We start from the raw sequence: 144,179 nt of genomic DNA, 5'->3' as shown, positions 1-144,179 counted from the left end.
TAAGCAAATAATGGAAACCATCCACCCATGGAATATTTTAAACTAGAATATGCTAAAGTATTTAAGTTGTGTTCGTCAATTCCTTTGTAAACATGAGATAACCAACATAGTATAGTGTTCAGCGTGTCAGACTAGGATCTGAAATGCAGGTTTCAACCTTAATCTTCCATGGAAACTTGCTGGGTAACTTTGGGCTAGTCACATACTCCTAGTCTAGCCCACCTCACAGGGTCATTGGGGGGATAACATGGAGGAGGGGAGAACTTTGTACACCATTTTGGGTCTCCTTTGGGGAGAAAAGTGGGGTATAAATGAAGTTAGTAAGGAAATAAATAATAGTGCAATACAATGTTATTCAGTGAAATATAAATTAATCCAAATGATTTAGATAATTAAGGTATTCAGAGATGTGGAAGCAATTTTGTACAAAGTAGAATTGACAAAGCCTTTTAAAGAGATTATGATAAATGTGGATAATGAAGAGATTGATAAAACTCAAAGATGGGGTCTTTTTGAAAGGCTACTGGAAGAATGAACCTAAAATAAAATGCCAAAATGACTGCCCCCATGCTCAGAAATGGATCTCATTTTTATTCTTAGTTTAAAAAGGCACAAAAAATGGACACTGGAGGGAGCAATTCATGTCATCCTGTCTGGAATCTGTGGTCTGATGCCAACATACCTTAAGAACCGCCTTCTCCCATACAAACCTATCCACTCACTATAGTCATCCTCAGAGGTCCTGCTTCAGTTGTCCCTGCCATCTAAGGCTATATGGGTGGTGATCCAAGAAAGGGCCTTTTCTGACATGGCACCAAAACTTTGGCACTCCCCAGGGAGATTTATCTGTGTCTCTCTCTATTGGAGTCTTTCTCCAGCAGGTGAAAACTTTTTTGTTTCGTCTGGCATACCTCTAATAATAATCTTTTGGCCATTATAATGTTTATGTGTACCTGCCACAGTGGATTTGAACTGGATTCTACAAGTGCTGTCAAATCTTGTAATGTTTATGTGTTCTCAAATGAATTTTATATATTTAAATGCATTTTAATTGCTTAAATGTTTTAATGTTTTTATGTTCTCTGCTTTGGGACTTTGATTGGGTGGAAAGGCGGCATCAAAATATGTTAAATAAATAAATACAGCTTCACTTCAATTCATTTGAATGTGGAGTATATTCACTGGTTTTCAAAGACCAGAAAGGGACATTATGATCTCACTGTGTAATATGTTTGATCTGCTTTTCATTTTTTGTCCTTTTTAAATGTATTGTTGATACTCCTATTTCCCTTTCCCCTTTTCTCCCTTTTGTATTCTTTTTACATGGAAAATAAAATAATAAAATGTAAAAAAAATGATCTCATTGTGTGAATGATGAATAAAATTATGGTTGCATAAAATAATCTTGCCTGATAGTATGTTCTGATGCAAGTTCTACAGAAAAGGGATTCAACAATCCATGTTTCCTTCTTTTGAGAACCCCTCCTATCAGAAACAAAACAGTAGTATTTGAAGGGCAAAGCTATATGTATATTTAAAAGCCCTACATGATTATTTGCATAAATAATTTAAGTGTTGGACAATCCAACACAGCTCTAAACAAGTTGAACCAATCCTGTGCTACTCTTGTGGCCTGTGCATGGAAGGCAATTGTTTCTCTCTGTTTATCACAAGGGGATTGCCCCTTAAGCCATTCCTTCCCGTCACAGAAAGACAAACACCAGCATTCCCACAATCTGTCAGTTTGGCTTTTCTGCTATATCCACTAATTGCAGGCTACGGTGTGGTGGGGCTGGTGGAGGAGGGGCACCTGCTGACTGATATTCTTGGTAGGAGTTCTACCCATGAAGGACACACTTGGTTTTGGATTTGACAGCACTTGCAGAATCCAGTTGAAATCCACTGTGGCAGGTAGAAAGAGTGTGAGCACGAGAATATCCAAGGTGTCTGTAAATACTTCAGCTTTCTAAACATTCAAATCCAGTTTAAGTCGATTGCTTCTCTCCCAAACATAAATGTAAGATGACATTTCTTTTAAAAGTGCATCTAGCGATGAGTTTGGCTTCTAAACAGTTTTATTTAAGCATACCAGTGCATTTCATTTCACTGATATTCTTATAAAACAGAGTGATGATTAAACACTGCATCTGACTACTGTATATTTCATGTGAGAAAATTGACTGTGATTTCCTCTGCGGATGTGTACGTGCCTTCATGAATCACCTAACTCTAGAGAGCTTTCAAAATTAACAAACAGGCTTGTCTCACACAAAGGAATCACTCCGTTCTGGTGCAGCTTCATCGTCATTTTTTTCTCTGAAGCTCAAGTGCATGTTGGGAAATGAACTAAACTTCGGCAAAATATACAGCCATGGAAGATTATAAAGAAGCATTAACACAGGATTTCAATACTGCATTTGTGGCAGCAATAGAAGGCAGGCTAATGTAGCTACTGTCTTAAATATTCCAAACACCAGCATTATGGGCATGACACTTCTTTTTAAAACTGTGGTTTTATTATTATTTTTGAACACATGTTCAAGGTAAACAATCTTTTAGCGTATCCAGGGTTGTGTTGCACAGTAAAAATTACTAACAATTGTCATAAAACAAAACAAATAAATAGCAAGAACCTAGAAAAGGTTGTTTTTCATCTTATGCCGCTCCTGGTATCTGACCCTCAGCATTCTGACTGTATAAACATTGATGTCTTAAGTGACTTTCTCCACCTTTAATGGAGACTGGAGACTGACGCTGGGAAAAATAGTACTTCTGAACCCAAGACAATTAATTAGGGTATTTTGCATGGAAGGACTGCTAAAATAGCATTGTAGCACTGTTTAATGTAGCATCCTTGCCTCAGAAGGCAGTGCTTTCAGTTGTCCTGGATCAAAACTGCAGCAGTCTAGATCACACTAATTTGACACTGTGGCACAAACCATGCATGTAACACATGTATATTTGTTTTACAATGCCCTGAAGTGCCAGTTAAAACCATTAGGGGCTATGAAATGATATCATGAGAGACTACTATATATACAGTCACGGTTGCAAGCTGAATTCAGCAGAAACTTGAATTTAATTTGTAGAAAGTTAGACCACAAAGATGGTGGTGCATACGTTTTGACTCCAGAGTACCTTAGTGAAGTCAGTAGCAGTGCAGTCAATGAAACCAGTGAGATCAATGCCCTTAGACTAGAGTAACTCTGCATTGGATTGCACTGTAAATCTGTTCTGAAATGATTAATTGTATTCTACATTCATTAGACTGGGAGTAATGTAGTTTAATTTAAGCATCAGGTTACACAATCTCCGAGTAATATCACTGTCACCTCTGTAGCAATTCATAGGATGCTGTTTGGCACAGTAAACATACTATACACTCACATTATAAAAGTATGCTTATCATTGCCAATGGTGTGGCTCCATATGAATTTATTCTTAGACTGGTTCTAACTGGAAATGCTAGCACAAACTAAGAAGAGAACCAGCAAAAGTATGTTTTCCTTTGATTAGAACTATTGGTTTTTTTCAAAAATCATTTATGAATATATTTATAAATTAATGAAGAAACCAACTTGGTTTCCATTTCTATGAGCAAAGTTATGTTAACTATAAAGATGAGGCCAACTGAAGTATAAACAAATGAACTTTACCAAAACTAATTATTTGTACACATTTGAGTAAATAATCATTATTCTTAGGATATGCTTTCTCATGTTAAAAGGTGTCATTCATTTAGACAGGAAATGAAAGTAGTAACATATGTGTTAGATGAATATTCACATCTCACGAATATTAATTAGAGGATGGGAAAAATAAAATGTTTGGTGAATACTTTCATAGGCTTAAATTTATGCCTCTGATCTCTTCAACAAATGGCTAACAAACATTGCTGAATTCTAGGTGAGTTTAGAAATAAATGAAAGTTGAATTTCACAAAATATGACTTTAATCTGCACGAGCTTGAAATTATTCTTCCTGTCACCTTTTGATTAGTAAGTGTGAAATAATTTGTCCTGAGCTGTAGATATGTAAGTTACAAAGAATGTCAATACAGAAAATATACAGGCCAAATTAAGAGACAAGAGGTGCTATAAAATCAGGTGCTATAAAATCTTCCATGCTGATGAGCTGAATCTTATAGAGGGTTTCTGCAATTTGGAAGGGAAGATAGTTTCTGATTATTCCCCTTTCCCACAGCAGACTTCTGATTCCCCCTTCGTGCTGTTTTGGTGGTCCCCTGGCTCCCAGAAGCAGCATGAAAGAGGTACAGTGGAAAGAGGAGGCAAAGAACTAGTGCTCCGCAGATAAAAATGCCTTCTGCTCATGGAAATAATCAGTGGATCCAAGCTGATCATGACAGTACGTGAAACAAGAAACAGGTTACTTCTGATCCAGTGTGGTTATGTTGACAGGTGCTGCTTTACAGTTACAATTAATTGCAGGGCAATGTGGTTGTGATAGTTTGGTTGTAACTTTTCCAGCCACAAAGAAAAGGAAGATTTTGGAAGGATGTAATCCACAGGAATCTTCTGTTTTAGAGATACAGTTTTCCACTGTCAGTGCTGATGCACACAGTGAAGCCCTTGAAAATTCCAGGCATAATTGTGAGCTAGATAACCAATAACCAACTGTATAACCAATAAGGGCATGAGGCTCTTGCTAAGGCTGTCATGTTCCTGGCTTGGAGGAGTTGTAAGTTCCAATCCCTATCACTCTTCTACCCAAGTTAGAGAAGTGGAAAATATTTATTGCTAATATGATGTTAGTCCAGAAGGGCTTTGATATTGAAGGGAGGGTTTGGGGGGGGGGCTAGTAGGGGAAGGTGAAAAGATGCCATGCACATGATGCATGCACAGATCTTCTGTTCTTGGTAACAGTTAGAAAAATCCTTAATTAAAGTATATGGCTAACCTTGTTCATACAAATCTCAGACAGATTAAAGTAAACATTGTTAATTGAAAACACTCCAGAGGCATACAAATACCTTAATAAATATTTTTTGAAGTAAGTAATAGTTTTGCTCCATAATTGAGAAAGCATCAGGGCCATGTTGTATATTATGCAGAGGAAAACCCAGGTTTGTGGCAAATGTATTACTGCAGCCAGCCATATGGGCTGCAGCCAGCCATAACTCTCTGTCAAGTATGTATCAGTAATACATTTGTCTGCCAATGTGTGTTTGTAGCATTCACAGTTTACATTTTGTGGGGTACCTGAAAGAAAGAAAGAAAGAAAGAAAGAAAGAAAGAAAGAAAGAAAGAAAGAAAGAAAGAAAGAAAGAAAGACTCTAAAAAGTTTAGATTGGCATTCTAATATGCGTGTGACTACTAGCTTATACACACACACATGCATAATGTTTCATATCCTTTTGAATACCTTAAAAGAACTAGATGATACTTTGAAAGGATGTCTATTTGGAAGAGAAACAAGCTCAGAGTAAAGCATTCTCCTTACATCTGTGATTCTGTGGCACTGCCCCATGGCATTCCCGTGATGTCACAACAACTGAGCATCTTTCAGAGAGCAGGGCTACATCAGTCTGATTTGTGTAAGTGTTTGGGTGGCTTGATTTCACAGACAGGCTTCAGGATAGGAGAGCAGCTGCATGCAAGGGCTTTTCAGATCTATAGCCACTGAGTTCAGGCCACTCCTTTCTGCCTTGCTTTCCATGGACCATTGATAAAGATATGAAATGAAAGATTGCAAAATTGGACTAATGCGGCTAGAATACCAATGGAACATATTCCTTCTTGTCTTTCAAACTTATTTGAAGTCACCTCTGGTGAACAGGTGCATCTGTAGAAGTCTTGTATGCTCACTTGGCAACCCTAGGGTTAGGATTGCTATCAGGTGACTAGGCTTCCAGCAGTGGCAAAACAGAGGAGTAGCAGGTAGAGAATTTTGTAAGCAAGTGGTGAGCTACAGCTGTTGAAGATTCTTGTAGAAGCAAAGGCTAAAGGGCCTCCCCTCCCAGTGTGGCTTCTGTCACTTCAGCTGTAATGTGCCATGCCTTTATTAAAAGGAGAAAAAGACAGTAAGTTCAGATCTCTATGACTGTTCTAAATAGCATGAGCTGCAATTTCTAAGCAAAAATATTATATTTTGTACTATTTTATGTAGCTATTGATCAGACTTATTTTATTCACCTTCTGTATATCTGAAAATTTGTGCAACTCCCACTTGATAATTCTCTAAGATCAGTTCTGTTCTACAACATATAGCAGAGTTGCTCCTTGAAGAGTTCCAAATTAGGGAACACAGTTTGAGATCATAAATATTATGTGCGTTAAAAAATTAATAGTATTGTATTAGAATATATCATCCTTGTAGCATACTACATTGAAGTTGCTTGTGGTACATCTCTTTTTTCCATTAATATTTCTGAAAAAAACAAATACAGGTAGTTCTTCCAGCTAAGGAATAGAAGGCAAGTCTTATATATGACTCATGAGTAATACCCATGCCAACATATTTTATCTAGTTCTGCCTAATACTCGAGTCCTTGTGAGAAAGGAGGACTATAAGAAACTTAAATAAATAATACAAATACATATTTTCATTTTCATTTGATTTCCATTTGAACTTCAGAAGAATCTTAGGATCTCAAATGCTATCAAAAACAAAACAAACAGGTAAACATGGGTCAATGCAGAGACACTCACACCATGCACTATTACATCCACCCATCACCTCTTAAAATAATGGAGAGGAGAATGGGTTAGTTTCCTAAGATTACATATTTGCATTATAGACAGAACAATATGGCAGGAGAACAGTCTTTTTGGCAGTCATGTTGTGGTGGTACATTCCCTATTCTCAAAATTCCAGAAGTGCCCATAGGCTCATCAAGATTGGGGGCCTGTGGTCTATCTGCTCCTGTTTTCTTTTGTGGAAGACAACCAGGTGCCTCAAACCCTACAAAGAAGATATGAAAGGTATATTCCCCATATAGTCCTCTCTAATAAACTGAATTCTTTAGTTTGAAGAAAATAATCTAGTTGCCATCATCTGAATTAAAAACAAACAAGCACAGGTGCAATGCTCAACTTTAAACAAAATATTGCACATTTATTGTGATGTACATGGAATATTGTTGACTATAGCCAATGGCCATTTGCGCTGGTGATTTTATTTGTTTGCTTCTTCTGGGTTGCTTACACATCGAATGCAAAAACACACCCCTTTCCTGGCAGCAGCAAACTGTCTGTAATCTGGCAGCAACAGCATCCAGATGCTCTGTTCTTGAGCTGCTTGCTGCTGTCACCATCTTTCCCATTTACCTCCTTCACATGGACCCATAAACATCGATGCCATAACTATTGTTCTGTCCCCCACCCATGGCCCAGCAACTCCCTTCTCTGTCTTTTTCCCCTTCCCAGCTGATTCATCATGATATAGAGCTACACTCCTGCTCAGCTGGGAAAAGGGGGGGAAAGCACTTTAAAGGGCTTTAAAAAAGAGGAGGAACTCAGGTCTGCTTGAGCATATAAATAGGAGCCGGGACTCTGATTAGGCCCAACATATTTAAAGTTATGCAGTCCCTTTGACAAAGTTAGAATGTACATATGTGTGAAATACCATCCCTGTGTCCTCAGAACTTATACTCAGTGTTAAAAACATCTTTGGAATGTAACAATATAACAACAACAATACCACAACTACCAACAACAACAACAAAGAGTACCTTTGATTACATGAAGATTACCTTTCTGTCACCTCTGAAAAACAGATGTGTAGCGTTCGGTTTGTGACTAGTAGTCACCATCTGAAGGCCAGAGGACTTCTTGGTAGTTGTAAATCCATTCTCATTGCCTTTCTTAAAAAACATACACCCTTATTTGCATCTTTCTGTTAGTTCACTGTAAGTGCTACTTATGATCTACAGCAGTTTCTGAATTGGTTATCCCCATCATTTATTAATGTTTAAGGGCACCATCTGGAATTTTAAAGCTCATAAGGATTTTAGGTATATATCATATGTCATCGTTTATATTTTAATCTGTTAAATTTTTTGGTTGTTAGCCACTTATCACACTGAAGCCAAACCAATTGGAACGCTAGGTAAATTCTTGAAGTTAGATTTGTATTTTGGCTGGCAGAAACATATATTAGAAGGGAGGGGGGAACCCACAATGTTTTGTCACTGTACTTTTAAGGCCAATTAGAATTCATTATGGAATTCATAGTGTGAGTATAAAGTTCTAGAAATCATTCATTTGGCTTTCGTTTTGCATATGCTATGGCGTGTCAGCTATTTCCTCCTTTCTTTGTGTTTTTAGGTGCAGTAAATACAATGGGCTTTATAAATGTTTCTTATTCAGCACAACCCTTTGGGGGTTAAACATTCAAGCTCATATGAGAGATCATCAGTTTCGGGTCAAAAGTGGATAACAGCAAAAAAAAGAGGCAGTGGATTGACCTTGTGGAGGGTCTCAAACTATGAAGAAGCCTTTTTCTGCATGATTAAGTGAGCAGAATCTTAGATTAGCTAAAAGCAGCACAGAAATATAATGAGTTCACTTATTTTTGAGCATTTAATAACAGTTATAGACAGTTATGTGATCAGGTGGAGTTATGACTTATTCATTCTTTCGTTGCTATTAAAATTACCGCATTTGAGGTTTTTGAAGTCATTGGAATAAAGGGAAAAATCTGATTTATGTTAGGAGAATTTAGTTTGCCCTTTGGTCTCTCAGTTTTTAAATGACATAATTAGACTTTTTAAATACCATTCTAAAAGCATTATTAGCATTTTCTATAGCTGAAAGTAAATGCGTGTTTTTGTGGATAGTTTAATTTAAAAGGGGTAATAGTAATACTTGATTCCGGCAAGTGTAGTAATACATTATCATAGAGAGGTTTTAATAATCTTTAAAAAGATGGTAGTGTATGCGCACACACACTGAGTTTCATTACAAACAATATTACAAAGAACTAGAGACAGAGCACATATATGTTCCCTCTATCCATTCGGAAAATGAAGAGAAAAAGTTCCATAGGATGCATTAACTTATGAGCTTTAACATATTATCTCATGCATTACAAAGCCATCTCTCAATCTTATGGTGGGGAACGGAAACAGAACTTCTGTGATCCAAACAAAAGGATTTGCAGATGGTTTGAATTAGCAGTAAACAATGATCATTAATACATTGTTGGGATAATACTCAAGTATCCTGGGATGATAAACATTTAAATAAGACCCTAGATTATCCTTTTGACATATATATGTATATTTACACATGAAAATGCAATGTATATGAGATTTATTTTTAGTTACACTTTATTACACTCAAAGCACCCCGAACTGCAATATAACAATATTGGAATATCCTACCTGAAATGCTTCTATTTAAGTATGTGGATTACCAAGCACTGCTCTTCTCACCCCACCATTCTTTCTCCCTGTATTTCTTACAATTAACTGTTTGTAATTCAGGCACCTCTACTGTTCCTAGGCTACTATGTGCAATATGATATCCTTTTTACAAAATAGACCCATTACAGTTACCTTCAGTCACAACTTTTTTGTGACACACACACACATGCAATAAAGAGATCTTATTTGGGTGTTTAAAATGCCGCTCAACTTTAAATTTAAAATATATAATTAAAACCTCAGAAATAAGACCTAGTTGTTGTGGGTGAATGATGGACATGAATGCATGAATTATCAGACTAATATGTGAATAAAACAGGATTAATGTGGAAAATTATGCTGTTCTTTAAAAAAAACTACCTCATTTTTAGGTAAACTTCTAATTGACATTTCAATTACTATGTTCTCAAAAAAGTTTGTCTTTCCATTGAATGACGGCTCAAATAAATTATTCTTCGGTCTGGGCAGGATATTAAAAACTATCAATTGCAATTATGAAAAGTCTCTCTCAAGGTTAGTTAATTATTATGAGGGGAAAAGTTGCCTTGTTTTTTATTTTGGAGAGGATAGAATGATAGATGATTGAAAAGATGCTTAAATCAAACCTAGAAAGAACATCCATTATATTCCTACAGCCTATGGTCCTTGATTAGCAACTAGTACATTCCTGCTTCTAGTCACAGAAATGACCTAGGAGACTATATTCTTTTAATGTGTCAGTACCACCCATACAGCAAATTACACACAAGAATCTTGTAATACAGATTCCTGCCCACTAGAGACTGATCTCAGCCCAATAAAGCCATGTAACTCCAGACCCTCACAGTTTAGACTTGAACTGTGGCCACAAAGGTGAGAGGCCAGTGCTTCATCCACTAAGCCATTTATCCTTTTTCTTTGTGAAGAAGATTGATTTTTAAAAAGCTATTAACCTCCTGCGATTTATCTCATCAGATCATCTTCATTTTGTTCTGGCTTTATAAGGAGACCACAGAAAGTCACATGTATTTCATTTCTTTTTCATTTATTCTTCTGTTAATTCCGCTAGATTAAATTGAAAAAAAGGGGAAGAGAAGGACATAAGAAACATGAGGGGGAAATAGAGTAAAAAACATTAAAGAAAACCAAATGCCTTAAGTGGCCTCACTTGTAGTAGCATGATTACTTGAAACCTCCACTGTGGTTTTGTGTTTTAGGAAAACTTTGGAATAATGTAGTTTGTCAGGGGCTGTAGTGTAAACAAACCACAACCCATGGGGGGATTTTTCAACCACAAGCCCTACTGAAATGAATGGGAGCTGTGGAAGTACTCTTATTTCCTGCTTCTATCAGAGACCATTTCCCAGTGGATCATACCCAGTCAAGAAAACCTCATCTACCTACAAGTCAACAAAAGAAAGACCTCTTTCCAGATGAACTCAAATGGTTGAAACTGAATTCATCAGTCCATAGCAGGTATGAATACAGACAGTAATAAAATGCAGAGTAAAAGTTGCGATACTCAAACATGAACCATAAAATTATACTTATCACTTAATTCCAGTGAGCTAAACTTTCTCCTTGCTGAACAGTAAGTTATTTTATTGTTTTAGCACGAATGGAAGTGAAAGCGTGTTCCTCTGGCGGAGTAAAAGCTGTAGTCTGATTTTTTTACATGTGTTGTTTCCCTGGGGTTAAGCTAAAGTTGTGTTTGTGTTAGTGAAGTTTCTGTTTAACATATTATGCAGTTGTATGATTAATCACTTTGTAAATCTAAACCTACAATGAACTGACAGATTTTCAACCAAAGTCCTATGCATGAAGGCACCTTCTACTTCAGACCCTTCGTCCATCAAAGTCAGTGTTGTCTACTCAGACTGGCAGTGGCTCTCTGGGGTCTCAGGCAGAGGTCTTTCATATCACCTATTACCAGATCCTTAACTGGAGAGGCCAGGGATTGATCCTGGGACCTTTTGCATGTAAAATAGATGTTATTCCACTCAGCCACAGCCCTACATTATAACTCAAGCATTACTTTAATCATGTTTAGTGAGTTCGCCTAATTATTTGACTTTTTACAGCATGTTTCATGCATGGATCCCATTATCGTGCTCTTGCTTATAACCAACCCATTACTCCAATTTCCATTTTACTGAACAGAGCAACTGGGGATATTTGTTAATATTAAGACTTAACACCCCATGTTTTAATAGCATTTTCAGTTATTTAAAATAAAAAAGTTTGAAATACAGCACACAATAAAATACAGAAATACAATTTAATCATCAAAACAACCAGCAGATAAAATCAAGGGTAAACCATAAGCCATAACAGACTACATTTAAAATCAATAAAACCCACCATATCAAGCACTGTTGTGGTCTTGTCATGTAAACTAACCTTTGAGAAAAATTTGCTCAGACAATATTATTGACATTTCCCCAATATCTGCACAGAGTGCTAATGCATTCATCACAGAATGGGGAGAGGAGATGCCCCTAAAAGTGCCTTCTCAAAGTATAGATCACTAGGGTTGACAACCTCCAGGTACCAGCTGGAGATCTCCTGCTATTACAAGTGATCTCCAGCTGCTAGAGATCAGTTCATCTTGAGAAAATGGCTGCTTTGGCAATTGGACTCTACGGCATTGAAGTCCCTCCCCTCCCCAAACCCCACCCTCCTCAGGCTCCACCCCCAAAACCTCCTGCCGGTGGTGAAGAGGGACCTGACAACCCTATAGATCACACTAAAATGCCTGAAACTCTGGTTAAAACATCGTAAGTGATGAATCATCCTGAGGTAGTGAAACCCTCATGGAGAGAAGGTATTAGATGCCAGCTACTAACTATTCCCCATCATGGTGTCCCCTCAGTTGCTCTTTCCCCTTCTTCCCATCCTGTTTCTAGTGCAACTGATTCCTAAGGCTGATTCCTAGGCCTTTTATGCATGGCTGTTTCCTCACGGTCGCTCCCTCCACTGCTTCGGGGCTTTGCATTAATTATGCATACCTTTCCCAACCATCAGAGGTTGCCTCGCTCTCCCTGACATTTCTGCATGTTTTGCCCAGGTTTTCTGGATGCTGGCTAAACACAAATCCAGAAAATACAGGCAAAATGCACAGAAATGCGAGGGGAGAACAAGGCAACCTCTGATGGTGGGAAAATGCACGCACAATCAAGGCAAAGCCCTGAAGTAGGCAGGGTTACAGCAAGGAAACAGCCATGCATAAATGGCCCTACAAATGATATGTAGTCCCAGCACAGAGAACCCAACTAGTACTAGACTTGGATTTGCTGTTATCAAACTCACAACTTAAAAGACTATGGCATCAGAGATTTAAGATATCATTCCCCCCTCCCCTTTAAAAATGCAACAATTCCTTGTGGGCACATGCTTCTCATATGTACACAGCACAGCTAAGCCTGAAAAGACATTCCCATGCAATGTATAAGGAGCAGACCTCTATGTGTGCAAGGCAAGTTGTTTCTCTTTACTGAAGTGACGCAGTAGAAGCTCTCCATGGACATACAAGACTCTAGATTTTTTCCCCTTTGCCAATCCCAGTTTATTTAATAATTATAAAAAAGTAGATATATGTCATTGACTCCTGGTTTAAAAGGAAAAAAATACTATTACTATTGGGCTGAAAACCAGCATACATTTTTAGGCTAATATATGGATGCCACTACAAATTGTTCCACATATAGTGGTTTCCATTTGATGTGCCATTTATACACAAGAGCACATACCCCACCTTTATGGAGTATCTATCCACATTTGACATTGTTTTGTTGCAGGAGACATGGTCCTTGATTCCAATGACAGCAAATGGATTCTCCCTGTATGAACTACATGCCCTGCCTCCAGAGAGAAGGGGCAGACCCAAGGGAGGCCTTGCTATTCTAGTGTCCTCGAGGCTCCAGGTTATGGTAAAGGAACTCGAAATCTATGACCAATTTGCTCAGGCTATAATTATTCAATTTAATAGATTTCGACTGTTGATCATAAATGTTTATATGGCCCCACAAGTAAATAAGCTCAGGCTACAAGATATCTGGGGCAATTTAGAAAAGTATATAACCAGTTTATTGCTTAAGTTTCCGGAGGCCTACATTTTGATGGCTGGGGATTTTAACGCCAGAGTTGGCCCTTCTGATGAAATACTGTATTTAAGTAATAATGTTGTCCCCCCCTTATGAGGAAATAACATCTACCCTTCTCCCAAGACATTCTAAAGACACCAAATTGAATCAGGAAGGGTTTCGCCTAGTCCAGCTGGCGAGAAGATTAGATCTCCATATTTTAAATGGCTCAGTCAAAGGCGATAGACCAGGAGAGTTTACCTTTTGGTCTAGCCGAGGGGCTAGCACGATTGACTTTATGCTAGCCTCACGAAATCTGCTAAAAAATGTAGCCTATTTCAGGGTTGGAACTCGGCAAGACAGCGACCATTTCCCAATTAATCTGGCAATAAGGGCTACAAATTTAACAGCCCATATAACTGAGAAATTAGACCCCAAGATATCTCACACAGCAAGATACAAAAGAATTAAATGGACAAGCAAAGTAGACACACTCACCAAAGACTTCCTAAGCTCGGACGTGTCCCAACGCCTCCGCAATAAACTGATTAATGAGGAGCATCCTGAATATACAACGGACAACTACCTACAAATAATAAATGGCTGGCATGATCTGTTTTCTCAAAATAAAAGGATCAGGGAGGTCCCTCGAGTTAAAACCCACACACAACCATGGTTTGATCAAGAATGCCTGTTAACTAAAAAGCAATTAATAGCCAAGTTTAAACAGTACAGATCCAAGAACCTTAGCTCAATTCCCCCGGATCTTTATATTTTAAAGCAACAATATAAAAAATTAATTAAAATGAAAAAGAGAGAAGCTACTAAGGCAGCTGGCTTCATCTCATCCAGGCTGCCAAACTTAAAAACTCCTCGCTTTTTTGGAAAATTGTCTCTGGTGGTATGCAGTCAGATCATTCTTACCCTATTTGTGAGATACCAGCAGAATCTTGGGAGATGCATTTTACAGCAATATACTCATCAGATCCCGAACAGGAGGCTCCCTTACTCATAAGTCTGGAAAATTCTCCACCTTGGCAGCCAGTTACCACCACAGAAGTTAAAAGGCTGTTAGGCCAATTAAGACTGGGGAAAGCACCAGGGAGTGACTTGATTCCTCCAGAACTGATTAAAACAGATATAGACTGGTGGGCACCAGTTCTCGCAAAGCTCTTCACTTATATAGATCAAACTACACAGATTCCCAGAGACTGGGGTTTGGCCATTATCATTCCAATTTACAAAAAAGGGATGAAGTCAGATCCATCAAATTATCGCCCTATAAGCCTTCTTAGTGTGGTGAGCAAACTTTATGCTAGACACCTGTCCTGGAAGCTCTGGGACTGGCTCGATAGAGAGGAGATTCTAGCGGAAGAACAAGCTGGATTTAGAAGAGGCCGTTCCATAATAGACCAATGCCTGATTCTACGCCACTTGGTGGAGAAATACACTGATAGATCGGGGGGGGGGGGTATGCAGCCTTCGTTGATTACAAGATGGCATTCGATAGCATCTCGCGTAACAGACTCTGGAAAAAATTAGAATCTTCTACTATAGATCGGAGACTGCTTGTCCTCATACGCACACTTCATGAAAATAATCATTTGGCAGTGAGATGTAACATCCATGGCCATTTATCACACAAGATACCAGTTAAAAGAGGAGTGAAGCAAGGATGTATTTTAGCTCCACTGCTCTTTAACTTTTATGTAAACTCTATGGTACGATGCCTATCTAACCCTAATTTCCACCCACCCATCATGGCAAACAGACCAATCTCCACACTCTTGTATGTGGATGACACAGTAATTTTAGCGCATACAGAGGTAGGACTTAGAAGAGCCCTTAGAGCTTTGGCGTTTTACTGCAAAGAGGAGCACTTATTAATTAATTTTACTAAGACCAAAATCATGGTCTTCTCTCACAAGACCAGAAAACATAAGTGGCAGATAGACAGCCATGAGATCGACCAAGTCAAGATGTTTAGATACCTTGGCATAACATTTCAAGCCTCTGGCTCATGGTCAGCTCAGCTGTCCCAAGTGTCTGAGACATCCCAGAGGACTGCCATGGCAACTTTGAGATTCTCCCTTACTAAAGGGGGTGCCCATATACCTTCTGCCATGAAAGTCTTCCAGGGGAAAGTGATCCCTCAACTCATGTTTGGGTCGCAGATATGCCTCTATAACAGTTTTCACAAATTAGAAGTAGTCCAGTCAAAATTTCTCAGATCCTTATTCGGTGTCCCTCAATGTATTTCAAATGCACTGATTAGACTGGAAGCCAGGATGGTACCATTAGAAACACGAGCCTGGTACCATGCCATTTCTTATTGGTTAAAGATTAAATTGTCCTCATCTGGTTTAACTCCCCTAATCTTTGCAGATAATTTCTCCTCAAGATGGATTAATCTAATCGAGGATAAACTCCAACATTTAGGTTTATCAAGTACAACTCTTCTAAATCTTGGCTATCAAGGAGCAAAAGCAATAGTCAAACAGAGGCTTTGGGACATTGCCCTTCAAGATGACAGATCAAGGGCTTACTCGGTCCCAGTAGTGGAGAACCGTAAAAAATTTTGGGCCCCTCCAAATTATCTCAATACCTTAGAACACCCTAAACAACGGAGAGCCTTCACCTTAGCACGTTTTAATGCCCTTCCATCTGCTCTTCTTGACGGGAGGTATGCCGGCCTCCCTTACGAATTCCGCCTCTGTCCATGCCAATCTGGAATGGTGGAAACTGTTGAACATGTGCTATTACACTGCCCATTTTATCAAGACATATGCAAAATGCTCATTGATCCAATTTTGTCTAGCTTCCCAGATAGAGACAGAGTTCGCTATACCACTCTATTATTAGAAGATTCTGTTAAAGATATTACCTATCAGGTTGCGAGATTCTGTGCTAGGGCATGTGCAATAAGGCAGAAGAAGCTGCTAAAATGATTTTTATGTTAAATAGACTATTTTACCAAATATCAGACATTCTGTTTTAATTATTATGATATCTCTTTTTGTATAAACTGGTCTTTGACCGTAATAAATAAATGATGATGATGATGATACACAAGAGCACACTAGGCTGATTGGGTAATTTTCTCCATGCCTCTGCTTATCACTTTTCTAAACATGTCTACAGTGGTATTAGATAAGACCAAGGAGCCATCTAGTCCAGCATTTTTTTTTAACACTGGCCAGCTGGATGTTTCCAGGAAGCCCCCATGTGGAGGATGGATGTTCTTCCCCATTGTTTGACCCCCTGCTACTGACCCTGAGCTTGCTGAGCTTGCTGCTACTGACCCTGAGCCTCTGAACTTGCATGTTACTAGGGTTGTTAGCTCTGCATTTGGAAATACCCGGAGATGTTGGGAGTGGAGCCTGGAGAGGGTAAATTTGGGGAGGGGAGGGATGTCATCAGGATATAATGCCATAGAGTCCAGTCCATCCTCCAAATCAGCCATTTTCTCCAGGGGAAATAATCTTGGTTGTCTGGAGATCAATTGTTATAGAGAAAGATCTCCAGGTACCACCTGGAGGTTGGCAACCCTATACATTGAGCTCAGGAAGCTGATACCAGTCCATAGACCTGTCCTTTAAGAATTTTTCTAAGCTCCCTTTAAAGTAATCTGTACTAGTGTATATTGCTATATCTTGTCTGTGAATTTCATTATCAAATTGTGTATTGTATGGAGAAATACTTTTGGCTCTTCTGAACCTACTGTCAAACAATTTCATTGGGTAATCTTGGCTTCTGGCGTATTGATGGAGAACATTTTCCTCCATCACCCTTTCCCATATAATGAATAATTTTATAAACCTTTATAATTCTATCCCCTTTAGTTGCCATATTTTTAGTAACTGAAAAGTCACATAGGGCTCATAGGGCTCTGCCCAATTGATGATTTTGGTTACCTTTTCCTGCATATTTCCCAGATCTATAATATCCTTTTTGACATAAGACAAACAGAACTATATATAGTATTCTAAATGGAGCCACATGATAATTTATAGAAATGCATTATGATACTGGCTGTTATACTTTCCTCAGCATGGAATTTACCTATGTCATGCAACTGTATATTTAGTTGGCATTCTCATTGAGCTGTTGACTTCCCTCCATTGTGAAAACATTTTATTTCTACCCTTCAGCAAGTTATCATTCCATCTGAGGATGGGTCATCTTATCCCTGATGGCTAAACTTACTTTGGAGTCTTACAATGCAATGCTAAGCAGAGTCACGCCCTTCTAAATCCATTGAAGACAATCAGTTCAATGGGTGTCAAAAGCTTGCTGGAAGTCCAAGTATATAATGTTTATCAGATCACCTCTTTCTGTATGTTTACTGACACAGTCAAAGAACTAAAACCTTTTATGTGCTTTGGTGGGCTGTGTGAAGATAGCTACCAGGAGGACCAATTTCAAGTGGCCTCCCATAGCCATAATGTGTACATCGTTTCTAGAAACACTTCACAAACCCTTTTGCTTAATGGTGCTTGGGCAGGAAAAGAAAGCTTGACAAACATTCATTTTGACAAAAGAAGCTATAGAGAGCCAAAAAGCAGATGTCTGGTGAACTATGCAGTGGTATTTCCAATAGATGAAACACAGGTAAATGAACAGGAACTTGGCAAGTAACACTCAAAAGAAAAAGACTGCTGTAAAATCGTTTCTTTTTTATTTTGCAAATGAAGCTGATGATAAAGTAACTCTTCAGAACTGGTTATAAATCCACTTCATACATATTTAACAGTGTACAGTGAATAGGATTAGTAATATCTTTTGTCTAATTTGTCAATCCAGTTCTTAGTTCCCCACAGTGCTGCAGTCAGACACAAAGACACTCCCAGTTACTTTGCCGTAGATTAAGTAGCTCTTGAATTGAGATTTGCTGTATGGTGTTAGACCTTTGCTAGTAAATACTGTGCAAGCTGCTAAAGGCCAAAAAATAGTAACACAAAGGAATTAAAGGTATAGGCCTCTGGTTAACTCAAAGGGAAAATCCTCTCACCTCTTGAGCTGTGAAAGCACACATGGCAATTATCCAGATGGGAAAAGATACCTGAAGGCATTTATAGTATTGCCTCTTGATTGTTTTTATTCTTGTTTTCACTCTCCCTCTTCATTTTATTGCTGTAAATTGAAGTGATGTGCTAACGTTTGGGGCCTATAAAAGCAAGCCAAAAAATAAATCTTCCAACATGTGCCGCTCAATGCATTTTAAAATTTAAAAGCCCCCAAATAGCACTGTCAGTTTTGTCTGTCAATTCCTTTGTAATACCTTGGTAGGGTAAATTTTTGCACTGTGGCTATGTGCTGTGTAATTAGTGTAAAGATGGCCCTACTGAACAAATCCTATGTGCACTTAAAGTGACACAGAATTCAAAGGACTTAGCTGTGCTGATGATGGGATATATTGCGTCCACAGTGAGAATGAATATAATGGTAGCCATTTTAGTCCAAGATGCTGAAGACGTCTGGGCAATAGTTGACTATGGAAGAGAGAAAATTCTTGGGTTTGGGGTTTATAGAAAGCCAGTATGGAGTAGTGGTTTGGTTAAAGTGGAAGACTGGGAATTCTGGGTTCAAATGTTTACTCTGTTATGAAGCTTTCTGGGTGACCTTGAGCCAGTTATTCTCTCTGCCTTACCTACCTCCTGGGGTTGCTATGAAGGTAACATAGCTAAGGAAGAACCATGTCTACCTATGTGATCTCAGAGGAGGAAGAGTGGGCTCAAAGTGTAGTAGACGGCTAATCTAAGCAGAGCAGGAGTAGTGACCAACACTGAATGGTTTCTTAGGAAATGGAGAAACAGATATGTGTGCCTTGCTAGGCTAGACTTGGGAAACACCTCAGGATTTTTACCTGTGATACAGCACCTGTAAAAATGATGCAGACCAATGGAAAAGAATGATGCATTTGTCTCTTTAGTCGAGTAGTTTCACATACACTCTCTGGACTGATATGAGTTAACAGTAGATTTTGGGTAATGAGCTATAATTGAGTCATGTGATAAGTCACATAAATTTTTCATTACTGTAGATCCCTAAAAACTCCTGAGATAGATTACCTTGAGTTTCCTAAAGACTGCATTTCCACACTGTCTTGAGGGACAATCCAATGGGAAATAATCCCATTAATGACTGACTGAAATGAATGTGAACATGACATACTCTTGCCCTGCTTCCATTCATTTCAACATGAGCTGGAGAACATTTCACTGGAATGGATCCTTGAATTACTAGTTGACCCTCTGACTGATATGGCCACAGAATGACCAGGAATTCCCCCAGATGTGTAGTGCTTGCAGACATGTAGTACATGTATTACATGAAAAAGACAAGACATGCATGTCTAACTCTTTTTTAAGATATTGGGTCAAATACATGAATATAAAGGTCATTTTGTATTTGCGGCTTCGTACATTAAATGGTGTTTCTCTTTTCTTATTCATCAACAAGAAAGGGCCATGCTAAAAACGTCAATGACTATGAATGTAATTGAGGTTTTATTTCCTGATCTAGAAAACGTAACAAATACTCAGGGTTTAAGACAGATGTGTTTGGACAAGACATTTTCTTGCAGATGTTAGAAAGCTTTTGTAGTCAGGTTCTGTTAACACTGTCACCCATCTTTCAGATAAGACGGCGTTGTGAATGCTGAACACACACAGAAGCATGCCATTTCAGAAAAAGGCTTCTAATCAACAGTATGAATTGAATGGTTTAAAGATCAGCCTTGATGTCTGGTCAATGAAAACAACTGATTTTTTTTGTCAAACAGATAGCCTACTCACTTGGAAATTATGAACAGATGAAGCCATTTCTCTTCTCCGGAATACTAAGAAACCAGGTTGTTGCTTTTTCTTGATTTCAATACAATACATTATTATAACTGGGATTTGATGGATTTTCTATTATATCAGCAAAAACATTTTCTTGTTAGATAAAGCAGTGTTATAGTTAGAATACCCTGCCAGAAACTTTTGTTAGTCTTTAAGCTGCTACTGGACTCTTGCTCTTTTTTACTGCTACAGACAGATTAACATGGCTACCCATCATGAGTTAGAACTCTGGAACCCTTATCCTAAAGTATTTCTAATATACTGTCATGTTCTTGTGGCCATGAGTTCCACATGGCATATTATACTACATTTCAATATAGACAAAAAGAAGAAATCATAATCATTTTTGTTAGTGATAACACTCAGCAGACAATTCCTCTTTATTCTTAGCTCACTTGCCACTCTGGCAGAATGGAATTCTCTTACATGGAGGGAACAAGCCTAAGCAGGCCTACTCAGAAGTAATTCCCATTTTATGCAATGGGACTTACTCTTAGGAAATTGTCCTTAGAATTATAGCCCTACTCTCTTTTACTGACCTTTATACTCTTAAAAATGTGCTGTCTATAGAGATGGCTTGCTTTACTTTCATGAAGTGTCACTTTTTACAGTGTACTCAAATCAGGAAGAGGGCACACTTGTTGCCTTCTCGGGGCATATACCCAGAATGAAAGATACTTATCATGATCACAGGAGTAACATGTGAAGGAGGAGAGTGGTCTTGGCTAGCAAGAAAATGAAATGCTTATGCCCTGCCAAATACAATCAACTTTTGAATGGGCAACACACCTCATGGTTTCAAAGTGTTGCCTGTGCAGTGTTAGGCTACTGTTGTTACATCTTGCCTGGATAATGAGCATATCCCTCAAGACAAGGGAGGCAGAGGTCCATAATATGAGTGGTACTCATTCCTCATCCTCATTGATTTCAATAACTATTGGGAACACTTTGGACTTCAGGATTTGTTGCCTTGCCGTCTGCTGTTGCTCTGTACAACATTTTTCCAGCTTTGCAATTATTGCCATCTCTTATGTGCAGTTTAATTCAAAGCGGACGTGCCTGCAGTGTCCTTTCTGTCTTCAAATGTATGAGAACAGGAGTTATAGTCTTGTACCCACAGTTTCAGTTAACACCTGGGTCCATTTAACTGCTTTTTTTTGTATGCAGAACTTCAGAAGTGTTCTGTTCAGAACTCTGTCAACAAGCAACATAGACTGATATTTAATATTTTAGAGCTCTGTGAAATTATGTAAATGTGTTATATTAAATTCCAGCATTTTCTTGAAGAAATCCAAGTAGACTTTTAAAACATTTATTCAATGGACTTGAGCAGTCTTTTTAAAAGATTTTTAAAAAGCAGTGCTAGCTGATCAGGAAAACTGCATTAGACCCCAATAGATGAAAGCTGAAATAGTGATTGTTGTAGAGTGAAAGTCTGTCCAAAAGTGTCTTCACCAGCAAGCCAGATACCTTTACAGCAGCCATGTCCACACCTGTGGAGTTTAGGTAATGTCAACTTTCCATTGTGCATACTCTTATTCTACTGACTGAGACTTGTACTTTGGCCGTAAAATTAAATGACAGTGTGGCAAAACCTCAGGAGACACAGGAGTTTCCATGTCTGGGAAAGTGTGCACATCCCTCATCACTTAAAGTTACAAATGCTTAAATATTAAATAAAATTAACTCATCAATTTGCAAGTTAATTCTTTAACATTTTGTAGTTAATTTCTCTATCAGCATTTCAGAGGCTAAGTACAACTGACAGCCACTTCAAACTGAGTTATCAATCTGAGGAGAAGATAATTATCTGGTTGGATTTGGTAAGATTCACTGCTCAGCCACATCTGTGAACTTTAATGGACCAAGGACCTTTCTGGAAGCATATCACACATGTTAATGTTTCAGTGACAAAGGTATATGCCTTTAAAATATCACTTGAAGAATAGCATTGATTGTGGGATTCATGTTATTTGGACTTACAAATATGAGGAGTGGATAATGTATGAGAAACTGCAAACACTTGTAAGAATGTAATATACCATAAATCACCCAGAAGTAAACATGATCTTCAGAGTATGGAAAGGTTTTGGCAATCCAGTGGACAGGCTGTGTAATCCAATCCAAATGAGTTGAATTTAAGTACCATGGGCACAGGATTTCAACTTGTACAATGGTATTGAAACCTTGAGAAGCTAACTAATCAAAACCTGATCTAAATAAATTGCTGAAAGTTTCTTGGTTCGCTGAATTCAAGTCTAGTAGTAACTTAAAGGCCAACAACATTTCCCAAGGTATAAGCTTTTTGGGCAACAAAACTCACTAATGAAATCTTGTACTCTGGAAAATTCAGTTGGTCTTTAAGTTGCTACCGGACTCAAATTTTGTTCCATTGCTACAGACTAACACAGCTACCCACATCATTCACATGCAGAAAAAAAAGTATCTTGCCATTATTCTGGTATGTCTTAGGTTGTCTTTCGCAGTTACACTACATGATCGAAGAAGAAAAGGCAGAGAGGATAGAGAGTGGCTCAAGAGATAACATGACAGGATGTCTTCCAACCAGAAGAATTATCTCATGTTCCCATCAAAGATCATTACCTTAGGTGTTTCTGTGCACTGTGTTCTCACTGGCTTAGGGAGGGCGCTTTAAATAAGCAATGGAGTCTTGTTTATTTGTTATTTCATTCTTTTCTCAGAGGCTCCACCTGCCTGTCTGCTATTGACAAAAAGTCTGCCTAGCACTTTCTGAAAGCAGGCAGCTGCAGATTTGGGGAGGCAACAGAGGCTAAGTTCAGGCCATGCTGGCCTAAAAGTAAATATTTGAACCAATGTCAGCCTTGTATTTTCTATGTTTAACTTCCTTGCTCTCTGAACACGTCAAAAGGGAATTTATCTTTGCAGCCAGGGAAGCAATATCTCTTTACTTAGATCCACAGCACTTTTTAAAAATCATGGATTTCATGCAGTTTTAAAGGATGAAAAAGAATGGTTACAATTTCTTATTCAGAAACAGTATTCATTTAAATAGACACATTTTACACCCCAAGGGTTTTGCCTCTAAATATTTAACTTTTCATGTTGTAGTGCTCTTTTATTTACAATTAAAATTCAACTTTCAGTAGGAATTGATACTATATAGCAATACATAATAATGATAGCAACAACTTGCATTCTATTGCTCATTGTTGCTGTTCAGCTGAAGAAGTTCGAAAACAAGCTAAGAATGCAAATTTGATGTCAGAAGCTTGTTTGATAAGACCCCAGTCCCAAAATCAGAGGTCAGGATGATCCAGAAAGAAAGATTAAAATAAAAGAGTTAGTCCAAGCTTCAGAGGTGGTTCATTCAAAGTCCGTACACATGCATGGGAGCAAAATAGGGATTTTCAAGGCCAGGTCCATACATATCACTAGTTGCATAGGACTTAGATCTTATGCTGCTGTGATGGTACATATCAGAATTAGAAAAGCCATGTGCGTGAAACTAATCGCATGAAACCTTACTCACTCATTGTCCTCTGCTAGGAGGGAGGGAACACCCTGAATGAAAAGGTCCCGCTTGACTGGTTCTGCTCCCATTATTCAGTGAAATACTGCAATAGCATGAGAATGCACAATGGGAACTTGCTCTAGTATGGCCACAAATAACCTACAAAGAAGGGTTCAGGGGATGTATGAAGATGAATTAAATCAAGAATAATTAAATCATTGTGCCAAAAGGCAGAGTGGAAAAAAAGGTCCAAGCAGATACTACTCTGCTGTACATTTGCCCGAGTATAAGTTGATCTGTAATTACTTCATTTACTTCATTTATAGCCCTCCTTTCTCACTGAGACTCAAGATGGATTACAAAATATTTTTAAAATGCCATAGGACTAGAATGATAGACTTGGTAAACAATGCAAAGAAACAAAAAGAAACCCATCTAAGGCATGGTGTACTATAATCTAGAAAGTGGCTTACAAAGATAGAATACAATGCAATAAAAGCAAGATGATACATACAGCCAGAATTACAATAGACTGCAATGGAAACCTCTGGGAACTAAGTAGGCACTAGGGTTGTCAGCTCTAGGTGGGAAAATACCTGCAGATTTTGGGGGGTGGAACCAGGGAAGGGTGTAGGTTGGGGAGGGATCTCAGCAAGGTATAATACCATATACTCCACTTTACAAAACAGCCATTTTCTCCAAGGAAACTGATTTCTGTTGTCTGGAGACCAACTGTAATTCTGGGAGATCTCCAGCCACTACCTGAAGGTTACAACAAGGAGAAAAACTCACTATCACTGTTAAGTAATACTGGCAATAAAGAAACAGTGCAGGCTAACTGTATCAAACTACATGTATTCAAATTATACAAATTAAACAGACAGTGCAAACACGATACACAACAGTGCTAACAACAACAATGGGAATCTATCTAAAGAATACAAATATATATGTACAAAAGCTGTTCTCAAACTGACAGCAATAATAAAAAATGCACAATGGCTATCTCCAGCGGGACTGAAAGAGTTCAATGTAGAACAGTCCAATGCTAATAGCTTGATGTATCAACATCTGCAGGAATCAAGGCTGCTTCTCATTTTTGGCAAGTGAAAGGTAACAGAGGAAACGCTATCCCGGATTTTATAGTGCTTTCACCATATGCTTGGCTTTATCAGCCTGAAAATATTAAACATGCAAAATAATTTCATGTAATATGCTATGCCATTTCATTGTTTAATCCGTTGGGAATCATGGTATCAAAGAGATGAATAAACTTCATTTCGTGTTGGAGGAGACTCTGAGCCTGTGGGATCTGATCAAGAGAGTAATAGGTCATATGGGTCAAACTCTTCCAATAGATCTTACCAATTGAGGTCGGGACACAATAGTAAAAATTTTCCCCATGGTGCCCGACCTCGAGGCTTTCAATGGAAGAAAAAATAGTTGTGAACTTATCCTCCCTGAACCTGACAGAAGAAGAACTTGATGTACTACAACTGGGTTTAGGCTTTGTTCCTAATACCCCATATTCATCTTTTAAGACCCGAATAGAGTTGTTCAAATTGTACTGTAATATCAAATTATGTGATTTTTTTCAGTATTCTATTGTCGGAAGAATGGCATAGCATATTACATGAAATTATTTTGCACGTTTAATATTTTCAGGCTGATGAAGCCAAGCATATGGTGAAAGCGCTATAATATCCGGGACCAAAAGCTGGGCAGCATTAGACCTGCTAGGTTAACCCACTTGGATGATCAAGGGCTGGCTGCTGTGCTCCTCTTCTTTCTCACAGCACCATTAAGTTTGGCTCCGGAAATATTTGTTGGAACCATATTTGCCCCCATTTGGAACCAAAACTTTTTGGTTGATGTTCTGAACCTGAAACAACCAGACTGGGCTTGTGCATTCATAATGTCTTTGCTGGACTGAGTGAAATACTTTGAGACCATGCTGTGTAGGATCTTTTAAGCCATCCAATTCATGAATTTATTTGAAAATCGGTAGTATTCAGTATGTGATTTATAACCTCTATAAACTGTTTATGTTAACTGGTATACAACCTGGGTTGCTTCAGTTTTTTTTGATGTTGAAATGAATATGCATCTTTCCTAAATTTTATTAGCCCATCTAATAAGAAGAACAAAATAATCAGATTTATAAAATGCGTGTAGTTCAGCAATGGCTTTCATGCTCATGTGTATTGCTGAATTGCTCTGTGCAATGTTGCAGAAGCCCTTTCTAATTATTACATAGGACTCTTTTAGAAAGAAATATACAGAATTAATTTAATCATGTTTAAATGATATTTTCAGTTTCCAATAATTAATATGCCAAAACCGCATTAACATGGACAGCTGAACAAAAGTTTATTTTTCTAAAGTGATATTACAAGGGGATTTACTGTGGCCTACAGGAATCCATGGTGTTACTCTGCTGGCCCTGGTGGGACATTTTTTAATTTAGACAGCTTTAAAGTGCCATATATTTGACAAATGGAGAAAAGAAATAGGAAAAATGCAAGTGGATGGCAATAAACTGTGAATTTTGATATGGAAAGTGTAATTGCTGTTTCTTACATATGCTTCTATTCAATAATAATTTTAATTCCGCTGCTTGGGTTTTAGTAATTAGAATGTAACTGTTTTGATAATGCTGAGTTATGAATTCCTGAAACAGAAAAATAATATGGAACTTCACATAATTTTTTTAAGGATCATGACTTGTTTAGAATGATTTGTCCTTTGGTTTAATCTTTTTACATTAATTGTGCCTTAAATAGTTACATGAGGTCACCACTATTGCATTTACATCGTAGCATTGTAGAGCCAGCGTGGTGTAATGGTTAAGAGCAGCTGACTCTAATCTGGTGAACCGGGTTTGATTCCCCACTCTTACAGATGAAGCCTGATGGATGACCTTAGACCAGTCACAGTTCTCTCAGAACTCTCTTGGCCTCAGCTACCTCACAAGGTGTCTGTTGTGGGGAGGGGAAGGCAAGGCAATTGTAAGCCACTTTGAGACTCCTTAAAGGTAGAGGAAAAGTGGAATATAAATACCAACTCTTCTTCAATTCACTGGGACCTCTTGGTAGCACTAACATTTAACATCTGCTTGGTGATGAAGATAATTTTGTGGAGAACATGCCTTGTTTCTGATTGTGATCTTGTAGTGCTGCAGCTGCACTGAGACCCAGCCACTTCAAGACTGCTTCACAATAGCACCCCATCGACCATGAGATCTAGGACATTCAGATGTCACTCAAATACAATTCATTGCTATTTGAATAACTGTGAACATTTAGGCCATTAATGCATGGGTGCTTTCTCCCTCTTTTCTCCCAGGAATGCAGTGAATCGGCGAGGTCCCCATGCATGTGCTTTGCAAAAGCGCGCGTTGACCCCTCTGTCTTTCACTACATTCCCAGAAAAACTAATTCCTCTGTTATTGCAACTTAAATGAAAGTCGCGCAACAGAGGAAGGAGCTCGCCCATGCGTGCCGGGCGCCCAGATCAACTCCCCACCGGGAGACTTCTGGGCCCCGGCAGCAGCGGTGAAGGTGGCTCCTTTCCCTGCCAGGAGGAAGGCACTAACCGGCCCCGGCAGGGAGAGCAGCAGCAGTGGCACCTGTTCCTACACCCCCACCCCCACCTCTCTCCCTGCGCGCCCTCCCCCCACGGGCGTTTGAAGCTCACCTCCGAGCAGCCTGCCTGGTGGAAGTTTGTGGCGGTGGGAAGTGCATGGACCTGGCACTCTGGAAGGGGCTGCCGCTGCTTCCCCTCTGACAGCGAGGATCCAGGCAGCAGGCTGCTTGGAGGTGAGCTTCAAACGCCGGGCAGGGGTGGGGTGGGGGGGAGAGATAGGCAGGGGTGGGGTGGGGTGGGGGAGGAAAAGCTGTCCGGTGCTGTCCTGGCCAGGGCCGGGCAGTGACTTCTACCTGGCGGGGAAAGCAGCCGAATTTGTTTGTCCCTGTTTTATGTCCCCGTGTGTTCAATTTTTTGAATGTGGGAACATAAAACGTGAGATACACCAGGGACAAACAAATTCGATTATGGCCATGAGTTAATGGCCTTTGTTTACACTTAGCATTATATATTTGTTTAACAGCATACAAGTAATGTAAAGCCTCAAAGACCAAACCAGAAACAAGAAAACCAAGTACTAATTTAACAAACTGTCCTGCATTTTCAAAGCCTACATTGTTCCAAAGTTTCTTCTTTCCATTTTCCTAAAAGCTTATACATTTATTTGAAGCAATTATTTACTGAGGTCTCTCAGGACTTTCTCACTGAGGTTCAACTGAAGAGAAAAAGGAAGTGCCTAGTTGCCTAATTTTCTGGTTCCTCCGCAGAAGAACAATATATATGTTCCATATTGCTACATGCATTGCTTCCTTTAACTTTCTTGGAAAGTCCCAGGTAGGCTGCTGCCCTGAAGTGCTGGAGGTGGACAAGAGCAAGTTGAGTCAATTTCCCAGAGGCCCATTGCCTCTGATGATGAAGGAAAAGGTGGCAGGTGAACCTACACATGTTGTGTCACCACCACTGGCATGGTCTATTCAGTTGAGTTTGCTCTCACATTGTTTAAACTAGGGGTGTGCATTAGCTGAAACCAAACTGATCCCCCCTCCCCAAAAAATACCTTTTCAGTATCTTTTGGGGGTTTCCCACCGGAAAAATGGCGGCAAATTTAAATAGAGCTGAAAAGTGGATCCCTGAATCATGCCAAAAAAATTAGGCATGATTAGGGCTGCTCTGGCCCCACTGCTGTTTTTAAACAAAAAGACTCCCCTCCCCTCTCCCTTACTTACCTGCTAGCCATGTGGGGCCCGGAGGCGGCGGCCAGCACAGAGCTGTGAGCCGGCCTCAGCTGAGCCAAAGCCCACTTGCAGCTCTTCCCAAGGACCTGTCACTGCCATCTCTGGGCCCCGTGTGGAGCCCGGAAGTGGCCAGCATAGAGCTGCAAGCTGGCAGAGCCAAGGCCCGCTCGCAGTTCTTCCCAGGCACCCGCCGCTGCCTCTGGGCTCCACATGGGGCTCGGAGGCAGCTCAATGCTCACCAACTCTGTGAAGGTAAGTGGAGGTGAATGGAAGATGTGGAAGGGTGGTAAATTTCAGATTCTAATGGACCTGAATTTGTTTGGGAATTTGGATATTCCCAATATGGAAATTCGGGAATATCTGGGTTTATCGAAAAAAATCAGGTCCATGAGACCCAAAATTGAAATTTACTGTTTTTTTTCCCACACCCCTAATTTTAACTTACCAATTTGCCCAGATAGCTTGCGCTCCCTTTTTTAATGCAAAACCTTTAGCTGTTCAGTAATTAAAGATGATTCTTCAAACTTCTAAGACAGCTTCAGTTTTGGTAAGACAGCAATTATATAAGCATGTAATGGAAAACTTTCTGTAGAGGAGAAATGGTCTCCTTGATTCATAAATGACAGGTCTACCATATTTCTCTGAATGTACAATCTCACACCCTGACCTGGATAGTCCCTGGCTAGCCTGATCTCTTCAGATCTCAGACGTTAAGAAGGGTTGGCCCTGGTTAATATTTAGATGGACAACCTCTAGGTAGGGCTGTCAATTCGGTTCGGTCCGAACTGAAAATCAACCGAATTTCCCCTGATTCGGTGATTTTCAGTTCGGACGGATCCAAACTCAAATCTGGCGGGCAACCGGGGGGGCCGAATTCAGCGAGTTCGGGAGTTCGCGAATAAATTCGGCCAATTCGGCCCCCCCTTCAGGGGAGCCCGCTGAAGGGAGGTGGGCTGTCATTTAAACTTATCTGTGCCTCCCGGCCGGGAGGTGCAAATGAGTTTAAATGACAGCCCGCCCCCTTCAGGGGAGCCCACTGAAGGGGGGCGGGCTGCCCTTTAAACTCATCTGCGCCTCCCGGCCGGGAGGCGCAGATGAGTTTAAATGACGGCCGCGCCTCTCCAGCGGAGCCCGCTGAAGGGGGGCGGGCTGCTCTTTAAACTGATCTGCGCCTCCCGCGCGCCTTCAGGGAATCCCTGAAGGCGCGCTTCAGCCGAATTTCCCCCCGAACTCCGGATCCCCCCGAATTACCGGGGATCCGAAGCGGGGGAGTTCGGACTTCGGCACGTACCGACCCCACAAGGGTCAAATTCGGCCGAATCCGAACTGTACCGAATTTTTTTTTTTGACAGCCCTACCTCTAGGGAACACCAGAGTCATGAAGAGAAGGCAGGCAATGACAAACCACTTCCAAAGGGTTCTTGCCTTGAAAACCCTACAGGGTCACCATAAGTCAGCTGTGACTTGACGGCACAAAATTTTAAAAAAATCTTATAAACTATGAAATATTCTGACTGATTTCCACACTTTTACTGGTCCATATTTGAATTTTGATAGACAGCAGTAAATTTAAAGTCACAGTCTTCAGAGTTAAAAAAAAAAAAGGTATCTCTCAGTTTCTAAACAATGGAAAGGCAGCAACCATAAGTACAAAATGTTCCTTTTTGGTGTGACTTGGAGAAAGAGAAGTTACATTGAAAGGCCAAACCTTTCATCTGAGGTTAAGGGTACAGCTGTCTCATCTACCAAAACATATGTATAAATAATGTGAATCTTATTGCAAACAATGTTTTATTTGGCTCCAATTCACACCAATCAGCTTTATGAATCCAGATATGTTTCCTTCCTTGCATGTGGCCTGCTTGCTTATTTTGAACCAGATAACATATTTTGAGTGACCTGGTATCATTTACATCCTTAATATTCTTGAACAGCATTATTGTCACCTATGGCTGCTTTAGGTTATTTTCAGGAGGAATCTAATGCAGGCAAGAGCTATTCAACTGTTTGGTACATCTGATTCTGCTAACAATGCCCCAGCTACTCCCAAGTACTCCCTGTCCTTTGCTCAAAAGAAATATCCAACATTTGCTTGGTGCTGAATCATTTCCTGCAGACCTCTAAACACCGCCAGCTGTGTGCAGCTGAAGGTTAGCTGGATTTAGCTTTGCTGCTGTAGGTGTTTCAGAAGCTTCCTGAGTCTGGGTATAGTGGTTTCCATTTTTTTAATTTAGTTGACTTCTGGGCTGGAAACACAAAAAGACCTTAGCAAAATAGACAAACTGTTAATGACAGATAAAGAGCTGAAAGGGAAATGCATGAAGGAGGTACCTAGAGCTCCCCTTAATCAAGCTCCTTTGAGCTCCAAATTCCACGGTATCACAAAATCCGAAGTATACACATGCCCAAAGGCAGAACTTACATGAACCCTTTCCACATTGCACTGTACAAAGTTGTCATATAAAAAGAAACATTGTGTATTACATGGATTGATGTACATTAGTTAAGCAGAGACTTATCATTATTTTGACCACAGTTTAAAAAAAAATCTACGAACTTTGCAATCTTATTTCTCTAGTCCTTTCCTGTAAGTATTCAGGCTGGATGTCAAAACAATGATGAAGTCTTCCTACAAGAACATTTAGTGATAGTCTTTTCTGTCAGAAAGTAATGTTTCATTGTTTTAAAATATTTATTTTATTGTCTATAAAACATAAATTAAAAACAGTGCTATAATACACAGATAGGCATATAAATTGCTATTTGAAGCTAAATTTAGCTATAGCCCATGATTCCCCCTGATTAATCCCTCAACTGTATTTGATATTAGTACAGTATGTATTCACTTTGTTACACAGGTTTTTTTTTTTGGTATCTCTGTTGTTTTCAAGGTTCTTTTGTGTATTTCTGAACCTAAGGATTAGTCTGTATTTGACGCATTGCCTACAGTGTATTCCATATAAAATTTTCATATGAGAACAAGGTAGAATGACCTCTGTACTGCGTATGTAGGAAATGTGCTGTTTCCTCTTGGGCACTTATGGCAGCAGAATTGATCTGTGGCTCCAATATAAAGAAGTCCATTAGGACATGGTGGCAGCAGTCCAGACCACAGTTAGGTGTGAATTCTGTCAGAATAACAGAGCTCAAGGGCAAATAACCATAGCCTGAACTACTGCCAAGAGTTTCTAACCATAGGGCACGTGCTGGTATGGGTTTTTTCACTCACAAAATAAATATCAAATGCTATTGCCAAGTTGTCTCAAGCAAATACTGTATCTAAAGATGAGATGTAGAATCAGTGAGCTGATATATGTTATTATTCCAGCCAGATGGTGCAAACTTAGAATACTTCAGCAGAGGGTCAAAAAGAAAATTTCTCAGTAGACATTAAAGGTAAAGGTAGTCCCTTGTGCAAGCACCGGGTCATTCCTGACCCATGGGGTAATGACACATTCCAACTTTATTTATGGGGTGGTTTGGCAGTGCTTCTCCAGTCATCTTCCCTTTACCATCAGCAAGCTGGGTACTCAGTAGACATTACTACTCCCTAGATTCAGGTTAGGACTGAGATGTAAAGAGAACATAAGAAAAGCTCTGCTGGATCAAACCAGTTGCCCATCTATTCCTGCCTCCTGTTCCACACAGTAGCCCAGGAGTGCCAACAAACAAAGCCAACACCTTCCCCTATTGTTGCCTCCTAGCACTGATATTTATAGTTTTTTTTTAACTTCTGGACATGGAGGCTACCTTTAGTTATCAATGCCATTGATGGATATATCTCCCAAGAAACTGTTTAATCCCCTTTTAAAGCCTCTTATGCTACTGCCATCACTACATCCAAGAGTCTTTCCCTTATTATCTCTGCTTCTTATTATCACTAACTAATCCTTGAATTTTTAAAGTCACCTTTATCTGGTGTTTCAGTTCCATATGTCCAGTAGCATTGCAGAAGAGTCTTTTGCACAGAATGAATGGCAACCATTTACCCTGGTACATAATAGTAACTTCCAATGTCTACTTTTCATAGGTGCATGAAGTCCTGTGGGTCATATACCGTATATACCCGTGTATAAGCCAACCCGCGTATAAGATGAGGTGCCTAATTTCTCCCCCAAAATGGGGAAAAATTAGGCACCCGCGTATAAGCCGAGGGTCGGCTTATAACCCCTCCCCCCACAGGCTTACCTTTTCCAGGTGCGTAGGCAGGCGGCGGCGGGGGCCCCCCCGCGGCCCAGGAGGCCCCGCAGGCCTAGGCCGCTCCAGGCCCGGTGAAGGCGGCGGCGGCAGGCGCCCCTGGCCAAGGGGTGTGCCTGGCGGAGGCGGAGGCGCGACCTTCCCTCAGCCACAGGAGGCCCCTCCAGGGCGCTCCTGGCCGGGGGGAGCCGGGTGCGTCCGGCGACGGCAGAGGCGCAGCCTTCCCTCGGCCACAGGAGGCCCCTCCAGGGCGCTCCTGGCCGGGGGGAGCCGGGCGTGCCCGGCGGCGATGGCGGCGATGGCGGCAGCGGTGGTAAGTTCCCCCCTCCCTCCTCCCTCCCTCCTCTACCGTATTGATCTGCGTATAAGCTGAGGCCGGCTTTTTCAGCCCTTTTTTTGGGCTGAAAAACTCGGCTTATACACGAATATATACGGTAAGTTGTCTATCACTCAGTTGACCCATTTCAGGAGAACTTGTTAGGTGCTCAAAAGAGTGGTTACCTACCCTTATTTATATTTTAACATTTTGTTACTTGCTGGCATCCACTCTCTTTCATTTGTGTTTAGACATCTAACAGATTTTGCTTTATATTGTATAATAAGAAACAAGTGTTTCTAACAGCATTCTTTTTTTCCTTGCCAAATATGTCGTGGACCCACCAGGTTCTGGCTGTTTATCAAAGTGAGCTGGAAATACAATGTAACATCTTCCAAATGGAGGTTCTGGTTGCTTTACATCACTTAAAAAGGAAGAACAAAAGAGAAAAGAGCAGGATGTAACTAGGCATTATTAAATTCCTTTACTTGGGGTGCAGAAAGGTGGCAAAAGGGTATTATCAGTTTAAAGCACTGGTTCCCAACCAGGGGTCCGTGGACCCCCAGGTGCTAATCATGATTAGCACATTACTTTTGCAGGACAATACTCAGCTCAAACCCAACCCCTTTTTGACTATATATTACTCTTCCTACACCCTTGACAATGAGAGACACTGTCCTTCAGTGTTACTACTCTGAAGATGCCTGCCACAGTTGCTGGCGAAACGTCAGGAAAGAAAATTCCAAGGCCACGGTTACACAGCCCGGATAACCTACAAGAACCAATGAACTCTGACCGTGAAAGCCTTCGACAATAGTTATGATTAAAGTTTATTTTCAAATTCTCTGAATTTTTATTTTGAACCTTGGGGTCCCTGCACCGAACAAAAAAGTCCTAGTGGTCCCTGGTCAAAAAAAGGTTGGGAACCACTGGTTTAAAGTGATCTCGAAGGACTCTCACTTTAGTATATCAGGATGTTTTTCAGTACGTAACAGAGTAAAGAGGAGGTGAAAGATTTATGTTAGTTTTAATCATATTATATAAATTATTCTTGGAAGGACAAGCATCTGAAAGGGGCAGGAGGGGGGGAAACACACCTTACACTGTGCATTAAGGCGAAAGAAGTGACAAAAAGGAACACTACCTAGTAGTTGTAAGCAAAAAGTAGAAGACTGAGAAATGACTTCTTCCCAAGCAAAATGAGTTTGTCACCCCAAAATGCAAACTTTTCCTCCACTGCACAATGGCTTGCTAATCCTTAGGGTAAAGAAAACATTTGGTAAGATGAAGGGCCAAAACAAATGATCCCCCCCCCCTCGAGCTGGGCAGAAAATACGTAGAAGCCAACAGAACTGCATCTACTTCTGACAGTTCAAATGATACATAAGTATATGGGCTGACAAGGGCTGCTTTGTCATTGTAGTTCACTTCTATCAACTCTGCATGGTTCTGTAGGACAATGAAATTCAATGCACTTATAATTTCCCAAAAAGTGAGCTCAGATTCTTTTAAAAGCATTTCTAGGTGAAAACGGATCATTTACATGCCAAAAGCACTTTTAATGTGACATATTTAGCACATGTATTATTTAGAACGAAAGCTGCTTGAACTTAGTGAATTTTAAAGTCTATAAAATGGCACCCTGCTGAGGAGAAAGGTAGCTGTTCAGTGAATTTCCCAGTTATGTGATTATTCTGAATAATAGACTTGTACATAACTTTTTACAAAATTAAAGGTATGACATATGCTTTGGTTTAGCCCTGTAAATTGCACTTCAGAACACAAAGAATGGGCTGATGTAAGAATTTGTTGTTCCTCCGAGCAATTTAACTGATTTTTAAAGAACAGTTTTATGTTTCATCTACTGCGTAACATATCCAACTGTTATCTTAGTCAATTTATGGGTCATTCTATAAATGCTGGCAAAGTTGTCCAGACACTGAAGCAACTCATGACAGGACACTTCAATTCAGAATTGCTTAAAGATCTGGGGAGAAAGGTAAGTGTCATCTCAGAACTGTAAAGCTGAATTGGACCAAAATGTCTACATCCTAATACCCTTAGAATAAAAAAAAAACTGATTTACTACTTACTGACTGTTACTAATTTGACAGTGTAATGATCAAAGGCCTGAGAGAATAATTCTCTGTTGGGAGAATTCGTATACACATAAACATAGATATATAATAGAATAATACCCCCTCTTTTAATGGCTCAAAGCTGAACTTATAAATTCTTTATTGACAAAAACATTATTGTTGAGATGCAAAAGATCTATCTATAATGTTTGATCTGTTTCATACATGCAACTCATCGCTCAGTGGTGTTATCATTATGTGAAAGAACATATATGTATGAAATAACCTTCCTAATAATAGACAGAGATTGATACTGTGGGTAATGGGGCATAGGAAAATATGGAATAGGTATATAGGAGGATGGTCCATGGCTAGGGAGAAAATGTGGAAGAGCCTTCTCTGTCTGACAACAACTGTGTAACATCTAGCTAATGTTGTTCTCATGCTCTACTGGTATTTTGTTCTGATGCTCCAGCAGTGGTTCACCTACCCGTGTAGCTCTCTGTTTCACACAGTAGCCAACCAGTTGCTCTTGAAAGCCAACAAACTGGGCATAGAGGCCAAGGCCTTCTTAATTTTGCCTCCTACACTGGTATACAGCAATTTTCTGCCTCGATAGATGGAGGTACCTTTCACCCACCATGGATAGTAGCCATTGACTTTTAAAGCCATCTGTGTTTGTAGACATCAGAATGTCTATTGGCAGTGAATTATAAAAGTTAATTACTCACTGAGTAAAGAATTTCTTTTGTTTTCTATTCTGAATCTATTGCCCATTAACTTTATTGGATGTCCCTGAGTTGGATTATTATGGGACAGGGAGAGGACTTTCTATCCAATTTCCCCATTACATGCTTAATTTTTGATACCTTTTTCCAAACAGAAAAGTCCCAGATTCTTCAGCCTTTTCTCATAAGATACTCCAGCCTTTTAATCACCTTAGTTGTTGCTTTCCTCTGTACTTTCAACAGCTCTGCAATATCCTTTTCAAGATAACAGCAACTGAAACTGTACACAGTATTCCAAATCAGGATTCATCATAGCTTTATAGAAGGGCATTCACCGTTTTATTTTTAATCTCTTTCCTAACAATTCCCAGCATGGAATTTGTTGATGCATCAACATCATTTCTGGCTCAACCTTAGAAATGACATCAGTGACACCCTAGGATTTCCCCAATGAGATTGGGCAAATCCTAGAGCATCAGTGACATTGCTTCTGGGTTTTAGCCAATCTCTCATAGAGATCATCGAAGCCCTAGAACAGTGATGACATCATGTGATGTCATGAAGTGACATTGTCACATTGATGACATGTTTTCTCCTCATGCCCTGCCAAAGCCTCTTGGAGGTTCCAGGCATGTTCCTAGTAACCCTAGAGGTAGCGGAGATGTAGATGGAAATTCAGCACAAGGCCTCCCAGATATGAGACTGAGACTATAGGTAACTTATTCATGCTGTTAAATGAAGTTGATATTAGTGAAGTTGATATTAATGGTGCAGTGTAGTGGTGAAGAGCAGCAGTCTCAAATTTTGAGAACTGGGTCTGATTCCCCACTCCTCCACATGAAGCTTGCTGGGTGACCCTGGGCCAGTCACAGTTCTCTCAGAACTTTTTCAGCCCATGCAGAGGCAGGCAATGGCAAAGCACCTCTGAATGTCTCTTGCCTTGAAAGCCCTATGGAAAGCCCTAAATCAGCTGTGACTTGACAGCACACACACACACACAACTCCAGCTAAAGGAGATTCAGGGGTGGTGTCTAAGGAGGACAGTGTGTGGGGAGGAGAGAGAGCTCATCAGGGATATGTTACCATAGTCCAGGGGTCTGCAAACTGCGGCTCCCGAGCCGCATGCGGCTCTTTGGCCCGTTGAATGCGGCTCTCCGAACTTGGTTTGGAGCCCCTGCTCTCGCGCCCGCTCATGCTGGCAGCCGGGCTGCGGAGCTGGCGCGCCTGAGAGAGAGAGAGAGAGAGAGAGAGAGAGAGAGAGAGAGAGAGAGAGAGAGAGAGAGAGAGCAGGCGAGCGGGCACGCTGTCTCCCCCCCCCCCCGCCGTGGAGAATGGCCAGGTCCCCCTTTCCCTTGCTCTCAATGGTTGGGAGGCTAAAGCCTCCCCTCCCCTCTAGCCGCGCGATTGCTGGGCGGGCAGCTAGGCGGTTCCTGCCCCCCCGCCCGCCTATCAGCTGTTGGGTGGGGCGGGCTTCCTTTGGTAGACCTGGCCTCCGGCTGAGTCCCATTGGGAGGCCATGTCTACCCACTGGCTTTCTTGGCGGTAGACCTGGACTCTGAGGAGGGGAAAAAGTCCCCATTCAGAGGCCAGGTCTACCAATTGGCTTCTATGGGCCTCCGGAGGCTAGGTCTACTGCCAAGAAAGCCAATGGGTAGACCTGGCCTCCCAATGGGACTCAGCCGGAGGCCAGGTCTACCAATAGGCTTTTATGGCGGTAGACCAGGCCTCCAGACGAGGACCAGACGGGGAGGGGGAAATGGCAGGGATTTACAATTTAATTTTTATCAATAAATAAGATCACTATTAAGTATGATTCCAAGTTTTATTCAGTGTACCTATAGTTTAATTAAGACTTAAAACTTTGATTAAAGTTTATTAAGTTAATAAACAGTGTACCTACCTATATAGTTTAAGTTTAAGAAATTTGGCTCTCAAAAGAAATCTCAATCGTTGTACTGTTGATATTTGGCTCTTTTGACTGATGAGTTTGCCGACCCCTGCCATAGTCTGTCCTCCAAAGAAGATATTTCCTCCAGAAGAACTCATACCCGAAGGCTGGAGATCATTTGTAATTCCAGGAGAAGTCCGGGTCCCCCCATTGAGGTTGGTAACCCTATTTGTATAGATCAGGCCATACTGATAGTGGTGGGGTGCTTTAAAAAGGCACAGAAATTTGAAATTTTTGAGCTAGCACAAAGGAAGGGAATCATGTTCATAATGAAATACGAAATGCTTTAACGCTCAGCAACAAGTTTTTGTTTTTTTTTAGTCCAAGTCCAGCAGTTTGGAACATATCCATTCTATTTACTCTGGCAGTTCAAAGTTAGGTTTCCTTTTCTAAGATCAAATTTTGAAAGCATACATCCACAGTAATGAGATTCTGTATGGTAATTAAGAAATATAAAAGATTAATATCCGAGAAGCTGCAAATGCATCCCTATATTTTGCTTGAATATACATTTATATTACCTTTGTGGCAGTTGGCTGTATATATGAATATAAAAGTGAAAAGGAATATAACCTCAGAAAGCAGCAATTAATGATCCCTTTACTGAAATATATAGAAAAAATGAATTTTGGAAGAAACAAAGCTACACCAAATTCTCTCTACCATAATTCAATAGAAATGTTAATGATTTTACATAAGCAATGTTATTAAAGAGTGAAAGGGCAGGTTAAAAGGGAAATGAGAAAATGTGTGAAAAATAACAAAAATACATAATTAGAAAGCAGCATAAAGTCAGGAAACTGAAAATGAAATCTGACTTCTTAACCTGAACTTTTATTATGTATCTCACTTTCATCTGAAGGCCAAACTTCACTAGTTTTACACTTGTTCATCACGGGGAGTTGCAACCAGACTGCAGCTGTGAGTCCCCAGTGGAAACTATGTGTAAATGTTCCTCAGGGGCCCAATTTGGATCAGGATTGTGGTGCTGGGAGATGAGTGGCTCCTGTTCCCCCAGTGCCATTTTCTGGAGCCATAACAGATTGGGGATATTATTCGTCTTGTTGGTGTGCTGAACATATATGCTCACATGTGACCCCCAAGGAGCAAGTAATATTCTCCCCCTATACCATGGTCCTGATTCAAATCTAGCTTCTTAGTTCTTTTACATGGAGTAGCTACTGGAGACTTGTAGCTGCAATATGGATGTTACTCCCCATGGTGAACTCATATAAAGTGCACATATAGTTTAGCCCTGAGATGGGCTAGTCTGCTTTGGCCTTCCAAAAAGCTTTTGACTTGGTCCTTCAACAGAGGCACCTGAATAAGCTGAAAGGTGATAGGCTAAGAGGCATGGTTCTCTAATGGACTAATAATAGATTAAACAACAGGAAGTATAGGGTAGGAATAAATGGGCTCTGTCTGCAATGGAGGTCAGTGGGTTTCTCCAAGGATCTGTGTTAAGACTCGTGCTGTTTGATTTGTTCACAAATTATCTGGAATTGGGTGTGAGTAAAGAAGTTGCTAAATGTGCAGATGACACTAAACTATCCAAGACAGTGAAAATCCAAATGAATTGTGAAGAGCTCCAAGAGGAAATCTCCAAACTGGGAGAGCGGGCAACAACATCACAAATATGGCTCAGTGTTAAGTACATGAACACAAGAAGCTGCCTTATACTGAATCAGATCCTTGGTCCATCAGAGTCAGTATTGTCTACTCAGACTGTCAGCAGCTTTCCAGGGTCTCAGGCAGAGGTCTTTCACATAGCCTAGTCCCTTTAACTGGAGATGCTGGGGATTGAACCTGGGACCTTCTGCATGCCAAGCAGAGGCTCTACCACTGAGCCATGGCCCCTTAAATGTAAAGTGATGCACATTGGGGGAAAGTCCTTACTTTACATGGTTCCCTTATGAGAAATGAATGTGAAGAAATGAACTTGAGAAATGAACTTGAAATTACTCTTAAAAGTAAAATGGCTGAGCCCATTATGATAACAAAAACTACTGAGACATGCCAACTACAGGCAAGGTAGGGGTTTCTATGCACTTGTGTGTGTGTGTGTGTGGGGGGGAGTCTCCTAAAGTAAGCAAAAAACATGGTTTTTGAAATAAACCAAAAGAAAGAGATGAAAACTCCAAAATGGCCTGATTAGGACTGAATATGTATACAATGTTGACAATCATTGAGCATCAGTTTGTTTGTTTAGGATATGCTGCCACCCCAGAATCCTGTACAAAACAATTCATTCAAGGACAAAACCGGGTAGTGTTCAATGTCCTGGGAGCTCATATAGGGTTGATACGGCTGGGGGTGGGAAATGGGGGAGCTGTGACGGCAGCTACATCATGACCTCACTTCAAGGGGAAACCTGGATGTGATATAGGATAGCTCTAGGAATAGAGATCTCTCCACAAGTGACATTGCAATGCAGCTGGCATTGCTGTTTTTTTTATTCTCCCGCTGTAGCTCTGAGAGACAGCAGGCAACTGTGGAGAGCCATAGGGCAAGGGGGGCAGCTAGGGTTGCCAGGTCCCTCTCCGCCACCAGCTTGAGGTTTTGGGGGGCAGAGCCTGAGGTGGGTGGGGTTTGGGGAGGGACTTCAATGCCATAGCATCCAATTGCCAAAGTGGCCATTTTCTCCAGGTGAACTGATCTCTATTGGCTGGAGATCAGTTGTAATAGCAGGGGACCTCCAGCTAGTACCTGGAGGCTGGCAACCCTAGGGGCAGCCCTAAATTCATAGTATCCTGGAAAGGAAATTTTGGGATCATTACCATACTTTTTGTTTTGTCAGTTTGAGATTCAACTTCAAAATTAATTAGAAACAGTTTTCATTTTGCCAATGTACAATTCATAAGTTCAAATGTTAACCCCCCCCCCAAAATGAAGCCAGACCCACACATTTGTTCCTAAATCCAATCTTGTTTTGAAATATTGCTCATTTCAGACTGCTTTGGTGTTGTCTGTAACATGAATAGGCAACAGAATAGGACAATCCTCACCCCCCTACACCATTACTTCCTCTCCATCTCTATATTGTGGAGTAATCCAACTGTTACTAATATTGGCATATGTGTATTGGTGGGAAATAAAAGGTTGCTTTTAGCAGACATAAGCCAACATTTTAATTTGTAGCTGATAATTTGCTACTGGAAGCTTATCCTGATTAGTCTTCTTACAGCACCAACAGTTTTTCAGGTAGTGTGAATTACCTGCTGTGTATGTTTTTACCACCCATTCAAGGATGAAAATGAGTTACAACCTAGTCCTCAATTAAAGCCTGAAATAAGAAAACCTAAAATTCTTTTATGCCTTTCACTTCTAAAGAATAGAATTAGTTGCTTCATATATTCTTGGAATTGTAATTCACACTCCTGGAAATCCAGCATTGGATCTTTCAGCCCTTCTCAAATGAAACTCATTTCAGCTGCTACCCAATTATGCTGCCTTTGCTCCAAGTCAAATCATCGTACAACAGCTGAGAATTGAAACAGACTCCATTTGTGAAAATGAATGGTATATATGTCTGGTAATGCTGAATGTTTTTAAGTGCTGCCCACTCTTGTCCTGCAGGAACTAATGCACTATTCTTTGTTCTATTAATTTAATTCACATTTTTGGAACTTTGATTTGCAGGTTCAGTTTTATTATTGTACATTAGATATTTTCTATGTCAGCGTTTAATGCAGACTGTGACATAACCATGCCAGTGGAAATGGTGGTATCTGCATCTCATAGTTAAGATAAAGGCCTCATTGTAGTAACACTGTTCTTGTTAGAAAAAAGGCTCACACTGGTGATAGCATACAAGACTGTCTAAACCTCCCGGACGGGACCTAGCAACCCGCTATGCAGGCACTCGACTACTGTGCTGGCTGGGCGCCCGCTTCAAACGCTACGGGACGGTCACTGCGCGCTCCGTCATTACGGACTCGGCCGCTCCTGCGAGCGCAGTGCAGTTAGCAGCCAGGAAGCAGATGCAAGGGCAGCCTCCGGTGAACCTGAGGGAAGCCATGTTCCTGTACAGACTCTGTTCCAGCCGCAGCCATGTCATGAGAAGCAGTGTATCACGTAGTCAGTGCCAAACACCCCCCCCTTGCAACATCCACCACTTAATGGGCCGTCAGCAGCAATCCAGATATCAGGACGAGTCATTCCTCCAGTTCAGCAGCAGTGATCTCAGGATGTTTTCACAGATCGCATTTATTGTTCTAGTGGGTTAATCTCATCAGCAGAGAATTTCCAGTTCATCACAGGTTGCAAAAGCCATCGGAATTAGAATGTCCAAATTCTCACTACCCTACCCCGGGGTAGCTTAATCCTTTGTCATGTTTTGCCACCTGGGAACTTAGGAGGGGTGAAACCCCTCTCCCCGCCCCCAGAAAAACATTATTTCTGGGGTTCCCCCAGCCCATATCTCTCTCTTAGATCCCACCTTAGGTCTTTCCTGGCACCTTTGCTGTTACTCTGTTGGTTTGGTTTGCGCAGCCTAGCCACGCTCCCTCCCGTCTTGCTGGTCAAGTCTACGGGATCCCCTGCCCCCATTTCGGCTTTTACTTTTCACTCTGTCTTAGTCTACATGAATTTGGACAACACCTCATCTAGATACGGTAAATATACCCAACCAACGATCTCCTGCCACGTTGGCAACTGTGCTTGTACTACTCTCTTGATACTCCTAGACTCTCTGTATGTTTGTGTGCATCACTGAATTGAACGAGAAAAACATAAACACTATTTAATTTGGAAACCATTGTCTGTCTTTATTCAAGGTCTCATTAAACGGATTCTGGTATAGCTGAGTGCGACCCCACTATAAAAATACATAGTTACCGATTGCTCAGCTAATTTCCCCATTTTTAAGAGCAATTCGGCTAACACTGGACCTCAGTTCAGTTGGTGTCAGTGACTCGCTAAGCTTGAAGATGCACCACGACAAATGAAATCTTGTGTTACCTGCCAGATGCAGTCATTAATGACATTCTTAGGGTTGCCAACTCTGAGCTGGGAGAGGAGCCTGGGGAGGATAGAGTCTGCGGAGGGACCCCAGTGAGGTATAATGCCATAAACTCCTTTCTTTAAAGCTGCCATTTCCTTCAGAATAACTGGTCTCTTTAGTCTGGAGATCAATTGTAATTCCAGGAGATCTCCAGGCCCCATCTGGGGGATAGCAACCTTACATCCTCCTAGCAATATGTTTGGCAAATCAGCATAGCAAACTGTCTACTAACCCAGACAGATTGCGGACTGGACTGTTTTTCTGGTGATATTGTCTACAGTAGGGTTACCAACTGCCTGGTAATAGCTGAAGATCTCCTGCTAATTCAACTGATCTCCAGCCGATAGAGATCAGATCACCTGGAGAAAAATGGCCGCTTTGGCAATTGAACTCTATGGCACTGAAGCCCCTCCCCTCCCCAAACCCTCCCCTCCTCAGGCTCCTCCCCTAAAATCTCCCTCCAGTGGTGAAGAGGGACCTGGCAACCCTAGTCTACAGGTACACTCTGCTTTCACTTTCCAGTAGTCCTGGGTTGTCAATCTCAATTGGTACGAAGGCCAGATATGACATAAATGCCACTTGGTTGGGCCAGACCATGCCTCGCCAGCCCAGATCGAGAGTGGGAGGGGGCTGCCTCAGCTGGCTCATGAGCCAGATAAGAGTTCTCAAGGGGCTGGATCTGGTCTGTGGGCCTCATGTTTGACACCCCTGCAGTAGTCTGATGATTAGGGTTGCCAACTGCCAGGTAGTAGCAGGAGATCTCCTGCTAATTCAACTGATCTCCAGCCGATAGAGATCAGATCACCTGGAGAAAAATGGCCGCTTTGGTAATTGAACGCTATGGCACTGAAGCCCCTCCCCTCCCCAAACCCTGCCCTCCTCAGGCTCCTCCCCTAAAACTCCCTCCGGTGGCGAAGAGGGACCTGGCAACCCTAGTCTACAGGTACACTCTGCTTTCACTTTCCAGTAGTCCTGGGTTGTCAATCTCAATTGGTACAAAAGCCGGATATGACATAAATGCCACTTGGTTGGGCCAGGCCATGCCTCGCCAGCCCAGATCGAGAGTGGGGGGGGGGGGCTGCCTCAGCTGGCTCATGAGCCAGATAAGAGTTCTCAAGGGGCTGGATCTGGTCTGTGGGCCTCATGTTTGACACCCCTGCAGTAGTCTGATGATTAGGGTTGCCAACTGCCAGTTAGTAGCAGGAGATCTCCTGCTAATTCAACTGATCTCCAGCCGATAGAGATCAGATCACCTGGAGAAAAATGGCCGCTTTGGCAATTGAACGCTATGGCACTGAAGCCCCTCCCCTCCCCAAACCCTGCCCTCCTCAGGCTCCTCCCCTAAAACTCCCTCCGGTGGCGAAGAGGGACCTGGCAACCCTAGTCTACAGGTACACTCTGCTTTCACTTTCCAGTAGTCCTGGGTTGTCAATCTCAATTGGTACGAAAGCCGGATATGACATAAATGCCACTTGGTTGGGCCGGGCCATGCCTCGCCAACCCAGATCGAGAGTGGGGGGGGGGGCTGCCTCGGCTGGCTCATGAGCCAGATAATAGTTCTCAAGGGGCTGGATCTGGTCTGTGGGCCTCATGTTTGACACCCCTGCAGTAGTCTGATGATTAGGGTTGCCAACTGCCAGGTAGTAGCAGGAGATCTCCTGCTAATTCAACTGATCTCAGCCGATAGAGATCAGATCACCTGGAGAAAAAAGGCCACTTTGGCAATTGAACTCTATGGCATTGAAATCCCTCCCCTCCCCATACCCCACCCTCTTCAGGTTCCGTCCCCAAAATCTCCCGCCGGTTGAGAAGAGGGACCTGGCAACCCTACTGATGATCTTTACATTTGCCCAGGGCCATGGGGGATGGGGTGGGGTCAATGAGGGGATGAGTGACTTGGCATGTATTTGCCTGATGGGTATGCAGCCTTACCAGATGGCTCCAGAGCAATGCTAAGCAGGGTTACATCTTTCTAAGTTCATTGAAGTGAATGAGCTTAGAAGGATGTAACTCTGCTGAAGATTTTATGCCCCTGCAGCATTTTGAATGTCTTCAGCTCTTTTCAGATGTTGTGTGTGGGTAAACTGAATACACGTAAGGCAGGATCATGGCAGCCTTTGCAGGATTCCACAGCATGCAAAAGCAAGCAACAAACAACAAACAAAGAAAACAGCTATGCCTGCATACTTATATGTGTCTAGGCTTTATATGCTCCAGTGAATGTATGTAGGTCTGGGGCATAATTTGTCACCCTGATCCCACTGTCCACTTATTTGTTTATTCTACCCACACAGAGCTATCTGGAAAAGGTTTATTTCATCTTACACATGCTATGAAATAGGCATGTGCATGCTCTATGTGTGACTTTTTAATTATTAATTTTTAAAATGTCCTAGACAGAAGAGTGTACATGTGAGGTACCTGCAGACGTTCTATACTGAAGGGATATCCATGCTGTGAGTCACTGATCATGATTCATCTTTACTCCTTTTCTTCTTCATTTCCACTCTTGCAGCTGTGGTTTTTCTGTACTGCATCAGCCACAATCTGCAGCTTTTTTTAACTTACTTTTCATCCTGATACAAGTTAGAAGAATTGTGCACCAAAGCAGGTTCTACATCTGTATCATTTGTTGTATTCGAAACCAACGATAAACTGGATGTGTGTCCAAATGTGTACCTGAATGGAGGGTCTATCTGTACCTCATTGCTTCCTGCAAGATGTGTACCTATGGATGTGTATATCGTTAGCTGGATATCCCATTTAAAGCAATCCAGTTAACAATATATGCATGACCGTATGCTCTCATGCATGGATCTCTCTAACTGGATGGAGTGAGAAATTGTAGGCAGGGATAAAGAGAGGGATCTCTTCTTCCCCCTATCTATGAAATGTTTTTTTTGTGGCTCCACACAAATAATAAAAATACACAAATAATAAAAACCCAATTTTTAAGTAGAATTATAATAAAATAAGGTCAAACTTGGTTCATAGCATTTGTATGTCATAGTTAAGAAAAACATTTTTATGTCATAGTTATTTGATGAGTTGTTTGAATGGGTAGGTGCAACAATGAGTACAAGGGAGATAAACAAATGTATTGCACACATCCAACAAACCACATCCAAGAATTTATGTAGCTATCCATTTATCCATTTATATTCCTTTGGAAGAACCGTGTATTATTGGCCCCCAATACATAATGTCAATCAAGAGAGGCTAAGAGTAAATCTGTGGAACTGAGGTAAAGATAATTCAAATGTTATCCTTCTGTTGATCTGCTTTGAGCAAGGCTGTTTAGAGGAAAGACTGACAACTTAGGTAAATTACATTTGATAGCTTTGCGTGGTAGATTACTGCCCATGAGGGCTTGGATTGAAAACACCAAACTCATTGCATATGCACATACAGATTATGTGATAAATCTAGTTGTAAATTAAGGGATCTAGATGGTCATAAAACTCTTGTAGTAAAACTCTATGGTTTAGCTTGGGGTTTGCTTTTGAACTATTTTGCCTTTATTTCTGAATGCTGAGTTCCATGTGAATATATCAATATATTCTTTAGATAATCTCTTGAAAGCATAGGCCATGAAATGGAATTGTGATGTATGGATTGTAAAATTAGAACAGAGCTTTTGTTTCTCATTGCCAGCTGGATCTTTTAATCAAGATTTTTTTTTTTACTTCGTTCCAAAATCTGGTTTGTTTTTACCAAGTGTCAGAGAAAAATCCTAATAACAGACCTCGATGGCTGGTTCCAAAGAGATTAAATGAACCTGTCTAATGCTTAAGATTTGTAAAGCGTTTTTTAAAAAAAATAAAATAAATGGATATTGAATTGTGAATAAGTGGAGATTTATATTCCACTTAACAGAACTTGGCCTGAGGTATTTTGGCATTCACTCCATTTCCAATGCAGAACCAATGCATAATATAAACTCTTTAAATTTCAGGTATATATAAAAAAGAGAATATTATAAAAGTTCAAATTAAATTTAATCTCAGCAGACTGAAATCTAATCCTCATCTGTGCTCTTGCCTGACTCCAGAAAACTTTAAAGATGCAATTTTAATGCATGTCACATTGTGTAGTTTGTATCTAATTTGGGGAATAAAATCCATGTGTCAAAAGATGCAGCATGGCTATTTTAATCATGACAATATGCATGATTTGTGCACAGGCTAATATGGATATTAATTTTCTTCAAATTTCCAACAACTTGTCATAAATTGAAGCACACTGTGAATTTACTTTATACCTTTACCCTTATACAGATGAACATATTTCTTAGTGTCAGACACTTGGTGGGAATATTCCCATGCAGTTTTGTTTTGGGTTTTTTTCTAAATGAGAAAGGACTACAAAGGATGTGGAATCAAAAGGGAAGTTTTTATTTGCTATGTCTTTGATTAGTAGTTTTTATTTGCTATGTCTTTGATTTGTGCTTCCTCATTTTATTGGAAAGCATTCTGGAAGAAAAGTTAGTACCAAAAGACAGAAACTTCAGAAGGCACCCAGGGCAATACCCCTCCCCAAATCAATTCTCGCATGAATTTTTAGGAGAAAGTTCCTATAAACCTGAAGTCATTATAAGAAACAAACACCTCACCATGCTTTTTACATCCTTTAAATATGGTATGTAGCAATAAGTATGCACTATGTATAAAGGGGAGCCCCTTTGCAGATCTGCCACCAACATATCACCAGGCTCTCTACATGATTCATGTGAATGTGACCCCCCCCCTCAGTCCACTGAGAAACCCAGGGAATACCACCACACTCCTTGATAAGCAACAGCTCCCACTTAATGGGAGTTGGGTTTGGGGGACTGCACCAGGAGCCACAGGTCCGGCCCGGATTTGGCCTTGTCCATCGAGGTGGGGGGAGAGTTCAGGAGAAGGCCACTGGTGGTGCGCCTCTCCCTCACAACTCCCGATGGGCAGCAGCTGGTCAGGCAGACTGCGGCGGCGGCAGCAGGTTGGGAGGAACCGGCTTCATTCTGCACCATGTGGAGTGTGTGGGGTGTAATGGCGGCGGCAAGCTGCGCACTGGGTGTCTGCGCAGCCCACTGTTTGAATGGGCCAATCAGGGCCCAGGTGCCTTGTTCCTCCCTGGCTGGCGGCAAAACAGAACTGAAGTTTGCACTTGGGGCTGCCAGCCAGGTATTTATTACCTGCACTTCTCCTAGCCCAGCCAGTCCTCTGAGAAACCTAGGGAATACCACCACACTCCTTGATAACTACCACCTAATCTACTCGGGTAGCCCATTCCTAAGGGAGGGGGCGTGGTACGATGGCAGCCGAAGCGGCCAGAGTGACTTGCTGCCAGCACAACAAGCCAAAAAAAGAATGTAATTTGTTTTTTTTTTTAAAAACCATGGAACTTCCACAGGGAGGTGACATGATTTCAGCAGACATATCTTGACGCTTGCAAAATGTCGCTTTTTGGAGCTGAAAGGGGTTAGGAAGCTGTCTAAAAGCAGCTCCGCCACCAGGAATGCCTCCCAGGACACTGGCATGGGGACTTATGCCAGGAGAATGCTGGCAAGGGGGCTGAGCCATTGTCCGAGTGCCACATTTCTGCATCACTCTCCAAGGCCGGCATAAGTTGCCCCACCCCAGCATCCGTGCTAGTTTGCATGGTGCAAGTGGCATGGATGCTGGCATAGGGGTCACGCTGGCTCCTATGCTATTTTGGGGCTCCCCTTGTGGATTGCACGGCAAATGTTGACATTTCTGACCAAACGCTCATGGCACTTATTGTATCCCATAGAACAGCCTCAGCAGAAAGGGCAGGCACAATTCCAGTGCAGCTCCCTTCAAGGCTTGGGTAAGTATTATTTCAGTGGCTATTCTAGGTCCTCCAAGACACAGACAAAACTAAGTCTAGTTCCATTCAAAGTTACCATCTCTTTCGCTCTCTCCCCTTCATAATCGTGCCCAGTGTGTTGGCCCAAGATTGTGCCTGTGTATACAAAGACTTGCCACAGGGCCAGGAGAGGCAAATGTTGCCACCTCTGTGCATATTATAAGCCAAGTATGGATTTCTGGATCTAATTGACACAAAGTCATGCTCACATACAAATAGAAAAGAATTAGTTTTCCTAGTGTAAGTGAGAAGAGTAGGTACAAGGAGACAGAAAAAAAGGCAGTTTGATTTGTTTTCACTGGCAGATTTTCTTGGGAGGGGGAGAGGGAACGTGGGAGGGGGACATGACTGGTGTTCCTTGCTCCTGTTCTTGCTAAAGACTTTGTTAGAAAGGTAGCACATCAGGAGTTCCTTCTTTTCAAAAAGGAATTGATGATGAGAAACCTAGGCTTCTGTATTTTTTTGTGATTTGGGGCTGGTTCACAAGTTATTTAGGAGAGTATAACATCTAGTCAAGAGTTTCATTTGTGAATGGTTCACCACAGATCAACAGCACCACAGATCAACAATTGCAAACACAGGGAAGATAAGGGATGTACATTGTACACAAACATATGAATGAGCCCTGGCAATATTGTCTTCCTAGATCAGCCAAGGACAAATTGATTCCAATGGGGAGAGTTGCCAGTTTCCCCCTCCATGCTAGGCTGTTGAATTTCTTCCTTGTTGCACAGGCACAGGAACCCTTCCAATGAAAATGTTGTCAACCTGACTAACTGGTGAATTATACTATTATAAAATCAATTGCAGCAATCCTCATTTGTCCACTGTTTTGAATGTCCAAATATTCTTGATCCCTATCAGGAAATGGAACCTTTTAAAAAAAAATCTCAGATCAGCCTAACTCTCTCTAATCCATGCTGGCTTTCTTGGTTAAATATACATTAAAACAAATTCTGGACAATTCAAGCTTTCTAGGACATAAGATCCATCCCAAGATGATATTTACACAAATGCAAAACTAGAAAATGAAATGGTTTTTTTTCTCATTGATTTGGTCAGCTGGTAAAACATGAGCAACAATAAGAAGAATGCATGTTCCTTGCATTTTGATCCTTTGTAAGTGTAATATAGAGGTCATAACTTTCATTCAAGATGACAGGAGTTTGAGAGGTTATAGATAGGTTTTCTGACACTAACCACTATTTACTGTTTGTCTGTAACATCACTCTATTTCTGCTTTTTCAATACTGTTTGCACTTTTCCTTTGTGAAAAGCATCTTGATTGAGCCATGCAAGGGGAGATATTACTATCTTTCTATGGGATCAATGAAGACGTGTTTACAAGTCCGGGACACAGTGCACACACTGCAATAATGGATTTTAGTCTGTTTGTTGACTGAAAGCTCCTTTTCTTTGTAACTTGTCAATCTTGTATCTATTACTTGATTGCAACATAAAAAGGCTATTTGGACAAGGACTGAAACAACAACTGTATCAATCTAGTTGAAGTGGTTTCCTGCTCTAAATATGTAGCCTTTAGCAAGATAAATTGCTTAACATTTGAAAAGCATGCTGGGGTTTTATTTGTTGTTCTAGCAACTGTTTTGTGGGCACGTTATTTCGTTAATTGTGTGTATGTTGAAATGCACTTAATGGATGGCAAATGAAAATCCCAGACGTTTGCCTCTCACAGAGAGTGCTTACAGAACAGCTGTCCGTGTTCCCCATTTGACATGTTAGAGGTCAGTTTGAAACACGTGGAGCATCCCTTGAGCAGTTTCTCACAAGATGCTGCCATTGAAAACTAGTTGAACATACTGCATAGCCCTTTTCTGGATTTAGAGGTGCCTTCGCGTAAATACTTGAAGCCAGGCAGAAGTCCCTGGGGTGTGGGGTGTGGGTATACATGTACTATGACCTCTTGCAATTTGGATGTTATGCCTCTGTTGATAACCCCCCCCACACACACACACACCAAAAAGTTAATATGAACTTGGAGTGTATCAACAGAGGCATAATATCCAAATCGCAAGATGTCATAGTTCCACTGTACACTGCATTGGTCAGGCCATACCTGGAGTATTGTGTGCAGTTCCGGAGGCCTCACTTCAAAAAGGATGTGGACAGAATGGATAGGGTTACCAGGTCCTTCTTTGCCACTGGCTGGATATTTTTGGGGCAGAGCCTGTGGAGGGTGGGGTTTGGGGAAGGGAGGGACTTCAATGCCATTGAGTCCAATTGCCAAAGCGGCCATTTTCTCCAGGTGAACTAATCGCTATCGGCTGAAGGCCAGTCGTAATAGCAGGAGATCTCCACCCACTACCTGGAGGTTGGCCACCTTAAGAATGGAGCAGGTGCAGAAGAGAGTGATGAGGATGATCAGAGACCAAGCCCTATCAGGAAAAGCTGAGGGAGCTGGGAATGTTTAGTTTGGAGAAGAGGAGGTTGAGGGGGTACATGATTTCTTTCTGTAAGTATTTGAAGAGCTGTCACTTAGAGGAGGGCAGGGAGCTATTCCTGTTGGCAGCGAGGATAGGACTTGTAATAATAGGTTTTAATTGCGGGCAGAAAGATACCTGATGGATATTAGGATTTCCCCCCCCAGTAAGAGTTGTTCAAAAGTGGAATCAGCAACCTAGGGAGGTGGTGCACTTCCCCTCACTGGTCTTTAAGCAGAGGCTGGACAAACACTTGTCAGGGATGCTCTAGGCAGATCCTGCATTAAGCAGGGGGTTGGACTAGATGGCCTGTATGGCCCCTTCCCACTCTATGATTCTGTGATTCTATGATTTTGTGACACCTGGAATGAAAGCCTATGTGGGTTTCATGCATTTGAAATGACGCAACACAGCTCTACAAACTCCAAAACTGCACAGAACTATTACCTTCATCAAAATGAAAGATATGCATTAGACCCATGTGCCTAACAAAGCATATTTAGATCAGAGCATCAGTACATTTTGGAGGACATTGATTCATAGGGTCACCATGAGTCAGAAACGACTTGATGGCACTTAAAACACACACACACATGAGTACAAAATCATTAATAAGTGACAGAACTGGGTATTAGGTGGAGTAAAAATAATTTATTTATTTATTAATACATACTGACACATACTAATGTATACTGATCACAATTAAACAAAATTATTTAAACAGACTTATTTAAACAGGCCATCTGTCAGGAGTGCTTTGATTGTGGGATCCTGCATGGTGGGGGGAGGTTTGGGGTCACTGGGGATGTGGGGGGAGGTAGTTGTTATTTTCCTACATTGTGCAGGGGGTTGGACTAGATGACCCTGGTGGTCCCTTCCAACTCTATGATTCTATGACTTCAGAACAGCAGTTTGACACCCAATTACTTGAATGCCCCCTGAACCTGTTTGCATCCGGGTTTTGCAAAACTACACATGCACAAACGTGCTGCTGATCCAAACATACCAACAGCCATTTATATTGCTAAAGTCTACTTAGATAAATACCCAATAGTAGGATATTTTAAGGCACACATTTATTTATGACTGATTTATATGATTTGTGACTGATTTAACAGAACAGCAGTGCAGCAAAGTGGTAAAAGTAGAACTCCATTAGGTTCTCCATTAGGTTCTCAGTACATAATCAACCTTTTCCAGAAAACCTTTCCAGGACATTCAGTTGCTGATTTAAGAGTAGCAGTTCTTTTACAAAGGGATTTCAAAGGGAGATTAGAAAGTGAGACTGCTGAATTACAACTAATAATTAAGCTCAAGACTATGCATTCTCTGGGACTTAATAGAGATCTGGGATTCCTGTCTCATTACCAATGCTGATTTCTCCATGCCTACTACCCCTCTGAATATCACACTTAATCCAATCATGACTGCTAATGTCGTTTGCTTGCTTTTTACATTTACATTGCCATTGTGTGTCTAATTCAGTTGTCTCTGCTTAAGTATAGATGGAATCACATTCTAGCTGTATATGAAGAAGTGAGCTGTGGCTCATGAAAGCTCAAACCCTGCCAGAAATTTTGTTAGTCTTTAAGGTGCTACTGCTCTGCTTTTCTACTTCCATTAGGTTCTATGAGAATACACGTACATGAAAAGCAATTGGATAGTACTGTTAGGAAGGAATAGTTGAAGCAGCCTGCAAGACAGCCATGGTTGGCTCAATGACCAGTCTGTAAAAGAATTGGCTCCCTGCTTATGACTGGTGAGCAGAGCATGAGCTAAACCAGTGGGTGTTTGACCATTCCTACACTGGATATAAATATGTAATTTAAAAAACGACAACACTCTTTTTTCCCCAATGGGGACTCAAAGAGAACTACAAATTCACTCTCCAATCCTCAATTTTATCCTTGTAATTCTTCCCTGTCAGGTAGGTTAGGCTGAGAGAGTGAGAATGAGTGGCCCAAGATCACCTAGTGAACTTCCATGGCAGAGTGGGGTTCAAACCTGGAACTCCTAGATCCTAGTCTGACACTCTAACCCTATGCTAGTAGAGCCATCGTGGTGTAGTGGTTAAAAGCGGTGGTTTGGAGTGGTGGACTCTCATCTGGAGAACCAGGTTTGATTCCCCACTCTTCCACAAGAGTGGCGGATGCTAATCTGGAGAACCGGGTTGGTTTCCCCCCTCCTACACGTGAAGCCAGTTGGGTGACCTTGGGCCAGTCACACTCTCTCAGCCTCACCTACCTCACAGGGTGTCTGTTGTGGGGAGGGGAAGGGGATTGTAAACCAGTTTGATTCTTCCTTAAGTGGTGGAGAAAGTCTGCATATAAAAAACCAACTCCTCCTCCTCCTCCTCTTCTTCTTCTTCTAAATGGGACATGTAAAGTATCTGTCAGTGCACAGTGTGAACAGGGTGTCTAATCATGTTGTGTGCAAATGAATAGTGTGTTTTTTGTATGTGTGCATGAAACAGGCCCAATTAAAGTGGAATGCTGGTGAACATGCCACTTTGCACACACTCAATATCTCTTTTAAGCTAGGAGCTCCATGTGCTTTGTTGGCATACCACCACAATAACTGTACAAGATCGGCATGTGTTGCTGTTCTGAACACAGCTCCAATGAGATGCTGAGGCAATGTAAAGTGACACAGGGGAAGCTCTTTTGCCTCACCACTGTCACATGTAAATCAGGCCTGAGAACAATGAATTGGATGGAGGCAGATGGATACAGACAAATTTTCTAAACAGATCTGCAAATGTTTGTAAGTTTCTATTTGGGAAGAAATAATGGTGATTATAACAGGAGGGAAATTATTCAAGCCTGTAAAAACTTCACTGTTTTTATGTATTTGGCCCACTGTCTCACAGTAGTAATTCATACAAGGGAGCAATATGTTGAATAAACCCTGGTGCTCCGTTTCACACAAGAAAGTAAAACAAAAAGACTTTGAAAGTCAACAGCCACTCAGAAAGTAATAGAATGCTTCAGGGCACATGTGCCAACAGGGAAAGTCTCTCCAAGACAAATTTAAAGGTAACTGAGTTGAGTAGGAAAGGTTGCAGGGCCAAGTACAATAATAGAAGCAGCAGTAAAGACTGAGGAGGCAGAGACTGTGAGTTCAGCAATAGCAGTAATCAGCACAGAATTGTCTTGCTTTTCTGTCCTTAGTTCTCATGAACAAAAGCTTGCAGTGAGAGAATGTTATCCTCCTGAACAACAACTAACCTGTAATTCCTACATTTTGTAGGCACCACATTGTCAGGTGTGCGGGTCTATGGGAAAGAGCAAAACACTGTATCCATTAACTTTACTATTAACTTGCTGAATTGCCTTCAAAACAATTTCATAGTAATCTAAAACTAACTGGTGTCCACAATTGCACATCATTTTGTCTCAAAACACTTGCAAAAGAAGTGATGTTATTTGAGGAAGATAACATATGTTTTGTACAGCCCAATCCAATGCATGAACATGCTGTGAAATCAGTGGAGTGGGGTTTACTCCCAAGTAAGTGTGCATAAGACTGTACTCCTAGGTTAGCATGCCTGCACATGTGTGCTAGTTTGACAAGTTTTATTAATGAACCAAGGGAAGGATTCATTGATAAACCTAGAGTAGAGTGTCATGGCAGAACTCTCTGTACTCCATCAAATGTTGTGCCAGCTGGAGTGAACAGAAATCAGGTGATTGAATAATGCCTTATACAGAAAGGATGTATGATGATAAATTATACAACCTTTTGAGCCACAAAAATTGTATTCAGAAGTAGAAAACAATTAGTGAAATAGATACTGTAGGAAAATAATTATTTACATTAGTTGAGCATTGGAGATAATCCATGCGTTTGCAACTATTTGCTACAAGAAGAATACAAACTAGTGAGTATACATAGAATTAGCAAGGAATGGTTAACAGTCTGTTATCAATATGGAAACTCAGGATCAGTTTTGCAAGATGCTGCTACAACAATCTTTATGGGACTTACCAAACAGAGTTGAATCCATAGAAGTGAATCGGCTTAGAATAGGGTTGCCAGGTCCCTCTTCGCAATGGTTTTCAGGGTGAAGCTTGAGGAGGACAGGGTCTGGGGAGGGGAGGGACTTCAATGCCATAGAGTCCAATTGCCAAAGCGTCCATTTTCCCCAGGTGAACTGATCTCTATCGGCTGGAGATCAGTTATAATAGCAGATCTCGAGCAAGTACCTGGAGATTGGCAACCCTAGCTTAGAAGGCTGTAACTCTGCTTAGGACTGCACTGTTAGAATAAATCCATGCAGTCACTAGACTACATGGATTCACCCTGTAGTCTTGAGACTACTGGTGAAGGATCACATGTTTAAATGCTTCCCTATATGATAAACTCTCTGTATGTCAAGGCTGGTGAAAACGACAGAAAGATAACTAGTCTAGGCTAGTTGGAATGCCCACAAACACATTTAAACAATGCAGTATTCCTTCTCCTTGCAGTGGTAAACTTTTAGTAACTATTTGGCTGGTGTTCCCTTCCTCCTGTGTTACTAAATGGACCATGTTCTATATTAGCGGCAGAGGGGGAAAGGAAAAGGACTTGTGGGTCATTCATTAGTCAGAGGCTCGAGCACCATCCATAAGTTGAACATTCCTAATATTTGCCCGGTCTTTGTCTAAAGCTGAATTTTTTTCCCTTGACAGCTTCATGTCACCCTGGTGCCATTTCCTCTGTCAATCTCCGTCAGTTTCTTTTCTCAGTCACACATAGATGAAAATTTGAAAGGAAAATCATTCCGAAGTGTCTCCTTACAGCCTGGAACTAAGCAGCTATTTTTGCAGGCCATTCATATTTTCAGCTGTGCTACCTTTCGTTTGAGATTTCTTGTTGTGCCAGTTTCTACACTCTGTCATACTTAGCTGTCTTTTAGGCCAAGATGATTACCATGTAAACTATTATTGACACATTAACAATGAGCACAATCAAGTCAGAATATTCCTGGTTTCTGTGGAAGATATTTACCCAGCATGTGCTGAACTCTTCCACAGAATTGCAGAGAGAAATAAAATATAAATAGAGAATAGTTTGTTTACAAATCAGACTTGAATGCTGATGCCTTGAAGAAGACCATCCCTGAGAAGAACTTCTTATCTTCTCACTGTTTGAGTAATGGTGGAATATCCTCATGCAGCAATGAGGGCATATCAAGCAGCAAAGAAGGATCCCTATTTTAATAGGATATGGAAATTACCAGGATAAATAGAATAACTGAAGAAAAACCAAAGGTCCCTTGCTCTGAGACAGATGCTGATGGAATGTTGAGCTAGGAAAAATATTGAAGAAACTCTATCCACTATCTCTCAGTAACCATTTATGCATGGCTGTTTCCTCATGGTCACTCCACCAACTACTTTGGGGCTTTGTTTTGCTTTTGCTTGCATTTTCTGTCCTTCAGAGGTTGCCTCATTCTCCCCACACATTTCTGCCCATTTTGCCCACGTTTTCTAGATTCATGTTTAACTAGCATCCAGATAATGCGGGGGAAATGCGCAGAAATTCATGGGGAGAGCTAGGCGACCTCTGATGGTCAGAAAATGCAAGTATAATCAAAGCAAAGCCCGAAGTAGTCAGTGGGGTGACTGTAAGGAAATAGCCATGCATAAATGGCCCCTGGTTTTCATGGGGTAGGATGGCTGTTGTTGAACAGTAGCAAGTAGGGTTGCCAGGTCACTCTTCACAACCGGTGGGAGGTTTTTGTGGTGGAGCCTGAGGAGGGCGTGGTTTGGTGAGGGGAGGGACTTCAATGCCATAGAGTCCAATGGCCAAAGCAGCCATTTTCTACAGGTGAACTGATCTCTATCGGCTGGAGATCAGTTGAAATAGCAGGAGATCTCCTGCTACTACCTGGCAGTTGGCAACCCTAGTAGCAAGGAACCTGGCCTGGGTGAGTCATGCAAGTCGTGTGGTATCAAGTGGCCTAGTGGTTGCTGCCAGGTCTGGTCCCACTCAGTCCTCCCTCAAAGGCCAAAGCATCCCTGGAAACAGCCCTGCCCCCCCACCTTTTATCAACAGAAACTAAGGCTTGAAGGCGGGCATTCATTTCTTAAAGCTACAGGTGCTGCTTCTATTATTGGAGGGGGCCGGGGGGGGGGGTCAAACCCCTTTCTTTAAGATTTTAGATTTTTCTGAAAACCCGGGGCTTTCTTTTCTTTTCATGGCTCCACATATTTAATTTTTTTCAGGAGTAGATATATTGATGATATGAAGCTAGAGCCTAGTTGGAGACTGCATCTGCTGTGATCCAGGGCCCTGGACATTCACCCCAAAAGCCTAACCCTAGAAGTGCAGCTACTGTTGTGAATTAAATGAGCAACTCAGGAACTCAGAAGTTGGATTCAGATAATCAGAGATTGTATGGCTGCTTAAAAGCTAACTGAATGGTTTCTGTATCCTGTGAAGAGGTGGCAGTTTATCACTTTTGACTACATTCTTACATGGGTACAAATGTACCTCCAACAGCCACTCAGAAATATGGGGGATGAAAAGTCAGACAATCACCTGCACACATGTTCCAGGTATAAAGGAGGTGTTTGTATTAACAGGTGTCTATGCAGCCTTGGCATCTGAGTCCAACCTATGTCTGCATGCTTTATCACCATGTTCCCTACCCCACCCCCACCCCAAACACACTCAACAGTCAAATATAACAGTGATAGGATTCTTTGGGGGGAAATCCTATGAAGTGCTTTCAGTGAAACCTACTCAGTTATCATTAAATGGTATATTATAGCATGGATAAATCAGTCAAGGAACATGGGGTGTGGATCCATTGTATGCCTTCTATATTTTCTCCACGATCTGTCCTGTGTCTCTGTGAGATGCAATAGTGACACACTGTGGCAGACTGATCTGTTCTGGTTTGTTCTCCCCAGTGATATGAGGAGCTAGAGATATCACACAAGCTTCCTTTGCCAGGTAAAGTTAGCTTTCTTCTTAATTTCAGCAGATTTTTAGTTCCCACTGTATTCAGCATATCCTTAGCTGTTTCCTGTCAGGAAATGACATAACATTTTATAATGTGATGCTACATGTTATATAATGCTTTAAATTAAAAAGAAAAGAAGAAATCAAGACATTTCTTTCAAAGAAGCACTAAGTAGCTAATGTGAATATTTGGGGTAATTGGCTCTCCAAAGAGAGAGGGATCATTATTTCAGGTTCCCTAGTGAGTGTTAATTAGTCATATTGCCTCCTTGTTTAACAAAAGAGGATGTTGCTGGTACTGCTAAATCTATAATGACACGAATGGCTTTTGCAACATAGGTGTTTTAAAGTAACATGACTGACAGTCAGGTAATTCTATTCACAGCAGAGCATGCTTACATGAGTCAAAGTTGTCTTTATAAGGATTGCTTCATGGATGACAAAATTCCAACACCAATGCCAATTCTGTGGAGGAATTTACATTGCTTTGTGTTTGGATTGTCACATGTGATAATCCTCCACACATGTAGTTTGCTGTATGCGCATGTGGCAGGAAGATTCTTGCCACATGCGCATACAGCAAATCACAAGTACATGAGATTCTCACATGTGGCAGTCAATAGAATTCAAGTATGCTAAATCACCTTGAGGGCTGTGAGGAGTTTCCTCCCCTTCCCTCACCCTGCACCAGACATGAAAACAGGTAGCTGTTGCTTATATATAAACCTAAGAGCTGGTCTACTTTTATCCCTGTAGAGTGTAGAGAAATTCTTAGTGTGGCCCCATGCAATCTCTGATGTGATCACTTTCCAGACATATGTCAAAGCTTTAGGAGCAGTATTGGTGCTGACTCTTGAATTATCCTGTGTTACATCATTTGTAGAGCTTGAGCCCATAGAGTATCAAACACTCTTTGCCCCATGTCTAATGGCCCTTGGAGTGATTTGTATACTGGAATGCAAGTTTTCTTCAACATCGCATGCTTTCTTTACAAGTGCATATGTATAGTGTTGCACAGATATATATACAGCATTGAGATGATTCATATTGAATTGTAGGTGACCACATATTGATAATGAGCCAATTCGGTGTCATGGCTCTGGGAGAAAAATGTGGAAATGCCTTTTTTATGCATTATTTTTTCCCTGTGTTATTTTTCCTTCTGACAATCCTGATCCGTTGCCTCAGGCACTGTGAAAATCATACCATAATATTAACTGACAATTGCATGTGTATTTATACTGATATCCTGATATTAGCATGTTGTTAAAAACAGGGAAAAACACACACACGTGGCAATACAATATGCAGCTAAATACATTTCTTCCTGATAGGAACAAATAAAATAGGCAGCAAGAGATGCCACCCTGACAGTAATGCAATAGACCTCATGAATAGTTAAATGGATTTGGGAAACATGGAAAAACCTAGAGTAAAGGAATTGTATGGAATCAGCTCTGGAGCTTGTTTTCAGTGCCAGGTACAATTCTGGATTATGCGAGGGCAGTAATAAATAGTAGTGGGGATCTAAACATGTTCTGGGTTCATTTCCTTCCCTGCTGAGGATATTCATAGAGAACCTACACCTCTGGAAGTAGGTGGGTGGTTTTTGAGGGCAGAGGGTATGCAAGTGTGAAATCTGTTTTTTTTAGAAGTGCATCAGATAGTGGAGGAAAGAACTTTCCAAGGAGAGCAAGAGGAGCTATGCCACTGACTTGGAAAGATTCCATTGATGTCTCAGAAACTTTGAAGCACCAGCTTTCCCAAGCCTGCATTCCTAGGAATTTTGTGGAAAATATGGGAGCTTACAAAAGGGCATTGATTAACAAAGGAAGCCTTTTATTGTCTGTCTGCCTGCCTGCCTGTATCTATCCCACCTTTCTGTTCAAAAAGAATACCCAAGGTGGCTAGCAAATATAAAGCATCCTATTATAGAACAAACACCAAATAACTACCAAACAGTACCAGGTTTCAAGTTCTTTGCGGGCAAGCAACTGGGGGCAGAGCTGAGCAGGTGGCAAAACTTAGCCCTGGATGGTAAGTCCCCACCCTGATATTAGATACAAAGTGTTTGATTAAATTATTGTTTTGTTTTACAGTTTATCTTGCAAATCCAAATGCTCTGAATTTATTAACGATCTACAAGTTACCAACAACACTGATAATTTATTGAGATATTTTTATCCTGGTATTTTAACATAAAAATTACTAAGGCAGGTAAAGCGATTGGATTCAATTATTCTTGCAAAGTCTTTCTGCTGCTGCGCCTCCATTAGAGGAAATCTTTATCAGTTACAGAAAGGCTTTCTTTCTCAGGAGGCCTTGAAAGAAACGTTTCCCTGCACCCAACCCACAGGTAACATAAAATAATTCTGAACAGTGAGACCTATACTTAAATCAGGTCAGTTTATATCCATGCAATGGTTCTGTGGGCACACAACAAATCCACAGAATGGAATGGGCAAGTAAGTCACCAATGCAATTGGTCCACTAGGATGGGTCCAGTTAATTTGAATTCTATTCTTAGCTGTTAGGAAAAACATCTTCCTCTCTTGGACAAGTTAGTATGGATAAATTGTATACAGTTTTCGAAAAGGGGGAGCAAGCAGATACCAGAGTAAAATTGTTCTGTGTGATTCTAAACAAGTATGTTCAACAGCTTTTGGAACTCTTCACATGCAAACATAATGGCTATAATACAAAGTTCTGGGGAACAGATGGCATTTTGTGTGAATGACGACTACTTTGTACATTTCTTGTTCTGAGAACAATCCACATGTGAAAAGGAGCCCTAGTTGCCATACCACAAGGCAATTGCTGACTTTACCATTTGGGTAGCTAAAAGCCAACTTCTCATCAACAGCGATTAGTAATACACTAAAAAGGGGCAGGAAACTGCTGGAGGGAATGGCAGCATACCTCTAGCTCAACACTGGGATGGATAAATTTACGTACAATTCTGGATGTATTATTTACACAAGCCATCAGTTCCTTAAAAAGGAAGACATTATGGAATCACTGCTTGGCTAGCACATTATCCCAACAATATGCAATTGTAGCACTGTAAACAACTTGATTCCTTGCTAGCTTTGTCCTTTTAATTTATTTGACAGTAGAAATCAAGTTGCACTTCCTGGAAACAATTTTTCTTCCCAAAATAATCTTAAATGAAGCCTTTAGTAATAAAATAAGTTTGTATTTAAAAGTACTGCTTGTTTTCTCCTTTTAAAGTGTGGACTGGGGAAGGCAATGGCAAACCACCCTGCAAACATAGTCTGCCTAGTAAACGTCATGATGTGACGTCACCCCTTGGGTCAGTAATGACCCAGTGCTCGCACAAGGGACTACCTTTACCTTTATCTTAAAGACAGAAAACTTTAAAAAAACACATAGATCATGGCACTTTGGACTCTCTACTGCAAACAGTGAATCTGAAGGACTGGTGGCATGATTTTTTCGGTGGCCTTTCCATTCCTCTATTTTTTCTTTCCTTATTAGCAAATATTTCCCCAGTGACTGGCCAAACAATTGGCAGACTTTGCTGTCCCATGGCTAATGGGCTTGGGGGTGATGGAAACCCTGAATTAACATTTCTTACACTGATGTAAATAACATTAACACATATTTAGGAAAATAACATTTTTGTTTATTGGAATAACATGGCCACAACTAAATGATTGGCTAACAGTGATAACAACGCGAAGGCAAAGCATGGGAGGCTGACTTGGGACATCAGCCAGCCCAGTGTGAACTGATGTGAGCATATTCCCCAGCGAGCCCGCTGGGAGCAGCAGAGGATGATGGTGTAGGGAAGATACCAGGGCTTGTGCCACTTGATATCCCCCCGTCACTTGGGTAGAGGCAAACCTTGCCGCCCCGATACAGCAACCCAACACCCGTGCCTCCCCCAAAACCCCTTATTGGGGTCCCCCAGGTGGGAGAAGGGGCACGCAGGCTGCTTCCCCCTGGCAAAACCAATCCAGCCCCCATGCGCAACCCGACATTTAAACTCCTCCGCGCTGCCATCCCAGGCAGCACAGAGCACTTTCAAGACCCCCCCGCCCGGCTTCCAGAGAATCCCTGGAACCCCGGCAGGGGGGTTCTTTAAACTGCTCTGCGCTGCCTGGGATGCAGCTGCCTGCCCCCTAGGCAGAGCAGAGCAGTTTAACCTCCCCCCTCCCCCTGCGCTTCCCGGTCCCAAGGCTCAGCTGTTGAGCGGGGCCCACCCAACAGCTGAGCCTCGGGACCGAGAAGCGCGGGCAGGCAGTGCCTGGGCAGGCAGTGCAGAGCAGTTTAAAGACCCACCGCCCCCCTTCCTGGGACTCCCAGGTTTTATTGGTTTTATTGGTTTTATTGCTCTATTTATTGCATTTATTTATTTGTAGTGTTTTATTTATTGTATTTTTAAATGTATTATTATATTTTTAAATTTTGTAAGCTACCCTGAATCCCCTGTGGGAAGAGGATTTGGGGTATTAAATAAACAAACCCAGAGTTGGCAACCCATCTGTCTACCATCAGGAGACATACAGCACTGTGAAAGCAATTTGGCAACACTTAACTGCCCCCCCTTTTTTTTACACACATTACATATGGGGGAGGTGGAGTTGCAAAATAAGCTTTTATAAATTGTTATTTTATTCAGGTGTTTGTGGATTTCTGGGTATTAGCTAGTAAATTAATGATCTGCAACACTGAGGTCAACTTTATCATTTCTGAAGCCTAAATGCTTATACCTTAAGAGCTAAGAGGCACCAAGGAAAAGAATTGCACTTTGTTTTTCTTTCTTTCTTTCTTTCTTTTTTCTTTTCTTTTCTTTTCTTTTCTTTTTGCAATTCCTTCATTTTTAGTCTGTAAATTGACCTAACCTTAATGGAATTTTTGACCCTTGAATTTGCAATTAATGTAAAAGAGCTAAATTTATGTTGGAAAAAGGATACATGTGCTCCATCAACTCAGTTTCCACAACCATTGGATTTAATCTTATTTACAACCTAATCAGAAAGACATTTATCCAGGAACCAGGCTGATTGAATTCAATGGGACTTGCTTTCTAGTAGATTTCCTGCCTTAGAGAGGTTCCACTTCCTGTTAATCCATCACCACTGAGGCTTTCTTCATATATTTCCTTTTTTGGGGGGGGTTCCCACATTCCAAATTAAAAGGTGATAGTAAATCTGCACTACTACCATGACTTTTCTGTCATGCGGTTGCTTAGTAGCTTTAAACTTCTGGTGCCTGCATTATTTATGGAGTTTAATACAATCCCTTGGCTGTGCTTAGGGAACATGTCTTCATTTTGTATTTGTGTTGGGTTTTTCATGTGAGTACTGCCATGGGTGTTGGGAAAAGATATTGTATCTCTGCAAGAGGCTGACATTTACTACTGTTAGTAGAACTCTAAGAAACACCATTTTTCTTTAACTGCTTTAACTTACATAGTACATAAAACCTGGCTTCTGCATTACCTTTCAATTAATTAGCAGACTTCTGTCAGTAGGGCACACTGGGCTCACCAATACTATTCTCGCTTATTTAAACATTTAATGAGATTCCCTTTTCCTCTATCCCCTCCCCCCATAATAAACAATTAAAGATGAGTATCTGGAGCTGTTGAGATTTTTTCCAGAGAATTCACAGCTGATTTATATGGAAGTTAAGGAATGATTTCTGTGTAAGTATCCCATTTTAGTCCTTTGAGTAGATATTCTAGCTTCCTTTGATGGTCCATAAATCAGTCAAAAAGCATTATGTGCAAAAGAGTAAGCCTGGCACATTCACCAGATCTGTAGTTGCTTCACCCACTTCTGTAGAAGAAAGCCCCTAGCCCATGTCTGAATGGCTTGTCTCTTCAGCAACCAGAACTACTGCAGCAAAAAATAACAAGCCAAGATCTGGATGTATGTGAAGTTTCCTCCAGTGCACACTTGCCATTTCTGTGGGATGGAGTCTTTTAATAGACTTTCATTTCAATCAATAACTTTTAGCTGACAAAAACAATTTTCTAAATGCTGTTGTACTAAGTAGAACTTGTTATATGGCTGTAATTCAACTTGTCATGTTGTCCAGTAAAAGTATTCCCAGAAGGCTCTCCACCAGTTTCAGTCACTGTCACCCGCGCTTAAGCAACAGCATGGCATTTGAACAAGTGTGGCCTGCTATCAACTTCATGTCAGCTGGTGGTGGCTTTTCCACACATGTCACCTTAGGTGGTGAAGTCAGTCTAAACCTTCATAACTGTTTGAACTGAGAGGAAACTGAAGTGGATGAATGAGACCACATTAAACATTATGCACTGAGGAGCTGATATTGTACTTTTTAATATACTTGTTATTTTGCTGCTTACAGAAAAAAATAACAAGGGAGACCTTTGTAAGTATACATAAAGACTGAAAAGTAGTGGAAGTGTACTGCAGGTAATATATGTTTTTAATATGAAACACAGAGACTTTCATATTCTTGAAAGCTACACAACATATCACCATCTTATATTCTAATAGAAAAGTAGGCCAAATCTTTGGATGCTTAATTCTGGTAACTGGAGCTGTGAACGGGCAAGACAGATCTTTGTACAAACCCGAAAAATGCATTAGGCTTGGCGGAAAAATCTGAAATTAAAAAAAAAAACAAAAAAAAACCCACATACACACACATTGGAGGGGCTAAAACAGGGGTGGGAAAACTTTTTTTCTGCCAAGGGCCATTTGGATATTTATAACATCATTCGCGGGCCACGCAGTATGGCCCTGCCCCCTTTAACCCTTCCATTGTTGCCACTTCTGCCCCCAACCCTCTTGTAATACAGAGGAAAAGATTTCTTTCCCTGGTGGGAAAGGGTTAATACAGTTTCTTGGGCAGTCATAACAGCTCTATAGCTAATGACTCTTCTCCAAGGGGAAAAGAAGGTTCCTTTTCTCGGCAAAACAAACTCACATCCGCCTTGAATAGAGGCTGTTCCTGTCCACAGGAGGGGGCGGATCACCAGTCTTAGATCCTTCTGAGCTAGAGATCTGCCAGGACCCACAAAGGGCCAGACCAAATGATTTCGCGGGCCTTATACGGCCCCCGGGCCTGACGTTCCCCACCCCTGGGCTAAAACAAGAACCCAAAATGATAACAGGAAGATCTGTAGCATTAAGAAGCAGAAGCCTTTTAGTGGCCGTTGCTAAGCAACCAAAGCAATCCAGGCTTGGTTTTCTCAGTAAAAGGCGGGGGCGGGGGGAGGAAGGGCACTTTCCCAGGGTTGTTTTGGCCTTTGAAGGAGAACTCATTGGGGCCAGGTTGGGCTAGGTTTGCCAGTTCCAGGTTGGGAAATTCCTGGAGATTTTGTGGTGGAGTCTAAGGAGGGCAGTATTTGGGGAGGGGAGAGTCCTTAGCCGGATATAAACCCATAAAGTCCACCCTCCAAAGCAGCCATTTTCTCCAAGGGGCAGACCTCTGTTGTCTGAAGTTCAGTTGTAATTCTGGGAAATCTCCAGGTTCCATCTGGTGTTTGGCAACCCTAGGCCTGGCTGCAACCACCTGACTTGCATAACCCAACTAGGCCTAGCTGGCTGCTACTGTTCAACAGCAGCCACCTATGCAAGCCAGTGTGGTATAGAAGTTAGACCTTCAGAGTAGGATCTGGGAGACCAGGTTCGAATCCCCATCTTGCTAAGGAAGCTCACTGGGTTACATACTTTCAACTTAACGTACCTCACAGGGTTGTTGTGCAGATAAAAAGGAGAAGAGGAGAATAATGTAAGCTGCTTAGGTCCCCACTATAAAGAAAGCTGAAGTACAAATGAAGTAAATACTAAATATAGCTGAAGATGAAAAAAAGGTGAGGTAAAAATGAAGTAAATGAATAATAAATATAGCTGAAGATAAAAGGTAAGTTGGTAAATGGCTGAGGAAAGAATGAGGCAGAGGAAAGGAAAGAGGAAATAGTATGAGAGGGGATACAGGAGAGAGTGAAGCACCACTCCACAAGTCCTTGAGGGTTCCCTGCCAGGCAAGTGGCCCTGGCCCAGTGGCCAGCACCACACAGCTGAACTACAGTTTTCCTAGGTAAAAGCTGCCAGGGAGGGTGGGTGGAGAGGGAAAGCTTAAGACAGAGGGGCAGATAAAGGTCAGTTGGCTATTGGGTGGGAAGGAGATAGGGTTACCAACTCCAGGTGAGAAAATACCTGGAGATTTGGGGGGGGGTTTCCTGGGGAGAGTTCAGTTTGAGGAGGGGAGGGACCTCAGAAGGATATAATGGCTCAGACTCCACACTCCAAAGCAGCATTTTCCTCAAGCGGTTGCTGACCTGCAGTTGGGGGCTGGAGATCTCTTGGCACTACAACTGATCTCCAGATGACAGAAAATGGCTGCTTTGGAGAGTGAAATCTATGACATTATACCCTGCTGAGGTCACTTCCCCCCCCCCAAAAAAAACCTTGCCTCCTAAGGCTCCACCCTCAAATCTCCAGGAATTTCCCAACCTGCACCTGGCAACCCTAAGGAAGCAGGAAAAGGGAAGAGGCTATGGGGGCTTTCAGGAAAGGGAAAGAGGAAATAGTGGGGTAGGCGGAAATGAGATGCCTCCCGCAAGTCCTTGCAGGTTTCCACTTTTAATATTTCTATACCTAGTTGAAACATATTATTTACTATTGGCATCCCTACTTTTCCAGCTCTTTTGAATAGACTAGAAAACCAACACTATAAATGATAATAATTTTCCATTTTAAAAAAAAACAACAACACAAAAAACCCTATAATACTGTGTTGGTCTTAATAGCATTCACTAAACACCATGAAATCAAAGTACAGCTATCCTTCTTAGAGTATCTCGTAGGAAACATAATTGTTGGTTTCCCTCGCTTTTTGCTTTTCCAAACTTTAACATTATTATTATTTTCTGAATTGTTATACCAGCTATATAAACACTGTGATCTGAATTGCACGAGTACTTGGATATGAACCTTGAGTTGTATCCTTCTGCTTGGAGTAGTCACTGCTATTGATATGTATGTAGAACCCTGGAGTTCTAAGTGAACATCAAATCCTCCCTGTCCCTCTCAAGTCTCTGTGTTGAAGTAGCTTTGAGTTTTATCTATGCTTTTAAACACGAAGAGTTTGCCTACAGTGCACAAACTAGGATGCATTCCTTTCCCCATTTAAATCAATGGGGATTTCAGTGGGGTGTGATGCCATAGAATCCATCTTCCAAATTTTCCCATTTTCTCCAGGTGGACTGATTTCTGTCATCTGGAGATCAGTTGTAATAGCAGGAGATCTCCAGCCACGACCTGGAGGCTGGCAACCCTATTCATTGCCCAAAATCATGGCCATTCTCTTTCTCTCTAGTATCATCATTGGGTGCAAGGCCTGTTGAAATGAAATGAATAATTTGGTGGTTTTTACCCTGTTCCATCATACCATTTACTTGCAACACTTGAAATGGCTTTCAAAATCAGTGAATTAAAAATATTTAGCTGTTATGGGAAATATGAAAAGAGAATTACAAAATACATTTTCTTTTGCCCAATTCAGTAATGGTTTGTAGATAAATGCTTACAATTTGTATTCATAAAATTCTTTTTACCACTTTAGAAGGCTATCTTCCTAGGTCTACCATTTGTTTGATAAATTTCAGATGCCACTGCTTTTTAATTACATCAACATAAAGATGCTTAATTGAACTTGTGGGAAGCTAGCAATTTGCATGACCCATAATTTCTTAAGCTGCCAAGCATTTGGCATGTCAATCAATAGGATATGATTATTTGAAGCTCATCATAAATTACTTAGATATCGATTGTGTTGCCAAATCTTCAACAGAGCTCTGTATAACAGCTGACGTCAGTTAGCTGGGAAGGAAAGGGAAGATATACATGCCCCTTTATGGGGCTACCTGTATATGATTAATTGAATAATAACACATGATAATAAAAATTAAAAACATAATTCATCTCCATATATTTTGTTGTCACTGTCATTTTGCATGCTTGCATAGCATTCAACAAAATGATTACTTTTTCAATAGCTATAAGTAAAGCCATAAGTAAAGTCCAGTCAATGACCTAACAAAAAATGTGTCTGCTGCCTGGGCAGAGAATGCAGCTGAAGCTGCTAGCAGGGAAAAGAGTGTGCAATTGATCCTTTGTCTGTCAGGAGGATTAACATTAGTACTACTCAGAATTTCTTGGAGATGGGATTACTGCTGTATAGAGCTGCGTAGAGACTCCTGAAGCATATTGCAGTTCCTAACATTAATCTCTCTAGCAAACAGGGTGTCAAGTTTTTGCCTTCTGACCTGTGGCCACCAATGTCATTTTAAATAAGGATGTGGCAATGTAAAAATGCAGAACTGAGAAAAGCAACACAAGAGATTAAGGTCTTTTATGCATGGGTCGGATCTCCCTGCTTGGACCTGGGTTCATCACACATTAAAGTAACCCAGGTTGGGGAAAACGGTATGCATTGGCTTGAATTACCAGAGACGAAACTGTGTGCTAATCAAGCCATGAATACAGAAAAGCAGTCTCCCAAGCTCAAATCAAGTTTTCCCTGCTGGGAACTCAGAAAGCTATCCTAAAGTAGGAAGATGGAACATAACCTTATGTGATGCTGAGACTTTGACATTTGAAGATGAGAATGAATTGTGAAAATCTGCATTGATCAAAAGCGGGACTGTTGAAGACTCCAAAAGGGCGTATCCCCTTCTGGATGATATTTCTCCTGTTCAGATACCTTGGTGAAGGATCCTAGAAAATAAGAATAATACATTGTTATATCAGCACTATACCTCATTACTATTTGTCTCCATGAAGGAAAACTCATCTTCTCTCAGCCTGAAATCTTAGGAATTTTATCATTCTGTTCCCAAGAAAGAATGTTTTCTATGAGATCAAGGCCTCCCTGAATGTTGAGGTATCCTGCATTACTTTATCATAACCTGGCATATGGACTTTCTAATATGTGAATTAGCTCTTAATGAAGCTAAAGTGGCAATGTTACATTATCCTGAGAACAATACATTGATCACGCTTTGAACTAAGGTTTGCTAGTGTGAGTCTTCTGAGGTTAGGTGGGTGGCTGCTGAAGAGTGACCTTTTCTATCCCAGCAGCCTGGCTTTGGATCTACCTTCTTAAGGAACAGTGGCTCCATCACTATTGTCATTTAGGTGACAGTCTAAGCCTGCTGTTGAACTTGCATCCTTGGGCTTACTTTTATGTTGCTGATTGCCATTTTATATTATTGTTTGGTGATTATGAGCTGCTGCAGCCTTTTTGTCATTATTTTGTTTCCTGTTTTGTTTTTGTTTTTTTTATTGGTAGAAATTTTAATTCTTATGAACTGCTTTGAGATCTCTTTAAGAGAAAGGCAAAGGTAAAGGCGTTTTAAGTAAATAAATAGTTAACTTCTATCTTTGACAAGTAGAAAATGCATTATCACCCAAACGGTCATTTGGAAGGCATATACATACTGCAAATTAGAACTTCCTTAATATGTGTTGATTCTGCCCCTGCTAGAGTTCAGTTAAAAATAATTAAAATGTTGAGTGCAAATGAATTAATTGTCATTTAGTTTTCAAGTAAATGAGATTCTTGATTTATAGTTTGGAATTTGATTTAAAAGGAGAGCAGATTACACGTATTAGATAAAGTGCAACTTGAACAAAATAAATACTTAATCAGCATGACACCCTGCCATTAATTTGAAGCAGAAATAAATAAATAAATCCATTTCAAATGTTCTGGAGCCTTCATGTATCATTTAAAGTTACTTTTCACTATTTATTGCAGAGCAGAGTTTTTACGGGCAGTTTCCCATTAAAGGTAACTTCAGCCAGTTGGATCTTAGACAATGGACAGTGATATGATACAGCTGCATTTTCAAAGTTTTGGCTCTATTGCTAAATTTATTCAAATTTTTTACAATAAAATATGCTGGAGATAGAATCAGAATTTAGTATATTTTTAATAGGGATAGTACATTTGTGTTCCATTTTTAAACATATTTCCTGATAATTACTATAGATAGTGAAATATTTTAGTATATTTTTATAGGGTTGGAACATTTTTATAGTACAATAAACCATATTTCCTAATAATTACCAGAGGGAGAGAGAAATAATTTATATTTTATAAGGTTAGTACATTTTTAGCCCTGCATTTTTTTTGCAAAGTAAGTACTTTTAGTTTTCCTTTATTTATTTATTTTGCCTTTCATAGTGACCAATTTTTTCTCAGTAATCACCCTTTTATTGTTTATATAATGGATGACAACTTTCTGCATTTGTTTTTAATCATTTATGCTTGATTCTTGCTGAACAAATGTATCAGGTGCTAGTTTTGAAAGAAGCACAAAGCATCTGAGAGACATTGTGGAACTTAATGACACGTTTGAAATGATGAGATATTGTTTTCATGGGAGATATGCACTTAATTGGAAGAAACATAACAAAATGTGGTACTCCATATTCTTATAAAAAGTCACTCAAGAGCCATTACCTGTTTGCAGTTCTCTTCACAATGCATGTGCAGTACAGTATCAGATAGGTACTGCTAGACATGTATTCATGTAGTGTATGTTCTTTCAGACAACCCATTAAATAGTATTTGTTAACCTCTAATTCAGATGTCAGCCATAAGATAATATGATGTAAAACACAAGTCAATGGAGGGTCATAAACCTCTTTCTACTACCATTTTTATTAGCCTGTTATTCAATGCTGAATGCAGCTACACCCCGAAGCAAGTCTTGACTAAAGTACAGCGTCAATATATTATGATACAAATCCAACCTGTAAAATCAATGGCAAGGATTATGTCTGTTGCTATCACCTACTAAAATACAGATCCTCTCTTGCAATGGATGCAAAGCATGCTGAGACGCTAATTGCTGCACAGGGTTCCTTAATTTAATCCATTAGTCATGGAACATCCTGGTGTGAGTTCCGGGCATGCACCTCACAGTCATGTCAGGATTATGCCCTCCTCTCACTGAGTCATTGAGCAGCATTTATTTATTTTATTTATTTTTATTTTACAAAATTTATATCCCACTTTTCTGCCCTCACAGGGACCACCAACACAGCTAATAAATTAAAACATACACAATAGACATTTCAAAACCATTAACACCCCGCCCCCCCCCCAAAAAAAAACCACTGACAGCCCTTTCCTGAGCTGTTGGTGGCTGGGGATGGCAGGGAGGAGGTACCGCTGCAGCACCTCCTAACCTGTTTCACGGGTACCGAAAACAAAAAAAGGCTTTTAAAGGCTTTTAAAATTTTAAATGGGGCTTTTTGCCCCATAGAGAACAGCAAGACTGCGCCTGCTAAAAAGCAGGCGCAGCACCACCATTCTTGCTGCCGGCGTACCGGGCTGAAAGGAGACAGGGAGCTGCCTAAAGGCAGCTCCTCCCCCCTGCACGCCCCGGGAATGCCCCCTGGAACATCGGTGTGAGACTTTACGCCAGTGGGATGCTGGTGGAAAGGCCTGTTGGTGTCCCAGCCTCCCCGTCAGCATTGGGGCGGCGTAAGTAGCCCAGACACTGGTGTGGGGGGCCCTAATGCCGGCATAGCCCCTTCCTGGCCTCCTGAGGACTTTTGTCCTCAGATGTCAGGAATGTGCTGAGAGTGTTGAAACAATTAAAACCATGGCTAAAATACAAATACATAAGAATAACAAATAATTAAAATAAGTTTTTAATCCTATTTCCATATCTTTTATAGAGGGAATTATACAATGCTGAAGATGTGGAAAAGGTTTTGGAATCAGAACAATAGTGTTCTGCAAAGAGTGACAGTATTGTGTAGGCATAGTGCAACCTTCTCAGATGCTGATTTTGGTCATCATCAATGTAATAACTGCAGAAACTGTTTAGTAACAACCATCCTAACAGATTATGGGCATAATCAAGCCCAATTAAAGATGCTCAGAATTCACTGAAAGAAATTAAAACATATACTCAGCTGCAAGGCGGAAGAAATTGCTTTCTGTGTTTCCTTCCCATTACCAAAAGTGGGCCCCGCAAGGTGTAGCAACATTAGGGTTGCCAACCTCCAGGTACTAGCTAGAGATCTCCTGCTATTACAACTGGCAATTAGACTCTATGGCATTGAAGTTCCTCCCCTCCCCAAACCCCACCCTCCTCAGGCTCCACTCCAAAAACCTCTCGCTGGTGGCGGAGAGGGACCTGGCAACCCTAAGCATCATTGGCATGTGAGTTTTACCTCTGAGGATCCTCAAAAGTGCAAAAGGGTTAGGGGAATCAACTTTTAAATATAACTAGAGTGTATGAATTAAAATAAAAAAAATCTAAACCCTGCCTCGCAGACTTACTGATTGCCCATGTGTTCAGTTAAAACACACACACAAACACCCTTTCTATTAGACATGGTGAACTCATAAATACAAATCTTCCATTAATTATTATATAATTCTTGAGCACACCTGTTCTTTAGGCTTCCAGTCATATGCTTTTAACTGCACTGCAAGTGAGAATTTTAATTGCCTATAAAATTGGGGACTCATTCTCTTCTTCCTCAAACTTGCGGCAATGATCACTCAGCTGAAGGATATATTCCCTTAGAATCTCTTCCAAGAGGACAGGGACCAGTGTGTGTGTTTGTGTGTGTGTGTGGGGGGATTACAGCTGGAAAATGTGTTTGCACTTAAATGAATAATAAATATTAAGAAGAACATGAAGATGTATGATAACAGCAATGAAGATAAAGAATTACAAAAGCTAAAATGAAAAATATTAAATTAATGAACACAGAACTATGTACTGCACATCTAAAGAACTGTACTGAAACTTGCTCCTGGTGTTGGAAGAAGAAATTGGAATGTGTATGCTTGTGATAATGCTTTGAATGGGAAAATATTTTTCTGGACTTCTCAATCCTAAATCGTTGCAGCGTGGTAGAAAATTCACAGTAAAAGATATATCGTAAGCATAACAAATGGTGCTGAGATCCCTGTGCTTCTACACATACTCTTAAACCGTTAAAATTTCCCTTAATTCTGCCAATTATTATGTGGAACCAACATACAAATATGTCAGTGACACCCTTACCAGATCCTGTCCCTCTCCATTCCAGTTTCTGTGATAACGCCTTCATATGGTATGAAGGAGGTGTGCAGCAGGTGTAAATGAGTGGGTAAGAAAGGAAAATAATTTCTTCTTTAGTTTCTTGTTTGTGGAACTCAAAGTTCTGGCCAAACACACACACACCTTGGACATTTACGGATTGGATTGTGTTCTTATGGGGCTATATAAGGAGAAAGGGTAGGGTTTTTAATGCTTAGGATTGGGGTTCTTTATGTGATATATTTCCCAGTCCTTCCTATATCCACTAGCAATGGCAAGCATGGAGACTGGGGTGGGTCTTCCCCCTGGGTTCAGGCCCATTGCCATGGTGTGGTCCGTTTAGGACATTTCAGAAAGAAAATAAACATTATTTTGTGACTCTTGAAATGAGATTGGGAACAGGTGCATGTTAAAGTTTGTATTGGGCCAAGGGAAATGGTATTGCGTCCAACAGACTCTGTGCTCTGCCTGACATGTTTTATTTATTTATCTATAGTCCGCTTTTCTCACAGTGACTCAAGGAGGATTACACCTAGTGAGTAAATACAATCAACAAAATGGACATTCAATAACCAATGCATCAGGATTTTTGAAGTCTGGAACCACCAGATAAAAACTGAAGCATAGCATAAGTATTAACGTAAAACATTAAGCAGAAAAGAGATTACATAATAGGATCCTATTACAATAAGCTATACATCGCAGTATGGATCACAGTCCCAATCATTTATCCAGGTAAGTTTGTGAACCATTTTGTACAGTGCAACCCTATTACATGCACAGCAAAGCCCTCTTGAATAGTTCAGTTTTGCATATTGCTGTAGGCCAGGAGAATGGGAGCTTTCCTGACCTCCTTGGGCAGGCCATTCCACAAGGCAGGAGTCACAATGGAGAAAGAACATGTACAGGCAGTTGTTCATTTTGCCTATTTGCCTGTTGGCACCTGCAGAAGCCCCTGCTGACGTGAGCAAAGTTATCATGACAGAATATAGGTGGAGAGGTGGTCTCGCAAATAAGAGGGCCCAGACCATGAAGGGCTTTGTATGTGGTAGCCAATAACTTAATCTGAGCCCAGTAAAAAATGGGCAACCAATGGAGAGTTACAGAATGGGAGTAATATTCACATTCCATTTAGCTCCTGCTAATAGTTAAGCCTTGGCATTCTCGACCAGTTGGAGTTTCTGAGGTGATATTGAGGGGAGACCAATGCACAGTCCACTACAGTAGTGTAGTCTCAATGTTACTGTGATGTAGATCCAGGTGGCCAGGTCAGCCATATCAAGGTACGAGGCCATCTTATGGGCTTGGCTGAGTTGGTAGAAAGCCTTTTTTTGCAGCTGCATTAACTTGATTCTCCATTAATAAAGCTGGATCCACAATGACCCCAAGGCTTTTAACTTAGTCAGCAAGAATCAGTTGAACTCCACCAAAAGTGGGGAGAACAATGTCTTTCAAGCCCACCACCTTCCCAACCAGAATTACCTCTGTCTTTTCAGGGTTTAGTTTCAATGTGTTCATTTTTATCCAATTAACCATCACAGCCAGGCAGCCATTCAGGGCCTCCACTGCATCACAAGGAGATTTGAATAAAGATATATAGAGCTGAGTATTGTCAGCATACTGATGACAGCCATCCCCAAAGCTATGAATGATTTGTCCTAAGGGCTTTACATAGAGATTAAAAAGCATGGGAAATAGAATTGTGTCTTGTAGAACCTCACAAGTTAGGTCCCACACTGATGCCAACTGGTTTCCAATAGCTACCCTTTGAGAATTGAACCAGTCAAATGCACATCCACTAATACCTATTTTTGCCACCAGGTGCCTCAACAAGATGGCATAATCTGCTGTATCAAAGGCTGCACATAAATACTATAAGAGCAACAGAGAGGCTTGGCTTTTGTCTATACTCAGACAGATACCATCAACTAAAGCTAGCAGAGTTGTCTCTGTCCCCTAGCCTGGCCTGAAGCCAGACTGAAAAGGGACTAGAGCAAATGAGTTATCCAAGAAGACATGTTCTCTACTGCTCTCCTAATCACTTTGCCCAGAAAGGGTAAATGAGAGACATGGCAATAATTGGCCACATCATTTTGTCTCTAGGGATATTTTTTTTAAAGTAGCAGACAAATAACTGCCTCTTTGAGTGGCCATGGGAAGGTGCTCTGAGTTAGTGACTGGTTTATAATAGATGCTAAGGGTTTGTTGATATGGTCCTTACATGATTTTATCAGCCAGTGTGGGCAAGGATCCAGGGTACAATTAGTGGCCTTCACAGATCCCAGGGGTCTTGTCCACATCCATCTTGGAAACTGGGTCAAAATGTTCCATAAATAGCCCAGGCCTTTCTTCTGGTGTACTAATATTAAAACTGACATCCAAATCAGAGCTTATACGTGATACTTTACCAGTAAAAACTTGGCAAAATTATTATAGCTAATTGCCTGCTCCTGGCATATTAGAGGCTCAGATTTAGGCATCAGCAAATTCTAAGCTACCTTGAACAATTGGGATGAACATGAACTAGTTGATGCTATATTAATAGAGAAGTAACCTTTCTTTGCTGCTGTCACCACTGCTTCATAGGTCTTACAAAGAGCTCTATAGCATTATCTGTCAGATTCAGTATGAGTTCTTGGCCAACACCTCTCTAGACAACTGGTGTGAAAAAGAAAAAAAATCGGTAAATTTCGGGTTTATTGGTCCCGGTATTTTTCAGGAAACCCAAAATAAGCCGAATTCCCGTACCGGTAAATATAAGAATTCGGCATATTTTCGGGATTCCCAAACAAATCCGGCTATTAGAGTTCATAGGGACTTTTGCGGCTTCTGGGGTGGCATTTTTGCAGTTAGAGCCCCCATATTTTCAGGGTAGCTTGAAGGGACTCTCCTTGCAAGAACCCCCAAGTTTGGTGAAGATTGGATCAGGGGGTCCAATTTTATGAGGTCTGGAAGAGGTCACCCCTCTCCTCCATACAGAAGCACTGCAAAGCAAGACCTCCACATGTCTCTTGCCTTGAAAACCATAAGGGGTCACCATAAGTCAGATGTAAATATTTGTCTATTTAATTATTAGTTCCATTTATAGTCTACGTTTCTCATTAGGACCCAAGGCAGATGACAAGTATGATAAAAAAACTTTTCAGTCATTCAGTAAACAGATTTCAAGATACAATAAAATTTGAATGTAATAGTGAAGATTCCTAGTAAGACAAAAATGTAGTTGTTCTGGGATTGTAGAACAGGGGGAAAATTTAAGGCAGTAAGATTACCCTGTAGGGAAGACTTTATCCCTAATAAAAATCGCCTCCTGAGCTGAACCATTAGACTGCAGAAATGCCTTCTTGAGCAATTCTGTTTTGTGTATTTTGCAAGATGATAGAAGTGTGGAGGCCTTCATAGTAGCCTCAGGCAGACTATTTCGCAATTTAAGAGACTTTACAGAGAATGCATGTGAACAGGCAGTTGCTGATGTTACCTGTTTGCATGGTGGCACTTTCAGAAGGCTTTTTTCAGTTGAGCGGAGCTGTCAGAGAGATAGTGGAAGAGGTGGTCCTGTGGGTATCAGGGTACAATGCCTTTAAGGGATTTGTAGGTGATAGCTAACTCCTTGCAGTTCTTTCCCTTTGCATTAACTCTGATTTGCAACTTTACTGCACATTAGGCTTGCTTAACCTTGGGTTTCCATCTTTTCCCTAGCAGAGTTTTTAACAATTGAACAGCATTCAGAAATTCATCAAAAGATTGCTATTACCATCAGTATACAGGGACTTGAGATTCCAGAGAACTGCAGTTAGTCAGAATGGGCATTACTGACCTTGATAGACTGATAGTTTGATAATGTCCATCTATTACAGTGAATGCATGGACATCTTGCATGGGTGTGCATACATTTATTTGTAAGAAAGAGCCAAAGCTTTTTCACTTTACATATGAAACCAGGAACTAGTAGGTGGATAACTGGGTTTCAATCACATGTTCAGCCGTACATGCATTGTTAAAAGTAAGTCTATGCATCAAGAGTAAAGTAGATGTGCACTACAATTTGGATTGCAAGTTGTAAAATGAATGTTTTTATACAGAACTCTAGTGTGCTAGATATCTGAAAATTCTTAGTCCATAATTGTTTCTTTATCCAGATTGTTTTGGAATATTAGGATTCTGCTGATATCAAATGCCAGGTGGTGGCAGGCAAACCCCCTCCAATCCACCTGGCTGCCCACTGACCAGCTGAGGGCAAACCCCTGCCAATCCACCTGGCTGCCCGCTGAACCAGTTTGAGTGGTAAAAGGCCCCTTGCGATGCTGCACTTCCAGGTGTAAATGCATCACAAGGGGCCTTTTACCACTCAGACTGGGAGAGACAGAGACAGACACCGAGAGAGAGATGATGAAGATGTAACCAGAATGGGTAAACCCAATTTTTTAGCAGTAAAAAGGAGGTTAGACATAGGATCTTTGAAAATGCAGTACTAGAAGAGAGAATATCTTTTCAGCAGTAAAAAGGAGGTTAGACATAGGATCTTTGGAAATGCAGTACTAGAAGAGAGAATATCTTTAAAGAAAAACAAGTAACATGATCCCTTCTCTTAGGTCACAGGACAATAAAATGGCCAAGGAACTTAGAGAAATGCAATTGTTCATAAGGGGGACTGAAATTTTGCTAGGCTCACATGCTAGCATTTTCTATAAAATGCTTAATCCAGGCCCAGGCTCTAGAACCAGGGTTGTAGAATAGCCCAGATGGCAGTTCATGAGTCGGTGAGAAAGCTAAGCATGAGATTGTATCTAGTCAAGGTGAATATTATTATTGCGGGAGAAGAAAAGAGGAAGAAGGCTGACCTGTATGCTGTAGTTAATACAAATTTTGAATAATTTAAACATGCAGTGGATAAATAATATTTGGGGAGCTTTCAGTCAAAAGAGTAAAGCCTTCACTTCTTTTGATGCTGGTTCGTCACTGATAATTAGGAACATGAGATTATGTACCATCATTTATTCTGGTAAATAACGTCATCTGCTCCAATTAAGATCAACTGCACACACCTCTTCAATTGCTTTATTAGCATTGTTGTCAAGTTCTGAAGAAGCTATAATTAACCAGTCATGGTAATTACCACTGGTTTCCAAAATGAGCACAGTAAATAATGTATGCAAGGATTTTATTTTTAAAAGTTTTAACTCCCACATTCCTACATTAAACAAAACTTCAGTGCATTGGTAGCAATATAGAGCTTAAGAAGATGACACTGAGGTTGCAACTGTAGCAACATATTCCTGGAAGTAAGCCCATATATGTAGGGTTGCCAACCTCCAGGTGGGGCCTGGAGTTGTCCTGGAATGACAACTCCAGATGACAAAGATCAGCTCCCTTGGAAGAAAAAATGGCAGCTTTAATGGATGGATTCTATGGCACCAATTCCTTGCTGAGCTCCCTTTCCTCCCCAAAGTTTGCCTTACCGAAGCTACACTCTCAGATCTCCAAGACTTTCTCAACTTGGTGTTGGTAACTGTAAAGCCAAATTGAATAGACAGGGCATGCAGTGATCGTATCACCAGGTGCCAAAAGATCTGCACAGGCTGCCCAATGGTTTCTAGCCACAATTCAAAGTGCTGATTCTTACTTTTAAGGCCCCAAATAACTTGGGACTAGGATACATAAAGGACCCTCTTCACTCATACAGTCCAGACGACCAGCTAATATCCTCCTCAGAAACCCAGCTCTGTGTGGCCCTGCCTTCAGTGGTGAGGCAGGAATCAGAGACAGGGCTTTTCCAGTGGTGGCACCTCACTTGTGAAATACCCTTCCCTTTGATGCTTACCTAGTGCCTACACGACTATTTTTAGGCACCAAGACTAGGGTTGCCAGCCTCCAGGTGGCAGTTGAAGATCTCTCAGAATTACAGCTGGGCTCCAGCCAACAGAGATCAGTTCTCCTGGAGAAAACGGCTTCTTTGGAAGTTGGTCTTTATGGCATTATACCCTGCTGAACTCCCTCCCCTCTCCAAACCCCACCCTCCCCAGGATCCACCTCCAAAATCTATAGGAATTTCCCAGCCCAGAGCTGGCAACCCAAAACATTTGTCCCAGACATCTAAATAAGGGGCTGAATTTTATAAAGATAATTGTACAGTTTTTAGCCTGAGAAATGTTTAAGACCCATTTTAAGCTGTTCCATGTTTTAAATTGCTTTATGCTCTTGTTGGTTTTAATGTTATGTTTTAATAACTTTTATGATGTTTTATATTTTTATTAAGATCTATTTTGCAAGCTGCCACAGACAGGGTTCCTGGAAAGGTGGCATAGAAATTTCCAAATGAACAAACAAATAAAATGGAACTTACTTTCAAGTAGACCTCATTAAGATTGCTCCCTAGATAGAATAGGATTTTGTGGTAGCTATCATAAAGCTCTTCAATCTATATGCAGAACATATAATTAGGAAAGCTGGATTAGATTTAGATTAAGGTGGAGTGAAAATTGGAGGGAGGAACATTAATAATTTGAGATATGCCGATGATACTACATTATTGGCAGAAAATAGTGAAGATTTGAAACGACTACTGCTGAAAGTTAAAAGAGAAAGTGCCAAAGCAGGACTACAGCTGAACATCAAGAAAACAAAAGTAATGACTACAGGAGAATTACACAACTTTGAGGTTGACAATGAGGAAATTGAAATTGTTCAAGACTTTCTATTCCTTGGCTCCACCATCAACCAAAAGGGAGACTGCAGCCAAGAAATCAGGAGGAGATTGAGACTGGGAAGGGCAGCCATGAAGGAGCTAGAAAAGATTTTGAAGTGTAAGGATGTGTCACTGGCCACCAAGATTAGATTAATTCATGTCATCGTATTCTCTATTACTATGTATGGGTGTGAAAGCTGGACATTGAAGAAAGCTGATAGGAAGAAAATAGACTCCTTTGAAATATGGTGTTGGAGGATAGTGTTACGGATACCGTGGGCTGCCAAAAAGACAAATCAGTGGGTTATAGATGAAATCAAGCCTGAACTGACCCTAGAAGCTAAAAATGACTAAACAGAGGCTATCGTATTTTGGTCACATCATGAGACGACAAGAGTCACTGGACAAGACAGTCATGCTAGGAAAAGTGGAGGGCAGCAGGAAAAGAGGAAGACTCAACAACAGATGGATGGACTCAATAAAGGAAGCCACAGCCCTCAATTTGCAAGATCTGAACAAGGCTGTCAAAGATAGGACGTTTTAGAGGACTTTCATTCATAGGATCGCCGTGAGTCAGAAGCAACTTGATGGCACTTAACACACACACATATCATAAAGCTGCTCACAATGGTTTCAAACTCTGAATCATGTCCGAGTGTTAATATTCTATAGGTTCATCAACACAACACTTCAGCTCAACATGCCTGGGGGCTATTAAATTTTAAGTTAAAACTATACCAGATTCATTCATTGTCATCCAGGAAAACTTTCAGTTACACAGAACATTTTCAGTTTACTCTGCTGTTATTTTACAATATTTATTTACTTACTGACTTGCTCCATAACATGCTCAAAGAGGGCTACACAATTAAAATCATTGGTTAAAACCATTGGTTGACTGCTGGGTAGGGTTGCCAACCTCCAGGTAATAGCTGGAGATCTCCTGCTATTACAACCGATCTCCAGCTGACGGAGAGCAGTTCACCTGGAGAAAATGGCCGCTTTGACAATTGGACTCTATGACATTGGAATCCCTCCCCAAACCCCACCCTCCTTTGGCTCCATCCCCAAAACCTCCTGCCGGTGGCAAAGAGGGACCTGGCAATCCTACTGCTGGGCCATGGTACAGCTGACCAAGCCACCTTGCTGAATTTAAGGAAGGCCTGTCTGCTCAGTGCAGAGATGGGAAACCACCTGCAAACTCTACGTGTGCTGATTTGAGTTCCACTGCCAATCCATTCTCTTTCTTGGTGCCAAAACTCCTGCCAAGGTTGAGCAATGAATTGAGCCTTTTGCCAGTGCTGTGGCTTTCAGCTGTGAAACTTTAGGACACTGTGCAGTGTGGCAAAACCAGCTGGGTGGCTGCCAAGCCAGCCCGAGATGACCTGTGAATTACGCTTGTTACACCAGCACCCCTAGAGTCACCTAGTCCCTCAGGTGACCCCAGAAAATAGCAAAAGGGGCAGTTAAAAGCTCTCCCCACACTTTCATACCCAGAGAACAGTTGCCAAAAGGCATCTGACTCAGCTTGGTCAGACTCAGAGGGAATAATTGCCAAAATGTGTGAATGGCCACATACATAAATTCCCCCCTTCCCCCGGCCCAGGAAAACAAACTTGTCAGGCCAAATAGTCCAACCTCCCTGACTTCTCATAAAGGCTATTACCCTCCTGTAAAGGCTATTACCCTCCGGTAAAGGAAGTACTTGTTCAAGCACCGGGTAATTGCTGACCCCAGGGGTGACATCACATCCCAACGTTTACTAGGCAGACTATGTTTATGGGATGGTTTGCCATTGCCTTCCCCAGTCATCTACACTTTACCCCCAGCAAGTTGGGTACTCAATTTACTGACCTCAGAAGGATGGAAAGCTGAGTCAACCTTGAGCCAGCAACCTGACACCAACTTCCATCAGGATCAAACGCAGGTCTTGAGCAGAGCTTGGACTGCAGTACTGCAGCTTACCACTCTGTGCCACGGAGCTCCTGTGCCACAGGGGGAGCCAAATCCTCCTCTGCATTGGCAGGTCTCCTAAGAATCTAGATCCTATACCAACCAAGAACATTCAAAGGTGCTGTTTGGATGTGCCATCCCCAATCCCAGATCAGTTTTGTCACTAGGGTTTCCAGCTCCGGGTTGGGAAATACCTGGATATCTACTGGATATTCAGCTGGTACCTGGAGATGTGAAACCCTATTTTCACCCACATTTCATGCTATAATAATAAAAATCTGTATGTTATGGCAGCCCTCCAGGCACCAACAAGAGCCCCTGTCTCTTCCATCATAGCTCCCACCCTACCGAAAGTGGATAGCCGTGTTGGGTAGTTACAGAGGTAAGTAGTTGCAGAGGGTAACCATGCTATTCAGCAGTAGAAGAGCTAGATTCAAGTCCAGTGGCACTAGACTTTAATCCTGATCTCTAAAATGCTACTGGGCTTAAATCTAACTCTACAGAAGGGCCTCCTTGAGGAGATGAGAGAGCACTATTTGTAGAATTGCATAGGAGGCACTACAAAGCTACCCTGTTTGCTAAGGCTTTTCACAGGGTAAAGGTTCCAGGCATTTTTAGGAAAGAAGGGAGTTACGTGGGGTTTTATTGCATTTTGAAATGAATTTGTAAGCTGCATTGAGCTATGGGAAGTATGGGAAAGATGGAACATAAATATTTTAATTAATAAAAAATGTTCAATAGCTCAGACTTTTTACAAAGGATGTTTTTTTTCTGTAATCCATATTTAAGACCTGCTTCAACAAAGTATTCAAATTAGTATTTATCTTTATAGATTTGAATAATGCCATTTAAACTAATGGAATTACATATATGTTGTAGAACGGGGACCACATTATTTCCTTCTTACTACTGTTGCTAAAGATGATTTCTGTTAAACCTTAGTCTTTACAGATCTGTCACTCCCATTATTTTTAATTAGTGTAATATATGCTCTTTGAAAGAAGAATAGACCCCGTAGCTATGAATTGTGACTTTTCAAATAAAAAGTCACATCCCTTCTGAGTTTATGGTTGAGCTAGCTGCAACCTAATTTCAGTTAGCAATGGTGGCAGATAGAAATCAAAGTTGAGAAGTGAAATACAGAAAATGGGAGGAAGCTTTTGGATGATTTTTCTCCACTATAATTCATAATATAGATAAAATGTCAGCATATCCAATTTTATCAAAACTGTATTGTATCAAAACTGTATCCACAGGATTATATATATTAATTCTTATGATGATCATAGCAATCCAGTTATCTTCTACAAGCACAGGAGATGTATTGTAAATACAAAGCACTACTGCCTTCAAGGGATTCCTGGTTCATGACAATGGAGGCAGTAGATATGTGAACAATTTGTTCCCTCCTTCGAAAAGAATAAAATAGTCCACACACACAAGTGATCTGTATTTGCAGATGCATTGGACTGTAGCACTTTGATCTTACACTGGAAGCACACGCGTGAAGCTATTTTGTCCACTGTTTATGGAAGTATTTATACCACACATTTCTCCCCAATGGGGACCCAAAATAGCTTATAGAGCTGTTCTCTTCTCTATTTTACCATCAACCCTGTGAGGCAGGACAGTCTGAGAGTGTGTGATGAGCCCAATAAGCTTCCATGGAGAGTGGGGATTCAAATCTGGGTCTCACAGATCCTAGTCCAACGCTCCAACCACTACCACCATGCTGGCTTTCTATGAGAAGTAACATACCCATTAATTTGGTTGTCAAATCCTATGAATCTGTGCTGGTTGTAACAATAAGCTGCCCCCCCCCCCAAGGCCAATAACACAGACAAAATGGTAAAAATATATACAAAGTGCTTATTTATAATCATTCATGATTATTTATGGCTATAGTTGTTTACAACTAGTTTGCTTTATATGAATTCACTGATAGTAACCCATCAAACTGCTTTGAATTGGTCATGAACAGCTTAACTGCTCAATGAAAATCTTTCCTTCTCATTTGTGGGGAGCATCCCTAACTGAAATGCACACAGAGCTCTGTGTGCTGGAACAAGGACCCACTTGGGCATGTTCATATGTTCATTGGATTATAATGACAGCTGACCCCTCGTTCTTCCACAGAGGATATGGAATTTATTCAGTTGGTCTTGTCTCAAACTACTGCAACCTAATGAGGAGTTCACCTCTCCAGCCTTATTCCATCCCTTTCAATAATAAGATTCTTTTTAGCGCCACTGCCATAAGAATATTTTGTTTAGTCTCACAGAAATGAAAGTACTCTTATTATCTTTTTAAAGCCTTTTCTTCAAATTAAACCCCCAAAATTTCCCTGGCCAACTTTCCAAATTGCCCTGAGTACAGGGAAAGTCTTGGGGGGATGTCTTTGAGGTAGAGGCACCAAATTTGCAGCATAGTTGCTGGTGACTTTTCTTACAAGATTGGGTCAGGGGGTGCAATTTTATGGGCCTCAATTTTTTCTGCATTGGAAACAATGGATAATGGATGGGGGCACCCTCTTTGGAGACCCATAAAATTGGACCCCCTGACCCAATCTTAACTAAACTTGGGGGTTCTTTTAAGTAGAGCGACCTGCAGCTATGCTATAAATTTGGGAGCTCTACCTTTAAAAACACCCCCCAGAGCCCTACAAAGATTCCTCATGTGTTATAATAAACCCCAACCCCCCCAAAAAACCCCGGACATTTTTGGCTTTTTTGGATTCAGTTTTTTTAGCTCCATTGAAATGGTGCCCATTATTTTTCAGCTGAAAAAGCGCCCCCCCCCAAAAGCTGAAATGGCTTTTTCTCGGCTCTTTCGGTTCAGCATATCCGAATGCACACCCCTCCTAATCACCCCTTCCCCTAGCATCAAAACTGATATTTGTCTATTCTAGGGAAAAATTCTCCCTGCAGACCAAATTTCATTTTGTGGTGGTGGAGGAGGTGGTGGTTTGCTTTGGAAACATCTGAGAAAAAGTTTCTCCACCAAACTATTGTAGACTGGTTTTAAAACACTGTAATTTCTATATAAGCCACCATTTTGTGCTGGCTCCACCTACCAAGTTGCCATTTTGTGATAAGTAGTTCACAAGCCTCTTAAAAAAAAAAAAATAGCTCCCAGAAACATTAAGTGCCCCGCTGTAGGAGATCTCTATGAGTCTGCTACTCAGGCTACTGGAAGGAACGCTTTTTTAATGTTTGCTACTTTTCTTAATGTATGAAAGGCAATTTACTACACTCAGGGGGATTGGAGGCTAGCAACCAAAAGTTGATCGGCAAACTTTTGCCTGTTAAAAATATTGTCGAAGGCTTTCACAGTCAGAGTTCATCGGTTCTTGTAGGTTATCCGGGCTGTGTGACCGTGGTCTTGGTATTTTCTTTCATGACGTTTTGCCCCTAGCTGTGGCCGGCATCTTCAGAGGAGTAACACTGAAGGACAGTGTCTCTCAGTGTCAAGTGTGTAGGAAGAGTAATATCTAGTCAGAAGGGGGTTGGGTTTGAGCTGAGTCATTGTCCTGCAAAGTATTAAAGGTAAAGTGCTAATCATTGTCCTGTAAGTATCAAGATAATGTGCTAATAAGGGTGTGGTATGTTAATGTGGAACCATTGTATCCTGAAGTGATCTGTTAACACAGCCCGGATAACCTACAATAACCGATTTTGCCTGTTAGTGAAAGTGGTTATAAGTGAACATTGGCAGATATTGGCAGAATATCTGAGCAATGACAGAAATTAAACGTTTCCCTTCCAAAGCGGTGTTTTTTTATACAGATACCTGTGCAGTAAGGTGTCATTTAACTACATGATCTGCTTCCTGAAAAATGTTGCTATGCTTACCTAAAGAATAAACTATGAATAGAAAAAAACCTTCAATGACAAGAACAATGTTTGCACAAGAAGCAAAATATCTGTCGGTTGATCTCTGATTTGTTTTATATAGCCAAGTTGTTCTATAGTTTACAGTTGGTTGTGAGAACTGCTTCTTTGTCCTATACAAAGCTCAGTAAATGTCCAGTGTGCATTCCAAGTTGAGAGTAGAACTTATATTCACTCACAAATGAAATTCACTCACACATGCATGTAAATGAACAGAAAGAACTTAAATATTAATAAAAGTGTATTTTACTATGTTCAAGCTTAAGTCAGCCCTTTGTTACAAGGGACACTAAATGTTTGATGTATCTCTTGAAAGAGTCTCCCACAGACTAGAATATCACAATGAATTTAGGCTACAAATTTGAGTGTCTTTTTCACTGCTGATGCACACAATGTGGTCTTTTCATATATCAAGTTTATCCTCTCTCTTTTTAGTCTTATTTTAATATGTGCATATTTATCATTCAAGTCAATAGACAAAATATCTATGTTTTTTTTTTCCTACAAAGAAAAAAAAGGTTAGAGATATGCACCACAGGGTTCATTTTCTAAACGCAGCGGTATAAGAGAGGATCCAGAAATTATTAATGGATATATTTCTAAAAGTTAAACTAAATGGAATAGCTTGGAAGGGATGTGTTGTGTCCTTTTAGTAGAATGAAGGTATAAACAGAAAAGAATGTTGAGAGCCACTATGAGCCCCAAAGCAATTATTCCCTTTGGGGGTTGGGGTCTTCGCACATCACCCAGATCAAACCGCCAAATCACATGCAGACAAGCCACAAGACTGATCCATGGGTCTTTTAGGTGACCAGGGCCTACTGTTTCCTCCTGGTCCTTCACCGGTCAACAGCCCTGGAAACAGATGTAACAAAAACCATGCATCTCAATTAGTCTTTAAAAGTTAAATTGTGGCCTGCACAGACACAATATGGTTTGGGTAGTGTGGGAACTGGGAAGGTGCGAAGGGAGTTAATCCTTGTGCCCTTGTTAATCAAAACTGATCTCCCGATGCTGATGTTAACATTTTAAACAGGAAAAAAAATCCCTTAAAAACCAGTCTGCTAAAAGGGTAACGAGTAAGAATCTGAAAAAATGCTTCAAGACTTTCCCATACTTTCAGTTCAGTCCTAAGGAGAGTTACACTCTTCTAAACCCATTGACTTCAATGGATTTAGAAGGGAGTAACTCTGTTCTGGATTGCACGGTATAGCTACAAAGCTTTGGAATTTAGCTTTGTTCCACACTGGGCATGATATTCTTTGACAGATTGGTTAAACTACTCATTTCATGTACCTTTTAGGAACATATCCATTAAGAACTTCTGGATCCTATCTTACACCATTACATTTAGTTTTGCTTCATTCATCATATATTTGGAACTCCTTCTCCTTTATAAAGGGTAAACTTAACCTGAGTAGTTCTGACCCAGGAGTGGGATTTCATGAGCCTACATGAATTTACAGCAAACCCCAGCTGTGGATTTGCTGGCGTTTGCTGAAGTAGCCCTATGGGGTCTTGCTATTCTTTTGTTTATACAACATCCCACTATATGCTGAGAGGCTGAATGCAATGTTGTCCTAAATCTGTGGCAGCAGAAAATATGCTAATGCCAGCACATTGAATCAGAATTCAAATGCTAATGTAAAGGTGAACAAAATAAATGTTAAAAATGAATCAGTCAAAAAAATTAAATTTTAAAAAATTACCCATAATACCAATATACAAGCACTTGTTTCCATTTACATATCTGTTGTAGTTGCATTGACTTGCAAGGCTTGAATTCAGTTGGATGCCTCCAGTGTCTGGGATTTATAAACTACCCAATTAAGTCTGCTTATACCTAATCAGGTCTGTTTTATTTAACAGGCAGAATGCGATCAAGCCATATTTTCAGTGAACTAGCTAGCACAAATATACACTCAATATGTGAAATAAACTACTTTAACATTTGACAAGCAAACAATAGAAATTCATGTATGTATGTACCTTTATAAAAAAAGAACATGTGAACCTCAAACCTAGGTAGTACATTAATATTGTGATCACTGTATGTGATGTGTGTTAAAACAACTGAAGCTGTTTCCTGCATGGATTTGGGTCATAGCCAAAGTTAGTCTTTTTTGAAGCATCACGAACTTAGCGAATGTGATAGCAAGTCGACAAGAAATGTTGGCTTCCTTCTTTTCTGAAGATTATTCCCTAGCAAGAAAACACTTCTGAATTCTTCTGAGCACCTTGGAAAGGGTAAATGAAGTAAAGCAGTAGATTTACTTTTTGTAACAGCAAAAAAATATGTCACAAGAATTAATGTCAACAACTGGAGTTTTACCTCATTAGGCAATTTCTGATCTAAGGCTCTGATGATTATTCTCAGCAGAAAAAATATGCTAATTATTCGCTCAGAATGTAGAAGGGAAAAAGGTGTAAAATCTCCCTTTAGCCGTGTGACCATGTACTAATTGCATGTCATGTGTCAAAATAATGCAACTCTCTTTGCCTAAAGCAATTAGACATACAGAACTCTATTAATGAAGCACTGTCTGTCACTAAAAATGTTTTCAGTGTGACTGCTGAAGATTAAAATATTAACTTCTCAAATATTTATGATAGTTACTGACAGCATTTCAAAATGCTACTTTTAACAAAAGCTTTCTGCTCAGCTGTACTTTTTAAGTTGGCTTTGAGATTCAAAGGCATTATTAACACACAGGGATTCTGGACAATCTTTATGATGTCTCGGGAGTGTTTACAGAGCATGTATGCCAGCTTTACAGATATTCACAGTACCTTGTATTGAAGTAACAGAAACTCTTAGGAAACAGAAAGGAAAATCCACAAATTTATACATAACTTATACACAAGATACCCTTGAAGGCCTAGTTTTTAATGGGTGGATAAATGCAGCCCTTTATATGTATTTTAGTATCTTTTAGGGTTACATCATAATGTGATGTTTGACATTTACAGTGCCATCCTAAGCAGAGTTACACATTTCTGAGCCCAGTGGCATGTATCTAAACATCCATTCATGGAAGGAATACAGATTTTTCCTTTCCATGCCTTCAGCCCCTTCTCACTCCTGGAAGGATAATTCCTATGGTTGTAGGATCTGTGCAGTGGAACAAGGGAATGAAATCCACCCCTTTCCTCAGTAAAGCTGCACTAGCTTGAGTTGCCAACCTCCAGGTACTAGCTGGAGATAGCCTGCTATTACAACTAGGCTATTACAGCCTAGGCTATTACAGCCTATAGAGATCAGTTCGCCTGGAGAAAATGGCAGCTTTGACAATTGGACTCTATGGCATTGAAGTCCCTCCCCTCCCCAAACCCTGCCCTCCTTAGGCTCCACCCCAAAAACCTCCTGCCAGTGGTGAAGAGGGACCTGGCAAACCTAGCACTTGCTGAAGAGCTACTTTGCTCCCTTGTCCTTTCTTACTCCAGCCCCATAACCCATGTGGTTGTTCCTCTGCATGGGACCCATATCCTAGGGGATGATCTTTCTCAGAGTTGGAATGGGCTGCAGGATCTGAAAGACATGCAGAAAAACTCCACATTCTAGGTGTGAAGTAACAGAACACACAGCATTAATTTCAGTGGATAGTGCTGTGCCTGTAAGTAGCCAGTTTCCTTAACTTTGAAAGTGGGGTGGGGCATATAGAGCAGGAACCAAGTGCAGACAGTCTCATATGAGTTCTAGTTAGGGCTTTAAAAGTAAGAACCAAGCCCTTTTGAGTTGTGCCTGAAAATGTATTGGTAGCCAGTATAGTTCTTTCAGGGACGGAAACCAGCATGGTATAGCCTGATCTCGTCAGATCTCGGAAGCTAAGCAGATTCAGCCCTGGATGGGGGACCACCAAGGAATACCAGGGCTGATATGCAGAGGAAGGCACTGGCAAACCACCTCTGTTCATTTCTTGCCTTGAAAACCTTATAAGGAGTTACCATAAGTCGGCTGTGACTTGTTGGCACTTCACACACACACACACACACACACACACACACACACACACACACACACACAGTTCTTTCAGCACTGGTGGAACATGTTGCACATAATCCCTATCCCCATGTTGCACATAATCCCTGAGTGTATTTTGAACCAAATGAAGTTTCCAGACAGTCTTTAAAGGCAGCCTCATATGTAGATGAACTGCAATAATTTCACCTGAATATGATCAGAGCTTGAATAACTGTGGCTGGTCAAGGAAGGGTGTACGTTAAAGGCATTATGGGAGATACCTAAATGTACATCTATAGGGAGGATTTTACAGTATACCCAGACTGTGAATCTGTTGATCATGGATTATATACAGCTCCTGGGTTAGTCCCGTGTCAGCTAGTAATATTCTTGTAGTATGTGGACATTTTTTGGCTGCCTGAACATTGCTCAGATCAGATAGCTGGGTTGAAAGGGCTCTTTTGTAAAGGCAAGTCATCCATCTACAGATTTATGATTATGGCCGCTGAGCAGTGATACATTAAGATGGGTTTATACGCCTGACCCTCTATAACATTTGCCATATTTTGTGTCTCTTTGATACTTTTAAATATTTTGTTTTACATGAGTCTATAATCCTAGCTTAAAGGAATAGTAACCTTGACCACAGGAATTAGTTCTTGTTGCACTGGCTGTTTAACTGTGTCTGGTAGGGAATATCTGACCTGTGTGGTTTGGCCTTTGTAGTGTCCAACCCATCACCGCAGCTGTACCTTATGGTACAACAAGTGTGTGATTCAGAGCCACTGAACTGTAAGTTTCTCAAGCCTTGATATTGGGCAATGGTTTCTCTGGCAGGGATGAGGGACCTCATGACGTAGTCGTTCTGATTTATGTCATGAGTTGTATTAAAGGAACACACAATGTATGATAAACTTAAGTTCCTCTGCACAGTACAATGGCATTGGGGAAAACTGCTTTCCCATTGATGTAACTCACATTGCTGGTCTAAAGGCTTTGTGTGGGAGGGGCAATTCTTGTGGGGCCTTCCCAAGCCATCATCCGCCTGAGCAAGATCAGGGGCTGCAACTCATTGGCCCATGTGATTGCCTCAGCTACTTAGTGGCAAGCATTTAAACGTTGCAGCTGTATGGTGGGATGCACCCACACAAAAGAGCGGTCACACAGTTGCTGTATGAAGAAAACAACTACCTCAGGGGGCCTCTGAAGAGGATACATTTGCTACTTTATCACAGAATATGCAGCAGTAACATCAGCTTGGGGTTATTGCTGTACTTTGTGCCCCAAATTAACACATAAACAAACCATATGGTTGCCACTGTATCCCTTTCTAGTGCCTGCAGTATTTTAAAAAAATGATGCATTAATATTACTATAGTTCATGGTTGACGGAGGTGTTGTCCTGTTTTTGGAACCATTATGGTAATTAGTTACATTTATTTAACTGGTGTGATCTGTTTTATATATGTGTGTGTGTGTGTGTATTACTTTGGCTCTGTAGAAAAGCCAAGGCAGTCACTTCTTGAACTTGACCATTCACAACTATTGTATTGAAAAATGAACCACCACTTACTTTGTATGTATGTTGTTGTTTGGTAATTTGATTTATAGGCCAACCTTTCCTGTTGCAATGTGTTGAATGATGGAAGAGAGAACAATATAAAATAGCACCTCGCTGAAAATAAAATTCTTTTGCAGACTAGCTCTGAATGACAAATTAAAGAGGGAAAAAGTGTTTTTGGGAAAGAATAAGCACAAGTGCTGTCTGTCTCTGTTTATTTCGAGAAGATCATTTCTTCAACAGGACAGATGGCTCTGTCTGTTGCACAGGCGATCTTGCCTGAAAGTTATACGAGGAGGATGCAGTGATCATAAGCTTCCTGCAAAGCTTTAGAGCTACACTATAGCATATGCTGCTCAACTCCTTGAATTCCCTCTGCAGACAATCCAGCAGGATCCTAAGAAATGTTCATTATCACTCTGTATTTATATAGACGACAACATTGTACAGAAAATATTTTGGCAGGCAGTTGATTGGATGGAGAAACTCAAATGACACCTCTCAGAATTATGAAAGGGCAAGGCACACTTTCGGCTCCTGTCTCTTTTTAATATCTATGCCCACCTCACTTCCATGACATCTCTGAGTACGTACACATGCAGGACTTGAGGCATTTGCAAAGAAATTGAAGCACAGCACCCAGTGAAAACACTGAATCTTAAGACTGAATAAACTGGTATAAAGATGGACAGATTAATATAGCTAAATAGTTATGGTGGGGAAATCAAATGTATAGTTATAAGCATATTTTGCTTTTTTCAGTTATACAAAAACATTTCCATTTGGCTATAGTATACAAAAGCATAATGTGCCATCGGTGTATATGACATTGTAAAGTAACAAGCATAAAAACTGCTTCCAAGAGCTTCCCGTCTATATTTTGGCACTGGGAGAAGTCAAGAGAGAATGAAGAGAAGAGGCAAGGGCAACTGACAGCAGACAGAGGAGAGAGATCAGATAGGCATGAGTCACAGGGTAAAAGTCAACAAGTACAATTTCATGTGCTTCTGCTTTAAGTCCTTTGGAGATTAGGTTTGAGAGGTCACTGAGTGAATGATTATTAAAATACACTTTAAACAGCAGTTCAAGCACTTCCCAGGGAAGGCAAATGAGGGAGACCATAAGAAAAACCTGTCTGGATAGGACCAAGGGTCCATCTTGTCCAGTATCATGTTTCCAAGAACAGTCAGCCAGATTCTTCTGAGAAGCTCACAACTGGGGCATGAAGGCAACATTTTATGTCTCCCCCGGCCACTGGTAGTCAGAAGGACAGTGCTTTTGACCATTGAGGTTCCATGTAGCTACCATAGCTCAGAAAATTATTGTCCTTGAATTTGTCTAAACCTGCTTTAAAGCCATCTAAGCTAGTGGTCATAGATATGCAGATTGGTAATCGCTTCTGGTAGATTTTCGTGGGTGCATAATAATAATAATTGGAGCCACCATGAGCAGTTTGTGCAACCACCTGGAACATCAATATTGTTAGAGTCATCAGTAAAGCAGTATATGATTTGAGAGATGTACCCCAGTATCCTTTGAAGTGTTTCAGGTAATATAGATGATGCGGTGGGATGGAGGGGTGGCATCAGGGGTCAGGCTATGGCTCAGTGGTAGAGCATCTGCTTTGCATGCAGAAGGCCCCAGTTCAGTCCCTGGCATCTCCAGATTTAAATGCTCAGGTATAGGATTGTGCATATCATAGAATCATAGAGCTGGAAGGGACCACCAGGGTCATCTAGTCCAACCTGATATCAATAAACCCGAACCAAAAATAAACCTGAAATTAGTCATTTCAGTAAATTTTAGGATTCAGGTTTACCGAACTCCAAATCCTGAATAGCTGAATAGCCGATTCCTGAAAAAGCCGAATAGATAGATATTCTGCTTTTTGGGTTCAGCTATTTGCCTTTGCTCAGAGGCATGGCTCTGTGCTTTCCCCCCCTTTTTCTGCCTTTTTTTGACTGTTTTTTGTTAGGGCACCATAGTTGGGGCCCTTTTGAGATAGGGTTATCAGGGGCTCACCCAGTCCCGCTCAGAGGAATAAACCCAAGCCAACAACTAAAAAGAGCCAGACAGCTGCAAACCACCAGGCTTCCGAAGGCAATTTCTTCATCCATGTGGATGAGCAATCTCCTTCAGACAGCCCCTACTGTCATGAGTTCAGTTGGCTCGGCTATCACCCCACCCCCATGAAAACCTGCTTTCCAAAAGAAGGTTGCCCTGAGTAGAGGTTTCATTTCCCTGCACCGTGACCATCTCTTTGAATCAGATTTTTCATGACCACAATAAAGGACTGTTCACAGGATGTCATTTGCCACCAAAAGGAATGTTTTCTGTGCCTTATTTCTCCTGCATTTAAGCCTTTTTCCTCTGTTTGGAAACTTATTTACATGTACATCATGCAAAGCAACCCAGAAACGAAGGCAGAGGCCAGACTTTGAGGCACCAGCCTGGAATCGCCTCTTTCCGCCAGTCCTCAGCAATGCTGAACTTTTGAACTAGATGGACAGCTTGGTTCGCAAATGCTTGGAGGATGGGAGCGACCCCTATGTGGGCCCATAAAATTGGACCCACATCCCAAAGTTGACCAAACTTTTGTTACTAAGGAGAGTCCCTTGTAGCCACACTGCAAATTGGGGACTCTACCTCCAAAAATGTCTCCCAGGAGCTTCAAAAAAATCCCCATTGACTATAATGGGCCAGAAATTTTTGGGAAACCCGAAAATAAACCCATATTTACTGGTATGGGTATTAGGCTTATTTTGGGGTTACATAAAAAAATTGAGCCGCATAAACCCGAACCTGAAATGTACCGATTTTTTTTTTTTTTTGGCACAACCCTACTCAGGTAGTAGATGATGTGGAAAACCTCCATCTGAGGCCTTGGAAAATCACTGTCAGTCAGACTGGACAATACTGACCTTGTTAGACCAATAAGGTTGCCAGCTCCAGATTGGGAAATACTGTGAGATTTTTGGGGTGAAGCCTGAGGAGGGTGGGTTTTGGAGAGGGGAGAGACTTCAATGCCACAGAGTCCAATTGCCAAAGCAGCCATTTTCTCCAGAGGAACTGATCTCTATCGCCTGGAGATCAGTTGTAATAGCAGGAGATTTCCAGCCACCATGTGGAGGCTGGCAACCCTACCACTGAGTGACTCCTGATGAAGTAGCTTCATGTGATCAGGCAGTGCAGAAAAACAGGGACAACAAAATGTCTTGGCCCAGCCGTAGCGAAGAAACAAGCTATTACAGTTCAGCACCATGAGAGTAGTTCCTTCCTTCACACATCTGTTAAGCACTTCTGCCTTTGAAAGGCACATTTAGAAAACAATCTTGCATAAAACTTGTATAGCTCTGCTATATCCGTGCTGAAAAATTCAAAGACTATTAATGTAGTCTCCCTTTAAATAAAACAAAAAGGCAATAAAAAGAAGTGTATAATTCATGATACTTCCTAACATATTACTAGTGCCATCTAATAAGCAGCTTCGTTATATTGTGTCATTTTTGTTTTTGCAAATTAAGGGGTTTTTCTATATCTTTGAAGTTACTTAAATAGATCCCCTAAAATTCAGTTGCAAAGCTGCCTGAAATCCATTCTCTATAATTGTGCTTTCTGGTGCAGCCTGGAAAGGGGGGAGGTCAGAGTGATGGAGCTGATCTTAGCTCTGCTTGTTTGCTGCTTCTTAATTGCCGACAGCCCAGGAATTCATTTTTGAATCTGGCATAAACCCCTTCTATCAGGCCAAGTATGTAAACAAACAAACAAACACAACCCTAGGAAAGAGGGTTTTTTTTTCTAAACTTTTCTCTCATCTTCAGATTCACTGGGGACAATGAGGGAGATTCATTAGGCCATTTGTTACTGTCATCTGCCATGATTCGAAATGAAATACTAAATGTTTCATGGACTCCGAAAAGAAAGAAGTATCTGTCTTTGTATTGGCTATGCAAAGACTGCCTGGCTTTCAGTTTCCATACAAGAGGCCTGATGGATGAAAGGGGGAAGGGTGGTGCCATCTGAATGATGATGGGCTAATATCATCCTCTTGTCAGCTGTAATAGGCTTTTCCTCACAGAAATAATTCATAAAACCGCTACATTATATTCTATCCCTGACAGGCTCTATCTATCCTGCAACCCAGCAGGCTCACGACTAATAAGAAAATATGTGGTTCAGGAACCTTGAAAAATTAAACAGGTAGTTTATGAACAATTTGTTTCATGGGGATGTTTATTATGTTTATTAAATATTGAGCCTTTAATGTTTTGCCAGTACAGATGATATCATAAAAATGCTGACTTAAGCCTCAGTTGTATTCTTGGAAAGTGGCATTTTATGGCATTTGTAGCACACAGTAAATAACTACATTACAGTGGCTTATATGTGCACACAGAGTGTAATTTACAGGGAGCAAAGGAGAAAAGATGTACATATGAAGAGGAAGATGTACTTTGCACAAGTATGTGCATGCGGAGAGACACATGCGCAAAAAAATTGCAAGATGATGGTACACAGCTGCAGTCCTGGATACAATTTGGTTGCCTAAATCCCATTGACGTCATTAGGATTGAGGGAGAGCTCTTCACTGTGCAAAGTTCAGCTTGAGGACTTATGTAGTTGTTTTAGTTTTTTGAACCCTAGCAATCACACTCATTGCTTGTCAGTTGCAGGTGTCTTCCTGCCAGCTGTGCTGCATTTGAAGGGATTCCACCACTCACTCTGCAATTGGAGGTCTCAGGTAGAATGCATTTCTCTCCCAGGTGAGTGCTACTATTCCTGTTGCTCTTTCAGGGCAGCTACAGTTGTGTGCCTGCCACAAGAACCCACTGGATACTGCATAAGATTTGACAGGGGATGCAGACCCCTGTCCCCCAAGCCTGTATCATGTTTGGCCTTTCCAATAAAAGGCTAATGACTTTTCTTTTTACTACTCTTATACTTTCTAAGCCCTGACCTGGATGGCCCAGGCTAACCTGATCTTGTCAGATCTTGGAAGCTAAGCATGGTCGGCCCAAGTTAGTATTTGGTTAGGAAACCACCAGGAATTCCAGGGTCACTATGCAGAGGAAGGCAATGGCAAACCACCTCTGTTAGACTCTTGCATTGAAAACCCAACTGGGTTTCCATAAGTCAGCTGTGACTTAACAGCACTTTACACACATACACAATTTCCAGAATGACCACTGACAGAACTTTGTACATAACATACGTGAATGCATACGCACATAATGGAGCCCTTTAAAAGAAAAAAAAATGAAGAATTTGAACAAACTGTCCTGCTTTTATGGGGCAATGCCTCACAATTTCACAACATATTCTTCTTCCTGTGTTTTTGTTTTTATGAAAGATGTTTACTCACATTGATAGGAGCACACATGGTCCATTTGGGTTTTGTTATCACAGCTCAACAGTTGGCACATTATCACTGCCGAGTAGGAGGAGGAGGTAGAGTGACAATAGCGCTGTCAGGAGAGCTGCATCGTTTGCTTCTAAAGCTCAGCTTGTGTTCCCATTCTAAGGTTCAAGAAAGCTATTCTTTTACAGTGCAATCCTTTGCAGAGTTACTCTAGTCTGAGCCAATGGAAATCAATGGTCTTAGACTGGAATAACGCTTCTTAGGATTGCACTGTTAGGGTTTCATACAAAAGGGGGTGTCAGGTTTCAGTGCTTGTATGTACGTTTCCTTACATATGTTCTTGGGAGGCATAGAAAAAGCTTGAACGGACTGCTATTAGATATATTCAAGATTAAATTGGAAACATTTGTTGTGGTTGCTTTTTATATTTTAGAATAACCAGAGAACAGAGGCATGGATCTCTCTCTCTCTCTCTCTCTCTCTCTCTCTCTCTCTCTCTCTCTCTCTCTCTCTCTCTCTCTCTCTCTCTGTGTGTGTGTGTGTGTGCGTGTGTGTGTGTGTGTGTGTGTGAAAAAGAGAAACTGCTCTCTTTGCCCTGCTTAAATAATACACCTTGACACAAAGAGGGTCAGGCAGGGAGTTTACTTGAATGTAGAATCATGAACCTGGTTACTGTTACAACAGGCATGGTGGCTCACTAGCAGAATCCGAATGGTCCACAAAGTGAGAACAGTGCTTTTGTAAGCTTTAGTCATATTGAATTCCTCCTTCCTCAAAATTTCCTCTGGAAAAAGCTGGGGTAAAATTGGGATGGCTTGCTTTGTGTGCTAGAGTGTTGCACACTATGAATCTTGGCATCCTTTGATCATACTAGGGAACTAGACCTCGCATAGAAGAAGTGATGCTAATTTCAGCCTCTAGACAGAGAAGAACAAATCTGAGTCTTGCTCTGGCCTTGCCTTGCATATTTTTATTTTTGCTGTCACAGTATATTTAATCAGTGGTGCTTGCTTGACAGTGAATGCTCTGTAAATATAAACTGGCAAGTAGAAGACTTATCTATATCATACAGGGTTAATGTCCAAGGTTAATAATAAACAGTACCCACAATATGAAAAATGGAATAATTCACAGATAAATTACAGAAAGCACATGTCCAATGTGATTTACAAAGAGACTTCACACAAGCCTCTGGTTAGACCTCACATACATTCAGGATGTAGCATAGTGAAATCATAACATCTTATATTATTCTTTAGGAATAATGATGATGACGACGACGATGACAATGATACTAATTTATAGTGTCTCCAAATAGTACTTTCATATTAAAAAAGCAGAACCCATTTTAAACACAAATAAGTTGATTCTATGGTCCTGCTATACCTGGCAATTTTACTGCTTCTTGCCAATCTTGCTCACCAGTGATTTCCCAACATTAGCCATGGCAGTGGGAATACTACAGTGGTTTCATCCTACCCAAGAGACACCCATGGCATCTCTATGTTGAATACTATTCAATTCTGGTTTATCATTCATTCTAAGTAGACACACAACCCATTCCTGAAGATGGGGCCAAGCTGCTTAGGAGCCAGCGTGACCCCATGCCAGGGTCTGAGAACCACCGCCCCTCACAGCCAGCACAGCCACGCCAGCAGGGATTTCCCAGAAGGGAAATCCCACACCGGCATGGGGGGCATTCCCGGGGAGTTCCGGGGGGGGGGCGCTTCTTTTGGTCAGCTTCCTAACCCTGTTCATCTTGGGAATGGCCCCTTGAGCTGTGGCGTGGCTGTGCCACCTTTTCTGGTGGTGCAGCCTTGCTTGGTCCAATGGAGCATTTCCCTGCTTTTTTGTTTTTTAGCATTTTTTTTTTGCTTTCATGGCAGCTGGGAAGCCTCTGAGGAGGCGGCACAGCTGCGCTGTTCCTGGCCACTGTGAATCTACCACTCTTCAGGAATGGGCTCACAGGAGTCCTGCTGGACCCAAAACATACCATTCTCACAGTAGAAAAGATGGCTTCCTATTCGTTGCTGCTTGTGACCTTGCCTGTGAAATGCATAGCACTGTGGGTAGAGAACATGAGCAACATCCTGCCTCTGAGAGCCTTGGATGGCTGCCTAGTTGCGTGTTGGGAGATGAGAGACATGGACCTCTTGAGGATTGTTGGGTTAGTAAACATGAAAGGATGCTATCATTTCCATTCAGTATGCCCCCTGTGACAGACTGGGGAAGCAGGAGCAGTCATAAAAACATTTTTGTTGGAGAAACCCCCACTAAGCCCAGTGCCCCTGTCTTCGTGATGGTAGTGTGAATTGATTTTGGGTTCACTGATAAATTTTATATATCCACTCTCTTTGCAGATTGCATAAATGAAATCACTGATAAGATCAAGAAATTTTTCACTTTGGCTCAGCTGATATTTATTTATTTATTTACATTGTTTATCATCTACTTTTCTCACAGGGACTCAATGCAGAAACACATACTGAGCCAGTACAATCACAAAAATGGGACCTTTCTTATTTTAGAAATCTGGAACCACTAGAAAGAACTGAAGGATAGCATAAGTATTCACATGACACATTAAGCAGTACATAAATTATATAACTAGGATTCTTCTTAGAATAAGCTACACACAGCAGTATAGACCACAGTCCTTGATCATTTATCCAAGCAAGTTTGTAAAACCATTTTGTGCAATGGAACCCTATTTCCTGTGCAGAAAATCCCTCTTGAATAGTTCAATTTTGCATATTGCAGAAGGCCAGGAGTGTGGGAGCTTTCCTGACCTCTTCAGGCAGACCATTCCACAAGTTGGGAGCCAAAATGGAGAAAGCACATTTATGGGCAGTTGTTGATTTAATTTGCCCATTTGCTGGTTGGCACCTGCAGAAGCCTCTGCTGACTTGTACAAAGTTGGTGTGGTAGAGCATAGGGAAAGAGGCAGTCCCAAAAATAATAGGGGCCAAGGCCATGAAGGGCTTCATATTTGATAGCCAATGCCTTAAACCGAGCCTGGTAAGAGATGGGCAGCCAATGGAGCATCTTCAGAATGGGAGTAATATGCATGCTCCGTCTAGCTTCTGTTAATAGCCAAGCCACAGCATTATGGACCAGTAGGAGTTTCCAAGTTGATTTTAAGAGGAAACCAATGTACAATGCATTATAATAGTCTAGTCTCAATGTTACTGTGACGTGGCTCCAGGTGGCCAGGATAACCATATCAAGGTAAGGGGCCATCTTACAGGCTAGGCTGAGTTGGTAGAAAACTGTTTCTGCAGCTGCATTAACTTGCTTGTCCAGTAATAAAGCTGGATCCAGTATGACCCTAAGGCTCTTAACTGAGCCAGCAAGGGTCAGCTGAACTCCATCAAAAGTGGGGAAAACAATGTCCTTCAAGGCAACCACCTTCCCAACCAGCATTACCTGTCTTTTCAGGGTTTGGTTTCAATTTGTTCACATTTAGCCAGTTAACCACTACTGCCAGGCAGTGATTCAGGACCTTTATCGCATGAGGTCTCTGGTTCATACCCTTCATGGAATATTATCTCCCTAGGCTTCTCAGTGGCTCTGGAAAGTGTTCCCAGCACCACTGACCATCTGCACCATCAGGCCCAATTACTGGACACAAGGAGCTCAGAGTGATTGGCTGCCCAGACTCACCAGTTTGCTTATCACCCTTCCATGCAGCTCATCTGTCACTGGATTCATGAGGTTAATCATTATTGCCTGCTGATATTCATCCCAGCAACCCTTGTTCTTCATATGCTTTCTCTGTCATGCAGCTTGCATAGTTCATCACACAAAAGCCCTAATAAAGGAAGTTTCTGTCCCTTTTTTGCTGGAGCAAAACTGTGAAGGCATTTATTTATTTATGTACTTATTACATTTCTACACCATTTCCCCTCATTGCTCAAAGCAGTTGACAGCAAAATACTAACACAAGGAGACATAATTAAAACCAAATTGAGGGAGAAAAAACACCCGAACAATACAGCCTTACACTGCCATCTGAAGTGAATGAAGACAGGGCTTCTACAGAGATCATTCTTGCCCTTGCAGTCACCAATCTTAACACCTTTAAAGAGGGAGAGAGATCAAACTTTGTTTGAGTATCTTAGAGTCCATCAGCCTCGAACTGGAGGATCCTGCCAGCCACCTACCAGTGTGACACCCATGCTGAACACTGCTGACGTTAGTAATGAGCAGGGGGTAGGAATAGGTTCCAATCTACCAAATCCCATTAAAACAGAGATGGTGCTATGGGTGAGGCAGGGGGAGACTTCAGAATATTGCAGGTCTCACTGTCTCTAGTAGCAGATCTTCCTCCCAGCTCTAGGTTACTCTCCTCAGGCCAATTCACTTCAGCTCACGCCTCTAGGCATGTCTAAGCCTTAAGTACCTTTGAGCAAAGAAGAAATAAACTCTGTCATATCTTAGTCAGCTAGCTGTGTCTTCTCTGTTCCCTCCTACCCAATTACAGGCCTCCTACTGATAGTGCTACAGTCCTGCATAAAGTAAAGAGTACTGTGTACCTTTGTTATTTCCCTAGTTATATTCTGTGGGTGAAGGCAAGGTAACACTAGAGACTTTTGTCAATATCATTGTTCATAGGCTGGTTGGCTGCTTCCATATAAGGCTAACATGGGAACATCATCAGTATGCTGCTCCTTGTGGATGGTGTCAGTTATTGTACTCTCAACATCTTGGAGTTGGGTCTTTGTTGACATTTCTTTATCTGCTGAGAGAGAGAGAGAGAGAGAGAGAAAGAGAGAGAGAGAGAGAATAAGATATCTACTAGCTATGCCAGTACCACATCACCATCAGTAATAGGCATCTATGGTTTAAGATTGCACTGTACCTGGAGAATAGAAAGGCATTCAAAGATTTTCTTAAAGCTGAAGTGGAAATCTTATATGCACAGAAGGAGAAAATTCTACACTTAAACAAATTTATTTGTTTGTTTATTTTGAAAACATGCTGATGGATGATAGGGCCAGTTGTGTCTCTATGGAAACATATGGCCAAATAAATAGGCATTATGATGGTACTACTAAATCTGCATAGGAATGGAGTCTCAGTAAGAAACTCAGGCTATACAAGAAGTCAAATACACAGTATTTGCATGGGGCCATCTTCTGCCAAACTGTTTCTGCCTTAGGAACTACCCTTCCTCTAGTTTCTTGAGATTGCTTAATGGCAATATCAAAGAATACCGGCATGGCCTAAAGATGTTAAAGGCATCTGTCCCTGAGTGTTTATAATCGCTGGTGAAAAGCAGGAGCTTGTTGTCTCAAAAAGGTAACATGTTTAGCCTTTGCCAGTCACATATAACAAAGCCTGCATATTTTCCCATTCTGATCTAAATCTGTTGCCTACTCTGTAAATCCCTATGGCATATTGTATAATCATATGATATACCCTAATGTGTTTAGGGGCACATGTTGTGTTGTGTCATCGATGTAAAGAACTATCATTTTCACTGGCAGGCAGTTGGAAGCAATTAATTACCAATGGATAGCGTGTACAGCTGTTGCTTATGTATGGAAACAGAACAGAAATTAGATTTAATTGGTTTATCATAATCAAGAAAGTGGCATTTATTTCATTACAGCTTTTGTCAACTGAGCCACTTGATTTTTCTTTTATTGGTTTCAGACACAATCAGGCAAATCCTCTTAGTACTGAAGAATTCCCAAATGAATCAAAATATGGATTATTTTCTCATTCAAAGGAGGGGTTGCCTCAATTGTTTATTCTAAAATTGTGATACTACTGGCCTCTGATGGATGCATTAGCCACATAAAAAATAATGGTATCAAAAAAAATCTTTGTTTTAAATTACTGATGAATAACTAAGACTGAGAAACAATTGAATAACTTGTCTTCTCTGTGAGTTCTTGGCTTCCCAAGGACATTTTGAGGCATTTCTGCCACCCACCTCCCAAAAAAAACAGTTGTGAATTTGCAATATACTGGCCAGATTATGAACAGGGGGATGTTTGCACTGGAAGTTATGTTAGTGTGAAAAGAGGATGTATGAAGATGAGGCAGGATTATTTTACTTTATGGCTCTTTGTGCTCCTACGTGCCTCCAAGCTGTGAACAGCATGATAGAAATTTGTATAGGTATAAAATAAATAAAGGTGTTCAAAATATCTTGGACTAGGAAAAAAAGCACAAGAAAAGAATCCAGATTTAGAGCAAAATGAATACCACAACTATCAGGTAGCAAAGCTAGCGTTTTTTTGCAGTTATATGTACAATGTTTAGATGGAGGTAAAAATTGTCCTGAAATACAATTGGAGTAGTCCAATTGTATATATGCTTACTAGGGATGCTATTGACTTTAAGAAAATAAGAAATGGCTATGTCTCCCACGGAGGTTGCCTACTTGTACTGGTATTATTTATTTATTTCAAATATTTTGGGCAACCCATTCCTGAAGGGAGATGGATGCATGGCAGCTGGGAGCGGCACAGCTGCTGTGCCTCCACAGAGGCTTCCAGACACCACGGAGAAAATAAAACAATTTAAAAATTTAAAATGGGGGAAATTCCCCCATAGAACACAGCAAGGCTACGCCACCAAAAAAGGTAGTGTAGCAACGCTGCAACTCAAAAGGGCATTCCCAGAGCGAAAGAGGTTAGGGTGCTGCTTAAAGGCAGCCCCCCCCCCCGAATGCCCTTACACATGCCAGTGCAGGTTTCCACTTTCAGGATTTTGCTCCCAGCATGACTGCACCAACAGCAGAGCCCTGCACAGTGGCATGGCTTAACGACGCTGGCGTGAATGCCCCCTGTGCCAGCATAAGTGCTTTTTATCCTAGGATAAATGGGCACTTATGTTGGCACAGGGTCAAGCCAGCTCCTATGTCGATTCGCCTCCCCATTCAGGATTGCGCTCAAAGACATCTGTCCATCCAAATAGGGTCCCCAAGATAGCAAGCATCAAATATTTTAAAAATTCAACATTATAAACATTTAATATATAGAATAGGTCAATTATATATATAAATAAATAGAAATAACACCAAAACCCTGGGTGGAGGCAAATAACAGTTATTTGGGATATGCCAAACAGAACAAAAAAGGCTTCACATGCTGGTGGAAGACAACAATAGAGGGAGACAGATGGATCTCCCTGGGGAGGGAGTTGCAAAGTTTTTTTTGCTGAGCCAGCCCTTTCTTGGGTTGCCACATGTGGAGTCAGCATGGTGTAGTGGTTAAGAGCAATGGTTTGGAGTGGTGGACTCTGATTCCCCAACTCCTCCACATGAGCGGCGGAGGCTAATCCAGTGAACTGGATTTGTTTCTCCACTCCTCCACATGAAGCCAGCTGGGTGACCTTGGGCTAGTCACACTCTCTCAGCCCCACCTACCTCACACGGTGTCTGTTGTGGGGAGGGGAAGGGAAGGTGATTGTAAGCCGGTTTGATTCTTCCTTAAGTGGTGGAGAAAGTTGGCATATAAAAAACCACCACCACCACCACCACCACCACCACCTCCTCCTCCTCTTCTTCTTGTTCTTGTTCTTCTTCTTCTTTCTTCTTCTTCTTCTTCTTCTTCTTCTTCTTCTTCTTCTTCTTCTTCTTCTTCTTCTTCTTCTTCTGTCTATCCTCAGATGGCAGGGACACCCAAAGCAGGGTTTCTTAATTCATGAAGGCAGTTGACACATGTTTTCTGGGACGTCTCCCATCAACATACTGACTAGATCCAGACCTATTTATATTTCTTTTATTTAAAACGTTTTTATGCCACCTTTCCACCTAATCAGGATCCACAAGGTGGCAAACATTAAAATGATAAAATTCAATTTAAAACATTTAAAGAAAAGACACTAGAAGGAGGGCCAATAATTGTTATTGGGGTATGCAAAACAAAACCTAGTTTTAGCAAGATGGCTGTTATCATGTATCCTCCAACCATGCACCAGAAAAAAAGTCAGACACTAGAAGGAACGGAATCGGAGGTACCTCAAGTATAGCACACATGCTTTGTGTCCAAACGGTTTGAATGTGTGTATGTCTAATTAAAGAATTTCAGGTTGCAGTTGTTAGCATGGTGTAGTGGTTAAGAGCGGTGGTTTGGAGCAGTGGACTCTGTTCTGGAGAACCGGGTTTGATTTCCCCATTCTTCTACACGAGCGGCAGAGACTAATCTGGTGAACTGGATTTGTTTCCCCACTCCTACACATGAAACCAGCTGGGCGACCTTGGGCTAGTCACAGCTCTCTTAGAGCTCTCTCAACCTCACCTACCTCACAGGGTGTCTGTTGTGGGGAGGGGAAGGGAAGGTGATTGTAAGCCAGTTTGATTCTTCCTTAAGTGGTAGAGAAAGTCAGCATATAAAAACCAACTCTTCTTCTGCCAGTTAGAGTAGACGATAATAACCCAAGATGACCAATGGTCTGACTTGATGAAAGATATCTTTATATGTCAATTATGTATTTAAAATAACAGCTTTTGGGGGGTTGTCCTGGTTTGTATTGATCATCCCTCAGATGCTTCCATTCCAGAGTAGACCATATTTTATATCTATTATCCAGAGATTAGAAATGATTAGTTGTGGCACTGTAATTCTTTACTGGTACATAATTACCACAGTTTAGTAGCTATAGAACACCACCAGATATGGAGTCAAATGGGCATAGGGCTGCCAATGGTAAGATGGATAGCATCCTACAGCACAGAAAAGAACAGGGCTATGTGTAAATCACAGATTCTATCTCATAGGATTAGAATTGGAATGTAAATGGGCTTCAGTCCAATTTATTTACCTAATTTATGCCCACCTTTCTCCCCAATAAGGACCCAAAACAGCTTACATCCTTCTCTTTTCCTCAATTTTATCTTTACAACAACCCTGTGAGATAGGTTAGGCTGAAAATTTGTAACTGGCTCAAAGTCACCCAGATTGGGAATTAAAACCTGGGTCTACTAGATCCTTCTCCAACACTCTAAACAATATGCCACACTGGCTCTCATCTATTCACAAATGTACCAATATATCCATCCTTATGGATTATGTCTCATTTTCAATACCTGAATGCATGTCTCTTTTAAAAGGGAGGCTGTGACATACACCACTAGATTATTCACAAAAGGAACTATGTTGTCTCTGGCATTAGTGACAATTAATTAATGAAATAAATGTGCCAAGTGGACGTGAACTCTGGATGGCAACTACAATCTTATTGGGAAAGTTTGTGCACACATGGTTAATGCAAGACTGCTGCTCTCTGTAACCATAAACCGACGAAAGATATTTTCATTGAGAATGTTTCCATAACAAAGTCAGGGCGAGACATGGGCTGGTTTACACTTCCCAATTGGCTTTATTTGCCTTATTAAAATCAAAGATAGACCAAGTATAGGCAGCACGAGCATATCTGTCATCAGCACAGCTTTTTAACATTTATTCATTTTGTATGCTTCGAAATACATGGCTGCAGCAGCTGGCAGATAGAGGCAGGAAAACAACTGAACCCCCCTGTCAACACCACCCAACCTTCTGAAGCCAAGCAGGCAGTTACACAGTAACACATAAAGGCCAGTGTTTTGTTTAGCCAATATCCTTGTGTGTGTGTGTTTTCCCCTCCTCTTTTGTTCAGAATATGCAATGCATTACAGGGACCTGATTAGAACAAAGGAACAGGGATCATGGTAACAATTATGATAGGAATGAAAATGCATAATTAAAAAAAACGCACAAAAATCAGGAAAATAATGCCAGGTGAAGATGAATACATGTCCGCTGGGAACAATTACACAGCAGATGCATCCAAAAATTCATTATCAACGTATAATTTGACATGCCCCTAGTAATGTAATTCATTACATTTACAAATAATTCATCACAGGTGTTGTCAACTAGAATGCCTCACAGGATCATTGCGTTATTCACTGGAAAGGGAAGAAGTGTCCAGTTTTTAAATACATGTTAAATACTTTCTGATAAAACCACCCATCCTTTCTTAGTTTGAGAATCCCTGTGTGCCAATTGCTTGCTTTCTAAAATGGATTCATTTTCCTCCAAACGTAGTGAAAAAATAGCACTGAAAAACATTATTTATGCATACATACCTCTCCATTTATGTACTATCAAAAACTGGGAATTTAGCTATTGTCCCCCTTTTGTACCAGGCAAAATAGTTTCACATGTGATGAAAATATTCTAAAGTATTAATCACAGCTCCCCTTGTTTGCCTGGCTGGGTAAAAGGTTACCCGGATTACTGGCATTGTGTACAGGTTACTTTCAATTTATTTTATAAGTATGGCATTTATGAGAAATGAAATATCAATAGTACAGATCTATCACATAAACTAGCTGTAGATTCATCATGCTCAGATGTGTACATTCCGACCCATGTAGGAACCAAATTTGCACAGAATTGCAATTAGAATTCTGCATGCATGTTTCTAGCTTAAGGGGCAATTGTTCCCAGCAGCCTTCCCAAAGAAGGATTTAAGACAACTAGAATTAGGGGCTGCTGAATGTCATAAAGTTTATCTGTTCCAGAATAGGTGTTCTAGACAACTTTTTATGGCTATTTACATTTTGGCAACATCACCCTGGCTCCAAAGGCAGCCAGCTGCCAGACATTTATTTGCTGAGTATTTATATTCACCTGTGTGTTAGTTAAGCCAAGAGGTGCTCAGCTTCATCTCCCTCTCCCAAAACGTCACACAGACAATTAATGAAATTAATGAGTGCATTCCTTCCTAAACCTACCCTGCCTTACAACAAAAGATGGTCAGTTCAGGTACATCCATCCATCATTGCATGATGTCTCAGGGTGCTCTTCACCCTGTCTATAATAAGGAACCACCCCTATTCCAGCCACACAAAGGGGTTAGCCTAGTTGAACTCCACTTACCCGACTTTCAACTACACATCCTGCAGGCCTTGGTGCAGATCAGCAAGAATTTAGGAGAGAGGTAAACCAATGTCCCTGTACAGGTTGGCATACCATGTCTGATGGTTGATGGGAAAGATAAGCTCCCATTTCTACCAACTACTCAAAGGCCTAGCCAGCTCAGTTGACTTTTGTTTGCTCTCCTTAAATTGAAGATTGGGGGAGGGGGTATTGTCTCTTTAGACTTGTCTCTGGACAAGCTTGGTCCACACCAAGACCATATCCGGACACAGGTCCCTCAATCACATCTGATTTCTCTAGGGTTGCCAGCTCTGGGTTGGGAAATACCTGGAGATTTTGGGGGTGGAGCCTGAGGAGGGCAGGGTTTGGAGAGGGGAGAGACGTCAATGGCATAGAGTCCAATTGCCAAAGCGGCCATTTTCTCCAGGGGAAATTGTCACCTGGAGATAATTTGTAATAGCAGGTCTCCAGCCACCACTTGGAGTCTGATATAAGGTTTGCAATCCTAAAGGAAATAATTCTCAGTACACAGCCGCTAATGATTACAAGTGTATTCAATACTACAATTACAACATAAACATCAATGTATACAAAAGTTACCAACTTATCAAATTCAATAAACCTATCTAAGTTCAAATCAAGGTGATCCTGAAATCAGAAAACACCATTGGTAACAAGTTGAACCTTCCGGAGAGAAGATTTTCATACGTTCCAGCAAAGATTGCCCTGTTGCGATGGAAAGATGCACACGAAGTTGCAATCAGCTGGTTGGTGCTAGCCAATCACATAGCTGAAATCCCGCTTGCTGGATCGGCTAGCTAGCCTGGATCTCTCAGCTGCTGTATAAGCTAGTGTTGGATTTATGAGTTGCTGGTGCTGTGCATCACAGACAATGATATTTGCACGTAGATATTACAAGATTCCGGTATATTCTTGTTTCGCATTGACGTGAACTTGCTTCCTCAGACTGTGCAATTTAATCTACAATATCAATAAACATGTTGGCATACTGATCTAACCCCTAACTCTCAAGTGTGTATCTCTGTCTGAAGGACACTTGAGAGACCTACAGAAAACATTTTTGCAACTACAATATCCTGCTGATATGGTGAGAAAGATGATTGAGAAGGCCAGAATGATACCCAGGCACAACTTACTACAAGATAAGCCCAGACAGAATGACAACAGAACACCTCTGGTTGTCACTTATAGCTCCCAACTAAAACCAGTCCAACGTATTATTAAGGACCTACAACCAATGCTGGATTGTGACACTTCCCTCACTGAAGCACTGGAGGGGGGCATCCCTTTCTTGCTTACAGACAGCCGGCTAACCTAAAACAACTTCTCACCCATGATGATAAACTACTTAACAGGAACATGGACTCTGGCACCAAGGCCTGCAACAAACCAAGGTGCCAACTTTGCCCTCATGTAGATTCTAGGAACATCATCTCTGGACCCACCAATGTCAGCCATACTATTTCAGGTTCATACTCCTGCTCATCTTCTAATGTGATTTATGCCATCACATGCCAGCAATGCTCTTCCACAATCTACATTGGACAAACAGGCCAGTCTCTTAGACAAAGATTAAATGGACATAAGTCTGACATCAGAAACCACAATATTCAAAAACCAGTGGGAGAACATTTCAACCTTCCAGAACATTCTGTTGCAGATTTAAGAGTAGCAGTTCTCTTACAAAGGAATTTCAAAGGGAGATTGGAAAGAGAAACTGCTGAATTACAGTTGATATTCAAACTAAAGTCAATGCATTTACCTGGGCTGAATAAAGACCTTGCATTCATGGCTCATTACCAATGCTGATTTCTCCACACCAATCTCTCCCCTGGACATCACAGATTCTTCTACATACCACACCTAATCCCATCACGCCTGCTATTCACATTTACATACTGTTAACAGTTACATTCTAATGCTTGTCTGAATTCACTCTCCTCTACTTAAAGACAGATGGATTCACATTCTAGCTGTATCTGAAGAAGTGAGCTGTGGCTCATGAAAGCTCATACCCTACCAGAAAATATTTTTGTTAGTCTTTAAGGTGCTACTGGACTCTTGCCCTTTTCTACTACTGCAGACAGACTAACACGGCTACCCACTGTGAATTGAGATCCTGTAATCTCTATAGTGCAACAGTTAAATGCCTTTAGAAAAAGCTGAACATAGAGATGACATCCTCTTCATTTGCCAGTACAAATGGAGAAGAGAGGGTTCAAATATCCTACACTGGTTTGCCAGGCCTTTGCCTGCTAATTTTGGTAGCTGGGGGTTGGGCTGGAGAGCGGGAACACACAGATGCTGTGATGTCACTTCCTGACATTACACATCCCCCTTGAGATGCTCTAGGAATTCTTCCAATATCTATGAAAAATGCCACAGAAACTAAGGGAATTCCTAGAGCACAGAGGAGGGGAGACAGTTGTGATGTCCATGGCATCACTACTCCATTGATCTCTTGCAGGCAATGGAGGGCGTGAGCAGGAGCTAATTGTAATTGTAATAAGCCTCATTGTATAACAATTTCATTACTCAAGTACTTCACACCTTTTAGTATCACAAATATCACTACAGTGATCAATCTCCTGGTACAGCCAGAAAAAAAAATGTTGGCTGAAATAGCTAAAGTGGGGTGGGGGTAGGGTAATAGGGTAATTGGCTACCCTTTATAGGACCTTACCCAAGTAAAAGCTGGACATCATCACACAAGATTAATATTCTTATCAATGTTCTTAATCACTCATCCCTTGGATGACAAAAAAGGAAAGGTTAGGTACCAAACAACTCTACTCTCTGCTGCTGCGGCTGCTGCTGTTGATTGTGAACTCTAAAGCTCTACACCATCAGAGAAAGAGAGAGAGAGAGAAATAAATTACACACATATATAAACTATAAAAATGTGGAACTTGCTTTCAAGTAGTCACCACATCCTTAAAAGCATGCAGCAGAAAGAATGTGTAGAGAAGGCAGAGAGCCACTTTTATGCTCTCCTCTTTGCTATCCCCCACAGCTGGGCAATTAACTGTCCCAGATAGTCAGTGCCTTTTGTTGCTCCATTTATATATGCAAAGAGTTCTCATTCTTTCTTCTAAAAAGGGACAACTCTGCACATGAAAGAGGAAGGGGCTGGTTGTGTGCAAAACATTGCCATCTTGGGGTCAAAGTGGACAGTATAATGGAAGTCCAGAATCAGGATCTCTTCTACTTTTGTTTGTGGGGCAGCTGGAACACATGGTGCTGGACTGAAATGGGTGTGTCCTTGGGGAGGGGGTTAATCTTTTCTAATGCCATTTTCAGCATTTAAATTCTTCTGGGGTGAAATTTATAGATATCCATGTGGTACCTCTATGGTTCTTCCTATGAAGCAAATAATAGCTGTGATAGTTATGCATATTTGGAAAACAATGGAGGAGAACGAGTTAAACTTAGGCTTACTAGGGGTGTGCAGTCAGCTTTGCTGAACTGAAAAAGCTGAAAAATACCTTTTCAATTGTTGTTGTTGTTTTTGGCTGAAAAAATCATACCCTTTCACAATAGCTGAAAAATCCCGAATCCGAATAAGCTGAAAAATTCAGCTCTTTTGGCTTTTCAAGATTCGCCATAGGCTTCAATGGGAGCCTTTAAATCCCCCCGCTCCATTATAGTCTGCGAGGAATCTTTCTGGGACTCTTTGGGGGGGGAGTTTTTTAAGGTAGAGGCACCAAATGTGCAGCATAGTTGTTGTTGTTGACTCTCCTTGTAAGAACCCACAAGTTTGGTAAAGATTGGGTCAGGGGGTCCAATTTTATTTTCCCCCATTTTTTCCTTAACAAAACAGCCCCCCCAAGCCCTGGAAAGATTCCCCATAGATTATAATGAAGCCAAAAAATCTCAGGATTCCTGAAAATAGCCGGGGAGGGGACATACTGGTATAGGGATTCAGCTTTATTAAGAAATACCCCCCAAATGGGTCTAATATACCAGAATCCAAAAAAAAATAAAAAAAATACTGACTTTTAAAAATCCTTACACTCACCTGTGGCCACCAACAGACCCTGATGCTTCTTTCAACTGTAAAAATGTAGGAGAGCTTGATCACAGATCTCTTTTGCTTTACTCACCAGAATATCATTTTAAATCCAGTCTACAAAGGAACCTGGTTTATGTCAGTAATGCTTTTTTCTAATATTGTTGTAGAACGTGTATTTCTATATAAATAATGGCCTAAGGCTGTGGAAAAGAGACCTTCATAGACATTTGTGTGGATTGTTAGAGGTCTCTCTATTTTTCCACCAAAAGTAATTCCTCACTGTATTCAACTATCTCCTAATCTGTGCACTCACACATAAACATTCAAACAAAGAAAAATCCACCTTCTTGCTGCATTTCATATTGTGGGAAATTCATATATTCTTAAATAGCCATTATATTATGTAGAAAAATAGATATTTGCTATGTGACCCTTTCAGTCTGCTCATAAAAAACAATTGCTTGTGGTATTAATTATCTGTTATTTGTAGTTTGAATATAATTGAGTAATATTAGCAATGAAAAGAACTGTGATAGTATAGTGGTTAGAATGGTGGACCAGGACCTGGGACTACTGGGGTCAAATCCCCAATCTGCCATGGAAGTTCATTGGGAAGTTCATAGTTAGTCAACTGAAAAATAATACCTCACTGCAAGATTCTATGAATAAAAATTTGAAATAAAAAACAAATAAAAAATGGAAATAAAAGGAAAGCTCTATTGAATGCTGAAAATACCTGCACATTTTCTTAGAGGCCATCCCTCAGTGTGCAAACTGGCTGCAACAGTCTGTGTTATACTGTACCTCTGCAGAGTTACTCCAGTCTAAGCCCATTGAAATGAATGGGTTTAGACTGAGTAACTCTCCTTAGGATTGCACCGTAACACGACTAGCCACTAGTCATTAAGAACAATCTAACTGTTATGCATACAACGACTCTACTTTATTCCATTCTGCAGAAAACACATATTATCCTTTCCACTACTACTCTGTCTACTTTTCTTTATGCAGAATGAGCTATTTCATTAGGATTCAGCAAGTGCCACCAACATTTTTTTTCCAGTGGTACGTTTTAAATAAATACATTAACAAACTTAAATGGGAGGAAACCAACATTATGGTTTCATTATAGGTATTACAATTATTATCAAACTCCCTTTCCCTTTAACTCATCATTTATAACAAAGCTATCATTAAATTTGCATATTATATTATATACTGTAACAACTTGAGGGCATTGTGTCAGTAAGCATCAGATTTGTACATGGTTTGAGTTAAAAATTTATTCTCAGCAGTCATTAAGCAGTAGTATTTATTATCTCTCTCACCCTATCTTTATTTGCTTTAAAAAATGGAGGGGGGACTCATCTTCCAGTTAGGGATGTGGTGAACTTTTCTTGCCATCTGGTAACATGTCAGTGTAGTCACAGGACATCAGAAATAAAACCTTGCATTTGCCTACTAAACATAAATACCGGAAAGGGTCAAAGAGGCTGATGTTTGGACAAATTTAGCTGATGGGAAAGCAGCCAATTTGTTTGCTAAATCTTCTGTGTAGTTTTGCACAGTTAAGGGTTTCTTTCCAGAGGTTTAGGACATGCACGCACAAAAGTAACCACAATTTTTTTTAAGGGACATAAAAGAATATTTTCCAGCTCCCAAATCTTCCAAACAGGGTTTGACTTTAATCTTCTATCAACATCCTGTCAGTATTTCCTTTATAGGTATTCTTCCAAATATGAAAAAAGTGATGTCATCGACATGTTTGCCAACTGACTTAGGTCAGATAATTTTATACTCACGGACACATTCTCATGAGAATTTGTAAACTATTACATTTCACCTGTTGTATATACTGTATATGGTATACAGGGTTATATCTCTTGCTGGAGAATCGTTTTTTATATTTACTGACTTTTCCAACTGCTTTTCATGACCTCCTCATTATATTTAACATTGCAAATGTAAAGTCAATCTCCCCTTGTAATCATATTTTTAATTCGTAATTACTACTTTGTAATTACTGTTTTAATAAATTCAGATGTTGTAGTAGCCCTGGTCCAGAGATAAGAGCTTGCAGCTGTGAGTTTCCTGCTTGCTGTATCCCATGTAAGTCTGCATGGTCCTAGAAGAAGAAGAGTTGGTTTTTATATGCTGACTGTCTCTACCACTTAAGGGAGAATCAAACTAGCTTACAATCACCTTCCCTTCCCCACAACAGACACCCTGTAGGTGGGGCTGAGAGAGCTGTGACTAGCCCAAGGTCACCCAGCAGACCTTATGTGTAGGAGTGGGGAAACCAACCCGGTTCACCAGATTAGCATCAGCCGCTCATGTGGAGGAGTGGGGAATCAAACCTGGTTCTCCAGATTAGAGTCCACCGCTCCAAACCACCGCTCTTAATCACGATAACATGCTGGCTCTCCAAATGATCTCTCTGATGGCTGGTGCTTCTAGTTCCAAAGCACCTGTTTGAGCATGTTGGGTCCTAATTCCAAGCACTCTTTTCTACCTTCCTCTTCCTCCAATAAGAAGGAGAGATATAAAGAGGTGGCTTATGGGAAGAGAAGTCCCATAGCTCTGTGGCAGAGCTTGCTGTGCATTAAGAAGGCCTCTGGTTTAGTTCCTGACATAACCAGTGATAAAAGGAACTTATTATTTATTTTTTAAAACGTTTGTAAGCTAGCCTTTCTCCCAGAATACTTGGGAGTCAGTATAGGCAGAATATTGTATTTGGTTATTAACTAAATAAAAAACAGAATTGAAAATCTCTATTTATTAATACAGCATTATAACTAATCCAGTTAGAAAAACCAAACATAGTTGCATGAGCCTGAGCCAAAGGAGAACAGCTACTTGTGGTAAGGCATAAGGTGTTTTTATTTTTGTTTCAATTTTTATACGTGTGTGTTATTTTAATGTTTCTTTTATAACATTCTTTTTATACTGCTGTTATTACTGTACATGCCTTGGGTCCTGAAATAAAAGTCTGGCTTATACATAAGTTCAATAAATAAAGTACATAAATATATATTGGGAAATCTTCAGTGGTAGTTGTTATTCTGGCAGCTGGCTTTTTGGCTTACACTCACAGTGTTTCCATCAGTTTCCATCAGTTACATTGGTGGCTTACTGGCTTGGAGAGAGTTTTGATTCCATATAAGCAGTGGCTTCCATTTGCTCAGACTATTCATCTAGTACAGGGGTGGGGAACCTTTTTCCTGCTAAGGGCCATTTGCGCATTTACAACATTATTCGGGGGCCATAACCAGGTGTAGATCTCCCGGGGGGGAGAGACTACGGTTTCCAGGTCTCCAGCCACCACCTTGAGGTTGGCAACCCCAGGGAAGACCACACAGAGAAGGCCTGGAGGGCGCCCTTCCTCCCTCGTCCTCCCCCGCTCCCAGGTGGGAGGGCAGCCAGCGGTAGGCCTGAGCAAATGAGGCACCAGGAGGCAGCCGATCCACAGGGAAGGAAGGGAGGAAGGAAAGAAAACAGAGAAAGAGGAAAAGGGAGGGAGGGGAAAAGAGAGAGAAAGGGAGAAAGAAATGGAGGGAAGGGGAGAAAGAAAGAAAAGGATGGAGGGAGACAGACAAAGAGACAGAAAAAGAGGGAGAGAAAGGAGAGTGACAGAAAAAGAAGAAGAAAAGAAAGAAAAGCCTTCCCCCCCACACACACACCTGTGCACGCCGGCCCCAAGCGACCAAGCCCCAACCTCCATGCCCCCCCCCACACCCCCGGCCCCAGAGCTCCCAAGGGCCGCAGAAAATGTCCTCAGGGGCCGCATACGGCCCCCGGGCCTGAGGTTCCCCATCCCTGATCTAGTAGCTGGTAATGCATCAGTTAGGTATGAGGAAAATGTTTTGCTTGAGCACGTGTAAACTAAGCTGCAGGCTGAGGATGAATAGAGGTGAGCACCCCCCACCCAGCAATAGGCAGCCCTGAAGTTGAGCGGCTGAGTGGTGAGATAAAGTTCCTTTTCCAGGATACCGCAAAACATTTATTGGCTTTCTCAGTAATGTGTATGTACTGCAATCAGAAACTCAGAAAACGTCTACACTACCCTAGGTTGCCAGGTTGAGAAATTTCTAGAGATTTGGGGGATGTAGCCTGGGAGGATGGGGTTTGGAGAGGGACCTCAATGGGGTATAATGCCACCCACCAAACCTGCCATTTTCTCCAGGGGAACAGACCTCTGTAGCTAGAGATCAGTTGTAATGCCAGGAGATATTCAGGCACCACCTGGAAGTTGGCAACCCTACACTGCCCTATCAGGTAAAATTCCATTTAGTTACAATAATTACCTTGATTAGGATCATGGAAGTACACATAACATGGAGTTATAGTCCCAAGGGAAAGATAAAGGGGGAAAACTCACACACTGATGTCATTGAATGGGCAGAGAGGTAGACAATGGCTTTGCAAGTTGCACTTTTGGGTGCTTTCACACATACTGAATAATACACTTTCAATCTTCTTTCAATGCACTTTAACGATTGCAAGTGGATTTTGTTGTTTCACACAGTATAATCCAGCAGCAAAGTGCTTTGGAAGTGGACTGAAAGTGCATTATTTGTGTTTCACTTATACATTCCTGGTAAATGTGGTCCCTGGCTGATAGTCTTTTCTTTATTATTTATATATTGTTTGTACCTGCTCTGACACATTACTTGACTTCTTGAGTTACCTTGCCCATTGCTGGCTCCTTCTATTTCGCCCTCCCTCTAAAATTGGAATGGTTTTTCTTGTCTATCTGAAAATTGGCAGGGATGATCCCTTGAGAGATGAGTCTCCCTCCCCACCCACTCCCTGTTTCTCAAATTTCAACTCAATGAGATGGTGAAACAGGTATGGCCTGGCAACCCTATTATAGATCTAATATTCTCTGTTCCATTGTGAAGACGGTCCCATAATATCAGAAGTATGGCTCCAGCTAGAGTATCGAATCAGATTTAAGATGTTGGTTTTAACCTTTAAAGCCTTACACGGTCTGGGACCCTCGTATCTTCGGGACCGCCTCTCCTGGTATACCCCCCAAAGAGCATTACCCTCTGCTGACAATAATCTGTTGGTGGTCCCCGGCCCGAGGAATGTGCGGCTGTCCTTGACCAGGGCCTTTTCGGCCCTGGCCCTGGCCTGGTGGAATGCTCTGCCGAATAACATCAGGGCCCTGCGGGACATGAAGGAGTTCTGCAGGGCCTGTAAGACAAAGCTATTCCGCCAGGCCTTTGGTTGGGGACGGCCACAGGTGAGATTAAGTGAGATCAGTTCTGGCCTCCCTACTCCCCACCCCCCCAGTTTATGATCTATTTGAGGATGGACAGCCAAATCAATTATATGTTGGCATCATCTGCTACAATAAGCACTTATATACGGCGACCATCTTTTAAATTAATTGGGGCTGTTTTACGGTTTTACGGTTTTATATATTTTATTGTTTTATTGTTACATTGTAATTTTTTAATGTTATAACCTGCCCTGAGCCCGGCCTGGCCGTGGGAGGGCGGGCTAGAAGTACTGTAGCAGTCTCTGACATGATCATGGTATTTTGTGAACATGTGCAGAATTAATTCCATATAGAGCTTAAACACATCATGCAAACTGAGCCACTATAGAGGATTGTGTAATGTATAATGAATGTCTGTGTCATGCTGACAGGCTAGCTCAAGGTTAGCTCTATCAAAGCTAACTACTAAAGTTACCCTGATTTGTCCTTGAAGAGGCAGAGCTGAGCACCTTCCCTTGAAGGGGCAGCGTAAAGTCACCTTTCTGACTCAGCTGCCAGATGTCAGAATCTCAAAGGCCTTTTCAAGGTCTCAATAGCTGAAACTGTGCTATTGAGGCATTAAAGTTCTCTCAAAGATAAGAGTAATATGCTTTCTTGCCTTCTGAAGGCTATGCAGCCAAATGTAAACAAATGACACTTTGCAAGTGACAATGTCAGCTATAATTGTGTTTCATGAGTTATATAGTTAAACGTTGTGCTACAGATTTCTAAGTAGTCTCATTTAATGCATATAGTCCTAACGAAGAGGATGGTATAGAAATTAAATATGTAACGTGATCATGTACCTCAGAAATGAGGGTTTATACTTTAAGCACAGAGGAGTGAAAGGGAAGGATGTCCATATTTGGACAATAAGATATCAGAGGACAGGAGCAGATGCCACTAAGCTCCTGGTATCTGACAAGAGAGAATAAAGGTACCCTTTTGAAGGATAAGGAAGAGGGGATAAAGGAACACTCTTAATGGGTCTAGAAACAGCATAAATACAGCTGCAGAACAGCTAGCACTTTTAGAGTGTTATGACTGACAGACTGCAGCTGTCTGAAGTAACACTTCTCCATCTCAAAAGGCTTGAGATGTAAAACATTGAAACTCTGTTCTTGCGTGGACAGTAGTTCTCAGATATCTTGAAGTATCAAGATCTGGATATTTCAACATATCTTACTTACAGTCTTCTTGTGAGACTGCTCTATTCCTAGAAGCAGATAGAGACCCTTAGAATTCCTATTCTTTGAATAGGAATCTAAATGCAGTGATCTTTCCATGTATTGGAACACTGAGAGTCCATCAGATTTATGGATTCTTACAAACTAAGCCTATTTGGCTTACCAATGCTAAGAAGCATCCTGAATACAGGGCTAATAGCTAGACCTCTGAGATTGTGTCAGAACGTCCTCTACTTAACAGAGGGACTTCTGAACCTCCTCAGAGCAAGAGACCAGAGAAGGGAAAGGAGACTCTCTGTACTCTGTGAGATATGCACAATGCACATACACAGATTGGCACAGTCAAAGAGACTGTAAACAGCTTTAAGCTAACACATAGTATTTATATATTCAGCATTGCTGTCTAAAACTAGAAAGAGCATGCATAGCATGTACATACACAATGCCTGATCTTAATGATGATCAGTTAAGAATATTAATAGAAGTCTTTAAAGGATTCAAGACTTAGCAAATACAGATACTCTGGGATAACTTCATATGTTCTCATAGAGCTTAGACTCTTAAAGGACTCCAGATGATACAGATGACACAGCAAGGTATAGTGTGTCTTCTGTACAGAAATGTTATGATGTTTTGAATGATTTAAGTTAGGATGTTTCTAACCAAATCTGTCTCCAAAGAATTAACCATATTTTGACAGGATTTCTGTAACCTTATATTCTGAATGAAGGTGCATTGCACTAAGGATACTTTATGAGTATATTCTGACTAAATACTCCTTTATGGAGGCATAGAGAATGTGAATGATTACTTGCTACATAAACATGTTTAAGACTAATGATGTCTATCCTTATATGATATTTTAAGGCTTTGCAACCAAAAAGCATATATTATATAATGTAAATAAATGTGTTTTTTATATACTTCTACTCTTGTCCACTATTATAAATTTATTGGCGTATTCAAGAGATGTCCTAGGAGCAATAACAAGTTTCTAGGAACCGTTGATTCCGGTCTAGTGGTGTCTCGCTGAATAAGATAACATATCCCTTCTCAGGAAGGGGTCCTTTCTAAGAGTGTAGGCACTTAACGGCCTGAACCGCGACAGTACGAAAATAGAAAGAAAGAAAGAAAGAAAGAAAGAAAGAAAGAAAGAAAGAAAGAAAGAAAGAAAGAAAGAAAGAAAATAGAAAGAAAATAGAAAGAAAGAAAGAAAGAAAGAAAGAAAGAAAGAAAGAAAGAAAGAAAGAAAGAAAGAAAGAAAGAAAGAAAGAAAGAAAGCCCACAACTGGGCAGTCATTGTTCATAATCAGAGTTGGGATTGTCTTCAACAGCAACCCAGTATAAAGCATGTTACAATAGTCAATCCTTGAGGTTACTTTTGCATAGATCAGCATGTCTAGATCAGTAGGCTACACGCAGGGGAAAAGCTTGTGGGCTAAATATAGTTAGTAAAAAGCACTCATGCCAAGCATAGCTATCTGTTTCCCGCATAATAGATCTGGGTCCAATAGTACTCCTAAGCAACCAATGATAGTTTCCTAATGTGTTTACTTGTATGATACCCACATGCTTGTCAACTTCCTTTTTAAAATTCACTTTGTGCTTTTAGATATATGCTTAAACCACCATCTTTGTGGAAGAAACAGCCTTTAGTTCCTCTCAGTAGTGTTAATAAGGACACCTTTAACTGCTGGCACAAGTTTGCTTATTTGTTTAGGCAATTTATTACTTTGCATTCTCTGCAGTGGGGAACCAAAGCAGCTTATAAAAGTACTTAAACATAATTTAAATAAAAGATGATTTAAACTAATAAAACACAAAGGAAAGAAAGCAACAAACACAAGGCCAAATCCTGAATGACCTCTGAACCCCTGGAATGGCTCACTCAGTTGTCATAGGCTGCAAGCCATGGGCTCAGAGCCAAGAATCAACTGCCCTTTGATTCTTACTGTCAACTCCTGCATGCAGGCAGGTAGAAGTTATGCAGCTGAAAAGGTGTCCCCAAATCTCGCTGACCACACTCAGACTTTTATACCTGCAGCGTACAGATCAAGTGGGAAAGTTGTGAGTCGTGCTATCCATGCGTCAGAACAGATCTGACTCTCCATAGTGGAAGGGTTACTGAAAATAATAAGTAACAGCACTGTAATATGTGAATTACTTAGAGAAAAGTTCCAAATTGATTAATAAACCATTGAGCATGACACTTTTCAGGCACATAAAATTTGAACAGCAGGCACCAGAACTTTTACATATTCAGAGGAAATATGCCTTCCTTGATGATATTCCTTTCATACAAAATAAGAGATATCCTTTAATGTAAGTAATACTAGAATGAAATCAATTGAAAAGCAAAGTAGCTCTGAACTTGCAAATAATATCTCAATCTTTTTATATTCTTCTTTATTCTCCACACTGTACTGTAAGTAATTTTGAAACTGCTGCATTCCATTTATTGTACAATTATGTTATATTATTTTCCTGTTTTCACAATGCTTCCATGAAAACATATTCAGTATATGCCTAAGCAGTTTACCTTGTGTGAATATTTGCATTAAATAAATGAAAATTCACTTATCTCTAAAGAGATCATGCAGAGACACAAAAATGTTCCCTACTATTACAAATATGCTTGTGCAGATATAAAAACAGTAAATGAATTTTTAGTTGGTTGGCTCAATTCAAGTAAAATAGATTGAACATGCATTGTTACAGAAATAGGTTTATTTAACCATGAACTACAGATATTTCTATTATATGTGTTTTGTTTGGCTTCTAGTTCTGAGCTTTTCATAGATGTAGGCCTTTCTAAGTTCTGTTAAATTTTGTTGACAATTGTTCTGGCATTGTTTTCCCCAAGAATTTGTTTTGGATGGTATCATGAATGTGATACATGTGAAGGATTGTGATGTAAGGACAAGGGTGTGCCTCGAAAACTGTGTTATGGATTAAACATTAACACCTTCTTCCGGCTAGGGAATATCTATATCTAGATGGAAGCTGCATGTGTAAACATAACTTGTAGATTGCTTATGCCTAGTCCGTTGGAAGAGGCTGGAATTCCATAGATCACTGCTTAAGGTGGTTACGGGAACTGGATTAAGTTTCTCAGTTCCCCCTCCAGCCAACAGCTGACTGTTGATTCTAGATTCTTAGCTGTGAACCCTTTGACACCTTCATACTGTTCCAGGGGTGGCTCTATACAGAAGCCAGTAAGGCTGCAATCCTAAAGAACACTTTCATGAGAGTAACACCCATTGAATAGAATGGGATTTACTTTTGAGTAGGCCTGTTCCCTGAATGTTTCAACCATTTTCTGACTTTAATGAAATTCATTGGCAAATGACTCCAGGAACTTTGTAGAATGCTTCCACAAGAAACCAATGGGGTGGCACAATGGACTATAATAAGTCTCTGCTGGTACCCCTAAAAGATTTGCACTGCTGTGTGCCTTCTCCCTTTTCCAAATGTAGCAGGCATATCAGGTTTATTTTATCAGATTTTCTTATGAAGGAATTGAATTAGGAAATCCATGGTTACAAACCTGAACAAAAAACATACTAACAGCGCAATCCTAAACAGCATTACACCCTTCTAAGCCCATTGACTTTGATGGAATTAGGAGAGTGAAACTGTGTTTAGGATTGTACTCTAACTTGTCATTGAGTTGCCTTGCAAGCAGACAATTCCAAGGTTGCAGCCCAACTAATTTACTTTTATTCTCAAAGGCAGCATGTTAATTTTATCACATATTCCAATTACTATATGTAGAGTTCAGAATTATTACCCTTTATTTATAATTGTATTACTTTTTTTAAGGAAAAAAGGATGACGTTCCAAGAATGGACTCTGTGTGAGTAGAAGTGACAGAAATTAAATAACTTTAAAGAATCATATATGGAGAAATGAAGACTATGAAAAAATGTATTTCTATGATACTGTCTGTAATTCATGCTGGATAATCATGAACCCAGCAGTTAATGACCTTTACTCAGAAACATTAAGACCAACCAAAGATAATGGTGTCCTGTGTAAATTAACAAACCCAGTGGTAAACTTGCTTCCAGTTCAGCGGGAGATGGTGTGAAAATTAGCATTAGTTCTTAATAAGATCAGTGTCCTGCAAGCTACATTCTGTACTGTTCATAATGCTGTTTCGTTTCAGGTGAAAATTTTTTCTCCTGAGGACACTTGCACAATACATTCTCCTGACAGAGAATCATCTTCACCCTAATCAGTCCGCTGCTTCAAAACTTTCTCCATTTCTTACACTTTCATGCTGAGAGCACTGCTGTTAGTTGTTAGGAATGATTATTCATTTTTAAGCTTCTCTAATAACATTTCCTGTCGATTTAGAAGTATCCTATGGAGCAAACCGGGGATTTGATTTGATAACTATTTGACAAAAGTAACGGTCACTCTATGAGTAATCTTCCTCTAATTTATCAATCATTCCTCATTACTTTGTAAAAGAACAAGAAATATATGGGATTCCTTTTCATTTGCATTCACAGGAAAAAATGTGGCATTGCTCTTATTTGTTTTATGAAACATGCTCAAGCCACATTTTGAAAGTATTCTCCAAGACTAAGTAGCATTGACTTCAGTGGACTTAGAAGGGTATAACCCTTCTTAGGGTTAGAAGGATGTAATTTTGGTTAGGATCACTCTGTAAGCATCAAAATAAATTATGGAAGCAGAGTTTCTCTGTATTGCCCTCTACACCTTCTTTCCTACAGTTACATTCTGTACTCCAATAGGAAACACCTATTCTACATGTAAAATAAAGCAATGATATGATAGATCAGGGATGACAAACACAGGAATTCTCAGTGAATACCACAACCACAATTGTGGGCATATACCATACAGTCCACATCTAATGTCCTTGATGCAGCTTTTTAATCATAACAGGATTTTTGTTTTGCCAGTTTCTTCCATACCTTCGCAGCTTCATCAGGATGGAAAGAGTCCGGTTGTGTTCATAACTTCCAGTAGCAATTATGCTGGCAACTTCTCTGTTGTGGTTTGTGGTGTGTGACCCGATAATGAAAAAGGAATCTAGCCTATTTAGCTTTTAAGCTTACACATGTTATCTTTTTCAGTCCATCCTTCAAAGTTTGCACTGCTCTTACTCAGTAAGCCATTAGAAACTGGGTAATATGGTACAATACTTATATGGCGGATATTGTTTTTCTCCATGAATTTTTTAAAAATGGCACCTGTGAACTGGGCCCATTATCACACATGATTACCTCAGGCAACCCAAAGGTGAAAGGGGTAAGGCAGAGTTTGTCAATAGCAGGTTGAGCTGTAGTGTAAATGAACTTCAATTCATTTTTAATGTGCATCAATTATTATTAAGAACATTTCCCCATAAATGGACCAGCAAAGTCTATGTGAAGTCTTGTCCAAAGTTGTGGCCATTCCCTTGGATGTGTGTTTTTGGAAGGGCATGATGGTTGGATTGACCCTACATTGTCACACTACTTCCTCAATCTGTTGATCTGTCCCAGGTCATTACACTTAATTATGAGCTAGCTGTTTCAGACGTACAATGCCAGGATGTGATTCATATAGCAATTTCAACACTGCAAATTGAGTCTGAGATGGTATAACTACTTGGGACCCTAACAATAGACATCCATTCTGGATATTTAAAGATACTTTATGTTGATAATAGAGCTTTAGACTTGTACATCCCCTCTTAGTCCACCCATTTGTAACCATCCTTCATACTCTGGGCAACAGTGGATCCTAATCAATTGTTTTTTAAGTTTCTGCTGCATATATAGATACATGTACAACTAGAAGAACTAGAAGAATAGCTTCAGGAGGCTATGTGATTGGCTGGACTATATGGTAGAGGGCATCAGTCATTGCACATAGCATGTCCTGACATACTCAAATATGTAGTCATAAGCACACAGTGTCAGGGCCCATCTCTTGATTCTAGCAGATCCCACAGGTGTACTGGCTTCTTCCCTCTTCTCCCAAGAGACCCTGCAAAGGTTTATGATCTGAATGTATGGTAAAATGTCTGCCATAGAAATAAGAATGGCATTTCTTTCCTCCAAAAACCACTGCTAGATCTTCTTATTTTAACTGTGAATAGGTTTTTTTCCCTCCTGAAACCAGAGATCTTGATGCATAACCGATGGCACGTTCTGATCCATTAGGTAACCATGGGCTAGCACTGCTCCTATTCTACATGGGGAGGTATCACAAGATGAAATAAGTTTTTATGGCTATTATAGTGAATCAGGAGGGTGGAGGACCTCAAAAGTTTCTTTGCTTCTAAAAAATGTTTCTTGTTCTTGACCTAAGTGGAATTTTATCCCTTTCTGCAAAAGTTTGTGTAATGGAGCCAGTACTGATACCTGATATGGAGGGGAAATTACCATAATAACTTAGTAAACAAGTTTCAATACTGATTTTGGTGATGGTACCTCACTGTAATGGAACACATTTTCTACTCTACTGGAAGTTAACCTACTGCATTAATCTTGTGTCCCAGATATACAACTACAGATGCCTTACTTCTCCTTAAGGCATATGCCTGCAGAAGACAATTTGGCCAGTACTTTAAATTTGGCAAATGTTCTGCCTCAGTTTCTCCTGTAATCAAGATGTCATAAAAGTATACACAGATATATGGCATCCCTTACAACAGACTATCCATAATCCTTTGAAAAATCCCAGGAGTCACTGAAACCCCAAAAGGGAGCCAGCTGTGACTGACTAGTTCCTTAGAAGTATTTATTGTCACAAAGGGTTTTGATCCTCAAGGGGAAATTGCAGATATGCATCACTTTTTTGTGTGTGAATATATTTCTTCCAGCTAGGGATTGAATATGTATCTAGTTTGGCTACATGTGACTTTATGTAGTTTGTCTACTGTGACTTTATAGTTTCCACATATCCTTAGACTACCACCTGCAACTTGGTGAACCTCTGTCTTGCAGCTTTCCTTTCCTTTCTTTCTCTTTATTTTGTATGGCACACCTTGGCTAGATGGCCCTGTTTCTGGCATATTCAGCACATGCTATTTCTGTAGGGGCTTGGCTGACCATCATGTTCCCTTCCTCAGTGATAACAGGGACTCACACCTTTGGAGGGGTGTCTCTGTTCCCTTGGCAGCTCCTTTTCAACTATCCTGGCTTTGGACAATTTCAGCACAGTAGGTGAAGTACCTGGACATTCCCAGATGGTTTAGAGTTCTCTTCCAAGACATCCCCATGCTTTATGCAATGTCCAGAGCCTTTTAAAAGTCTAGGCTGGGTTCTGCCAGTAAGCATCTCTGAATATTGTCATCATTAATGCCACACAACAGCCTATCCCTCATCATAGTGTTTAAAGTGTCTCCAAAATTACAATATTTTGGGAGGCAGCATAGTTCTGCTACAGAAACAGCTACTGGCATTCCAGATAGACATGAGAAGATGGTAAAGCGTTGTACAATCTCTGATAGTTTGGGGTTGTAATGATTGGAGACAATTACAGTCAGTTCCGCAAAGGATTTGTGTGTGTGTAAAGTGCCGTCAAGTCGCAGCCGACTCATGGCGACTTGACGGCACTTTACACATGCACAAATCCTTTGAGGAACTGACTGTAAAATGGCAGGAGGATAGCGACCGGGCCTCCCCGCCGGCGTTCATGCCACCCTGAGTGGTGTAAGTGGCACAGGCACCTGTGCAGGGGGCCCGAACGCTGGTGCAGCCCCTAACTGGCCTCCACTTTCACCCTCTAGGCTCAGGAATGGGTTGTAAATCTTCATCATTAATGTCATTAGCAAAGAAATACTGGGAGAGCCTATCAGCATACTGGTCCCAACCCTCTTGATCAGCATTAAAATCCATAATTCCATAGGCAGCCATTCTGCACTTTTACCTAGACAGTGTAGAGAAAAAGGTGAGGCTGTTGTAGTTAGTTTATTCTCACTCACTGTCAGTTTAAAATTTGGAGTCCGCACCAGCAGGTCAAGGGTATAAATCTGCTTTATTCAAACTGCAGCACACAAAGCCTCAGCCAGGATTCCATCATGGAATCAGATCGTAACTAACCTCACCTTTCTCAGGAGCATACCTAGACTGACGTGCCAACAAAAAGTATTTGCCACTTGGCCCCTACGTGGCAACTAACAGGAGCATGTATTACACCCCTCATGAGTAATTAGGCTCCATAATAAATTTTTTGCCATCTAGCAGTAAGGTCTTCCAAATTATAGGTAAAGAACAATTTTGGACAAAGATCAACATTTACAATTTGTTACATATAAACGTAAAAGAGATATAACATTAAAGTGTTGAATGTCTTTATTTTCTGCAACTTGTTTTTCCCCTTTTTATACAAGTGAAAAGGTGAGCCAACCTTTTACCATTGAAGGTTGGATTATTAGGGTTCTGATAAAATTGGGTTGAGGCCTTTACCAGGTCGATGGGGCATCAATTGACCATCTCTGAGTTTCATGATCAATAAATGTGATTCTCTGAAAGCCAGCAGGGCTAAGACCAGTGTGAGTCAATAAACTCCAATTACTAACACAAGACTTGTCTCATATTGTTTTATGAAATTTCTTTTCAGCAACTGGTTGAAGAATTTCAACTGAAGTCTCCGGTGTCTGTGGCATATGCCCTCATACATTTTTTTTCTCCTATAACTTCTTTAACTAAAACTTTCATATCAAACTCTTGTCTGAACAAACCTCTCACAGTAAAATGTTTACCTTCAATGACATGCACTATTATTTCATGATTATTTTAAAATACACTTTAAGAGTTTTACATGTTAACCAGCTACTAAGAATGCCTTAATAGAGAAACTAATTTTTGTTCGAGGTGTCTCGACAATTTGAATTTTATATGCATGCATTATGTTTTCTTAAAATGGGGAAATTATGCATCTGAAGGAATCTGTCTAGAATAATGGGGTTCTATAGAGGTTACTTTAATCACATTCACCAGCAGTTATAGCTGTTTTACATCTTATTTGCAACAAAAGGGAACTCTAATTATCTTCAAAAAGAGCACAAAATGGTGTGCTTTGCTGCCAATGCAATGTTGATTCGTGAATGCTGCTGATAGGAGCTGACAACTAAATACATGTCACACTTTTCAGAAATCAGTGATGGTGACAGGATAACCCTCTTTTGTGACCTAGAGACCAGGGATGGGGTATATATTTGCTTGTTAAGTAGAAACAATTTACAGTTTTCACATGAAAAAAATAATAATGCTGCTATAGATGTGCTATTGATTATTTTAAAGGTACTCCTGTTCCGTTGTGGCTTGGAAGGGCTCCGCTGTAAATTAGATTTAATGCATACATCTTCAAAGCACTGAGTGTATGATCTTCCAAATAACATTCTCTCGTGTATTTTCTTCACATTGATTACTGATGCTACAATGTGTATCTTCTCCTCACAGACATACACAAACACACACTGCTTTTTTTTCAGCGTCTATATCTGTTTTGGGAGTCAATTTGTTTCAGATCTAGGTCAAATTCTGGCTCAGCTATGAAGCCCACTGGGTGGCCCTGAGTAAGCTAGGGTCAAGGTGGATGTGACAGTGCGGCTGTATGTATTTTATTCGTGCACTTGCTTTATTTGTGCAAAAGGCAGGGAATAAGGGTCTACTTTTATATGAAAGGAACACTTGAATAAGGAGAGCTAAGGTCTTTCGCCTCCTTCAACGTAAACTGCTCTGCTCCTTTGTTTGAAGTACTTTTCTCACAGTCCAGCTCTGACACCAGAAAGTACTTAAAGCTTTTACATGGTGAGGTTAGGATGAGAACAGGAGCCTCTCGCTACCCTCACACACATGCAGTTCATGTAAAGACAGACCTCTCGCCTCTATATTTCAACATTTCTGAATATGCACTTGAGGTGTTCAATGGAAGGATGAATACAATAGTTATTACAGTATCAATTAAATAATGCTAGCATAACAAACATCTAAAATTTAAATTTAAACGAAAGCATAGTTAAAATTGCATAGCAGCAGTTAAGACAGCAACTAAAAAGAATCAAAATGGCAATTAAAGCAGCAGCAAAATGAGAATGTAAATGCTGCTAAAACCAAGAAGTTAAAATAAAGTTCATGGGAACAACATAAAATCTTGATTAAAAGCCTGATGAAATAAACATTTATTTACATTACTTATTTTCTTCCATTTTTCTTCCAAAGTGTTCAGGGTGGCATATGACAGACGAATCTGCCTTATACTGAGTCAGACCATTGTTCTATCAAAGTCAGTATTGTCTACCTGACAACAGCATTCAGGGGTCTCAAGTCTCAGGGTTTCACATCAACTACTATTTGATCCTTTCAACTGGAGATGCCAGTGACTTGAGGGAGGGGAGGGGCTGTGGCTCTGTGGTAGAGCATCAGTTTGGAATGCAGAAGGTCCCAGGTTCAATCCCTGACATCTCCAGTTGAAAAGACCAGGTAGGAGGTAATGTGAAAGATCTCTGCCTGAGACCCTGGAGAGCCGCTGCCAGCCTGAGTAGACAGTAGACCAGTGGTCTGATTCAGTATAAGGCAGCTTCATGTATCCATGTGTGACCTGGGTTTTTCTGCATCAAATTAGATGCTTTACCCTCTCTTCATATGGATCTGTCTTCTGTATTATCCTAACAATAACACCTTGAAGTAGATTAAGCTGAGACGTAACAACTGGCCAAAGATGAGGCTTGCTGCATAGTGACTAATTGAATCCTAGTATGCCAGGACCTAGTCCAATGACTTTGCTATAACACCATAACGTCTCTCATCTTTACTCTCTCTCAATACTACCTACCTCAGCACGATACATTGAAGAAATTGGACAGAATATTATCTTCATCCCAACCTTCTCCTAAACTCAATCTATGAAATATTATTAGACTTTCTTTAGCTATGTGTAATACTAAACAGTAAAATATATCAAAATATACCAAAAGGAATCAGATGTATGCCCTATGTTCTTTGATGCCCTACATTCTTTGATGTCTACCTAAAAATATTTATTTTTAAAAAAACCTTTGGGTTGGAGTTGACACTAATCTAATACAGCAAGTCTCCTCATTTAGCAGAAAGGAGTCACTTAATTTAATCCACTGGCTAGATCCTACCAGCTTTTTTTTTTGCTGGTGCAAGAGAAAGGTGGAATTCTGTGACCCAGTTCCACTCTTCATTGCATCCAATCTTGCATGACGTTTTATTTATGCTTTCCCATAATACCTCCCATCAAAAGGATCAAAAGTATCTCTCCTCCCTCCTGCACTAGACGAAAAGTTGATAGGATCCAACCTGTCGATTTCCTCATTCTATACAGTATATAGAACAGAACAATCGGGAATTTCTAGGGCACATCTGCTTGAGGGTACCTGGAGGGCACCTGCAAACAGTGAAACAGTACACTGGATAAAATTATACAATATGACATTAGAACTCTTCTCTTTTTTAATATTTAAATATGCATGAATTTTTATTTTATTTATTATTACTATTTCATGATGTCTTAGCAATGCCAAGAAGTCAATGCATATCTTTGACACAAAGGAAACAATGTAAGAAAATCAGTACATATGGTGTCATTATGATGAAAAAATACAGTATGTAGGGCATAGGATATATACATTTCATTTTATCAAATGATTCTAACGAACCAGTTATTCCCAACCTGAATGCCTGAGAAAGAAAAAGAGAGAGAGAGAGAAAAGAAAAGTCTTAGTTTAAAAAATTTTCCCCTATTGTCTCGGCATTTGAAAGTATGAATTTAATTTCACTTCAACATCATACACTGCTTTGATGACAAAGTCATATCTCTTTAGTCCTTAAAGCAAGAGTAAAGAAGACATTTAGATAGGTTTTTCTGTACTTTGAAAAGAATTTAATATTTTGGAGTTTGAAAGAGCATAAATAAGTTCCTTTGAAATTTGCAGACACAGATCTGTTGTATTTGTTCAGAACTTGTTTCTCAGACTGCATAATATAATCACCATCCAGCCTCCACGCTGGGAGAAATTGATGGCAGAAAATACTGTGTGTAGCTACCATCCATTCTTTGTGACCTCAAAACAGGGGCTGCTGTTATTGACCTGATATTAATGACCTGAAATCTTAAATTTCAAGCCTTGCTTTGAGTTTTCAGAAACAAGACCGTTATTCCATTACTGGATGAAACACTGGGTGAGAATAGGGACAACACCCATCCCTTCCCTCTCTCCCCACTTCTGCTTTTGACCAGGCACAAAACTATGACAAATTGGGTGGCAGGTAATAGCAGATACCTGCTTTAAATCAATTAATGTACTAGCTTTTCTGCATGATTTTTTAATGTTTTATTTTGTTAGTTCTGACCCCACACTGCTTCAGTTTATCTCCTGATTTCCGCATGCATTTTTGTGCCTTTAGTTTTTCCTACTTTTGTGTGTGTGTGTGTGTGTGCTTTTCCCTGTTTTTTCTCAGTTCTTTTGAGACCACTTTTACTCTAATCTTTTTCTGGAAGCCAATTTTGAGTCATCTTTTTCCTTGTGTGTAATGTTTCTTTCGGTTTTCTTTATTTCTCCCACCCACCTCCAGCCCACTTTTTAATGACTGGACTGCCATCCTAGTCAAACCACTCCCTCTCGTCCCCCATGCACTGAAGATTTTTTTATTTTTTTAGTGGCACTACAATATTGATATAATGCAATACTAATATAATGACAGATCAAGCAGGTTCTCTGATTTCCCAGTTTGTTTTCTTTCTTTTTCTTTTTAATTAAGTCTAGCACTTTCCTTTGTGGGTATATGTGTAACCATAACCATAAGGGAAGGAGCTAGAGACTAACTTTAAAAAAAATTGAAAACTGGGAATTCAGAGAACCTGCTTAACCTATCATTACAATGGTATATCAGTATATTCACATTTTAGTACTTTTTTAAAAAGAGTAGCCTTAAAATCAATATATTGATATAGGCATGCACAAAAGGGGATGCTTTGTCGCCATCGATGATGCCACCAATGATGACAGTACCCTCCCTTGAAAAACTTGATTATTTAATGCACGTGTGGAAGAAAATAAAATGACTCCAAAACTGTTAAAAGGCGGAGGAAGAGCAGACATGCATAAGAACTGTGTCCAAACTGCTTCCCTGCTTGTGGATCAACTGCCAAGAGAACCAGGAGTAAGCTGAGCATGCAGGAAAACCCTATATTAGGGGAGAGGGCAGCTCCATGCTTAGTAAATTCTCACCTGAAAATCCTGACCCTTAGGTGCCACTATTTATTTATTTATTTATTTCCATTGTTTATAGTCTGCTTTTCTCACAGGGACTCAATGCAGATACATAGTGAGTCAGTACACATAGTGAGTCAGTACGATCAACAAAATGGGACATTCAATAACCAATGCATTAGCATTTTAGAAGTCTGGAACCACCAGAAAGAACTGAAGCATAATGTAAGTATTAACATGACACATTAAGCAGTAAAGAAATTACATAATAGGATCCTACCACAATAAGCTATACACAACAGTAAATTTGTGAACCCTTTTGTACAGTGCAACCCTATTACCTGTGCAGCAAAGCCCTCTTGAATAGTTCAGTTTTGCATAGTTTGTGGAAGGCCTGGAGAGTGGGTGCTTTCCTGACCTGCTTGGGCAGGCCGTTCCACAAGGCAGGAGCTACAATGGAGAACATATGTGTATGGGCAGTTGTTGATTTTGCCTATTTGCAGGTTGCAAAAGTCCCTACTGGCATAAGCAAAGTTGTCATGGTGGAGCATAGGGAAAGAGGCAGTCCCACAAATAAGAGGGGCCAAGGCCATGAAGGGTTTTGTATGTGATAGCTGGTACCTTAAATTGAGCTTGGTAACAAATGGGCAGCCAACGGAGCATCTGCAGAATTGGAGTAATATTCACGCTCTGTCTAGCTCCTGCTAATAGCCAAGCCATGGCATTCTGGATGATTAATAGACATTTTTCCAGCTGTGGCTTTCCATGAAAGTGGGGCAGGTGTTTTTAATTCTGGGCATCAGTTTTGCACTCTCAGAAGAAATCCAGGGACACTCTAATAGCTTTTTAAAATGACACAAGGGCACAGGGAATGGCCTAGGGTTATTAATTCTGACTTGGGAAATTTCTAGAGGTTTGAGGGTAGTACAAGAGGAGGGCAGAGTTGGGGAGGAGAGGGAGTTCAACGGCATGCAATGCCATCAAGTCTGCCTTCCTAAGCTGCCATTTCCTCCAGGTAGGGTTGCTAACTGCCAGGTAGTAGCAGGAGATCTCCTTCTAATTCAACTGATCTCCAGCCGATAGAGATCAGATCACCTGGAGAAAAAAGGCCGCTTTGGCAATTGAACTCTATGGCATTGAAGTCCCTCCCCTCCCCAAACCCCGCCCTCCTCAGGCTCCGCCCCAAAAATATCCTGCCGGTGGCGAAGAGGGACCTGGCAACCCTACCTCCAGGGAAATTGATTTGTATAGTCTGGAGAACAGTCATGATTCCAGAGAATTACACCTGGAGGTTGGCAGCCTAGAATGGCCTGAGAACAGTTAACATAATTCCAGCATCCGGTCTGCACAGCCTGATCAGGTTTGCCAACTCTCGGTTTGGGATTTCCTGAAGATTTGGGAATGCAGCCTGTGGGGGGTGGGGTTTGGGGAGGGCAGGGACCTTAGCAGGGTATAATGCCATACAGTCTGCTCTCCAAAGGAGCCATTTTCTCCTGAGAAACTGATCTCTGTAGTCTGGAGAACAGCCTATTTCTGGGAGATCTCCAGGCTCTATGTAGAGGTTGGCAACCCTAGGGCTGAGAAGAAGTGACTTGCCTAAGGCCAGCTAGTTTTCAGGAATTTCCCAGATCACAGCTCTGTTTGTGAGCTTCTAGGCTGCACCAGTTCCTGTGAATGAATACACAAGCTACAAAGAGGCCCATATTTTTCTTGGTGGAAGTGCTCCTTTTAATAGGTAAATTGCAGAATACAAATACTTGTTCAGTGCCATCAGAACCTTGTGTACTTATCCCATGGATCAATTAAAACATTTCTAAGTTATTGGCAACCTTCTCGAGTAGGGTTGCCAACCTCCGGGTAGGACCTGGAGATCTCCTGGAATTACAACTGATTTCCAGACTACAGAGGTCAGTTCCGCTGGAGAAAATGGCTGCTCTATCATGGCATTATACTCCACCAAGAATTTTATCCTCCCAAACCCTGCTGTTCCCAGGATTCACTCCCCAAATCCAGGAATTTTCTAACCCAGAGTTGGCAACCCTGTTCTCAAGATAGACAATGCCTATGTTTTATCATTTTTTTTGTGGGAAGCCACATTTGAAAAAAAAAAAAAATTAGAATTGAGCCCCAGAGTTGGAATTGGCCACAATTTAGGTGCTAAATTAGAAGTAAGGAAAGCTTCAGGCTGGCGGTCCTAACTGTGTTAGGACCAAGCAGAAATGCAGAGGAATGCAACATTTCACACCAAAGCCCTAAACTAGGACTTCTGTTTCTTGTTAGTAATTCATTGTGAATGAATTCACATATCCGATCCAAGACACTTGTGTGCTGAACTGCTTCTCAATGTACAGTAATGCCAACTGGAGAGGAGAGTAAATCAATTATTATCCACAGCTATGGTTTTATGAGATTGCAAATAGTAGATCTGAGTCAATCAAACTCAAATTTTATTCAAAAGAGTAACCAAGTGTTTACGCCATTAGGCAAGAGTTGCTGCTTCATTAATTATCAGCTTGGCACTCTGGCCAACAGTGGTGACAGAAGAATACAGCATGAACATGTCTTCATGAAGCATTCTTCATAGCTGCAGTTGTTTCATTAAAGAAATGCTCCTTGTCGAGTCATTAGGGCTCTTTTCCAAGCTCTGTTTAGGGCTGTGCACTCATCAGGCCCTATTTTCTTTTCACAACTTGATGGTGCACAATGACTTCTAAATGTTGATTGCTTGTTCAGGGCTGAAGCTGTTGGTTTCCTCTCTTACAGTGCTCTGAGCAACAGCAACACTCATTTTTTTTGTTTTTTCTCCCTTTCAGTCACTTTACTCCCTTGACTTTCAGGGTCACAGCTAGTACTCTGAAGCTATTTGCAGTCTCAACGGCAAAGCATATGTGTGTGATGGATACAGTTATTTCTGGGAGAAATAGGCTGCCTTGTAAGAATGCTTCACTTGTGAGCTAACCAGCATAGCATAGAAATGACAGCATTCCCCCAATCGGCAGATCAGTAGCTCCTAAAATGATCGAAAACATAAAGCATTGTTGGCACAGGTGACAAGTTTTTTATGCCTAAACATCCAGGGCTAAGAGAGCAAACTTAAACACGTCTACTCAGAATCCTTCTGAGGTCTATTCAATTGAATGGTCCTTTATGGCTTTCCTGACTTTGCTCATTATACCTGCAGATATCCTCTTAGATTTGGTGGTACTTTTCCTAATACGTGGTATACTTTCCATCTGAGTTCCCATTATTGTGGATTTAAATAATGTCCAAGCACCCTGAACAGATTTGACCTTTATTACTTTCCTTTTCAGCTTTACTTGGCCTAATCCCCTCATTTTCAATGTGGTCACTTTGCCCTTTTTGTGCAGCTCCCATAAATGTTGAATGTCATGGCTCTCTGATCACTTTTCATTGTTACAATGATGTTTGGAAACCCAATTTACAAAGTTTTTTTTTAAATAAAACATTTATATGCCACCTTTCCACCCAAACAGGGTCTCCAATGTGGCAAACAACAAGGCATTAAAACATTGTGTGTGTGAAGTGCCATCAAGTCGCTTCCGTTTCATGGCGACCCTATGAATGAAAGTCCTCCAAAATGTCCTATCTTTGACAGCCTTGTTCAGGTCTTGCAAATTGAGGGCTGTGGCTTCCTTTATTGAGTCAACCCATCTCTTGTTGGGTCTTCCTCTTTTCCTGCTGCCCTCAACTTTAAAAACATTAAAAGCATTTAAAATACATATATAAAATTTTGCAGCAAGTCTTGCAGTCTGCAGCAAAAAACAACTGCTAAGTTGCCCAGTCATAAACACAGATCACCATGCTGGAAGTCACAGCCCAGCCTGCCTGATGAGGGCCATCAAAAGACAGTTGCGGGACAGTGTCAGCAGAACCACTAGAGTTTCCAAACTTGAGACCACCTATACCCCCTATCATAGGTGCAGGAGTTAAGAGAGGTGCTCAGGTAGCAAGAGTCAGGACAGGCCTCCAAAGCAGTTGGGGCAGAAGATCTTCTCATAACCATGAACATGAAGCTGCCTTATACTGAATCAGACCCTCAGTCCATCAAAGTCAGGATTGTCTACTCAGACTGGCAGTAGCTCTCCAGGATCTCAGGCAGAGGTCTTCTGCATCACCTACTTGCCTAGTCCCTTTAACTGGAGATGCCAGGGATTGAACCTGGGACCTTCTGCATGCCAAGCAGATGCTCTGCCACTGAGCCACAGCCCCTCCTCAATGCCTGTCCCAATGGGAAGGGTAACAAACATGGCAGATTCCAAGAACTGTACATTGCAGTGGTTCACAGGGAACACCGAAATAAGCCCATTTGTGAATATTCACCCATTGGTGAATATAGGTATTCGGCTTTTTCCCCAGGTTTCCCAAAAAAGTTGGGTCAATGATAGTTTATGGAATTTTTTTCCTGAAGCTCCTGTGGGGGCATTTTTTGGAGGTAGAGTTCCCAAATTTTCAGGGTAGCTGCAAGGGACTCTGCTTGCATGAACCCCCCCCCCAAAGTTTGGTAAAGATTGGGACAGAAGGTCCAATTTTATGGGGTCCTGATGGGGTTGCCCCCTCCTCCACAGAGAAGCATTGTAAATTTTACAATGCTTCTCTATGGAGGAGGGGGGCAACCCCTTCGGGACCCCATAAAATTGGACCCCTGACCCAATCTTTACTAAACTTTGGGGTTCATGCAAGAAGAGTTCCTTGAAGCTACCCTGAAAATTTGGAAACTCTGCTTCCAAAAATGCCTCCCCTAGAACTCATTTAAAAATCCCATTGGGAAAAGCCTGGGGAAAGCCAACGCAAAAAAACAAACAAACCCCTATTTGCCTGATTTGGTGATCGGCTATCCGGCTTTGGCTTTATTCCCAGTTTTAATATTCAGCTTTAATTAAACCCGCAAGAAGCTGAAAAGGCTTTTTTTGGGTTTATTATCGGTTTGGGTTTATCAATATGCAAAGAGCAGAAAAGCCAGGATTTGCCAAAACAGATCAGGATTCAGTGATTGTGTATGAATTGAATTCCTGCTCTCAGGAACTAACCAGGGTTCAAATAAACCATGATTTTGGGTTATGTCTAAACTTTGCCAGCTACCAAAGTCCTGTTTTGTCTTGACAAATTCTGTTTCATTTCCTTCTTTCTGCAGCCTGGAAGAGTGTTACCAAAGAACAAACTAGGATTAAGCCAATATGGCTGCATTCAGACATCATGTGAAGCCATAGTTTTGACTAACTGTGGTTTAAGAATCAACTTCAAATTTTAGTTTGATAGATTCGAAATAATTTGTGCCTCAGTGCATATAGGTGACTGTGTGGATACTCCATTACATTACACGTTGCATTACATTATAAGCACACATTATATTCACAATGGGAACATGCCCACAATTCAGGTAAATATCTAAATAGACTAATACTTCTAATCCTAGTGTTGCTGTAATAACAAAAACGGCTTCCATGCTTTTTTCCCCCTTGTCATTCCAACAGACACTACTGGGTAGCTTTCACAGTTTCCTATCATGTTATAAAAATGGTCTGTTCCTCAGGCTTTCCCAAACAATCTGAAATTTTGATTTCCATAGCTGGGCCTGCATATTAACTAGCCAGATATTAAGTGTATTTCATCTTAGGGCACAATGCTCCTTGTATTACTAATATTGGGTAATAATATCATTACTATGGTAATGATATTAATATGTGTCACTTTTAGAAATGAGGAATTACCCATTTTCTATTTGCTTCTTTCTGTTTCTATAGTAACAAGACATGTAATTCTCATTAATGAATAGGTATTTGCCATTGTTATTTTAGGTAATTCCAGGTTGTTAATATCATGGGGTTTTGAATATTTTTTAATAATTCATAATGCATCAAATACATTACATGTGACTGCTTGGTCTCTACAGTTTCAGGTTCCTGTGTCTCAGAGATTATACTCATTGTTGAAGAAAGTCATAGGATTTCCAAACATTTTATTTAAAACATAAAAATTCCATTCATTTTTGCCAAGCAATCATGTCCCAAATGTAGAACAGTAGGAGATTTCCTATATCTGGCTTGTATTGTTTTGGGTTTTCAAATCACTGATAGAACGTGAAAGTTTTTCTGTAAAAAGTGGTCCACTTTTGCAGTGAACCATTGTACAAAACTGCGAGTCTCATGGGAGTCTTGCTTTAAAATCGATGCATCAATAACTCATGTGAATCAAACCACTAAACTGTTTGGGCTGGGGGCAAAATTCAGACTGACTGTAACACCATTACTAATATGAACCACACAACTCTGATGGAAGGATGACATTACCGCTTAACATTTCAGTTTGCCAAGTTGATCTTTTTTTCCACTAGAAAAGACATACTCCCTGGAGTAAGCATTCCATAACAGCAGCAAAAGCAAGACAATTTTAGACCATGTGCTTATCGTGAGCTGATTTATCACTGGGATTAGAGGTAAAAGGGTTAGGCTTGATGACCCACAGCCAGTTATACCATCATCAGTTATCTTCTATCTATTTGTGACCTCCCTTCTAGGCATGCAGATGTTGAAGGTGATTAATGGGAGAAGCTTATAGGGGTAGTGAGGTTTTATTCATGGTAGAGAGAGACATCCCACCATTACGGAGAAAGAAGAAGAAGAAGAAGAAGAGTTGGTTTCTATATTCTGACTGTCTCTACCACTTAAGGGAGAATCAAACCAACTGGCTTACAATCACCTTCTCTTCCCCTCCCAACAACAGACACCCTGTGAGGTAGGTGGGGCTAGCTGTGACTAGCTGAAGGTCACCCAGCTGGCTTCATGTGTAGGAGTGGGGAAACCATCCTGGTTTGCCAGATTAGCCTCTGCCGCTCATGTGGAGGAGATGGGAATCAAACCCGGTTTTCCAGATTAGATTCTACCGCTCCAAACCACTGCTCTTAACCATTACACCATGCTGGCTGTGCTGTCCCAATAACTGCCATGGGATAAGGGATGCCACTCCCAAAATGTGAAGGTAAACAGCAGAATACAGGTGCAGTCCTTGTTAGGTCAAAGCTGGGGACTATACTTCAGTCCTAATTTCTTTATAGAAGCTAGATGTGGTTTGCCACTTAAAACCAAGGCTTTAGAATAACATAAATGATGATGGAAGGGACAACCATTTTAATCCTACACTTTTAGCCTTGAATCCATCTGCATCTTGGTACTTTCTCCACTGTGCTCTGTGCTCACAAAGGATTCAACATGCACCATGTTCTGTAAACCTCACAGAGGTGGTACTGTTTGGCATGCTGAGGATAGCACCTCTTGAGCTCTGAGGATGTGAAGCTGGCTGCCCAGAGCCAATTCACCTACTGGATCTGTGGGCCCTGGCATTTCAGAGGCCCCTGTGAAAGCTAATCCAATGTTCATAGATGGGTGAGCAGCTGAGTGGGGAGGAAAGCAGGGGGAAATCCCCCTCCTGTTTTGCCGGACATCCATCCACTACTGAGTTATTTGCAAGCACCCACTTAACTCTATTTAAACAGAGGCTAGTATGGTTACCTGCAAATGGACTAAAGGCATGTGGTACTTGTGACACACATGAAGCTACTTTGGGATAGACCCAGACAAAATATGGAAGAGACCACTGGAAAGTTAATGTAAGCCCTGCTAGCAAGAATAGCAGGATAGATAAATACTGAAAGTTCAGAATTATAATTGTATCACATTGGTCTAAAGATGTGTTTATAATGTTTAACATTCCTTAAGATACGTTCTTCAGATATAAAATACTATTCAGTCTTAAGGTGAGTTAAATGAAGTTAAATGGCCTTTCTCAAAAAGAATGAGGTTGGAATGTCGTTGAGTTTCTTCATCCCTTGCTATGAAGAGTTACTACTGGCTGTGGAGTGTCACGAAAGCAGAGATAAGAAGGGATATCAATATTGTCTTACACCACTTTAAGAGCCATTTCTGAATTGACTTCTTTTGATACAAGAGCCATATACAAATAAATGATCAGCAAGCAATCATCCCTACCTTGCTTCTTCCTCCCATCTTAGGGTACAAGACTATGTACCTATAAATTCTGATAAGTAAGAGTTAAGTCTGTCAAAAAGGGGAAGGACAAGGCTCTGTTGCTGTCCACTCCAATCCAAGATTGTCTCTTACCTATCTAGATAGATCACGATGGGTACCCATGTTAGTCTGTTGATAGCAGTAGAAAAGAGCAAGAGTCCAGTAGCACCTCTGGCAGGGTATGAGCTTTCCTATCTAATGGGTGTCCAGAGTTCTGTCTGTCCTCTATAGCTGACTAAGACTGTTCAAATGTTATTATTTTTATGTTGCTCAGATAAATCAATAGAACACAGATTCCTTGTATGAAATGACTCACTTTTATGGCATATTTAGTAAGACCGCACTTGTATTTTTCTGTGCTCTTGTTGTTGAAGTTAAATGAGAATGCTGCTATGTCTCCCTTTTTAGTTGGAAGGCAATCATAACACTTAGTGAAAGGGAAGCCCTATTTATTTATTAATGTATTAATTTATTTATTTATTAACTGTCTCCAGAAATCTGTTCAAGGGGGTTTACAAAATTATTCAAACCAGGAACAATAACATTAAAAATTAACTACAGCAGCAAAATAAAACTATCAGAATGCAGCTAAAAAATAAGGAATACCAACATAATCACAGATAAAATCACAATACCATAGCACCAACCAACAAGGCCAGATCTGTAAAAGAACTACAAATAAAAACAGCCATATTTCTAAATAATTTCAGTGGGTAGCCATGTTCATCTGCAGTAGAAGAGTTAGATTCAAGTCCAGCAGCACCTTATAGCCCAACAACATTTTTGGGATATAAGCTTTCAAGAGTCAAAGTCCTATAAATACTGGCCTCCCTAACCCTCCCCACTGCCTATCCCCCCCTTTTGCTTTATACCATCTTGGGGCTTGTCCATCTGCTCACCTGGCTGCAGCCAGATATTTGTTTTTCGGCGCCACTGGGCATTGTTGTCCTTATTTATTAGATTGTATTGGGCTATTTTAATGGTAGTTTTAATGTTTTTATTCTGTTTTTATCATATGAGGTATTCTTGTGAGCCGCACTGAGCCCGGCCTTTGGCTGGGGAGGGCGGGGTAAAATGTAATAAAATAAATAAATAACCAGACAAAGGGAGCTTTGAGTCTCAAACATTTATATCTTGAAAATCTTGTTGGTCTCTATTACTACATAAAAATCAACAAAATCAATTAAAAACATATTTTTAAGGCATTTCTTCTATAACCATCATGGGGACTGACATAATCTATGCAAACTGATGAGGTCTTCTATCAAGCAGTAGAATTATAGCACATATTAGGGTTGTCTGGCATGGCCTAAAAACCAGAGGGAGACCGGGAGGAGGGGCATGGAGAGCTGTCAGAAATTGGAAATGACATAATGCTTCTCTAGGAATCTTTAGAAACTCTGGAAAAACCAGAGTTTCAGGTGATTCCTAGAGAAAGCTGGAAGTGACATCATGCCGTTGACCTTGACAGTCATTTAAAACAAAATCCTTCCACCACTCAGTGGTAGTGGGAAATGAGAGTGGGGGCAGGGAATGCTTGCCCATTTCCGAGGTGGGGCGCATCCTTAGCACATATGAGCTGCTAATTTATAGTGATCAGACCACTGTCCATGGATTTTCAGGATCTCAGGCAAAGAAGGGCCTTCTCTACCTGCCACCTGAGATCTTTTAGAAGGAGGTAGCAGGGATTGAGCCAGTGACATTCTTCAAACATGACATGTACCCTACTACAGGCATATAGCGTATCACTCAACCATGGCCCCTCCTGCCAAGCTGACTCCAGTTCTTTGAGTTCTTACCATTCTTAGTAAAACAGGCTAAATAAGGAAAACTTAAACACAAATTTCTGGACTCAAACTAATCCAGGTGCATCAAACCTCATCTAAATGATGTTGCAAGAATAACTATGGGGTTAGAAGATGACTCAAGGTTCACGAAAACAACCTGAGCTATTTACTTCCCAGAACCATTCCATATTGGATTGGACAAGCATTATAGTAGCAGAGAAGAGAGGTTCCTTTACTGGTACCACCATATAAAAATATTATACTTCAAATGGTTAGGCTTGGTAATTTTGTTTTAAACCGAACTATTCATTTCAATTAATACCAACATTCAATTAGCACCAACATTCCACGTCCTCTTGCCCAAGACCCTCATTGTTTTCCTTTTCCAGTCCTTATTTTTCCCTTCCTCTCAGGAGCAGGAGATGCAGTGATCCAGCATGCCAAAGCTGCTGGATTCTTAGAGTTGTCAGGTGCCTGCTGGTGGCAGACAAACCCCCGGTAAAGTGCCCCTCTGGCTGCTGACCAGCTGAGGGTCAGCGGGCAATTGTGCATGCGCAGGCCCGTGCACCAGCCAGGAAACCTCTCCTCTCCCTCCCCGGGGCAAGCGGGCCACCCGCTGCAGGCCAGCGCGCCAGGTGACACTTCTGGTTTACATCTCATGGAAGTTTTAAAGGTGAATATATGTTCCCCATGCACTCCCTTTTCCTCTAATTTACACAGATCACTATATGTGTTACCAGAAGGCCAGCATGGGCCATGTTTTCAAAATGACCATTTTGTAGTGTACAGAGACACAAATACATAAAAATGTTAATCTGCATCATGCTATAGGCAGGGTACAAATATCAGTGCTCTGTGCACCACATGCAACAGAGCAGCAAAAATTCAGTCTTGATTAACTAGACTCCAAGATCAAGCATTAACAACATATTGGCTTTTCTTCTCATAGATTTTCTCTGACATTCATTTAGTCATTTTTATCTTAACTTTCTCTCTCACACACTTTCTCTGTGTGTATATGCAATATATATTTAGCCAAAAGTCTTATCTTCAATCCCCATAATAAAAAATGCTACTTAATTGCTTCCATTCATTATCAAGAAGCTCAGAACTTACCTTTTACTGCAGGCCAAAATACAAAATTCAGAAGCTAAAAAGTGAGAATAATTTCTTTTAATTAATAATCTTCTCCTGTCTGAAATAATGGATAAATGGGATGTTAAATCACTTCATGCATTAAAAACAAACCTGAATATTTGAAGAGACTTAGAAATAAAAAAAAATCATTTGAAATTACCATGATTAAATTCCTAGGCCTCCTTCATCTTCCTTGGTGATACAGGAAAGCACCTGATCATTTGTCTGTGTGCAGCTTAGGAGAATGCTGGGTTGGAGCAGTTGAATACCAGGGGGAATCGAGAACAGGAAATCTTTCCTACAAAATTTTTCCTGGCCTTGATAGATAATATTTGTTTTAAAGGTAGTATAACTTTCACAATTGTTTAACTGTAGATATTGCTTTTTCTGGCGAGTCCACTATGCTTCTCATGACTGAATCTACAAAGTATAATGACCAAACTCAGCAACCTTTTGAGCTACATATCAAGAGCTGCAACACACACATATTGCTATTGTTGCTTTGGTAACAGTCAACAATATAAGTATATTAAGATTGCAGTTACTGTATCATGGCTTATTAGGTAAAATGCTAGTCTATATTATAACATAATTTTAGACTAAATGACTTATTCAGGAGAAAGAACTGGAGAGACCTCTTTAACTCATCAAGATGATAGCAGAAATTCAGAAATTAAATTGACACAGGGGATGGCTCTGGCTCAGTGGTAGAGCATCTGCTTGGCATGCAGAAGGTCCCAGGTTCAATCTCAGGCTTCTCCAGTTAAAGGGACTAAGCAAGTAGGTGATGTGAATAGATCTCTACCTGAGACCCCAGAGAGCCGCTGCTGGTCTGAGTAGACAATACTGACTTTAATGGACCAAGGGTCTGATTCAGTATGAGGCAACTTCATGTGTTCATGTGTTCATGAGGGAGGAAAGTGTCTTGCTCTTGTGTCTAGGTAAAAATGTAAGTAAATGGCCTGACCAATAAACCCTTCTGAATTTCAGCCTCTCTCTCCTCCCCCGTCTATCCTGACTCCCCTCAAGACTCTCTGCCACTTCCAGTATCTTCTCCCCTATTCTGTGCATTTCAGAGACTGCAGTCTTAAGAAACTTGCTTGGGAGTGAGCTCCACTGAGGACAGTAGGATTTACTTCTGAATAAATGTGCATTGAATTGGTCTGCAATGAGGGAATGCTATCATACTTTTTTGTGAGTCATCACTTAAATTTAGTGGGGCTTACTGCATGCATTGAAACAGGCTGAGGTAAACATGTACAGGAACAGGCTGAGAAACTAAAATGTTATGCAAGATACATTTGAACTACAATTTCTCTCAGTAGGATTTGTTTCTGAGAAAACATGCATAGGATGAAAATAAATTTTCTTTCTTTGCGGAGCTAGCCTTCCTCTATTGTAGATAGACATAGTTTTCCCACCTAGGAAGAGATAGGAATGGTACTAGGAAGAGACACCAATCACAGGGGGAGATAAAAGGCACCTTGGTGTCATGGGACTTACAAAATGTGTGACAATGACTGACACTTTACCTATCAAAGAACTTCTTGTGATTTCTGAGCCATGGTTTGGCCAAATTACATGGGTATAAGGTAACAGTTTCCTTTGGTGATATAACTGAAAACTTTATGCTACATTTTGGCTCAAAAGCAAAACAACAACAACAAACCCCCAGAAAAAAACATTTAAAATACTCCTTTGTATGTCAGCACCATGGCCTATACCACATTAGAATTGTGGGTGAGTCAGAACCTTTATATGAGGAAGGTACCTGAGCAACAATCCCCTTTATTATTTTGTTCTGTTTAGAAAGTCATAAAAAACAATTTTCTGACTGACACAAGGGAAGGAAAAATAAACTACCATTCTCATGAGGCTAAGTAAGAATGTGCATGAAGAATGCTCTGAATCTGAACAGTATGGCAGCCATAGACATACCAGGTGTTGTATTTTCTCCACCAACATATTGCCTTATAAAGTACACAGGCCTTTTCTTGTTCACAGATATTAGTTATGGCCATTTTG

Source organism: Euleptes europaea, chromosome 6 (assembly GCF_029931775.1).
Source record: "Euleptes europaea isolate rEulEur1 chromosome 6, rEulEur1.hap1, whole genome shotgun sequence".
NCBI lineage: Eukaryota > Metazoa > Chordata > Lepidosauria > Squamata > Sphaerodactylidae > Euleptes > Euleptes europaea.
The sequence above is the reverse complement of the archived record's forward strand: the minus strand, read 5'-3'. Positions refer to the sequence as shown.